We start from the raw sequence: 121,896 nt of genomic DNA, 5'->3' as shown, positions 1-121,896 counted from the left end.
GTAAATGGTGACGAGAAACCCATTGTATCTGTGTACGCTGGTCTTCGCGGGTCTTGCTTCGCAAACAGCGATGACAATTGACAATCGCGGATTGCTTACTGTATTGATGTTTATTGATGCTTAATATATTTATTTTTTTAAGAGCTTTCTCTGTGGAGATAGATTTAAAAAAATATCGAATATTTAGATGAGTTACAGCGGAAACAAGAAATTCACATATTGTTGATCATTACTATGTAGATGAGAGATCCGTAATAAAAAACCAATATTTGTCTCATTATTATAAATTATTTATCTTATAAATGTTTATTCAATAATCTCGTAATGTTTATCCGATATTTTTTGAACAAAAAGTATTCATCATGTCATTTAGAATACATAAAGTGAATATTTGATAGGTTTTTGATTCAAATCCTTATAGTATTAAGTAAACGTGAGAATCGAGCTTTATATCGAAAATTGATGATTCAAACGTGAGTAACGATTAGTGACTCGATATTTTTTCTTCACTTGCTTTCATCCCTTTTTTTTTATTTTCCTCGTAAAATGTTTATTTAATGACTCGTTTAATTCTATTATCATTATTCACCCGGTAATATATCTCTAAACAGTTGGGAATTATTTCTTTAAACTAAAGCTTAATGCGCTTATGTTCTATTATCTCCGATGTATCAAATACTTCGATACACGGTATAACAAGCAACCGTTGCCGCAAATTATATGCATAAAACAGGTTGCCATCTATTACGTAGGCTAGCCGAGGCCTATCGATGCGAAAACAGACATGTACGGATTAGAGAGAGGAATAGCACGTGCTTTGCATTTCAGTTGGTACATGTTTCTAGTATCCTATTTCTAAAGCCTAACAACTAATATCACTTAGAGATATTCAAAGGTAACGATTAAAATTTGAAATCGTAGTTTAATTTCCATCCCTCTCTCTCTTTCGTAGATAAATGTGAGATTTTACTCATGCCACATAGTCTATTTTGGATTGTATTTCGCAACTCACTATGAACACTGAAATCGAGATTATTTAAAGGAAATCGTAAATACAAAAATATTTGCATAGATATTAATATTTATCTCTTAAATTAAAGAAATAAGAATCTCCTTCAAAGCGTAATAATAAATCATATTGTCGTCATTATTATATAATAACGACAATATGATTTATTATTACGCTTTGAAGGGCTTTTTCCCTCTTAACCGAGAATGCCATATACATCTCTTAGCTTAACGCTTATAATGTCGTGTGTGAAAAAAAATCGATCGCATTGTCATCGCACAGTCCATTTAGCAATCTATCGGCACTTCTTCGACAAGAAACGCCGTCAGTCGACGCCGATAATTTATCAAGGGGATGAGTCTTCGGAAGTTTTCAGGGGCAAGCACCTGTGGAATACATCTATACTTAGAAATTCCAATGGTAGTGGCTCGTCGTCGATAATCGAGGTACGAGATTCGAGTTCGCGTATGAACGCGAACTCGAAATTAGCGAACGATCGCGGGACCAGAGGAGGAAGAATATACCGTGACCGAAGTATCGGGGTACGTATGATTGGACGAGGATGCTTTGGTGGCGGATCGACGGACAGGGGTGGGAACCGGTCCCGGGGGTGGGAACCGGTCCCGGGGGTGGGGACGTGCATGGAGGGTGCGAGAATCGCAAAGTCGCGCTGGGCTTATATAAACGCGCGGCGGACGGTCTGCCTTCGCAGAGCCGTATCCACCGTCGCTGGACGACAGACTATCATCCTCGCAGAAACTCCTCGGTAGACCCGCTTCTGTCAGCTTCCCGGCTTTTATCAGCGTCACACACAAGGTACACATTCGTTTTCTAAATGTATTTATCTCTTGTTCCCACTTAAGAAAATCTCTCTGACATTTCATGAGAAACGTCCGACAAATGTCATCAGCATTTTTTTTATTGTATATAGATTTTTATCAAAAATTAAAATAATATCTTTAATGGAAAAATGTTAAGATCAAGAATTTTTGCGTTATAAATAATTAAAAATGATCAGTAATGATGATTTTACCTTTTTAAAATAAAAAAAAATAAAATAATAAAAAAAATATATATATATATAAATTTAATAATATATAAATTATTTTATACATATATTATATTTTGATAAATAAAATCTTATTCTTCGTGTAAATTCAAAGACAATATTATTTTGATAAAGATTTAATTCATAGAATAAATACAAAAATATTTTAAACTAGTTCTGCTGCAATAATATATATGTTGACAATAGTAATCTTTCACATGAACCGGATAATAAGTTGTATGTATTCCCGCAATCCGATATAATCTGTCAACAGCTAGATATGTAAGTTTGCATTTGAGATTATCCAATAGAAACTTTTGGCTCTGCATCTCCCAGTAGTAAAGCTCTACGATATCTCAGACAGTAGTAGCTTCTGACTTGTAGTTTATCATATGATAGAAGTTGGTGAATAATTGGAAACTCTACTTGTTTTCTATATAATATAAGTTGGATATATTATTACATTAAAACTGATACTAAAACTTTATCCGATATTGACGATAAAAATTAATTTTAATTTAAAAAAAAATTCACGGTTAAAGTAAAGTTTTATTGAAATATTTACGGTATATTTTATATAACATAAAAAATTATTATAGGGATTATTTTATTTTCAATTATAAAGTTACTAAAATGATATCAGTTATATATTAAATAAGTTTTTACATTATTTTTTTACTTATTTATAGAAGGATGTTAATTTTTTTGAAATAGCGATACGATTTTAAACAATGGCAAGGAAATATTTTTTGAAAATAAGAAAAGAATAATGTATTTGTGTTATCGCGATGACATGCGAGAGTAAAATTAATTTGACGTAATAATAAAAGAGAGGGAGAGAGATGCTATAAAGATATATACTATGTAAAAGTGACATGAAGAAATTATTCAAGTTATTAAATCGTGAGCATATTATAGAATAGGACAGAAGTTCGACAAGAATATCATCTATAAATCTATCGAAATATGAAAAATTTTACTTGCTTAAAAGCGTACGTACCTTCGAGTACTAGTCAGAAAAGCGAAATGAATTAGTATGAGAAGATTTTATTTTGATCAAATAATGTGGGTGACTAACTTATCTATAAGAGAATTTTCAGTTATATTATTAATATAATAAAAATAACAAAAAAATTTAGTGTTTATTTAAAAATCAAATAAGTTTTACTCTCTTTTAGAGATATATACAAGCTTTCATTATTATGAGAGAGAAAAAGATTTTATTATTATTTAATGTGAAAAATTTGAATAAAAATATTTATAGAGATTATGATTTTTTTCTCAAAATAAAAAAGTTAATATTCTAAGTTTACATAAAAAAATTCTTAAAATTGATTTATTAAAATCGATTATATCGGGACACCCTGTATTAATGCATAAAATTCAACTTGTATGGACATCATTGCGCATTTCGCACCGCAAAATACCTATCGTCACTAACATTCATTCCACGCTCGCAGCACAGCGTATTCGCGGTTGAAAGGGCATCTAATAGCCTGTAGTAGCAAAAGGATTAATTGTTGACAGATAAAGCACCTAATGAAGCGCGTATACCGCAATAACCAATCGTGATTCTGCAACGCTATTGCTGGCGCACAAAAAAACAACCGACGCCTATTTGGACACAAAACATGAAAGCGTTAGAATCGCACCGCAGTTGCATTATGATAATTTGCAGTCAATTAATATCTAATTACAGCCCGGACACGAGCAAACATGCAGTAGGATTATTCCGCGATGCGCGTATCCTCGTAATTTCCCCTTCAATTACCATGTACGGTTAATAAGATTGATTAATCAACTAATCAACTGCTTGCTTAAACTGATTATTTATTAAATTATTTGCTTAAAAAGTAGCATAGTTAGTGAACTTTTTAATAAATAATTTATTGATAAATTATATGCTATTTAAAAAAAAACTCAATCAAGTAATTTGTCAATCTATAATTCAATTTTATAGAGTTTAAACAAATTCTAGAAACAGTGTGTTTTCATATAAGTAATAAAAAACTTATTGGCACGCAGTTTTACGTTTTCATCTGTGACTTTTTACGACATTGTATGATACCACAAAAAGCATTAATGTTCTTTCTGCCAATCGAAAAATCACTTTATTGGCAGTGTGAAAGAATAGAAAAGAAAAATTGTGCTATTTTGCTTTGTAAAAGCTTAGCATCCGCTGTGATTCCGCAGTTAATGGATTTTACTTTCCCATTTATATATTTATAAATTTATTCTTCATGAGAAAAAGCTGAATTTTGTACGAGTTTTCCTAGAAATATATACACAGATAATAATTTTCAATCAATATTTGAAAAATTATATTATAACGTTTTTAAATATAAAATGTATTAATTATTATTAATTTAAATGTATTAATTTATATTGTTCATAACATCACATATTTTGTACATTAATTAATTCTCGATGAGAAGCTGTGTTTATTTTCAATAAATAATTTTTTAAACAAATTTAAATTCCACATTTAAAATCTGTGCGTCATAAGATATTAATTAAATTCTAAGAAAATAAAAAGGATTATAAAATTAATAAAGGAGCAGCTTTTATATACCATAAGAAAGATGGAATGAAAATAGTCGAATTTTACGGTAACTGTTACAATTGATCAAATATTTACTTCCACTATGGTCCGCGCACGGAAATGTAAGTAAATATTTTACGATTGACTTTAGATAGAGGTTACGCATTTCGGTGTATTTACGAAACGATTAACGACAGTGGTCAGCGGCGCCGCGTCGACAGAAAAATGTTGAACTAAAGAATTGGCTCCGGAATTAGCTGTAAAAAAAGTAATGTTGCCTGAGCGTGCTTTTACTTTACGTTTAACTAAGCGAGAGATGGAAAAAACTGGTTGCAATTAATTACTTCCTACAAGATAAAATATCTTTTAGCAAATATCCTTCTAGTGCTTCTAATAACTTGCAATCTTAATAATAATAATGCCACGTTTATTTTAATATAATAGAGCTCTTGGAAGCTCAGAGAAAGAGAAATAGAACATTTTACGAATAAAATTTCTCCTCTTTCTCTTTTTCTCTTTTTCATGTGCATATTTTATTTAAAAACTATTATTATCAGAGAAAGCTTATTAAAATAAAATTTCTTAAAATTGTGTACGAATTATAACGAATCGTACAGCGATGTAGATTGTACTAGTTATTTCTATTCCTACATTTAAACAAGATGATGCTTTTTTAGAATAATTTGTATAAACTGTGGTGAGAAACAAAATTGGACTCTGCTCATATATCGGTGGGACGTAACGAATAATGTTATTTTGCAATAGTACATCTGTGAATTTCGTATGAATGGACTCTTGATGGTAGCGAGTCCCACCTGTAACCTGTAACGCGGTTTAACTTTTATGTTTAACGAAATGAAATCCGTGAGAGGATATATCTTGTCTACAAACGTGATATACGTGGATATACTCGCGCCGTGGTAAATCGTTTAAAGTATTTACCTTCGCTCGAGTTAGTGTTCGTGCACAAGTACACATATGAAGTATGAATGTATGTTTCATATTCAAAATTTACATAGTTTTAAAGGAGACCATGCGCGTAGAATAATCAGTATCATTGACTCACAAAATGCGTTAATTTATTTTTCTATATCATGCTCTTTTCAATATTACGGGATATATTATATAGATGAAAATATATTATCAATGTGGTATAATTGACTGAAAGTTGCGGCAATATATTTCGATTGTGATTTCAATTAAAATGTGTCTTTTTTTAAATTGAAAGAAATTGATAGCAATTTTATTTGATTTTTAATGGCAAAAAATAATAGAATTGTGTTTTATCGATAAAAGAAAATAGTTGCAATAAAATAAATTAATCACGATAAAACAAAACGGTTATCAAAAAACAAAAACAAAAACACGAACTTATTGAACAATATAACAATGCAATAAAAATAATTTCTGAACATCTATATATATATTACTAACACATACATAAGCTCGTTTAATAATATTTAAATTTATGAAAAGTAAGTTTATGAAGAGTAAGTTCTTATTGTATTCTGAACAACTCTATCCCTCGAACTTATAGCATTTGTAGGTCAATCTTTTAAATTATATTTCAATCGAAAACAGATATAAGTTTGTTTTACCGCAACAAAAATTCTCGTGAGAGGTAAGCTTTTGAACGCGAATCGTATGGCGCGGAGTATCATTGATTTATAGGTAAACTCTCCTTCTATTACGATGGCCATAGAAATTCCAGTGGACTGAAAAATAGTAGCTTTTAATATAAGCACGAATGACACATCATGAACATTCGTGTAAAATACATAATCGATTTAACAGCGACATTCGTTGTGTCTATCGTAGAAATGTCCGAAGCTCAACCATTTTTATCTATAATTTCTTTACCTTAGAAACGATTTTTCTTTGGTTAGGATAAATTTAATTAAATGCTGATCTATCCTCGCGATCTTTTAAAATTTTAAATTTGAGTTAATGGAAAAATTTGTATTCCAGCGTAGATCATCTGCTTAGAAAGTAAAAGGAGGTTGTCGTCCATAAAATGGATATCTTGTATAACATTGACGTAACACGAGCATAGAAACGCGGAGGGAATTTTCTCGAGGCGAAACGAACATGAGAATCGAAACTGCCGAAACGCGCTTCCTCCTAAGAAAAACACTATCGAGATGTTACCATAAAGTAAACATGGAGGCCGGTTTGTCTTCTTGATCGAAAAGATACGGGTAGCCTCTTAATAATAAAGGTCGGAGCAGTGAAAGCCAAGGCTTACGCGTAATACCGTGAAAAATGGTGCAACCGGAGGAAAATAGGCCCGCAACTGGGATGTATTTCTATGAGGATAAATATATACAAGTTCCAATGTTTTTATACTATCCTATTTTTTTAAAGATGAATAGGTCTCGATATGTATAGATTGTATTCCAATGGGAAAACAAATTGCTTTGATTGTATCGTTAATATCTCTCTTTTGCAAGGCGAAACAATAGAAACTCAACATTCATTAATAAATGAAATTGGCAGAATGTGAACGATTTATTAAAACATATATATAAAGGTGAGATTTAATTTTAACATTGAATATATTATATTTTCAAATGTGAAATACAAGCGTATTTGATTATTTTGAATGAGATCGTTGTTCGTTTAAATACAAACGAAATGCTTCCAAAAATAATAAACATCCTCAAATATAATTTCGGTTATGTGCATTTGTATTTTATGTGTAATTGTATTGTGTGCTTATCGTTATTAATAAAATAGTAATGTTGTAATTGACAGTAATGATCACGGAAATATTTGAAATTATGCGTAATTACTATACTACATATTTATGTGTAATTAAAATGCAAAAAAGAAATTAACTATTCTTAATTAAATTTTCGAAAAATATTTTCTAGGACATTTGATTCTAATTTCATTAATTATAAAAATTAGAATGTATAAACGATAAATATGTAAAATATTTCTAAATAAATAACCAGCTTGATGCGATAATATTTTAGGTAAATTTTCATGCTATAACTATTCATCGTTTGCATTCAATGTATTGCAAATATATATATTACTAAATGATACAAATATACAATATATGATGGCTAAAACATATATATATATATATATATATATATATATATATATATATATATATATATATATATACAATTAGTGTTTCATTTTTGAGAGGAAATGGTTGTTTAATTTTATTTCAAAAACAAAGTAGAATATACATATAATAAAATGCGGTGATAAATTTATGATAAATTAAAACTTTGAAAATCGGATTTCGAAAATAATACATTTAAAATATTTTTTATTGGCGCTTATAAATGCGCCAATAAATTATTTATATACCTATTTTTTTATATATCTATTTATTTATCTATCTATTATATATTTATTTTATATATTTGTTTTCAAGTATGCCAATCGAGCTGAGTTAATATCACGAATTTATTTAAAAAATTATTAGTACAAATCCTATAAGGCTGATCTAGTCTAAGTAATTTTATTGTAAAATATCGCATATTTTTCGCGGTATATGTGCGATTTTACATGTATAATAGTTGGATGTACAATGTGTATACAGTCTACTAAATTCCTCGAGTACTTAAAGTTAGATTATCGTAAGATTATCGTAAGACGCAACAAGAATGATAATTTTCTTTACAAGTTTATTGCGATACAAGTTTTATTGTGATATAATAGCGTCATCACTTTTTAGTCATAACAAAATTTATTCTATACACAAGAATAATTTAAAATTCGCTATTTGTATTTTTAATTATTAAATATAAATTTTATGATATAGATTTTAATTTGTTTCAAAATTCTGCTAATTTATAAAAGTAATTATAATCAAAAGTGTAAATTTTTTATTAAAGATAATTGATAATTTAATTGTCACTGACAATTATTTTAACCTATCACGTTAACAAAATTTGTTAATTATAGTTGTGCTAATTAATTAATAATCATAATTAAAATCACTAATTGTAATAATCACTAATGTAGCTATATTTGGCCTATTATTTCTATTTTGCAATCGAGTCAATAATTGAAATTTTAATTAAATAATGTCTTATATACTTAGACTTTAAAATTGATGTCGCTATAAAATGTAATTGACTGTTTAATCAACTGTCGAAGTTTTCTTGGATAAAGCTTTATGTGATGAATTAATTTAATTTGCGCACGACGTATCTTCTCTCGTAGCGAATTTCGATTAAGTGCTTCATATAAGCAATGGCTAATATATAAATGTCAAGGAAACGATACATCATTTCGATGTATGAGAAGAACATCTCAATAAGAATTTTATCAAGTCATGTTTATTTCGTCCATTCGCTTATTAATAATACTTGACCTGATATTATTTTATGTCTAATTAGAAATTGAATATATTACAAGGAATTCTTTATAATATTAAAATAAAATAAATATAATAATGTTTATTCAGAGAAACACAGAGAAATTTAGATTTTTTACTTGAATAAATTTCATAACTAAATGCTTCGAAAATATTGAGAAATGTCTGAAAAAAATCTGTTTCGCTTTGATATGATTTTTTATTGAATTTACGTGTGATGAAATTTTATAGCATATCTACATATATTGCGCAGGAGGTACACATGCTTGTTCGCGCCGCGCAAAATTCTCAAAGCGACTAAAACCGCGGATAGACAACCACGATAACAATGGCAGCAATGACGAACGGCGGGAAAAAGGATTTTTCCGAAACAAAGGCGCTTCATACGCGATACTAGCAAAACGAAGGATTGACGAAATTCCACTAGGTTGAAGAATTCCACTGCATGCGTGCATGAAATGCATTACGGTCCCGGTGTTAGCAAGCATCTCTGACATCTTTTTTAACCCTTAATCTCTAAGGAATTTTATCTCCTCATGCTTTTAAATATTTTATATACATAATAATATATTATATTTTATGTATAAAAATATTATATTTTTAATTCCATTTTTTTATAAGGATTTGTTACTTATAAAAAAAATTGAATTAAAAATTTTTATAAATAATAAGAATTTATCTCTCTAGATTCTTTTTTATATTTTCTCTTATAAATGCTCTTTATATCGAGTGCATTTTATCTCTCTCTATCAGAATAATATTCTTCCGAAACGAGAAATGTAAATATCGCATAAAAGATCAAAAGTGCGCACACCGAGAAAGTTAAAAGAAGATATCTCCGAACTGCGTAAAATTTTTGAAATAATATTTGCAATTTTCTCAAGAGGAAAAACATTGCTCGATCGTCTGATGTAGACTGAATCTTCAATTGTTCTTAAGTTTACTTATCTAAGTAAAGTATGAAGTCAAGCATTTTCAGGATTCACATAATGTCACACGAAATCGTGTTTCGATCAAAAAGTTACATAACTAGCGTATTATAAGTTGCATGTCAATATCTTAAATCGTAAAGTTTAGAAATATACTTTCACGACAAAACTACATCAAAATTAAGTTCAGTACAGCGCGTGTTATCACTAGCACATGTCACCTACAATGTGACTTACAATTGTACTTTGCAAAAGTTCAATTTTGCAAATTGAAATCATCCAGAGTCGTCGGAAAGACGGAAGCGATAAATATAATACAGCTTTTAATTACAATTCTACTTGATTATCTCATTCACTTTTCCATTAAAGTCTAGCAAACTTTCAACATGAGATGAAGTATTTAATGTTCTAAACGAAAACTAGAAAACGAATAGCACTTCATTTTGATTTTGCATAAACGAAAATGATGATGTTCTTTCCTCTTCTTCCTCCTTTTCATTTCTCTTATCGTGAAATGAATGTATTCTATTTTTGGTGCTGCTAATCGAATTTAATCAGTTATAAGTAGTTACTAGATATAACAATCTCATTATAATAATTGATCAATTATAAAAAACGGAAATATTACTGTTATCTTATAATCTAACATAAGTTAGTTAGACGTTAAGTGTACGTTGCCATTAACTCAAATAAAAAATATAGTAATGAAAATAAACATTTATACTCAAATGCGGAACACATTTTTGAACGAAAGCTTCTTGAAAGACCTTTTTTTGGCATAACTCAGAAAATTTTTATTTCTTACACAAAACACAACGAGAGCAATACATATATGATGCTCTCACTCTTTACAAAACAGTGCTTTTATTCTGTGTTAGACGTTTTATCAAGGCAAAAATTTTTATAATGCTTTTTAGAAAGCTGATTTATAATTTACAACAGTGGTTGTATATTGGTTTTCCTGGTTATATACTGGTGTAGTGCAATAAATTTATAAAATTTACATAATACACACATAACGTTGGCAGAATAGCTGAGTATATTATTGAAGCGATACTATTGCAATAAATTCTCGTTATCACATTATATATTTATTGCTTGCAATGCAATTGTTCAAAATGTGTCAAACCGCATGCATCTTGGCACGAGATTTTAACTACGATCTAGTCATGTTAATCTTAAAAAGCGAAGAAAACATTAATTTTTTTTGTCAAAATTCTCAAAGTTAAAAATATTATGTACGATACGAATTTTTAAAGAGTTCATATTTATCGAAAATCCGGAGCTAATTCCACAACTTTTACTTCTTAAATCTCGTGTGTTTCATGAGGTGGAAAAGACTGGAAATGTTAAGGATATGCCAAAGTCAAAACTTGATTAACCACAATGATCCCATAAAATCGTAATAAGCCATAAACGCAATTGGAATGATATCGAGACGTTACAGAACACTTATCTTGGTTTTTTTTAGTCGCACAAAATGACGTCTCCGGTCAGGCAAATATTCTTATAAAAGCGTCACTCATTCGCGTAGTTGTATTGACCGTCTAGCTGCTCGTAAAAACGCGTTAACGCTGTTATTGGAAAAACCCGGAGGACCCATCTAACTTGGTCTCGCATCCATTCTTATAATCCGCGATCCTTACGCAAAGAATTCAATTTTCCCAATGTGAAATAAAAGAACATACGTGTCACATAATGTATCATTTATCGTGAGATAACATACACCAAATGTCCAAAAATTCCGATTTGTATTTTAAATGATAAATACTTTGATGAACTTTTAAAACTGACTCCCATGAGAGAATTAATGCAATTAATAACTTTAAAAAACGTATATTACATTTATTTAAAAGTATTTTAAAAAATATTGCTTTTAAAATGATTGAAGGATTCATTATTATAATTAAGCTTAAAGGCGCATGTGTTTATTTAGCATCGTTCCGCAAAAATGGATATACTAATAAATGAGAGTTGTTAGTTTAATATCGATATTTATCTATGATTGAAGAAATATTAATTTAAGAATATATATACGGATCACACACAACAACAATCACAATGCAAACATTGAGGATAATTATTAGATCTTTAATCGCGCATTTGTATGAATTAATTTAAATTTATTGAAAGTGTTATAACTTGTGTGACTTATTTTACAAATATTGTTTTGCATTTTTTATTCAGCTCTCCATATATAATATATGAATAACAATAGATGCGCGTACCATGTATATTTATAAAGTGATATTATTCATTTATTAACAATTAAACCAAATAATTGGCTTGTTGAGTTAATTTGCATTTATATTGCCACATATAATAATTATTTTTATGGTAGAAAATATTAATATATCGATAAAAGCGTAATATGCCAACATTACTGATTAAATCTCTTTATCGGAAAACATATGAGCAGCCTGAATCGATTTGTCAATCGAGCTCATCGTACAATCGTATTTCTCATTCTCTTTTCAAGAGTATCTTTAGATTGATCTATGAATTATTCTGCTTACTTGTAATTATAGAGAATGTTTGGACAAAATACTAATCTATTTTTCTTTAGTAAGAATTTATAGTAAATTTTTGAATAAATATTGAACAAAAAAATGTTTATAACTTTTTGACAGAGATAAAGTAAAACATGGAATTTTTATAGAAAATGACATTGCTTTACATAATAGAATAATATCGCTTTTACAGTCAAAAAGAAGAGCAATCATTATGGGATGCTCTATATAAAACTATGTTTACGTCGAGAGATGAGTTCCAATTGACACGGGTTAATCAAACATTGCAATCTCTTCATCATGTTGACTAGCGTAAATGTTCTTATAACTCAATTTTTGCAAGATTAACCGTGTCCGCTGGCATCGACGGATATTGTGCGTCACGCTATTGTTAGCAAATCTACGTTTTATTTATGTATTCTTGTATAACGAGTACAATATGTGCATTACGTATGCGACACACCGCGATAACTACGAAATGCATATAAATGCATCTACAATGACGTTGAAGTTACAATAACGAACAATGTATTGCGGAATCGGCTCGGTTGTATTAGTTGTCGCTTTATCGCGCGTATGGAAACATTTCATTAAAAAAATGCGACTGACACATGCATATCGGTGCGAAAGTTTTCGTCTTGAAATTACTGATGTGCGCGATTTTTTATACATAATTTAATTTAAACTAGATTGAGAATTATCACAATAAAATTAAATAAATAATATAAAAAAATTGATAGGTTTTGCAAATATGATAAATACGCATAATTGTGAATTTTTTGTGCGAACATGAAATATTTGGCAGGAGTAGACATGTATATATTTGTAGAATTTATTTGATTTATGATAAAACTCCGAAAAAAAATCTCAGAATGATTAGTGCAACGCTTTTACATCCACACATGTTCGACTAAAATTGATATCGTTCGAGATTCCATAAATATCGCTCGGAGTAGCATTCGCGATATGCGATCAGCGATCATTCGAATTTGCCCATGCGTAACTCTTATCAGCCTGGGTGCATAATTTTATAGGATTATCGTCCGCACAGTATTACGCACAATGTACGAATGATAAAAACAGGGCCATCACATTGACTATCACCCACATTATTCAAAAACCAATAGTGGCGACAGCATGATTGAATCGATTTAAGAAGTGATAGAATAATATCAATATAATGTGAAAAAAATAATTTATATAGAATACAATTGCGTTATCATGGCATGTTCCGTCTAAAAAAACAAACGTTTAATAAAGTCAACATAAAACAACAGAAAATGAGATGACTAAATCGCAATGTTATTGTAGCAGTTAATTGCATAAGTGCAACATTATTTATGTTATTTTTTTTCTTTTATTATTACTTACTATTCCGGATTTCTTCCTATCGTTTATCTAATAACAAGACTATCGAATTCTCAATTTTTACGATTTTTAGATGTAATAATACTGAATAGTATTATTATATAAATAGGACAAAATAAATAAGAAAATAGAGAAGTGCGAAAAGAATGATGTCAAATTTTGAACTTTTTTAAAAAAAGTTTGATTTTAAGTTGGTCAAGAATTACACATACAGATACATTTGAGAATTTTATAACATCGTAAGATTGACGCACGTTCTGATGGTGAGGAAATAATTTTTGGCAAACTGCAGATAGTACTGTATATTCCGCAGAAAATAAAAACCTTTTAATGCGAACGAAAACAAGAAAAACGGCCAAGATCTCAAGGTTGAAAAATCGACACAACACGACTACAGTCTCTAGATCGAAATTCGATTATCGCATTATTAGATTTGCTGTGGCACTACCGGGAACAATTATCGGGAACGTGTTTTTCTAGGGAAATAAATTTTTATCGGACGTTAACGATATTAACCGCGCGGGCTATACTTAGCATGCTCTTACGTTGCCACGTAGCTTTTTTTTTTAGATATGATTTGATTTATCCCGCCCATCTCGTTCAGCGCGCGGTTACGCCTAAGTAAGCCGGGGACGATAAATTTGACGAAATTACGCAGATTTATAGCTCGCGACTTTTCTCGAACATAGTAAAATGAAGACGACGGCGCCAGAGTCGTCTAATTCGCATTAATGGCAACTGGTGTAAATTTAATACGAATTTTAAATGTTCTCTTGGAACGTTAACTCGATATAGAATAAATTCTTGTTTTCTGTTTATTTTCAATATTATTTTTATCAAAATAAAAAGCATGAAAATGATCCGTGTAGTAAAGAAATACCACAAACAAAGAAACATACTGTATAATTTGAAATAAAGATTTATCTTATTTACAATAGCGTAGAGAGAAGGAAAAAAAAGAAATATCAACAAAAGCAGTACTTTTAAAAATTTTTTTCAAATGAAAAACATAATTTGCAAGAGAGATACAGATTTAACAAAAATAGGAACTTTTTCTTCATCAATTTTTTAACAAACACATTGCACAAAATAAAACAGTACGAAATTTTCTGCATTAATTATATTTATAATATAATAATTTCTATTGATATGATCAAAAAGAACAGAAATTCCCTAATATAAAGCCATAAACGTATCGTTTCATTCGTTGATGAAAATAAATACACATATATGAAATAACGGTCCGTGACCATCAATTATTTAGAACGATGGCTCCAATTATCTATCCATACTACAGGTACCGTTCAAAGTGAATTGTGATTATACCGCAATAAAATACTAATTGAACAAACATCAACAAAAAAAGGATAAAATAAAAAATATAAGTAAAAATAACAAAAAAGGAAAATAATAAATTTAACTATATATCATATAATATTTAAACATCATTTCATTAGAGATATATTCAGAGATTGTAAATTGCATGAAATTGTATAAAGCGCTATTTGTAGATTATTTACAATTTCGCGAAATATGATCTATTCTCTTTTTTTGCTATTTGATATTTTAATAGAATAATGCGAGAAATTTATTACAGATATTTTATAGAATTAAAAATCGTTCTATATTTAAAGCTTACGCAACAGTTTTAAATCCATCGCTGTTGCTTGGACACGCTATTTGACTGCAGAATAATTCTGCCTGTACATTACTGTCATCAAACGATGGCAAGATGTTCTTCGTGGGTCGCGAGTTGAATAGTTTGTTAGCTGAGAATGCGCCAACTTTTCTCCATATATATCGAAGGGACTATTGTTTCATCTTTCACGCCTTCAACCAACCCCGCGATCTCACCCCCTTCATCTTATTTAGAGTTTCATCTAACAGCCAACTTTCTGCATCTTGGAGGATGCTTGGTAAGATATGAGCAATAGTTTCGGGACAATATCTGCATTATTTGATTAAAATGTAGCTAAGTAAACGATAAGATTGTCATTCAATCGCGTTTTCTTATTATGACGAGATAAGAAAGATAAGAGGTGAGAAGAAAAATAGAGGTAATTTAAATCTGGAAATTTTAATTTCAAAAATATACGATTAGACTCTTCTAGCTTGTAGATAGATACTGTTTCTCTTATCACAGTCCTGGTTTATGACAACCCGGAATCCATGTGAACTATATGTTACACGTTTATGATTATAAAACGAGCTATCTCGAAATGGCTGGAAAAAGGACTTGATAAAAACACTGTTTCAATATAATGCATTTAAACTTTCTATCCCATCATAAAAATATCATACGGAATATTTGGAAACAACTACAACTCTTAATGGAACTACAGTTGTTTCGAATAAAAGTTTTAAACGCATGTTTTTCAAGACACTATTTTACTTACTATGTTCTTTCGTAAATCATCACAAACAACAATATTCTCAATATTCAATTACCGTTGCGTAATTATTCATAAGCCAAAATTGAAAATTTACTTGAGATTGAGTATATCGTTCCATCAAATTAGAATCCCACGGTAAAGATGAAATGCTTGCCTTGAGCGAGTACTTCGAGACAGCTATTTAGCACTCAATCCGTTGGTAGAATATGTGAGGTAGTAGCGAGTTGCTCGTATAATCAGAACGTTTCTCTCTTGGGGTTTATTACCCTTTAATCCACGAGCGTATGTACGATAAAGCGTATATACGTTGAAATCGTGGTACATAATTTTCTATTTAACGATGGAAGAGATAGTAGCTTAATAGTAGAACAATTAATATATCACCGAATTATTGTATGAGAAATACATAGAAATATATAGATCTATATTCACATCTTCTAATCTTATTTAACTCTGAATACGCCTAAGTTCTATTGATTTAATTTGGAAAGCATATATTATTTAATGTTAAATCAAATGATACGAATAGTGTTCGTATGTACATATATACGCTATAGTCCTGAATGCCTAAACAGAAAATTTTTACAGAAAATCGCATAATATTCACATTGCATTCATATTCCATACTTATTTATTTTTCACATTTCTAATCACAAAATTATTATTCAATTTTTGTAATTATAAAATTAATTATTAAAACTATAAGTATGTATGTAATTAATTTGTTTTAGATGCAACCTAAAATGACTGTCTTGTGCACACTGATGGCGTTTGTGATGGTCGTCGCAATTTCGAGTCTCACAGTCGATGCAATACCGCACAGGTAAAGTAAATCTCATTTTCTTACAAGAAATTAAATGATAAGAGAAAGCTTGAGAGAGGGATATACTGATAAGTATTATGAAAGTAAACGTAAACAAAACCACATATACATGCATATCTATGTACTTGTCTGCGACAAGAGGGGCTATTCTCTTTTTCTCTTTTAAATTCTTTTTAAAAAGAAGTTTCTTATTACACAAGAAAATAAATTTAATTTAGTGATTAATAAAAAATAAAAAGACAGTAAAATTTTTAGCTACACAGTAAGCTTACGCAAAAAGTCACGATACGTAAAAATAATTTTTAAATATATTCATAGAATATCAAAAAATGCAAATCGCGCGATTGCTCCGAGCGCGTATTTACAATTAAACGAATATATTGAACAAGAATAGAAGTCCGCTTTGAATAGTTTAACCCAGTTCTGTCTGACGACATACTAACTATAGAAAGGAATCTCAGTAACTGAAAGTGACTTGCCGAATGACGTTTCAGACAATCACGATAGGGGTGATTTGAATTGCATGTAGGCATACCTACATTAACATTGTTCTTGTATTATATTTACGAACTCTCTTCTTATTGTTTAATTTATAATTTATAATCTAATCCGAAGTCTTCGCGTTTTGGCTTCAATTCGTATTCGGCCAATTAAATTACATTCTTCGTACATTTTTATGTTGTATAATATCAAGCCTGTCGCTATCGTCATTTTCGCAATCAAAGTTAACCGATCGATCCAATTTTACGCACGCAGCCATGAAAGTTACTGGGATCAACAGGATGATATAGACCGAGACGAGTTTTTAGAGCTACTTTCTCGTCTAAGTCGCACCGTCATGAACCGTCCCGAAATGGAAAAGTAAGATGTTCTAACGATCTTAATACTAAAATGCATAAACTATTATATATGTATTTTATATATATTTTATATATATTTACAAATATATATATAGAATATATCTGTAGAATTTTTAATTGTATATATATATCATCATATATATATTTTTTTATTGTATACATGTTGCATTTATTAATACTTTTATTACTATATTGATAACTACTTTTATTAATAATTTTGGAATATTAATTTACAAAAAAACTATTAAAGAAATGTGTTGCAATAAAAATTTCAAATAAAAAAAATAATTTAAATTTAATTTTACTTAAATTATATTACTTAAATTTAATTACTACCATTTTAATTATTAAAATTACTTTCTAATTTAATTTAATTTTATGATTAAATTAACTTAAATTTTAATAGAAATTATTTTCAAAAAATTTTGAAATTTAATCGTTAAATGTTTCAAACCAATGTTTTACATTCAGAACATCGCCGATATCCTTCATATCGTCATATTCATGACAGTTTTTCATTATATTTGCCTTTATTTTAATTCCGTCAATTATAAATGAATTATGCATTTTAAAAAGGGCTTTATTTTTAAAATATTGAGAACGTGTCCACTGTACACGTCTCTTTTTATATCGAAATGTATTTGTATGAGAAAGACTTTTTATTATCGATATCAAAGAAATAATAGGGGATCAAGAAATAACAGGGGAACATTCATATTAATTTTATCGCGTGCCTTTTGTATTTCTCGAGAAACGAGATTTCGGGACAATGTTTTTTCCAAGATGACTGATTGAAATAAATATAATAAATGTGGAATCGTTCGCAGCAGCAAACGAGGATTGGATCTGGGTCTCAGTCGTGGCTTCAGCGGTTCTCAAGCGGCGAAACATTTGATGGGACTCGCGGCGGCGAATTATGCCGGCGGTCCCGGACGGAGGCGTCGCTCGGAACAGGCGTAAATCGCAGACACGATCGCTGATGCAAAGAGATTACTATCCGTAATAATGTCACTTTTGACTCGATCTTTCCACTTTGTCTCTATCTCGAGCTTGAACCGCCACCAATTTCGAAATCGCCGTTGCCAGTGGCGTGACTGAATGAGCATGCAATTAAATCCTCTCTATTAATTATTCCTGCTCTTTCCCTAAATAAATCTTAATAGAATGTGCATAAATATGTACGCGTGTCCATCTCTTTAGAACGTAAATAGAATAAGTTCGTTATCAATCTAAACTTGCGATAATAGTAAATTAACAATCGATGTTGACAAATTTAATCAATTTTTCATCTCTCTCTAGCCTTTGCACTTAAAACTTTGTACATTCCTCCATTTAGTTGCACCACTGGCCGTTCGTGTCTGCTGCATTGTTAAATTGCGAATTACTTTTTGTTTTATATCCTTTTTGTGGAAGCGAATGTGTGATAATATTGCTTGGCAGAGAGGCTTTCATCTAAAATTAATGTAAAATAAAAAGAGTACCTATATGCATTTTTCAAATTATATAATGGATACAAACTGGCACACCAAAAAAAGATTATTTATTATACAAAAACACCATGGTCTAATCTTACAATTAGATTAAAGATTAATTATTAAAAATAATTTTTAAATAATTTTACAGATTAATTTAAATCAATTGAATCAAAATTATTTATTCGCGAAGGAATTTGTGCATTAATATTAAAATTTTCCTATAATTTATTAAGATAATTTTCTGAATTAATATGGAGATTAGATATTTTTTTAAAATTAAAATTTTTCTTTCTTTTCAACTAGCGAGCAAAAATTCGAAAGCATCTTAAAAGCATCCATTATTATTATTATTGCCTTTTTCTCTTTTTTCCGCTACATTTATCTGTTATGCCGTGTACGAATTAGCAATCTTATCCGTGATGTAAGATAAATGAAATTGATAGATGTAGTATTTTGCTGATCCAACAGCAAGGCTCCTCCAAGTCGTGCGTCCGCGAATCGATGACGCTCCACTTCCGGGCTGGATTTATCCTAGTCATTACTATTTGCAATTGAAATCGTATACTGCGACACGTATCCTACGTTTCCTGGAACGAACTACGCTAGAGAGTTTTTTCCTTAATCCTTCACGCGCGCGGTATAATTTTTCTCCCGCGCTTTGAACGCTCGCTTCGTTATACTTTCATACCGTATTGGATGATCGCTTAAATCCTCTTTCGGTTTTTCATTTCTTTTTTCTTTCCCGATATCTCAGTGACTCTTATAAAAAGAATTGTTGTATTTAAACTATAATAATTGCAAATATTGCATTTGTTAGATCGAGTGTTCTCAAATTTCGTTTGTGCCGACGAAACGTCAAGTAAATATTTCGCGTGGTGCGCAAATTCCTTGTCGATAAAAAATCGATTTCAGAGTTTATGATCAGAGTTTGTGTAAAGAATATCGTGGTGAATTTTGAACGATCGTGTTTTTTATTTTATATGATTTTTACGATTCTCGTGGCGTGTCGCGCGGAACAATTTGAGAACCCTACTACTTAGGTCATTTTGTTTTACTAGCTTCAACTTCGTCTATGAAATGCCTATGTAACATGTAATGTGCACTGGATGCACCGCGTTCGCATAAAACGAAATCGTATAAAAATATGTAGAAATAGTAAAATCTCGTCTTTTTTCGTGTTATAAACTATCTTAGATTTAGTCCGTAGATCAGGAGTGTGCAAAAAAATGTTCAATTTATTCAAAAATTTAAAAAATATATAATGAGGTAAAAATGCTTGACGACGAAATGTTTGTCTTCAATATTATTTTCGCATTATATTACAAAAAATATTATATTATAGAAATATATGTCAATAAAAAAATAAAAGTAAAATGTTATTTATAATTTTTACAATTTAATTCAATTAATTACTTTTTGGAAAAAATAATACTTTAACTGCGGCGTAAATATTTTTTAATTATTCGTTAATAGATAACAGAATTATAATCGCAAATATTAAGAATAGTTTATTTAAATTTAATAAAATATGAAAGAGCATGATGAAGCAAAATTTAATGCGCCACTTGATTAATTTTGATTTAAACTGGACTCGATTCCTACTTTGACATTTAGGTTGTGCACTCCTGTCAACAGGTGGTAACCAAAGCGCACAGTAAGTCGATAGCGATTTTTAATCACGCTCGATAATAACACGCGTTGTATAATTGAAAGGCTTGGAGCAACGACTTGCTAAATCATTCATACATGCAAGATTTTCTTAGGTCATATTTCTTTCCAGAATTGACAATGCACAGAAATGTGTTTATCATGTTTACCTCAAAAATAGAGCGCTATAGATGCGATATGTTCGATATAAATGTACTTACACCATAATAATCACACCAAGGTTTAGCTCAATTATTTTTTTTATTCACAAAATATTAATATATATATTGTTATATAATCTATAAAATAATATTAACTAACAAATGGTTTAATAGTTAGGATCGTTATTATAAACGATATTTCTGTCATTTAGCATTGTGCGATTTAAAAATTCTGTTGCTCCAAATCCTTAAATAATATGCTCGATCAATGTACGCGAATTTTGTTTTATAGATAAATTATCTAGTATTCTAGAAATAAATGTGTCCGCGGATGAATTTGTTCCTTTAATCGCGAAATTCCACTTGGTTATCACCGACACCAGAATGAAGCGCGTGAAGTCGACCTGCGTTATTTCTGTGTATTATAAAGAGATTTATTGAGCCTCTAGTAATAACTGATCGTAAATAAAAGTTACCTACTTTAACCCAGCTATACGCATACATTATTTATTCCGATGACATGCTCATATTTTCTTCGCATATTTAAATAATAGCTAAGTATGATCCAAACTCTACATACATATAAGTATAACACTGATAAGTATATCACTGAATTTATTTAGAGATATGAGAGATTTCTTTTTAATAAATTACATGACACAGCAATTTTTCAATATCAGTGTCAACAATCAAATATCTAATCGGAAATTTATTTAAAACTATTAATTGAAAATGTTTGCAGCAGTTTCGGTGGAGTATAAGAAGGTATACTGTATTAAAAATAATATATATAAAATTTATATATTAAATTTACATATTTATAATATTCACTGTATTATAAAGAACATTTTTGTAAATTTTAACACATTTCAAAAAATATTTTATATGCGATTATTTGTATATGCTATTTATAAATTTGATATCAATGGTATCAAATTTATCAGTCATCAAAAATTGAAGCCATTACGGTATTACTTGAGTAAACTCCGACCAAATATGTTAAACAATCATCGAATAAGATCGCTTTATGACAAAACAAAATCAAGTTATCGTTGAATAATTGACCCTAGATATTCGTGTAACATTTTGAGAAAAACAGATGACTTTTATATCGTAGTTGCATAAGTGTGACACACGCTACAAACACAAACACACCCAATGGCTGCTCACAGTCGATCCTTCAGTTGTGCGCAGCACGCGTGCTGTGAAGAGGAACGCTACGCAGTTCTTATGCGCACAAAGTTTTTCGATGAAATCGTGGTAATAGAGTATATTATCGGAAATGCGATCGCGAGCCTGACCGACTGCCATACATTTTGGATTGCGAATTACGGAGCGTATCGCGATTCATGTGATTCTGCATGACGTGTATACACGTCACGCATCTCGCATCTCTTTCTGTTCTATACGTTTCACGAAGGATATAACGATTGTACCGCTCGACGCAACGTGCTCCAAACAGTGCCGTACCCTATTTGGTGGATTTAGTAGAGGTTCAAGCGAGGTTCTACATCGTAAGTGAATCAAGATAAATCAAACAATTTTTCGAAAGAGAAATTTTTCCAATATATTAATTGCGATAATTACGATAATCACGACGCATATATCTGTTATCTGTTTGATTGAGAAATAAATCTTTAATCTTTCATAGTATACGTGATATAAATATATAAATCGATATTAATCAAACATCTTATTTAGAAAACCAAATAAATTAACCGCTATGATTTTTTTGAACAAAGAAAATAAACTTGATATTTGTAGCTTGATATTTCTAACCTTGAATTAAATATTGGAATTGAATCCTTTTAGTGCAAACATAATATTGAAAAGAAACTTTTCAATGGAGACTTCATTTAATTTTTAATTTAAACTATTTTTATTTAATTTACATTTACGTTAATTAAAAATTGGAGATATAAAAGTTTAATAGTTAAAAATATATATATTTTTTATTTCTTATCTTTATTTCATCTCTTTTAATTTATTGTTATTATTCAAAGAATCTAAAATTTTATTTCTCTGAAATAAATATACATTAATAAGATAAATGATGTGCTAAATAAACAAAGTTAGTGCAATCAAGCTTCAATCACGCGAAATTGAATTCTTCACATGTATGTATTAAACTTATTTTATACAAAAAACAGCTCTTATATCCGATCGCAATGACGATCGAATTACTCGACTCATTATATACTAGTTAATGAGCGCTCATTTACTATCTAGCCTTCTGATCAAAGAAGTTACAGGATTGCCACGCGAAAAGGTATAATTGGTTCAAATGGATCGAGTGAGAAGACGAACCTCGATGGGTAATTGTCGCTCCAGAAAGCTTGCCGTTTGCGTGAGCGTGACTGTACTCGGGATCTTTATTGGTTGCACGCTATTAGCGTACACAGCGTTTGCTTCTTCGACTACTAAACATAATACATTACAGCAAGTGGTGTTTGTAAGTGACTTGTTTGTAACAATTGTTATCTGTCACCTCATTATTTCGCTCTCGTAATATTAATTTAATTTTATAATATTAAATTTAATAAAATTAAAATTAAATTTAATTAAAGTTGTTAGGTACACAGATATTTAATTAACGAATATCATTAAAATACCATAAATGTATATAATGAAAATGTAATTTATTAAAATGTATATTAAGTGTATATTAAAATGTAGTTTAGATTAATATAATATACATATATAAAATTTTAAATATGATATATATATATTTTCCATAATTAAAATTATATATATATATATATATATATATATATATATTTTAATTATGGAAAATAGCATTTAAACCAATTTTATTGAAAGATTTCAAATTTAATCAAATATTCGGCGAATAATGTAATTAGCTTCCAATATCTTTAAACGAATAATTTTTTTCTAATTCACAGAAATTCTTGATTTTTTTAACAGTTGTTTCGTCACGGTGACAGAAATCCTACAGAGACCTATCCTAAGGATCCCTACATAAATTACGCTTGGCCCGATGGCTGGGGTGCTCTGACTAAGGTTCGAGAAAGATATAGGAATATTGTTAAATCGGTGCTGCGTATAATAATAATAGATAATATATATCTGGACTCGCTATAAATTAAATCACCTCTGTGCGCACAACATGTATCGGATATAAGACGCGCAATCGAGCGCGAATAATAAGATAGGGTACATTATCAATCTTGAAATTCGCTTTCAGAGAGGAATGCTTCAGCTGTATGACGTGGGTCAATGGATTCGCCGGGAATACGGCGTTATAATCGGTAATAAATTCAACAGCGCAACCACACTGGTGCGTAGCAGCTATGCGGATCGGTGCGTTATGTCGGCACAGGTATTACTCGCCGGTTTGTTCATACCAAGTCCTGAGGATATGTTTTTGTCCGAATTAGCGTGGACTCCTGTTCCTGTACATTCCATACCACGAAATTTGGACAAGGTATAAACGAAAGAATTGATTTTTTTTCATATCAGCTAAAAGACTTATAAGATCTTAGACCCCGCTTCCTTCCTGAGAAGGTTTTCCATCACATTATCTTGAAAAAGTTTCTTAAAATAACTTGAAATATGATTAAAATAGCCTGTGTGTATATGTGATTAAAAAAATTTGTTTTCAGTTTGGAAAATAAATATTTTTATCATATAAAAATTTAAATAAATTACAAGAGCTACTCGTTAAAATATGTAGATCTATAAAAAAAACTTATTTATTTATCATATTACAGCTGATAACGGTGAAAGCACCATGTCCGAGACTAGAGGAAGCTTTAAAACAGGCATATTTAAACGAAGCAACAAGATCAGACGCAAAAATGGCCAAATATTATAAAGAACTGACGGAACATACCGGTCAAAATATGAGCACGATTACCGATGTCGAATTTCTTTACAATACTCTCGAGATCGAAGAGCAACACGGTTTACAACTGCCACAATGGACGCGAAAATTTTATAATAACGAGATGCGCGAAATAGCCGCTCGTAGTTTAGCGATCTTTACCAACAGCACTATTCAAAGACGCCTTCTGGGAGGTATGATGGTACCTTTGTACGATCAGTATCGCTTCAGATGCGTTTTTTAAACTGCATTGCAAAAGAATAGGATATTGTATACCGTTACGAAATACCATAAAAATTCTAATATTGCTGCATAAATTTTAATATTTTCAGGTCCATTACTAAAGGAGATTTTATCGCATATGGAAGAGACTATTACCGATTCCAAACCGAAACGATCTTACTTTTATTCTGCTCACGATATAACTATCGTTAACGTGTTGAGAACGATGGGATTCACGAACGAACTTTTTAAACCCGATTACGGAGCAACGCTCATATTCGAGCTACATCTCGCCAATAATAGTATCGATCAGGAAGTAAAGGTATTGATATGGTTATTGGTAGCGTTATCGTAAAAATTTACAGTCATAAATATTTTTTGTAAAATCAGAAATTGTTTCGAATATCACATAAATTTTAAAATGTTTCTTAACAAAAATTTCATTATATTCTATCATTATATGGCAAATTTAATAGCTATGTATAATTACCAGAAAATTAGATCTGATTAGTATAATTAGTTGATATTTTGCAATTATAATCACTGAAATTCATTGCGGGATTTCTAAAATAGCTTGCATAATCACGTACGATAAGAATATTGCACATGCAATACATCTATATTATCTCTCTAAATGTTAATCCTGTATATATTGTATATATATTTTATAAAATTATTATTCTATAAATTTTTTAGATTTTATATCTATATTTTTACTTATAAAATAATTATATAATTATTTTATATATTCTTTTCTTTATTATAGGCACTATATTTGAATAATACGGAAACGAGAATCGCGCATCCTTTGGAAATTCCTAATTGCGCGACTCCTTGTTTATTACAGAATCTGAAGCAAGTGTGGCGTAAAGTAATCCCAAATGATTGGGACGCAGAATGTAAAATATAAAATCACTAAATATTTTCCGTATTAATTGTGTCATATATTTTCAATGCGAATTTTTCTAATCATCTTTTTATACGGAAATTGCAGTTACATATACATACAAAGTAATACAAGATTGAAATATATACATATATAAATTCAACAATTGTTTTTATATTTACATATTAACTTAAATATTAAAATTAAAAAAAGAAATATATATACATATATAATTATATGTATTTCTTTTTTTAATTTTTTAATTTTAATATTTTAATATTTAAGTTAATATGTAAATATAAAAGCAATTATTGAATATTTTTAAATATATTTGTAAATTTTGTATCTTATATTTGTCAGTAAATTTTGACATATTAATATTTATATAATTAATTATATATGATTTATGCATTTATACATATATCATCATCGACTGAGATTTATAATGAACATAAAGATTATTTTAATAAAAAGAGAAATACAAACAGAGAAATTATATAAGCATCTTGTGTGAATAATAATAATATAGAAAATTTTGTTTTACTTACCAACATTGATCTGCTAGTGAATATGCTAGAACAGCAGGAATGAATACTGATGTTTTTTACCTGTATGTAGAGACGCATACTGATAGAAAGAGTCCATCAAATCTGAAAAAAAATATACATATGTGGAAACATAAATTTATGTGTAACTTGAAAATGTACGTATGCATATTTATTTAAAAAATTTTCATTTTTATGTATTTTGAATATGAAGGTACGAAGAGTTTTGCACAGAAGGCGCCTCTGATACTTTGCGGAGTAGCGTTATCGTCAAGATTATCAACGAATGTGTTTTCATTTTATATAAGACCCGATAAATGATCCGATAAGAAAATATCTTTGACGATGTCTATATTGACATTAATATAAGATAGAAATTTTTATACACGAAAAATTCTATTCTGCAAAAGGTTTTGAAATCTAAAATAATTAGTATTTCTCAGAGAAAATAAATTTTCATTATATTATTTACTGCTTTAAAAAAAAATAATAATATGCTTTTAAAACAATTTTAAATTGTTCCACTGAGAGGTCATACTGTTTGTATTGTTTAAATTATTTTTTACTTTATATTTTCATATAAATTTTAACTTACTTTTTAAATTTTAATAATTTTAAAATGTTTTAGAACGTGATTATATCAAAAATATTCATAAATATTATTCTATTTCTAGAGAGATTGTAAACGTATGGTCAAGTGTATAATACGCTGCATAACTCGGTATCCTAGCAAACCAGTTGTAATTCAAGCGAAGCTTGTTAAGATGAATAAATGGACACGAAATCGTTTAACCGGGATGTGCCCGGTTTGCTTATGCAACGGCTGACACTGACCATTTTGCATATCATTGTGCAATATCACATGCGATTATTGTGTGAGTTATTGTCTATTATATCCGATAGTGCGTGCGCAATTAGTAATTAAACAGTGCAATGTGCTCAGTGCAATAATAGGAAATATATCTATCACAGATATATCTGTGATCAATGTAATTCATTTTCTGATAATTTTGAAGAAATATTTTATAATATTTTAACCAAAACATTTTTTAATTAGTAGCTTATTATTCGAGATTTAAATAATAAAAATAACAATATTTTCTGACGAATAAACAAAAATAATTTAAAGTAAAAGTGAAAATAAATATTTATTATAATTTGTTTGTTTTAATTACACTCAATGCAATAATGTTTCAGTCTGAAATACGAAGCCTTCTCTCTCTTCAAGTGAGTTAAAAGGATCTATCAATTATAATTATGATTTTTTTTCATATATGATATTGCCTCATTAATTTTATTTCCGCAATATATTTTGCTTTTTAAGTCAAAGCGAGTCAAGGAAATTGCTATATATGTAATATCATGTATTTAACAGGAAAGATAAGACAGAAAGCTTAGCTTGTGCTTATCTATTGCCATGATTCACTATTTGATGATTTAAATGCCGCGGTTTTATCCACGCAGATTTATCGCTTTGCTCACAATTCAATCGAGCGCACTATATAAGGGAAGGCCATAGTTATCGATTGTCTTTTGACATGGTCACACATTGTTAACATTATGCTTCTCTGTCGTTATGTCACTGTCATTCACAACTATTACAGAGTTACATAATTTACTGTTCATATACAGAAGGAAATCCTGAAGTAATTTGAGACACTTTATGCTTTCTATCTATTTTTATCAGAAGAAAAAATTAATAAATCAATTTCTTCATATATCTATTAATTTAATCTATTAATTTGCTATCAATTTATATTTTTTTATCTTTAACAATTTTTAGTTACAACATGAAATATGCTCTAACAATTGTTATAATTAAGAAAGTGAGCTATCTGTTTATTAATTAATACAATACGTGCAGATGGAAATTTTGAGAAAAAAAAGGAGCGGAGGAGCATTATTTATTTTTTATACCCTTTTAAAATATATTTTTTTGGTTAAGAGAATTTATATATATATATATATATATATATATATATATATATATATATATATATATATAAATTCTCTTAACTCTTAAAATAACTCTTAACTCTTAAAATATATATATATACATGTACATTATAATAGTATACAATATTTGTAGTAGTATTGCTATAAGTGTATTCGATACTCATATAAGTATATATAAAAAGAATAAATATATTCACATAATCGAATGTGACATTCTTTACTTAACTCTTCTCTTTTAAGGATTTAACAGATTTTAATGCAGTTTTCTACTTCCGGCTATTCTATCCCTTCTAACCTTGATCCTTTATTCGAAGAAAAATTCATCCTACCTTGATATATCTCTGCATACTTTGCCGTCCTTCGGTTTACACACGACAATAACGACACAAAATTTTTCGGAAACAAATTAAATACACGTGTTGTTTTCTTTTTAGATTCAATCTACCGTCGATGCACATCGCGCGATTCGTACATCATTCGCGTCCGCGAACTTTTAGGTTTGAAAAATAATTTACGTAATGAAGCGGGGCAATTTCGCGCCTAATCTAAAAGTCAATCTCAATTTCAGACGTCAGGGCATACAAATGTCGAATGTCCGAAAATTTTCATGGAACTTTTAACTGAACTTTTAACTGAATATATGTTTCGCACAAAAATTGCAATCGTAAATTTTAAAAGTAATTTTTAAAAGTGAAAAAAACCTTTTGGCTTATGTAATCGCGTTGTCTTATCGGAATTCTACGAGTACAAATCATGCCCGATATGCGTACAATAAAAGAAAAATAGATAACAGATAATATATTGATATTATACATATAAGTAGGTACATAGTATTATCTCGTTTTTTAACTTACTTCTTTTCCGCAACTTTTCTATTTGCTATCTTTTATTTCGAACGAAGCGACGAAGCGTTTCTCGATCAAGTATACGCGTTCAATGTGAAATATTAAAGTTACACGCGCGATCTTATTAATCGACCTGAATTCGCGCACGCGACTCTTGTGTTCGGCGGCCAATCAGAATCGAGAAAAGGCAATTATGTGATTATGCGAAGTATATCGAACTCTGTATTTTTTTTTTAAGATTGAATAATAAATCTTTAAAAATTCAAAAATCAATAATTGAAATATTTTCTAGTTTCTTTCTACATTTTTGTGGCCGGTATATTTACAGTCCGTTCGTATATTTATATCGTCTTAAGCACAATTTTACAATGTTATAAACCAATCACCACATAGAGAGCTGTATTAGCATCTTAAGACATTACTTAAGATGGTCTTGAATTATGAACAGACTGTGAATATATAATTTTGTTTTCACTTACTTTTATGACCTACCCAATGATCTCTACTCTCATCTCTACGCTCCAGCCTATTTTATATTCAATAAAATTAATTTATTTGAATTATAATAAGATCAATTAATTTTTATTATGTATAATTTATATAATTATGATTAACTATGATTTACAAATGCACAGTTTATGTATATAAATAATATAAATCCGGTTTCTTCATACTGTCTTGTTCATTCATTCGCGCCTTGACAATTGTCAGTTGTCAGTCGCGCTGTCAGTTGGTCGCGAAGAGAGAAAGAGAGCGTAAGAGAGAAGGAGAGAGAGACAGAGAAGGGGAGGGGGAGAGAGAGAGAAAGAACGCATCGCTCCGCGTCTGTACGAAGTGCACGAGGAAGGAGTGCCTCAGAGATCTAGTATATCGGTTCCATTTATCAGTGCGGCTCCGCCTCGCGATCGTTCGTTTGCTTTTTCAGTTCGTTCTCGCGAACTGTTCACGTTTAACGCAACGCAACGCACGCAGTGCAACGTGTCTACCATCGGTTTGCGTCATCATTGACGATTGTGACAACCGCTCCCTTGCCATCACTACTACCATCACCACCACGTCCTCCGGAAGTCCGCGTTGTACGCGATCTTCCGCGGTCGATGTGCATACGTCACGTCGGCGGCGGATCATCTTGTCGTCTTGATTGCGCGCTGTACTTTCCCACTAGTATTAGTCCGCATCTGTCTTCTTGTGTATCGCGCTCCAGCAAGCGCGCCCGTTCAACCTTGACTGGCGGATCTGAACAAAGGTTGGTGCTCTCTCGGCCTCCCACAGTCCTGTCCGTGAGCTCATCTTCACAGTTTTTGCCTTTTCGCACTTCGCTGTTCATTGCACGCGTTAAATATTTTGTTTCGAGGTTTTAGACAAGCGAGTCTTGAAAGGTATAGTAAATGGAAGGAGGGACTAGGTCGAAAAAGAAGGTGGTACCTTGTGTATGGTCGAGAGATTAGATTTTTTTAGAGATGATGCTCATCACGATACTTTTCATCCGTCTTTAAAGAATACTTAAAGCACAAACAAAATCTAAAGTGTAATATTTTGATTTACAATTAACGTGATCTCTAACCTTTCTAAATCAAACTATTCCAGTTTAGCTGACTTTGAATTATCTATAGCACTAATTTTGTCTACAGTATTTTAAATTAAGAAAATATATTTTATACAGGGCTTGGGGATAGTTAATATTAGAAAGTAATGAATAATTGATAATGTAATATGAAACTGTATTAATACACAATATTATTAACCAAAAAATATTTGACTTGTTACAGATCGCCAATATGTTTAGTTGGTTAAATCGCGAAGAGAATAGCAAGCAAGATCTCTTCGAAAATGTCATTGAAGGTCTCAAGAAGATATACAAATCCAAGTTATTACCATTGGAACAATATTACCATTTCCATGACTTTCATTCACCACAGCTGGATGATCCAGATTTTGATGCAAAACCCATGATTCTCTTAGTCGGACAATATTCAACTGGCAAAACTACATTTATCAAATATTTATTGGAAAGAGAGTTTCCTGGTATTAGGATTGGACCAGAGCCTACTACAGATCGATTTATAGCAGTCATGTATGACGAGAAGGAGGGTGTTATTCCTGGAAATGCTTTAGTTGTAGATCCTAACAAACAATTTAGACCACTTTCAAAATTCGGCAATGCATTTTTGAATAGATTTCAATGTTCAACTGTAGCTTCGCCTGTTTTAAAAGGCATATCTATAGTAGACACACCTGGTATATTGTCTGGTGAAAAACAACGAGTAAGTGTTGCTCTTATGTAATTTATTCTTTGATAATTTATTTAGTAAAAGATATATAATATTTGATAAATATATCTAAATACAAAATATTCTTTTAGGTTGATAGAGGATACGACTTTACTGGTGTTCTAGAGTGGTTTGCTGAACGTGTAGATAGAATTATATTGTTATTTGATGCTCATAAACTCGATATATCAGATGAATTTCGTAGATCTATCGAGGCCTTACGTGGGCATGATGATAAAATTAGAATTGTCCTTAATAAAGCTGATATGATAGACCATCAACAACTCATGAGGGTATATGGTGCATTAATGTGGTCTTTAGGAAAAGTTCTGCAAACTCCAGAAGTGGCTAGAGTTTATATAGGCTCATTTTGGGATCAACCATTAAGATATGATGTTAATAGAAGGTAAATGCTCTTGTATGTCTTTTCTTTTTATGTTAATTTATTATATATTATACCTGTAAGTCATATATATGAATCTTCTTAGATTATTTGAAGATGAAGAACAAGATTTGTTCAGGGACATGCAATCACTTCCAAGAAATGCAGCATTACGAAAGCTTAATGACTTAATAAAACGAGCACGCTTAGCTAAGGTATGTAAGATAAAGAATTTAGATAAAAAGATTTATCAATATATATCTTGAAGAATTTAGATAAGAAAATGTATATATCTTGAACTGAGTATAGTAAGAAACAAATCTGTAATTCTTATTAATAATTTACAGGTGCATGCATATATAATAAGCGCCTTACGAAAAGATATGCCAAGCATGTTTGGCAAAGATAACAAGAAGAAAGAGTTAATAAAAAATTTGGGTCAAATTTATGATCAAATACAAAGAGAACAACAAATTTCACCTGGTGATTTTCCAGATCTAAAAAAAATGCAAGAATGTTTAGCACATCATGATTTTACTAAATTTAATCCTATTAAACTTAAGCTATTAGAAGTAGTAGATAAAATGCTTGCTGAAGACATTGCAAAACTTATGGCTATGATACCACGCGAAGAAGTCACCACAGTTTCAGAACCACTTATTAAAGGTTTGTCTTTATCAATGCATATATTTAGATTTTTTATCTTGAATAAAATTTATTTAAAAAAATTTTTAATGTTAAGAAAAGAAGATAGAATAATAATCTCACAAAATTTTTACTAAAAAAATAAATATAAATATACTTATTAAAGAGTTAATATAAAAAAAATAGTGATTACATATTTTGATTTTCTGAAAAACGTTTGTATTTATTTAATTTTAGGAGGTGCATTTGAAGGTGTAGAAGATCAAGTTAGTCCATTTGGATATAAAAGAGGAGAAGGAATTGATGCAGGAGCAGGTGAACCAGAATGGATTGTCAATAAAGAAAGATATAAATATGATAGCATCTTTGAATCACTTGGGCCACAAGATGGAAAGATTACGGGAGCAGGTAAAACTAATATATAAATATTTACAAACATATATTTACTGTTATTAAAATAATATGTCTTAATTTGTGTAATTCTTGTATTACTGTAGCGGCTAAATCAGAAATGGTCAAGTCTAAATTACCAAATAGTGTGCTCGGAAAGATCTGGAAACTCTCAGACATTAATAAAGATGGATTCTTAGATTCTGACGAATTTGCCTTAGCTATGCATCTAATTAATGTAAAACTCGAAGGTTATGATCTCCCAGCTGAACTGCCAGAACATCTAATACCACCATCGAAACGCGATACATAATGATATGCGTTAATATGATTCCTGGTACTGTAATTTATTAAGTTTTACAAATGGTATGCGTGAGTGTGGTTTCTTGGAGCCACAAGATTACCACAGATATTAGGGCAATTTATCATTTGTGCACTGATTGATGCCATTGGTTCATAAAGTTTGGGAAATATAAAATTATACTTTTATGATCAGCTGTATCATATTATGTGTATATTATATTATTCTGATAATATATCAAGGCCGGGGGACATATACAGCTTGCAATTTCTAGAAAAATGTGCAAAATTGTACAAGATTGACTAGCACAAAACGTATATGGCACATCTTTCAAATAATATTTTTCTGAAACATGTATAAATGGAGATAAAAATTATACACATAGTATGTCCACATGCTTATTGGCATATTAGTATCTAAACAATTTAGAATATTTGCTTTTATTTAAGATAAGTTGTTACTTTGGCCTTGGAATTATATTTGTATTTTATAACTTCGTAATTATACATGTCCTGAATTGAAGAACGTTACTCGATCAATGAATAAGAGACTGTATTTGAATATACTAAAGCAAATAATTTTTTCTTTTTTTTAAATAATATACAGGATATTTTTAACAGATCTGATCTAGCTTTAGAAACATTATTTTATATATAAAATAAGCTTAATATGTCTGAAAGTATTTCATGTGGATTTCATGTCTATACACATATAAACGAATATTTATTTTATACTTAGAATTAACAGAAAATGTTTCTAAAATTGGGTCAAATCTTTTGAAATATCTTGTTTACAAAAATAAAAAGAAAATAGACAGTGGACATTTATAAGAAGATAAAAGACTGGATTAAAAATGTAGGTTTTGCATATTTTAAGAAAACGAATAAATTTTTGAACTCTGACGAAAAATATTCTCAACAATGAAAAAAGTTTCTTATACTATATATCAATAAAAAAATCACAAGAATGAATTTTGAATTTTTTAAATTCTAAATAGGAAGCGAAAGCAATAAAATTCTTAACCAAGCTGACCAAAAAACATTTAAAATTTTCAAAATTATAATGAAGAAATACACAATCTTATTCAGTACATTATTTATCAATAATGAATAATGCACAAGATAAATTATTTTAAGTTATAATTTTTGAATTTATTTAATTTATATTGCAGCCTATGTCTATTATGTCTGTTATGCTATTTTATCAGACTTGTTTAGATTATTAAGTTTGTCTTTTCTGCAATATTGACCAAAGAATACAATGTTAGAAATAAAAGTATATGTGTGCAATATCAAAAAATTTCTAAACAAAATTTATATATTATTATTGGCAAAATGCTATTTATAAAAATTTCAAATACAGTTAAAATATTTTATCTTTTTTTCTATTTTATTATTTATGAAAAAAAAACAGGAAAATCATGTATATTTGTTATTCTTTAATTATATCCGCACTGTAAAAACGGCTGTAACACTACTTTGTTGAATTCTTAATTACATTTTTCTATTAGCACTGCCTTCGCATCTCGCGAATTTATGTGATATCAAAAAATACATTCATATTATAAAAACTGTTTACACTATTTGAACAAATATTCACCTCAAATTTACATTAAAAAATATAAAATGAAGATAGCCAAAAAACAAGGCTATTTTGGGATAAATAATAATAATAAAGTGTAACTAAAATTTGCTTAAAATTTATAACAATTTAAAAGAATGCATATCTATTCTATGTTATATCTAGAATGTTGCTGCAAAATTTTTAATCCATTTTTGCATTAATATAAATACATTCGTTTAACCCATGTTTCTGTATTTTTATTATGTTTTTTTATCACTAATAACATAAGATAAAAACTTTCTATGTAGCAAATATCTTTTTAGTACAATTATTAAGAAAAAGAGAACATATGAAAAAGCACAGCACATATATTTAGATACCATTTAATATACAATATATATATTTCACAGTTCTTTATATATTTATAAGTCAAAATTATAAATAGTTTTTAAATATCTATATGTGTATAAAATATAAAATATTTTATATATATTTTATAGAAAATATTTGGATATATATAATGCATTTTTAATTTTTATAGACAGCAATAACACGCACGGGTTCATGTTACAGTACAGCGTTTTTTATAGAATTAATATTCATCTTTCTGTATATTTAATTATATATATGTAATAGCTATATACTCGTGGATACTATTTTTAGAGGCAACGCGTCAAAGACTTTATTGAATTAAATGTTAATGCATTTACAGAAAGCCACAGAAATTTATTTTTTATTAAGACAAGAAAAAATACCAGAAATATTAAAAAAGAAAATTTGATTTATTTTATATTAATAAATGAAATGTATATGATATCTATATCTTTTTATTATACACAATCGAAACAAATGAAATTGAGAAAAATTTTATTAGTGTCTTTTAATCTGCTTTGTAAACAAGATCCAAGATTTATAAATCGTAATTTGTTTATTAAAAAATATTTTTATAAGTTTCAGTATGTATAAGGAAACAATGTATATTTATTAACTATTATACACATTATTCGTATGTGTTTAAGGAAAGTTGCAAAATAAGTATGTGTGTCTTAAAATTGTTTGTTGTTACGTATAAAAATATGTAAAAGTATCACAATGAAAGATTTACATCTGATGTAGTTTCTATCTTATTCCTTTTAGAAGAATGGAATATGAATTTTTACGGCACATACAATTGCGGCAGTGGAGCACTGTATACATTACAGGCAAGTAAGATTTGTTAATTTCAATTTAGGCATTTTTTATCTATTATAACTCGTCATGTTTTATGCGAAAATTAATAATCTTTAAAATTTCATCCCTGATTTCCTCAGCCGTTGTTGCAACAATACTGATATTATCCGTATCATGTCTATTTTTTCTCTTTTGCTTCGGTTTATATAATATTAACGTCGGAAATACTTTTATATGTGCACATTCATTCATGTAGAAGTTACAATTAATTCTTCCAAATTTTACTTTTTCTAACAACTAGAATTAAAACGGATTATATAATTTTCATCGAATAAATTATCGAAAGCTAAATTGTAATTGTATTTATAATAGAATGTTATTTACCTGAGCAGCAATTGCAAATTCGGGTTCCATTTTTTGACAGTTCCAACATTGCGGCAAATAAAAATCGACGATCCATATATACTTACTAAACTCCAACATTCTTTGGAAATCAGAGGGATTTAAATCGTGGACTTTCTTTGGAAGGAATTTTGTTATCCATGTTAATATGGATAACGAATCTCGTTGCCCATTATACAAACTATAATATATAAAATAAAAATATAACATTATCTATAATCTTATATATTAAAAAATTTATTATTTTTACGTAATTTACATGAATATACACATGATTGAATTGTGAATTATAATTACTTACGCGATTGTATTTAAACCTTCACTTCCTAATGGATACATTCTAATGGTAGGATAAGAGCGTATTCCTTGCGATGCGCACAAAGAAACTTCAGCCTCGCAATCTACACTGGCTACATTTACAAACGGCAAACTGCTCAATGATTTTGCAACAGCAATCCATTCAGATGCTAATCTCTGACATGGTGCACACCATGATGCGAAATAATCAACAATCCACATAACTTTACTTTTCTTTTTTGCCAGTTTACGATTAAAATTTTCCGACGTTAATTCTATAACTAAATTAAACAACATGAAACATACAATAGAGATATGAGAGGAAATGAGAAATATATAATGTTTATATATATATTATCTCTTACCTGATGGGTTTCTTTTTTCATTAATGAATTGGATAATATTTGCAGCTGTTTTTTGTAGTGTAAATTGATATGTATTGCTGCCATTTATGAGCATTGCAGTAGGATATTGCTGTATATTGTGATGATGACATATCATAGTGTGAACAGTGCAATCAATAGTACCAAAACGGACAATAGATGCATCAAATTCTAATGATGCTCTGCGAAGTTCCGACAAAAACCGTATACAAGGTGGACATCTTGGTGAATACCAATCTAAAAACCACACTTCATTTTCTGTAACATTTTGTTACAATTAGTATTGCAAAATCGTTTGTCACAATTAGTATCATCAAAATGAGTCATGTGTTTAGATACCCTTGTTTCGTAATATTGATAATGCTTCCTCTGCAGAGAGCGCCCAAAGATTTGTAGTTTTTACACTAATCTGTACAAATTTGATGATATCATTGTTAGTAGCTTTTCCATGATTCAATTCAAATGCTCCACCTGGTTTAAGCATACCCCAAACTGGATAATGATTGATGCCTAATTTATTACAAAATTGCCCATTTTTACCACAATGTATTATACCTATAAACATATATTGCATAAATATGTAAAAATATTCTACAATAGATCTCCATCTATAAATTCATAAATGCAAATTTTTACCTAAATTAATACCACTAATTGAAAATTTTTTCATTTGCAGATTTAAATTTTTCAGATTTGCCGAGTCACCAACATAAAAACATATAAGCCAAGCAGCATTAAACTCTGTTCTCTTAATAATCTACAAATTATATTAGATATAATTATATTAGATGTATTAGGTATATCTGATTAATACACAAAATTTGAAAGAACAAATCGTATATCTATTATAGGAAGATTAACAAAATAATACTTTACTTACATCAAAATCATTGTCCGTCAGCTCTTGTGGATTTGGCAATTGTTCCCAGAGTTTTTCTATTAATGTATTTATATCAGACGTACTATTAAAGAACACTGATTTGTAAGGAGATGTCCCATGCATTGGCAGATAGATCGCGCGAACCTTCTCACGATACATGTCACAATAATCCTTGCACATATATAATCTTACATCAATCAGCTTATCCTGAAAAAATCCCATATTGTTTATATTTAGAATAGAATGAATCCAAAATTCTTTGGTAAAAATATATTAATATAGAATGAATCCAAAATTCTTTGGTAAAAATATATTTTAGAAAATAATATTTATATGAATAATATAATATTTACAAATGTAGCTGCTACTATAAGCCTTTCATCAGAAGTGAAACAGTTTTGCTGATCATCACACATAAAAATTAGCACAGGTCTTTGTGTAATGATTTTGTGGTTTAAAAATAATTCCCATTGCATTTTATTTATTTCAGATATGCGGATATTTAGTCCCTCTAATGCAAATCGCATAATGGCTTCTTGTGATTTTTCCTCTGTATAGTGCTCTCCATGCTGTGAATGCTTTGAGACAAAGATGAGTTAGTATTTTATTTTACTAACAAATATGGTCCATATATATGGTGGAGGAAAAAATATCTAAAATTATGTAGAATCTATTTCCTAAGAAAAAATAATATATAAATTAAGCATTCCCTCTTCCTTGTTATCTTTGTATACATATATACCTTTCCATAACGAATCAATGTAGGATAAGCACGAACTCCTTCTCGATGGCATAGTTGCCTGTTATATTCACAATTCACTACTGCAATTTTCATAATGCCATTGAGTAACTTAGCAATTTCCTTCCAAGTTGGCGCTAAGTAATGACAATGACTGCACATCGGAGAATAGAAATTCACAAACCAGCTTGAATCAGAATTCATAATATTTTCAACTATAAAAAAAAGGTATATGTATAAAATATTAATATTCAGTTTGCTTTATAACTACTTCTTAATATTAATTGTTTTATTTATTTATATATATTAATCTTAATAATTATAAATTTAATAACTAATAATTTTTAATACGAAGTAAATAATGTAATATTTACAAATGTAGCCGTTACTATAAATCTGATATACTCACAATAATCACTTTCCTCCAAATTAATAACATATTGATCATCTTCATACATAAAACTGTTTTCATAATAATAAGGAGACGTCCATGAATGATAGGTTTGCTTCTTATTAGAATTATTAAGGCCATCTTCTCCATAAAGATCATATTTTTTTCGTAAATTATTATCCTTCAATACCTCATAAGCTGTTGTTAATCGAACAAACTTATCATGAGCCTTTGGATCATCCTAAATTATTAGAGTATTGTTAGTAATATTTTAGACAATGATAGTTTATTGTATTATTTATATAATAATAATTAACACACATTATTTTTATCAGGATGATAAATGATAGCTAACTTCTTAAAAGCCTTTCGGATTTCATCCTGGCCAGCTGATCTGTTTATACCAAGAATTTCATAATAATCTTCTCCTCGTATTAAAGTAATAATAATAAAGAAAGTAAGGATAACTTGATACCTGTAGTAGAGATTTTTTAAATTATAAATGTATATTTGTAATTATATATATATATATATCATGAGACAAAACTAAATTCCATTTCAAAAAATTGTGTTTTGTAATTAAATAATATTCAATTCAAAACAATGAAATTTTATGTAAAAACTATAATTAATTAAAAAATCAATCTTTTTTTAGAAAATTGGATATAATATAAATAATGCACTTACATTTCTATAAAAAATTTTAAAATTAAACTATTACTCTCGAAAATGTGATTTAATACTTTTGCTATCAGATCGAGGCTGCGGTCAAGGGGACGCTGAAGATGCTTTGAAGCGTTTGATTGATCAGGGTAAAACGAGTAAAGATTTCTTTAACCTGACTGGTTCCTCAGCGTCTCTTTGACCGAAATAGTCAATTATATCTCATAGCATAATATCACGTATCCTTATAACCACCCACGCTTTAGCTTTGTGACGTTATTACACATACATTTTACCGTATTTGGATCAAATGACAATCCTCGTCCAATTTTTAGTTGCAGAAAAAAGAGAAAATATTTATAAATCTCTCATATATAAATATAATCATAATATACTGTTAATATTTCATAAATATGATAAAATTAACTAACTTTTTTATAAATATACTTGTTTTGCACTGTATGTTCTGTGCTTTTTAGAATTATTTAAATTATATTCTATACATTTTCCATGTCTATTTAAGTTTAACTATTTTATTTCTGTGACAATTTATTTTACATAATTATTACATTACAAATAATATAGTATATTTTACATGCGGATGGATTTGTTTATACATCAATAAGATATTTATCAAAGACTAAGGGCGCATTCACACCTTTGCGATAAAGTAAAAAGCCAATCAGAATTTGCGCTAGTACAAACAGTGTATAAGCAGTACATAGAAGGGCAAAAAGTAGAAATTGTGACTACTAGCGCGAATTCTGATTGGCTTTTGCCAAGGTGTGAATGTGTTCTTATGGAATTTAGCGTTACTGGGCAAAAAAATGCATGCTACTGTAGGCAACAAAATCTTTGCGCATGATCGATAATAAAATATCTATACAGTATCGATTTGATGCCACCAAGTCATCTAAAAATATTAAAATTGGATATATTTTTACAATTTAAATAAATTAGTGCTGGAATTATAATACAGGCTATTATAATATTTAAAAGAAGTATTTGAAAATGTTACACTTTCGCGCGAAATATCACGTGACATCAGTGGACTTGTTGGCTCTTTGGATACGTTTTCAATAGCACAAAAAAAAAGCGAAATATATACATTTTTCTTTAAAAATATATACGAATAATTGATTTTCATTTATAATTTTAATAATTTGTAAGATATAGATATAACTATTTAGATCATCTTTTCTTTTTAGTTTTTTCCAACTTTTCATTATGAGAATTATTATCTGATTTATTCAAATTCTCTTTAAATGTGATAAGCATTGCAGAGACTGCGGTCAAGGAGACACTGAAGATGCTTTGAAGCGTTTGATTGAACAATCAGGTTAAAGAAATCTTTACTCCTTTTATCCTGATTGTTCAATCAAACGCTCCAAAGCATCTTCAGCATCTCCTTGACTGCAGCCATTCTTTGATTTTTAAGTACCCTTGGGACAGTTATTGAATGTGTTTTTACAAAACCTAAAGAAATTGGCGATTTCTTAGGTGTTTTCTTAAATCTATGAGGAATAAGCTTAGGTATGACAATAATAGGTGAATTTTTTACATCTACGGCAACAGTTTTTCGTTGAAATTTTTTATTAAGCATTTTATTTAAATCTAAATTTTGTGAAGCACTTGATTGAAAAAGATCGTGTCTGATATATTTTCTCATAAATACTTTGTTATGCCTATATCCTTATATTTTGCTATATGGGCGTTGCAAATGAAAAGTACAGTTGAATTTTTTAGGGGAAGACTGTATATCAAAATAAAGTATTACGATCATTAGCCAATCAATGCGGTCAAATGTAATTATTTCAAGCTAGTATTGAAATTAATCTACATTTCAGCAGCATTGTCGTCCTTATAATAAGCCGATTTTTATATCCCGTTTTTTAATCGCTTGCATAATTATATACATTTAGCGCGAAATACGTTGTTATTTGAAATTTCAGGTATGTAACGACGACCAATCAAACGAGCGCATTAGGAACGCGCACATGAGGAAACTTTGCTATTGGTCGTTGACGAAATAGGCGCGCAAGCATGGCCAAGCTGCTTCGTGCCAAGCTTATCGAGTCCTTTCAAGTTAAATTAGTGCTAAATAATATCATTTGTAAGAACAAAATCAATTATATTTTAATTATTTAAAGTGCATTCGTGCGTGAATAGATTCTGTTACAAAAAACGTCGAGATCAGGAGGTTAAATGTCACCGAGGCGAACTCGTGCAGGTGCAGGTGAGACAAAAATATGTATATTTTGATCTTCAGGATCTAGAAGATACAAGGTTATAATTTTTCTCATATTTGCAATCGTCAATCTGTCTGCGTATATTTTATCATCACGTGGATTTTGAAAACTTAAGATTTTAACATTCTTCATTACGATTTGTTAACGAAATAATTCTAATAACTAATCAGTTTTAAAGCTTCATATTTTCTTGCCAATTTTCGATGTCGCGAAAAGGATTTTAAGATAGCCCGTTATTTTACAGCAATAGTGAAACAATCTGCTGTTCCCACCAGATCTAAAAGGCAGAAAATAAGTAATGAAAATGAAGATGCAGTAGAGTTGATACAGCAAACTAGGCAATCGCAAAGAAGAGAAAAGTCTTTCGATGTCAAGAATGATTTTAAAGCCAAGCAAAGTTTCAAAAAAGAATCGCCTGATGCAATGATAATGTTGAGAAGATCTGCGAGAAAGAAAGCTTCTCATCAGAGATTTAATTTAGTCCAAGCTGAAGCTGAGGATAAATTTACAGTGCAAAATCTAAGCATGGATACCAATGAATCAATCAAATTATTAAGAGATAGGCATAATAAAATATCTACGACAGAACATATCAAGCACAACCTTTCTCAGTCAAATGCTTCACAAGATTTGGATTCAAATAAAACGCTTAATAAAAAATTTCAACGGAAAACTGTTGCCATAGATGTCAAAAATTCACCTATTATCGTTACACCAAAAAGCACACCACCTAAGCTTAGTCTTACTCCTCATAGATCTAAGAAAACGCCCAAAAAATCACCAATTTCTTTAGGCTCTCCAAAAACACATTCAATAACTGTTTCAAGGCTACTTAAAAGTCCAAGAAAATTATCTCTTCTTGCCACATCTGAAGAGAATTTGAATAAATCAGATAATAAGTCTCACAATAAGAGATTGGAAAAAACTAAAAAAAATGACTTGAACAATTCTTCTATGTCCAACAAATTATTAACATCACCAGTAACAAAAAGTAAACACAAGAAGTCTGATAATTTAAAGACATTTGTACGAAAATTCTCAAAATCTCCAAAAATAATGTTAAAATCCCCAAAATCACAAAAATCAAAAGTACGTAAGTTGAAGTTATTATCTCCATCTCAAAAAGTTAATAAAAAAGATTCATTAAAAACATCTCCTAATATTACTTCTGATACATCAGATCTTAATACTACAAAATCAAAAGTTGACACAAAAAGATCTCCTTTATCTAAAGAAAAGAATTTATCAGGAATCAAACGTCAATTAATAAAAGCACTGACAGTTTCACAGAAGGAAGATGTGTTAACAGATCCAATAGTATTATTAGAAAGATTATCACCTGAAAGAATACAGAATATGTTAGCGGTTGCAAATAAAAGTCAATCAGATACTTCAGTTACAACAAAATCTCCCTTAATCAATAGAGGGACCAATTTTAAAGTATTGAGAACTTCTGCTGGATCAAATATATCTGTTAATCAAAATTCCAATGCTAAATTAAGGAATAATAATATAGAAGAGAAACTCACTAATAGAGTGTCACCAAGAACTAAACATAATACACCAATACAGAGAAAAGATAGGTCTATATCTTTATTGTCATCAACTCCACGAGAGGAGAATATACCATCAATAGATATGAATTTGATATCCAATACATCTGTTATAAGTGCAGATAATATATCTATTAATACTAGATCAAGACATCAATCCAAAAATCAATCCAATATGTCTAATACAATAATGGATAAGAGTACAGCCATTGAAAATATATCTAAACCTTCTTTATTTGATAATGATATTAGTGATGCTGGTCAATTTCATACTTCAAATGTCAAACAAGATGCTACTTATGATAAGAATAATTTGATAACGCCAGAAAAGGAACTAGAAAACAAAAAACGTAATACCTATGAATTAGAACAACCGCAAACATTAAGTTTACGACGGATGATCAGAAAACGTACTTCAACAGATGCAAATTTAAGCTTCAAAGAAAATTTTAAGAAAGCTAAAGTACATTTTGTAGATGGAAAATTTGACACAAATAATGCACACAAATTAATTAATAAATCCATTGAATCGCGATCAAATATATCACATAATATTAATATGCAAAGCAATAATATTATAAATTCAGCACAGAGATCGAGAAAAGTTGAAATTTCAAAACTTAGCCGAAATTCGTTAGCTTCTCCTTTCAAGACAAGATCAAGTCCAAGAATAAATATAGTTACACCAAGAGTTCAACTAAGTGGAATTCAAGTTACACCACAAAATTGTACATTGATAGAAAAGAAATCAGGTAAAATAAAATAAAAAATGACTTGTATATTATATTTATTTTGATTTTAATAATATATAAGTTTATTTATAGCGAAAAAGTCGTCGACAAAAAAAGTACCAAATTTCGGAAAAATACACGAACAAATGTTTGCTAAGTCAGAATCGCTCGTGGATGCAAAGAAACGTTTGGAAGCCAGACACTTGGCATTCAGTAATTAAATATATTTATTATTCATATGTCGACAAAATTGTTACGTATTTTTTTTCACTTTGCATAAATTGTTTGCAGCTGCAAAGAAAGTTTTTCCAAAAATAGATGCAAAGAAAGAAGAAAAGAGACCATTGCCAACCGACACAAAAGATGGCACTCATAATAGATTTGGTTTTAAATTAAGAAAAAACGAAGCAACACATGTCATATTGAAAAAGCAACCTACTTTTTCAAGGTACGTGAAATTTATTTAAAAAAAAAAAGATTACATAATTACATATGCACAGTGTATTTGCAAAACATGTATGCATAACAATTTACTCTTTATAATTAAATACTAAAATTGTAAAAAAACTTTAATATTATTACAAATATTAAATCATATATTTGTGCAAAAAATTTGAAAATTTAATATAAAATTTTATGTAATATAAATATTTGCAGGGAAAAGCAGCAACTTGAAACGCGAATGACACTGAAGGGTGTACGAACAAATCGACGTTTTGAATTGCAAATGAAAGCTCGCAACTTAAATCTATGAAGATATATGTTTTATGTGATATCATGTATAAATTGAACTTTGGATAATATGTTATTGCACAAGTTTTACTTTCTTGAGATATGAAAACATTTTTGCTAATATGTATTAACTTTGGAAACTTCAAGAGATTTACAAGGTATACTTTGCATTATTTTATTTCACATTCATTTATATATAAATATCAAGAAATATGTATATCATATGCTGTCCTTTAATTTTTATTCTAATTGAGAAACTACAATCTTGTTTTTGCTGTATAAATAGAATTGAAAAATTATTATGTCAATTCGCAAATTAAAAAAATTTAGATTATTAGTATTATTAGTTTATAGGGACAACAAATGATTGTTTATTAAATAAAATAATTTCTACAATGTAATTTATAAGATAAATATTCTATAATGATGTTTCCCAGGATTGTCATAAAATTATTGATCACTTTATTGTGATTTCAATAAATCAGTTCAAAACTGATTTATTGATTTTATAATCTAAAAATTAAAATTTAATTTATCTTTCTATATAATTAAAATACCAATAGTATCATTGTCGAATAAACTTATATCATGATTATACTAATTTATTAATTTCTTTTACTAATTTCTTAAATCTTGTATAAATTTGCTAACAAAGATCCCGCAATTTTTTGAAATATGTAACTCCTTTGGAAATTTGAGAAAATTTTGTTTATCATATGTATATCGGACAATCGATATATTTATCAATATTATTGATAAGTTACAGTTTTTTTTCATTAAAATCTTGAATATTTTCTTCTAAAAGATGCATCTAAAAAGGAAAATTACTTCAACACAAACTAAAGAGCTAATTCCTTTTTTTACTCTCTGATAACAAAAAATGGAATAATTATTAGAAAGAAATCAATCTTTACTTTGTAACAAAGAAATTAATTAATAAATATCGATAAATAGTGATACAAAAGAGTGGAATCAATTACTATTAAAACAAACTATAATATACTTAATATAAAAAATAATTTTAATTTATAAGCAAAGTTTCTTTTGAGATAGTTTCTATTTTTATGAGAGCAAGAGAATTGAGAAAATTGTACATATATATTGAATTTATATATTTTATATATATGTTATATATATAATTCAAATATATATTAACAAGTATTAGGCAAGAAAAAAATGATGTATATATAATATCCCAATAGGTAAATAGTCATAGAAGTAACAATGGAAGAATAGGAGATAACTCGATATGTATAATCAAGGATAAATATCATTGGTATCTTTTTCCTCTCTATTTTCCACCGGCGATCAACGCCTCTTACGATTTCATCGGGAACGATGTGAACGCGGTCTGAGAAACCGTGATACACGTGTTACACATGCGTGCATAATACACATGCACACGTTTGTGAAATGCGCTGGCAGCACACAAGTCAAGGTGGCCACAACACGAGGGAAAAATCGCAGTGGTCAAATGGCTGCCATCGCTTTTTATGACAGATGTTTTGTGTGATTAATCCGCTTGTTAATTCACGATAGTAGAGTATAAAATGTTACTCCGAGCGCACCCAAAATTGGGAGATCAAAAAACCTACAAAAATCATTAAAAAACTCATAAAAGGACTAGAAAAAATGAGTTTTTACTCAATTTTCAAGACTTTTTTTTTAAGCGAATTTCAAATCTCCCACAACACGCGGATTAATCACACAAAACATCTATCATAAAAAGCAATGACAGCCATTTGACCACTGCGATTTTTCCCTCGTGTTGTGGCCACCTTGACTTGTGTGCTGCCAGCGCATTTCAACAGACGTGTGCATGTGTATGTTATTATGCACGCATGTGCACACGTGTATCACGGTTTCTCAGACCGCGTTCACATCGTTCCCGATGAAATCGTAAGAGGCGTTGATCGCCGGTGGAAAATAGAGAGGAAAAAGATACCAATGATATTTGTCCTTGATTATACATATCGAGTTATCGCCTATTCTTCCATTGTTACAGGCGTGTTGTATGTATGTATGTATCAGGCGAGCTTTCTCCTCTCTTGAATCTCGCGCGGCGAAGCACGCGTCATCGCCCGTGTTGTCATCTTCCGAATTGTATAAAAAATTTCGTCAGAACAGACAGAGAGCGAACGAACACCAAAGGAAGAAGAACGCGCTTCGTCAAATGTCTCGCCGACGAAGCGGTTAGATATCTTTGAAGAGCAGAGAGAGAGGGAGAGAGAGAGAGAAAAGGAAAGACAGATAGATAGAATTGGAGCCAGCTGGTTTTGCGAGCAGCCCGTCGCGGGCCCATCGCGTACGCTGAGAAAGCATCGTCTGCGAGAAGTGTCGAAGTGTCGTGAAGTGATAATATCGCTCGGAGAGTCCAGCGGCGGACATCGCACACCGAGCTATCAATCGCGCGCGCGACAACAATGGCAAAGACGTACGATTATTTATTCAAGTTGCTCCTGATCGGCGACTCCGGCGTAGGCAAGACTTGCGTGCTGTTCCGATTCTCCGAGGACGCGTTCAACACGACCTTCATCTCCACCATCGGTATGTGCGAGAGAAGACACGTCGTGTCCTCTCCCCCCTCCCCTCAATCCATCGCTCTATCATTAATCGTCTTCGTCGTCGCGCGCGGAATCGCGCGCTCCAGGGTGTGTCTCGAGACACATGTATCCCGTGCGCGCGGGCCAAATGTCATACGGGTATATTAGACAAAGAGCACATTATGTACCAAGCTTCTCAGTAATGTGATTCATCGTGTATATTGGTGTTACTCGTTTGTATTTATCTCTCTAAATCCTTGAGAGTGCTTCTTGATTTATGATTTTGTTGTACATTACAGGCATTGACTTTAAGATTCGTACCATCGAATTGGACGGCAAGAAAATTAAACTACAAATATGGTAAATATGTTCTTGCGATGTTCTTCCTTCTCATTTCTATCAATTAAATTGTCCCAAATGTGATTTATATTTGTAGCATAAAATTATATTCAACTATATTTTGGATCATGTATATATTTGTAGGGACACTGCTGGACAAGAAAGGTTTCGTACTATTACCACAGCATACTATCGTGGAGCAATGGGAATTATGTTGGTGTATGATGTTACGAATGACAAAAGTTTTGAGAACATTAAAAATTGGATTCGAAATATAGAGGAAAACGCATCTGCGGATGTGGAAAAAATGTTATTAGGTAATAAGTGTGAGCTTACAGACAAGAGGCAAGTGACTAAGGAAAGAGGTGAACAACTAGCTGTCGAATATGGCATTAAATTTATGGAAACCTCTGCAAAATCTAGTATCAATGTTGAAGAAGCTTTTTATACTTTGGCACGTGATATCAAAGCAAAAATGGAGAAAAAATTGGTAAGAATGCATGTGAATTGTATTACATACTTTAATAAAATTAAAAATATTATGTTTATTACATGGATTATTCATTGGTCATTGGTATTCATATTTCACAATGTTTATATAAAAACTTTCACATTTAAAAACTTATTATATAAAGTTTAATATAATTAGAATATATAAATTAGAAATGCTTAATGATATCCTTACAATACTAAATTAAGCATTAGTTTTTATGAACACGAACATTATTCTCATATTTATTGCAAAATAACCACTGTTTCTCTGTTTCCTGTCTCTATTTCTCTGTATTTGGTGCTGGTCTATCTTGGCAGAAGGTAATTTTTTGTACACTGTTTTTAGTTGGTTCCTAATTCTATACATATAACATTGTAGCAATCCCTAAAGCATTTTGATCATATTTTAACTATTGCATATTCATTATTAATCTCTATTATGGTTCCTATCTATTAAACTATTTTAACAATATTTTAACAATATTGCATGCATTTATGTTTGATACACATTAATTGCCTGCTAGAAAAATATTGTGACTTTATGTTTATTAAATATTAATTAAAATACTTTTCTCTCTCATATATTAAAAGCAAACAGATTTTGCATCTATGATATTAATTTCAGTTTTTGCTCTTGTGTGTGTGTGTGTGTGTGTGTGTGTGTGTGTGTGTGTGTGTGTGTGTGTGTGTGTGTGTGTGTGTGTGTGTGTGTGCGTGCGCGCGCGCGCGCGCGCGTATGCGAAGTGTGCAAGATAAAAACTACATCTTTTTCATATTATATGTATAAGTAATCTTAATAATAACTTTAATCTTATTTAGTTTTCTATTGCACACATAATATACTTTACAATTAATATTTCTAATAATATTATTACTATTATTTTGTAATAATAATATCTATACTATATGCTTATTATATTTTCTTTATTAAACTTAATTATTAAACTCTGTAATATTTGTTAATAACAAGCAACACTTTATTTACTTCATGAGTAAATTATTTTAAAAAATATATTGTGCAAGGTTACAACAAATAACATATAATGTTAATTATAACATTATAAAACAGTTAATTTAGTGGTAATAATATAATTTATTATAATATATTATAATTTATTATTTGTTTTGTCAATATCATGTTTTTTATTTTCTGCAGGAAGCGTCGAATCCACCGAAAGGCGGCGGTCATCAGTTGAAAGCTTCAGAACCACAAAGGAAGCCACCCAGTTGGCTCGCTCGTTGTACTATACTCTGACCCTTTAAATATTTTCAATTATTCAGTGAGAAGACACATCTATTTACAATCATTAAATACTTATGTTCATTTTGTCGAACAAAACCAATGTTTTGTGGAACTTTTTATGTCCCCAGTATTGGGCTTACTCCTTGACAATGAAACAATCACACTTGTATTAAAAACTCAAAAGTTACTTACATGAATGTATTTTTTGCCGAAAAAACCCTCAGAGGAGAAAATATATGTTAGAATTTTGTATTTTATTATATATAAGAAAAAGAGGGTACACATTTTAGTGAAACTATTACAATTGCTATGTACTCTTCAATTCGTTAATTACTATAATTAAGCGGATTTATATATAGGTGATAATTTTTGTGATAAATATATCGATTGAGATTTAATTGTCTTATATCTTATCATATTACTTCGAAAATTTATGATATAATTATTAAATTACAATTAAAAATTACTACATGTGATATATTAATAAACACATAATGAATTTCTCCTCTGGTGTTTTTACACATTCGATTGGTATGATCACAATTTTTTTTATCAAAAAAACTTGAATATAAAGTGTATCTTAATTTTATGGCAATGGGATGAACATTTTTTATGCACGAAATTCTGTATTGTTTCAAGATAATTTACATCGTGTGTGTTTTTTGAAGGATCATGTTTGTAAGAATATATATAGAAACATACATCACATAAACACACACTATGCAACATCACATAGAACGACTAAAAATTAAAAAAAAAAGAAATAAGATTAAGCAGTATAGATATCACAACCGTTTTTATACTGTTATTAAGCAGATATAGCTTTTTCACAAAATTAACGGAAAAACATAAAATGTACTAGAGCATTAACTATGATGTAATTAAAATGCCTTGTGACGAATTGAACAAGAACTTTATAGACAATTTTATTATATTACAGATAGTCGTAGAATTTTATTAAGTCTAAGGATTTTTGCACATAGGACACGTCAATGTGTTATGCGTGCAAGAACTCTTAAAAAGATCGCGAAACTTGTTTTCCGTAGAATTATTATTTTATAGAGGTAGATTCGTGCGCGTTTACAAGGATCTGCAGCAAACAAATCTTTTAATCGCTGGTTGTCATAATATGCAAGTTTAAATTTTTACTTGCAAGACTTAAGTTTACATTTTTATCATCAGAATTTGTCCAACTTATACTTAAATATATAAACGATTATTATAATACATTTTTTATTAATCATGTATGTACATAGTTTCAGTGTATTTATTAGTAAAATATCCTATCCTATTATTCTTCACATAGATTGTAGAGATAAATATCTATTTTTCTGGATGAACATCATATTTTACAAGTTTGTCTGTGAATTCTGCATTTCTGACTGACATTGAAGCTAGCATATATTCCAAATCTTTAATTTTTGTTTCATTCTTTCGATGTATCGCGTGTGTGCACATACCTATAACTTGTAAGCGTTGATTAAGACTGATAATTGCTTCACAAGACTTTTGCAGATTTTGTTGTTCTTGCGAAAGTTTCGTGATTTTGCTGAAATCAATCGTGAACTTCATATATACATTAATTATCGTTAAAATAATATTAAATCTTAAAATTAAATCTTGCTTTATCATTAACACTGTCATTACAAAAAAATTGGATTGCAAATTAAAAATCGAAAAATTTACAATTAAAATTAAGATAAGTCGGGTCTGCAAATCATACGTATTTATGTGCATTAAAATATATGCGTACATATATTAAAAGTAAAATTATATATAATAATATTACATAAGATGAGACATCTTTGTATTTATATTTAAAGTACAAAGAGAAAAATGGCTAAATGGAAGTTTATGATATAAAAAGAGTATAGTTTAAACTTACACACACACATGATAACAAAATATATATACATGATAATAAAAAAATGATATAATATGATTTCAAGCTCCACGTAACATTTCGAATAGAAAATAAGGTGAATTTTTTTAAATGGTTTCAGCTGTTAAGAAACTTAATATACGCAATCATATGATATTGCAAATATAGTGCACAAAACTAAAACAATGTTTATAAAGAAAATTACAATGCCAAAAACAAAAATAAAAGGATTTGCCAAATTGAAGAGATGGGAAGTATAACCGTAAGAAACGCTCTAGTAATCACTAATCAAAATGATACAGTTAATAAGCATATCAAAGATTGGTTTATTAATTGTAATTTTAGTAACGATCATTAAATTTTTTTCCTCTCTTTGCATCTTCCGTCTCTTGAATTTGATGAGTCTTCTTATTTCCATTGTTTTTAACATTACAATTTTCTTTATGAACATTGTTTCTTTAATTTTACGAATGTTCTATTTGCGTCTGTGAAATTTCTTAATAGCTGAAACCGTTTAGAATTAATTTTGTTTACTTTCTGTCCGAGACATAAATTACGTAGAGATTGGAGAATAATTTTTATATCACATCATGCATATATATATATATATATATATATTATTGTTTTTTCTTTTATATATTATTTTTTGTATCGTTTCTAAGTATGACACGAATAATTTCTGTTGACAATTACTGAAAATGGTCCGAAAAGGAACTAAAACATTTAATAATTAAAGGATTTTCATGAAGATTTAGTTCTTTTTATTCGTGCTGCATTTTCGCTAAGTTCTTAGCCCATTTTCCTCTTTATGTTGTACATTTATTAGATTTTTTGTTATTATTTTTATATATTTCTTATGTGAAAATAGAAAGATATTTTTTTTAACTAAATGCGGGCTCTCATCATATTATTCGTGAATATTCGTGTTACGATGGGTAGACAAATTTATTCTTGACGAGGTCAAACTTACTGATCGATAGCTGTAATAGTGCGCAAACTATCATGTTCCAGTTCATTTAACGTTTGCTCCAATCTCTTATTGCTCATCTCTTTTTGACGTAAGTTCTCTTGTAAGCTTTGAATTTTAATTTTGCATTCAGTCTCGTGTACTTTAGCGGTCGTGGCTTCATTCATCAGAGAGTCGTATTGTTTCGCCATCGCATCATATTTGACTTGTAATTGAACGCCCTCGACTTGACTTTTTGTTTGCTGTTGCTGCAATTCATTAATTGCATTCATAGCCGCTTTCAGTTGCATTCTTAACTCGTGAGAAATTCTACGTTCTTTCTCGAGTTCTGACTCCGTACTATATAAAGCATGACGAGTTTCCAGAAGTTCCTTTTGCGTCACCCGCAAGGTATCCTGTATTCTCGAAACGTATATGCGTAATATAATTTATATGAGATAGTCTAGGATAAATTACCGCATTCCTGATTGAATAAGCCATTGTAGAAGAAAGTTAAGAGATATAATAATTTCCATATAACCACTTAATTATTAAAATTTTCGAAAAAATTATCAGAAAATGAGATACATTCTGCATGCTTGAATTATTTCAAAATTCCAAATTAAAGAGTAATTTTCTTTAAAACAAAAATCCCCTTATTCTTTTTTTAAAATTCGTTTGCAAAAAAATTTATTCAAATATACTTTTCGCAATATTTGATATAATTCGCGCTTGTAATTTAGATATTCTTTGAATATATCAGATATTTTGCAATATTTAGATTTCCACATATGCATTACCGTTATCTTTTATGTTATTTAAAGAGAATGAAATTCTACAGATAATAATATAGGCTCGCGTAAAAGACTTCAAGCGTTAATCAATATAACAGTCATACTTACCGTATTATTTTGCAACTCGTATAGCTTTTCTTGAAATTGTCGTTCTAATTGAGAGATGTCTTGTATATTCGATATCTTTATATCATCATCCATGATTGCTGTAATATATTCTCGTCTTAAAATGTAATTAATTGTTAATTAACGCAGAACAAACACATCTGAAGAATTCTCTACTTTAATTTTCATGTTAGTAACCAACTTCAACTTAAAGAACGCAAGTGGAACATTTTTGAATAACTTCCAAAGATTTAAATAATAAATTATAATTACATAATGTCGAATATAAAATATGAATGGAGATCTACGAGAAAATTTGCGACTTTTTTTGAATAGTATATTTTTTTTAATATAGTATAGTGTTTTCAAATCCTATAAATTTTTATCGCATTTGAAACTACATTCGTATTTTTCATTCTATTTTAATTTTTCATATCTACATACTCGAATATAGTATATGAATATTTTTAAATTTTCTATTCTCTATTTCTCTCTTTTTCTCATACATTCTTTATATGAAATTTTTAAAAAGAAATAAAAAGATAGGTCACACAGATACTTAAAACGAGAACAAAATGATTCGATCTCTCGTAATAACACTTCCATATAAGATTTCTATATAGGGTGCCTCGTTTCTTCTATGCTTTTTACATTTAGAATCAACAATCAAAGAATCTTTCATTAAAATTTAATGCGGTAATGTAATTAATGTCTCGATTTTGAGTCATTGAATTTTATATAATCTCTTCTTTTTGGTTCTATAAATTTTAATTCAACCGAAGATTATTTAATATTTATTATATTACTTAGATGGTGTATAATAAATATATTGAATAATTGATATTATACACATATAAAATAGATAGCATTATTAAACGTAAAGATTGCTTAAGATTATATAATTGTTGCTCACAAAATTTTTGCGTATATCATAAATGTTATAAATCCATTAAACGCGTTATCACCCGGTATATTCACAGAATTACAGATGTGGCGCATGGACCAAATGGAGTTCGGATGTAAAAACGGCAACGACGGAGAGAGGAAGAGAAACAGAGAGAAGGCTAGGGGTGGATCGCATGCGCATCCCTCGGAATAGCGATTCTCGGCCACCCCCGCCGATTATGGATGTTTAGTATCGACGTTGTTGCTAGTGTGTCGTTGCTCGTTCTCTCGCTCCTCCAAATTACAGATTCCAAATTTATAATTGTGTTTACGAGTGCGACGAAAGTATTGGTGCTGTTTTGATCGAGAGATAATGATCGAAATCGCGAAACAGATACCGGAGTACATTGCGGATACGCGATTATGTGTCCGTATCGTTACCACGCTACATTAGCATCCTTCGATATCATTAATCATGGTCCTGCGTGATCGCGATCTACCAGGACACGAGCAACATGCCGAGCGACAACTATTTGGGAAAGACGCACACACATGTCGCGGTGATAGCGATTATGACGTTGCTTCTGCTCACGCTAAATATCAAGTGCATAGGTGAATATCAAGTGTCTTTCGCGATATCTTGACATTTGAACCTCATCACATCATTTTACTTTAAAAAAAATACAGAAAAATATTAAAGAAGCAAGCGAAAAACGATTAATTAAAAAAATATATAGAATATTCTCGGGTGTGTGTTTAGCGCATCATGTAATTAATTTTAATTTATAATTAGCTTCATATTATTTTCATCTTATATATGTATGGAAGCTTCGTATGTACAATTTTCTCGTTTAGTTATCCTAGGACAACATTGAAGGGATAGCACGTGCTACCCTTTGCTTTATGATTCAACCGCGCGTGGACTATGACAACGTAACCGGTTGTTTCGCGGTGGGTGTCACGCGATCTTAAGTCAAAGCGATCTTTAATTCGGCGTTTATCGCGCAAGCCGCTGTAAAACATGATCGATCTTCGGGATGCTGTTGCGAGGGTGTGCGCGAGCGTGCGCGCACTAAAAGGCATAGTTTCAAATTCTCCGATTACTTATCGTGTGTAGTTGCAGATACCGCCGAGAGCTTGCAGCGAGGATGCAAATTAGAAGGCCTTCACCCCCTCCTTATTGTTACCTATAAAGAGATCACTATATCTGTAAGTATACACTCTTGTGCTTTTCACTTTTTATTTATTTATTTATTGTTTGATGATAGCATTAAATCAATTTAAAAATATAACGCAAAATTAAGAAGATAAATTTAGGGTAATCTGAATAGTCTTTTAATAAATATTATTAATAAATATTTTAAATCCATTATTTTAAAGATGGAAAGAAAATTTTATGTGATACAGCTCTTATAGTTTTTAGGAATCATAATGAATTTTCCAATGAAAAATATAATAATAGAAAATAAATGTTGTAGGTAGACAAGATCACGGTACCTCATAATGAACGAATCACAGTGAGGTGCCGAGAGTTAGGTAAATACAAACTCATCGGCGAGCCTTTGTTACACTGCCGTAATGGTACGTGGAACGGAAAGACACCTTATTGCGTGCCTACCACGGCCATTTCCAACTATACTGGTATGTTATAATTAATATCGCGATCATATTTAATAATCGTATTTAAGATTTCATATAATACAAAAACATTTAGTAAAATTTTTTAATTATTCAAAAATATTATAAGATTGTTAATCATTTTCTATCTAAAAATAGAAAAAATAATATATATAACTCTTTTATTCTTATCTTTTAATATAATATATATAATTTTATTAGCTTAAATATATATAATTCTATAAACGTATTTTGATGTATTCCAGATTTTTACGTGGTATCTTTAGGAAGGATGATAACTTTTGACAAATCTTCCTTTCTTATTTTGATTTTAACAGATAATGTACCGCCGACCATTGTCTTCGGTCTACCAGCCGGTTCGGCCGCCGTAGAGCCAACTGGTGCACTCGCTGTCTTCCCAGGAAGTATTCTGCATCTGGAATGCCTCTTTACGAGAAAATTAGGTAACCCTGAATGGACATGGACCTCAACTTTCCGCCGATATCTGACAGGTAAATCGCGAGAGCTAAAAATTGAGAATTTAATGAACAAAAAATCTTACATTTTTATAATATTTATAATATTTTTATAATATTTATAACATTTTTATAATAATTAATATTATAAAATTTTATATTTGAATCTCTAAATTATTTTTTTTAATTTTGCTATTAAAAGAAAGATAAGAAAATATAACTACTTCGAGCAGTTTCGTTTTAATGAACACTCCCTCTTTGTATTTTATTTATATATTTCTTTTAGGATGGGCAATTGCTACACGAGAAAGAGACTACAAGTATCGTCTTTCGATATACTACGCTAAACATCATGATTCCGGGCTTTACACGTGCTCCACACCCAAAGGATTATCCAATTCTATACAAGTTCGTGTTATAGGTATGATCATAAAGCTATGCCGCGTTTTGAAGATAATATATTGAAAAAAATGCTTGTATAATAAATAAATAAATATAATAAATAAATATATTGTATAATAAATATATATGCTTTTTAGAATTTGTCGCATTAATATTGATCGTATTCAGCAGGAGACAATAAAATTTTCCAACTATTTTTTATCATTTGAATTTTGTTGTTTTGCAGATGTCCAGTGTTCGGTATTGGCCGTTCCTGAACCACCGTTGATCAGTCATATTGGGGGTAGCCGAATAGGAGACAATGCAATTTTCGAGTGTCCAATGGGTTACAGATTAGAGGGTGCTTCCGGTATTACGTGTCAATATAACGGTACGACGCGATGCGCTTTCTTTCCCTAAATATAATTACATATAAAAATGACTTAGGAAAAATGCTCTCTTTATAGGCAAATGGTCAGCAAGTGTGCCACATTGCGAAGAAATCGAATGTCCAGCAATAGATATCGCGGACAACCCATTATTGACTTTGATCGAGCATAATAATACTTATGGCGGAAAAGTTGTTTTCACTTGTATGTGGGGATATAAGCTGTCTGGTTCGCAAAGTATAAAATGCGAAGGAAATGGCAGATGGAATGGAACTATACCAACTTGTCTTGGTAAACTCATTTAAACAAACATTACGATCAATATTATTCTTAAAAAGCTATTTCTTTATATTATATTTCTAAATATATATATTTTATTTAGAAAAATATTACTTAAATATCTTCTTAAAAGGATGCTAAAATTTTAAGCATCTGAATTTTAAATTTTTAATTTAAACATTTCATTTGAATATCTCTTAATATCTATAAAAATATAATCCTAAAAAATTTTCTGTAGATTTCAATGGTTTTTATTATCACATTCTAATCCATCTCTCATTATCTCAATCAAAGATAATGCAGATAATAAGGAATAATATTTACAGAAATCACTTGTCCAATACCAGAGACGCCACGAAGCGGACGCATCATCGAGCAAACACGATACTCTAATAAGAAGCGATATCGCGCCCAAATATATAAAGTTGGTGCCCTAGTGAGATTCGCTTGTTTACCGAGTCATCAACTGATAGGAGAAGCATCCATCATATGCACTGAAAACGGCACCTGGTCTCACCGTCCACCCGTATGTGAGTGGCTTTGCGACTAAGCTTTCTAATACTTTAAGTGTCACTTGATAATCTATAAATTTAGCATTAATTAAAAAATTTATCTATTATATAATTTAGAAAAGATTGCCAATGTTATTCTATAATTTTGTGAAAAATAATGACATTATAGAAATATTAATGAAATATTATTTTCTATGTATATGTAATATTTTCTTGAAAATTATTATTAAAATTTTTAAACAGTAAATACTAATCAGTGCAATATTTTAGGTAAAGTAAGATGTCCTTACCCGGGTGATCCTCCTCATGGTCGAATCGCGCCTCTCAAGTTTTGGTACAAACCAGGAGACAACATTCAAGTAAATTCCATTTTACATTTAACATATAATTATAGATCATGATGTAGTGATTAACTTTCGAAAATAAATTATTCGGGCATAATTCTGGGATTTACATGGACAGGTAACATGTTCGCCTGGCTATGTGACTCCTTTGGAACCAGTGAAGAAACCGTCGTGTCGAGAAAATGGCATTTGGAGCGCACCACCGCCTCCCTGTCGATCTTACAAAGAGGTGTAAACGTGAAGAAAGATCGCTGAATACTCTTATAAGTTTTACGGGCTATCGGGCTCTTTTATCTTTCAACGAGGAAACACATCTGATATTCATTACGGGTAGCATATAAATAAGAGAAACGTGAAGACTCGCGTAAAACATTCGTTTTGTTTCGAATGATAGATATGCTATGTAAAGTTAATGATTTTATCAGATAATGAATATAGCTGCAATCGTACGAATCGACAAATAATCACGAATAGATCACTGGAAGGAAACATCTTGCGTTAAACGTAGGCCGCAAAATGACCAGTATTTTATTTATAATTCACTTCCAGATATACAACGATTTTAATAAAAAATAAATCCCTTTTTAATAATACACCCTTAATAAATATTTTCTCACAATTATTTCTATCTATTTAATATTGAAGTGCAATACTATGTTAAATTTCTTTCTCTCTCTATACAAAATAGATATTAAACCTAAACGAGTTCTAAAACATTAGCAACTGGCATAGTTACCGCTCTCGTTGCCATAATAATTGGAATGCAGCGCGCAATTAATCCAATCAGATAATGACAATTATTTCGCGTGCACGTGATGTGACATCCAATATTCGATGCTGCAATCCATCAAACGTCAAGAAGCATCGGGGAAATGGGTCGAATGAAAATTCCCAGAGAGATACAAGTGGAAACATGGCTTACCAGGGACAAAATAAGTCGATATCGTGGAATTCTGAAATTACATGGTTAGAAATAATTAAAATTTATCGGTTTTCTAATATATACGAATCGAAATACAAATATATCTTTTATTTCTAACTGAATCAAATAATCATAAGTGAACTATTATAGAGAAGAGACTTTCTGATATATTCTCTTACACGTATTTTTTTTTATCTGCGGAGAAGCGATTTTAAGGGCAGAAACAACCCCCTTGTATATATATGGGGTGGATATACGGACTTCGTATAAAAAATTTAAGTTTCATAAAAAATTGTTTTAGACAAAAGTTATAGGATGTAAAAAGATCTATTTACTGACGCCATGAGTTTGACCTTGGATGGCGTCGCCAAGGTATACCACCCTGTATACAAGGGGTTATTTCTGCCCTTAAAATCGCTTCTCCGCAGATAAAAAAAATAAGTGTCTATTATTTTGCATAGTTTTACAAGTGTACAAAGTTTCATTAGAATCCGTGAATGACAGTTGGGTACCTTTACTTGTTAGTAATGCAATTTTTATTTTTCAATAATAGATCATATATAATTCTACAAAATAAAGATTTTTAGAGAAATAAAACTATCATGTTATACTATTTCCATACAAATAGTTAAGAGAGCAATTTTTTAACACAAAATAAAGTTTATATAAATAAGAGACATTTTCAATGTTTTATAAAAGATAGTCCTTTTCATGAGATATTATGATATAATTGATCTAATTATTTTTTAATCTATATTTGAATATACCTAATTCCGATATATCCAGCACGCGATAAGAAATTGCAGCTGTCGCAAGCTACGAAATTGAAATCAATAGTGTCGAAAAAGATCGTGTCTCTGGAAGTAGATATTAAAAGACATCGCGAAATTGTTACTGATTTGAGCGATGACGGTAAACGACATGTACTCGGATCGCTGGCTGACCACAGACTATTTTATTTGGCATTTAGTCACCTAAAACCATTCGTAAGGATAGATCGACATTGAAACCTTTGAATCTTAAAATTAATTAAAAATTTTTTTGGAGATTCGCACTCAAAGTATCTCTGGAATATGCGCTATAATATACGAATATCTCACAGGAAATTTATGCAGCGATATATCAAGATTGCAGTGTGAAACGTCGTCTCTTGGACAAGCTTTATTATGAAAGAAAGAAAAAATTGGAGCGAGGTATTGAACTGCAGGTAAACCTTGATCCTTACACAGTTATGTATCGTATCTATTATATAATACATTTAATAGTAGCTAATAAATCTATACTTGTGTACTCAATAAAATGGTATTTTGTACGTTTCGTGCTAACTTTGAGCTATAGATTAAAGATTTGTTTGCTTGTTCTCGCGGATAAGTCGAATCGCTGCGTTCTTTTAACCGATCTCGAGGAGCAAAGCGAGGAATTACCGCACTGCGAGCAGCAAAAATTGATAGCAAGATTACAGCAATCCATCACAAAATATGACGCGGCGAAAGCGATATATTCTACGTACTGCTCGATGTTAAATATCCTGAGAAAGGTAAATCTTCAATTTCATATTATGTCATTAAATAAACAAGTTCGCTCATCTCTTTGAAATTTCTAGGACGCAATATTCTTTGATACCTTATTGAATATTTTGAAAGAGGATCAATCTTCCCAATGTAAAGCGATGTTGAGGGTGACGGTGATGGGTCAGCTGGCAGCTGAGAATCTGGACGACGTTAGACAGAAATATAAGAGAATGACTCGTATCATTTTGCGTAATATGAAAATCAGAGAGCAAATGTTGAGTACTGTACGTTGTCAAGTGGAGGATTTGTGGGCTTACGCGCAATCGTTGGTTCGCGTTGAAGTGAGTGATTGCAAATAATTGCAAAAATTGAGCAAACATTTACTGATTTTTTTTTTTTGAAAAATGATGAAAAGAGAAATGACACAATACAAATATAAAACTTTGAAGAAACAACCTTCTCTAAATTAGTTAACGAATTTATATCCCTATAAGTTAAATTTCATATAATATATCCTACAGTTTTTTTTCCTCTCTCCTAGCTCTATCGAATTAAAATATACATATATCTTATACATATACTTCTTTCAATAATAGCTTGCGACGAATATACTTAATAGTGTGTTTTCTTACTTCTGGTAATTTACAGAGCGATCACATTTTTGCGAAAAAAGATCCTGATGTATCTGTTGATAAAATATTAGAAAATCAGTTAACACTTCTGGAAAATATCTGTATTAAAGTAAAAGAAACTCTACTCGTGCGTTCTTATTATGACTTATTATCAAGGTATTTCAAATATCTCGTAAATAATTTATTTCTTCTATAATTGTTATAAAATTCTTTTTCCTGTAATTAGACTTGAAACCCAATACGAACAGAAGAGAGCTTTGCTAGCGCGATTAGATGCCAATATAAAAAATCGTGATCTTTTGTTGAGCAAAAAAAATCATGCTCTACAAATTCTCGAGAATCTCAAACATTCTACAAAACCTACAACAGAACAGTAATTAATTGCTATATATAATAAAGCATTGAATAAGATTATAAATTTATCTAAAGTTCAATATAATATGAATATAATATTTTTACTGTTTTATTATATATATATTTTTTTAAATTGATTAAAAAAAACTTTAGATATAAAATAAACGATATACACGATATACTGGAACAAATCGAGACTGAGAAGAAACGCGAGAAAGATTTCAAGGAACAGAAGAAAACTTTGGGAGAATTGTTCACGAATATCAGAGCAGCTTTACTGAATATAAACATGATATTGCTCTGTATGAAATACAGTACCAAAGGTACAAAGAAGCTACCCAGAGATGCGAATAAGACGGGACTGAAAGAAAGTATAATCACGATCGATAGAGAAGATGTGGAAGAACGCGATATGCTATTGGAACTCGAAGGAATAGACACCGATGGTAAAAAAATATAATTATGTAAGAAAAATTAACATGAAATCTTTTTTTCCGTATACTTCTTGTATTCCTCGAAACATCAAGTTATCGATAAAGAAGAGCAATTCAGTCATTGATTTTGCAGTTTTGGTGCTGTTATCGAAAATCAGCCGAAAAGTAAACCTTCTCTTTGGCATGAGCAATTTTGAACTCGAGCAGGAAAAGGAAGACAGAGCACGGGATCTCTATCAAACTTATGTATCCAATTATAATTCCAATATGATATTCGGAACCGGTGAAGAGGAGCCGATTGGTAAATATTATTGTTATATATATATTTTACACATTTTTATCTAACATACCAATAATCTCTTAATGATGGATTTTATATAAATGACACAATTTTACAGGACTATTGGTTGAACATGAGACGGTTGATGTCACTATTCCGACGCGGACAGACATAAAACTTCGCAGCAGGCAAATTATAGAGGCACATCTGAAACCAGAATAATACCAGATCTATCATAATAAACACAATAATTTAAAATAATTTTTATTTATTGTACAGTATTTTGTATGTACCATTTTATATCAACTAGTATTCATTGAGATCGTTAACACGACCTTGTCCCTTTCTCTTCTTTGTTATCTCAAATCTCAACCAAGAAGGCTTGTATTTATTAGATTGTTGAGCCAATGGGTATTTCAGCGATGGCTCTGGTCCATTAAAAGGATGAACTTTCTTCAATTTTCTCAATAAAAACTCCTTAGTTATCTGTTTGGGATCACGGTATTTGTCCAAATAGAGATTGAAAGGTTGTCTTAAAGGAAACCACTTTTGTTTTTTAATGTATGATTTAGGAAAATCATACCGAAATATTGGCATTTTTGTATTTAACGTATTGTAATAGAATTCCTTGAGGGAGGAATCCCAATCTGATTGAAAAAACGCTAAACCAGCAGGCGTCATTTGATCTTGATGTTTTCTATAAAATTCCAACGTTTTCCAATCACGTTCTTTCAGATTTAAACAGGGCTTTGTTTTTTTATATTCTGAGAAATCTATGTGACAGTCTTGTTTGTACAATACAAAGATATATCTACAATATCCAATTCCATATGGTGCTATTGGTCTTAGATAATCTATTAGCTCTTCTCCTTCTTTCACACGATCGCCAGGAATGTTGCCAATAAACCAATGACAATATTCATTACGTGTGCTCAAATTACCATCCGGTGTAGTCATTATTAGAGTCCACAGTGATTCATCCTTTGCGTTATACTTCACATTAGGTACATTAGAAGCTTCGCTTGGCTTGATCACATTACCATTGTATACTCTTGCCAATTGGTCATTTTCAAGTTCATAACTTATATCTAATGGAACAGTTGGCATGAAGTAAGCATCTTTATATAGATGTTTATAGATGCCGTAGTGTTCTGCTATTCTGTGAATGTGAAAAGGTCCATCGCTTTGTAACCAGTCTTTTCGCATTTTTTGTAAATCTATCAACAGTTCCTTGTTACGCGAAGCTCTTTCTAGTTCAGGATTTTTTCTAAGCTCCAAGATCTCCTTCGACCACATGCTCGATATCGTTCGTCTGGTGACTTTGGACACTGGAAAGCCGATGTCCACCTTGAAATTCACATTCGGATCCTCTCGTTTGAGACGCAATTTCTCGAGACGTTGCTGCAAATTACGGGCGAGTGTCGGCGGTTTTCCACGTAGCCGATGACCATGACGCACATGTTGATTTCTCGGAATTAGAAGATCGTTGATGAGACAATGAAAAAGTTTGGGGAACATATTGCGACACTTTATCGAATCGTGTTTCGAGATTTACGAGAGGTAATCGAATGACATATCCTTATTTAGCAGCTACGAAAAATTGTCTGCAACATATATACGAATTTTTTTTTGTTTTATATATAATGTTTAACGTACCGTCAATCGACAGGTATACGAATTAGGTTATATTAAATCATAATCGCAAAAATACAATACACCGTCAAGCATTAACTATGAATATACAAGACTAGTCATTTACTAAAATTTAAAGCTAATGTAATGAGAATGATGGCCATCACACATAAAATTCCATAAGCACGTAAAACGTAACGTAAGAAAATCGACCAATCACGGTCGAGTATTGACCTCTTGGAGGGGCCAATACTCGACCGTGATTGGTCGATTTCCTTACGCGCTTATATCTTACGTGCTTATGGAATTTTATGTGTGATGGCCATGACAGATAGGACTTTTATATCCGTAAGAGCAGCTCTATGAAAACGTGGCTTAATTTCTACATTCTTATGATTACACAATACACACACAGCCGGCCCACAGATAATGTCAGTGACGTGAAAGCATCGGGACGAAACTATCCAATCGCATCTAATGTACGGTCGTTTATCACTTTTCGGAGTCGCTAGAATGCCTATTTTTTTTGACATATTGCCAATTGTTATGTTTTCCTTTCACGTTACGCGTTATTAACGTTCCATTCGTAACGCGATTAATTTTGATACGAAATGACAGGTACTCACTTTCGATTAGATTGACCGATATCTTCCATATCACACGTGTATCTCATCGGTTTAAAATTGATATGTAATGAGAATGACTAGTTTTTGGAGAACAGCAGTAAGAAACTCATCTGATTTTTGACAGAAGTTTTTCATTCGCTTTTACAAACAAATCCCCGCGATAGCGAACGTGTTATGGATTTTCGTTGACGTTAAATATAGCATTGACAAGCATAGCGTGAGTGTAAATACACTTTTTATGTCATCGCCACTTTTATCTCTTAATGATGTCTTAATCTTTTAGTGTGTCGTAATGCTAATGGTAGCGAAAGGGAATCTCGACATTGTAATTCATCTATAAAAATGGTATGTATATTTAGTCTTTCGTTTTATACAAAAAAATTTCCAACGAAATGATCCCTTAATTAATATATATATTGATTGATATAATTAATATATTGTATTGATTAATTTAATTAAAATAAACACTACTTTTAAATGTTTTATTACAGTTGCATTAAAATTATATTAGCATTATTTGATCATTTATACATTTTTTTTTCAAGTTACAAAGTCATAAATATACATTATAAATAAGTATATCTCAAAGAATCCTATACAATAACACTTTCATTAGAATTAGATTTATAAACATTATAGATTTATAAATAAATTGTACAATTCTGGATTAATGTGGTATCATATTGTAAACAAAATATAATTACTTAATAATACTATTTTTTATAAAATTTTCTATAAAAAGTTTTGTATCTCAACTTTCAGTATATAAAAGATAAATAAACTGTGGAAATTGTAAATATGTTGGCTTGATTGCCAGAATGCAAGATGAGATTCAATAAGCAAGAACTATTAACACTAGCCACGCAGCCTTCACAGAAATTCGAGAAAGAAGGTGTCCTGTATGTGAGAGAACGACAAGAAGGTTTCTTTCGCAGAACAGAAAGTAAGTCCTTGGATTATATATATATATATACAAACATATTTGAATTGGACAATAGCATTATTTTAGCATATAAAATTAATGCATGATTATCCCTTATTTATATTCTATGTCTTGACAATAAATTTAAATGATGTATACATTCTTCATTTGGTGTTTAATGTAGAGCCTGTCATCTTGTTAAGATTGTCAAAGTATGTTGTGATTAAGAGTATCATGAGTAAAAAAGACTGCATTTGATTGAAGCTTTGTTATAAGAAAAAAAAGATAATATTATTTGTTAATATCAGTTTGTTAAAATATTTTTATATTTTTATATTTACTAGAGCTTGTTGTTTAAAATGTAAATATATTGATAGTAATAGGATGGATTAAATGTATATTAATAGGTATTACAGAATGTGTTGCACGAAGTAGATTTTATCAGCTCCTATAAATCGTTATGAATCGTCGTGCGATAACAATGAAAATATCAATAATTCATAGTATTTTTCTGTTCTTTTATATTATGGTATGGCTTTGCACGAAATATGAAACATGTGTTTTATATATCTAATATTGTCAGCACTAGAAATTTTGTGAAAGTATTAAGAATAGAGAAGTTTATTTAATTATTCTCTTTCAAAATTATTCAAGATTTATCTAGCTATTTTAAATATTAAAATAAAGTAATAACTTAAATATACAATATAAATATATATGTTTAATAATATATATATATAAAATTCAATAAATTTAAAAATGTATTAAATAAAATTCTAATTAAAAATATGGTTTAATTTTAGTAAAATATTTTTTTTATTTCACATTTTTTCAATTCTGATTAAAAAATATTTTTATTCATTATTATAACGTATATAATCCGATAAATTATAAACATTAAAATAAAATATTTCATCGTTTCACTCGACATAATTATTAACAATCAGATAATAAGAGACAATTATTTATATTAACTATATTAATTAATAACTTAATTATATTTATATTAACTTTAATTATATATATTATATAACGAGATACAATAATGAAATAAAAAAAAATCAGTAGATTCTCATTTCATTTTTATATGATTAATCATAAATCGACTCGTCTGACATCATTGCATAGAAAAGATAAATTATAAATCATACTCCATTTTTTATTTTATTGGGATATATCGTTATGTGTGGCAGCTATCAGTACCTCGTACAATTTCCAGGTACAGGTAAAAAACCCGAGAACAAAAATCAGAGAGGAAGATCGCATAAGAGTCTACGAAACCTCAATTGCGTTACAGCTGGCGCGAGCAAAGGTACATTATCCGAGTACATTTACGTACTTATTTAAAATTCCTCTCACGCTCATGATATTTACGCAATTAACACACACTCTTCAACGACTCGATTAATCTTAATTATAGACGTGTATAGACGTTTTTCCTCGACTCTTACAAAAGACACTTGCAAGAGTGATTCGATGCACGCTTGAACGAAATTGATCTTGCATTTTGTCGATTGTATATTGAAAATTGGTTGAAGGAAAATGGAATGAATAAACTGGATACTAAACTTTTAGCTCGAGTTTAATATTTCTATTATAATTTTTCGCATTTAACATGCATGAGATCTAATGTTTTTATCTATCCAAATTATTTATATATTACTATACTTTCATTGGCTTTTTCATTATTTGATAATGACGTAGATGATTTTGATGTTTGCTTGCATATTTATATTAAGTTCTTGATTCTCGATTTACCAGAGGACATAAATACATAAATGTTTTAATGTTAATCTTTTTCATTTAATACCTTGTAGTCCATCCATTTTATTTGCCTTATATATTATATTTAAATTATTTTTAGAAATTAATACTTGAATATACATAATGTAACTCGTAAAATTTTTTTTTATAAAAAGAATTAACTATTAATTTTTTTAAAACTATTTTTATTTAAAAAACTAACTATTAATTTTTTTTATTACTAGAGTTAAACAAAATTTGTCTCATCCGATAAGATATTATAAGAATCGTTTTCGGCGAATCGAGGATTAATTGCATGTGGAACGGAATGCTTCGCATGTTTCTGTAACTGTTTTCCAATAAAAGCTTCATACATAAGAGGATTCTAAAATCCTAGCGATTTAATTCATGAATATTCGCGTCACGAGATATATATTAAATTGTACATATATTTTAAATTTTTATCCAAAAAAGATGTAATAGACATTTCTTTTTTAATGCATATATATATTTATGCAGTATAATATGTATAAAAAGAGCATATGATACATATGTAAGAAATAAACATAAGATATATACATACAGGGTGGACCATTTTAACCTTTAATGGAGAATAACTCGAAAACCAAGCCCGGGAGAGAAAAATGTTTCAGACAAAAGTTGTTTGGTTTCGAGGGGGCCATAAGATGGTATCATTGGTTTGACCTTGAAGAGTTATTTGAAGGTCACATGAAGGTCACCTTCAATTTCTTAAATGGAACCTACTATTTGTCATTGCATATTCTTGTAGCTTATCTCGAGAGCTTTCCAAAACACTATAATTAAGTACCTTTTCGTTAAGTACTTTTTGAGTTATGAGGCTTGAAATAATTTCTTAATTTTACATAAACCGTAAAATATCTTGTAAAATATTCATTTTTCGATTATCTTACCTTAATACTTTTATGTACAAAATAATGAGAGGAATCAATTGGTGTAAAGAAAACACATAGTTGTTTTTAAGAAAAAATATGGAATTGTTAATTGCAAATTACATATTTTTTCTTCAAAACAACTGTGTTTTCTTTTGCACCAGTTGATTCCTCTCATTATTTTGTACGTAAAAGTATTAAGGTAAGATAATCGAAAAATGAATATTTTACAAGATATTTTACGGTTTATGTAAAATTAAGAAATTATTTCAAGCCTCATAACTCAAAAAGTACTTAACGAAAAGGTACTTAATTATAGTGTTTTGGAAAGCTCTCGAGATAAGCTACAAGAATATGCAATGACAAATAGTAGGTTCCATTTAAGAAATTGAAGGTGATCTTCATGTGACCTTCAAATAACTCTTCAAGGTCAAACCAATGATCCATCTTATGGCCCCCTCGAAACCAAACAACTTTTGTCTGAAACATTTTTCTCTCCCGGGCTTGGTTTTCGAGTTATTCTCCATTAAAGGTTAAAATGGTCCACCCTGTATATATATATAGGAAATCTCAATTTGAATGCAATTTTCGTGTCGCGAATACTCGTAGCTGAAGATCACATTGATTTTAACGAAGAGGATGAGAAGGGAAGAGATTAAGGACATATATAGCGATGTAATAATGAAACGTTAATAAGGGCAAATCCCACGAGAAAAATTGTTCGCTCTCGATAGGGCATGTCTTCAAGATGGGATGCGTCATGTATGTTGTACCACCATAGAAATATTTTACATAAAATTTAATGAAAAATGATTTATGATACAAAAAATTCATTTCATTTTAGCGCCGATCAATATTCACAGGCATATAAGCCTAAGAATGCTGCAACAGATCTTGGATTTTAGGCTTCGCCTCTCGTTTTTGTCATTATTAAGGTATACAAAGTAAATTTTAGTTTGTTTTCTTAAGAAAAGACATTCTCTCACTTGGATTTATTATGAACTATTACGTGTCTTTGGCAATTTCATTATCGCCATTAATCAGCAGCCCATGAGATATATAAAAAGTTGTTCTTCTCTTTCTCATCTTTTCCTCTACCGCTTGCTACTGTACGCGGAAACCCTAACAAAATCTTCCAGCGTACGAACGGTTATGCCTAAGCCGCTGCTCTTCTGCTTCTGTTGTGCAGTAAGTCTCGAACGATGGTGCAGATTGCGAGGCAATCTTTTGTTCTATTTCAAATCGCGGGAGCAGTGGTCGGAGCCGCTGGGGGTGATCATATTGGAGCAGTGCACGGTCCGCGTCGATCCACCCAGCAATCACGTCCCCTATGGATTCAGTATAGGCAAGTATTGTCATTCGCGAATTCTTTCTCTTTTTGTTCCAATTCATTGTTACAATGGTGCATCGATGACGTTTGCTGTCATCGTCATTTGCATGTATGCACGCGGTTTCAACGTAGCTTGCGTGACGAGGTCAAAAGCACAGAGGGAAACATGTTACAGTTTTCGACGGAGGCTTGTTTCAACAGTTAGGCGCCAACACGGCCGAGGAACGGGACAGTTGGTTGCAAGCATTGCAGTTGGCCAGTTACGAGTGCATGCGAAGCCAATTGTTATCATTGCGACAGCGCATCGAGGCTTTCAGCGAACACAAGCACGACACTGACATTCAAATGTTGCGGTTGCAACGTGGAACTTTCACAGGTTGCGAATACTGAGACTAAAACTTTCCTTTTGCTTGAAAATACATACATATATATAAAAGAGTAACTGAATAAAATAATATAATTTTGTCAACATATTCTCTTTGACATATTGATTATTTATCGATTGCGATTATAAGTTTGAATAGTTTGTATAATTTTTTCTGCATCAAATTATTATTTAACAGACTTTAGCAAAACTTTTTATCTCAATTAAATTTTTTAAATTATTTAATATGGAATTAAATAATTTTTAAATTATTTATTATTTAAATTTTTAAGTTATTTAATATAGAATCTTTATGAAGATATTTATTATTGGATTTTCATTAAAAAAAAATATCGACAGGATACTTGTCACAAAATATAGTTTTATCATTCAGCTTGAAATTTTATTTTAATGATGGAGTATAATGAGATCAAATTTTATATATACACACATATATATATATATATATATATATATATATATATATATACACACCCACACGTATGTATGTATGTATGTATGTATGTATGTATATTATTAGTTTCATGTTAAATTTATTTTATTAGATCCGGCGGAGGTACCAATGTGTGAGATATCGCTAGCCTGCGATAATCTATTATGCGATGGACACGGCCGACCACCTACTCCCGTTTTAGAGATAGATGTACAGTCGAAATCTTCCAAAACTTGGATTAAATATGCACGGACGGAAGTTGTTGAGGTAATGACGAAAAATATTTAGAATAAAACTTTTTTTTTAAATTGTTACAATTGCATAAACGTTTTTTTATGACTCATTTCAGCGAAGTAGTAATCCAAATTTTTTAACTACGGTAAGTTTCCGAGCTAGTGATGGTTTGACTACTGAAACAAAAATTAGAATAACTGCATATGACGTCAGGGAAAAAGTTAGCCAGACCGCAACTCCGATAGGAAGCGCGATAGTAATGTTCAACACAGTACAAGATACTCCGAGGTAATTCTAATTGAACTATATTACTATTGAATAAATAGAAATCTCTCTGCTGTCAAAAAAATATAGACTTTTAAACTAAAATTTCAATTTTATTTTTAATAAATAGAAACTTTATATTCAAAACAATATATTACAATTGCCGTTTATTAGCTTTCTTATAATATTTTTAACTTTGTCTTTGTTGGTTTTAGATTAAGGATACCATTAAAATCAGCGAGAACAACAACAGTCGGATTTTTAACGATTAATGTATGGAACCTGGAAGCCGAAGATAAAGGGAATAGCACAGAAAGTACACCATCACGGAATGCGGTATACGGCAGTAACAATCAACAACAGGTAATGAATTAATTTAATCAAGTGTCTTAAATAAATTTATCGTTATAGTATTATTATATAAAGATACAGACATTAAATTTCATTCTAGTTTTATATTTTTATACAATACATTTTAGTTGCCTTCGCACAGGCGCTCTCAATCCTTACCTCCAAGACTAGGAACTAAAATCAAGTTTCCACATCAAGGCCAGTTAAAACTTTTGTTTGCAAATCCATTTGTACAGACTTATAGGTAAGTTTCTGCATTTTTAATGATTAGGACCAACTTAATTGATGCATTTATATCTATAATGCGAATATTATAGATTCCACTCTGGACTAGGCGGTGATATATGCGTACATGAGATTATGGCGGAAAGCAAGCTCTGTTTTCAATTTCCCCAGCATTTATTGTAAGTATATTTCATATTGTCTTATATATTACAAGTGTGAAATTGCGAAGTCAAGTAACATAGTAACAAATTATAGGGGTATTTGGATACAGGAGGAAAAGGAATTGCTACAAGAGGTAGCCGGAATGGGAGAATTGAGGGAGCCTTGGCATACCAAGCAAATCGAATTGCTCGATCGTCATCTTCATTTGTTACATTTATATTCTCAAGCCAAAGAAAACTTAGCTGCTTACAAAGGCAAGTATACTGACATTTATATTTATTTATAACAAAGTTTATTTTGAAACAACAGTTTTGTGATAAACTGTTTAGAAAGCGCGAAAAAAGAGAAAGTGAAATTTAATGTTTTTAAAAATCTGTTTTTACATCTGATGATTCAAAAATTTCAGGAAGTTATTTCAAACAGTCATCGCGGAAGAATGATCGTACTCTTGAATTCGCGCCTTTAAATTTGCATCTTCAAAGAATGTGGGTTCACAATGATACATTGAATAAATGTGGATTTTACGATTTTATTAGCGTAGGAGCGTTCACTGCTCATTCCCACAAAAGCAAAAACGGCGGACTCATAAGGTATATAATATAAGACATTTTTATCCAAATGATCATTAAAATAAAATACAATTATAATTGTTAATATATTTTTCTATCGTGTGCAGATTGGTGCAAGCACTAAAAGAATCGCCCATGCGAAGTAATCAACTCTATCAGGGAACATCCAAGATTACAATGGCACATGACGCGATTCAAGCAATCAAACAATTACGTCGGGACGTTGTAGAGGCAATGAGATCCTTGATGAAGCTTGCCAAGGAGAAACAAACGAGCGGCATGCTGCCAATATGTGAAGATATGATCACGAAAACTAGAATCTTACTTAGTCTCTGGGATCCGGGCTTGGTAGAAGAGGCATTAACATTTCTGGAAGAATATAAAGTTGCGAAGGTTCAGGAAGATTCTACGACATCAACCACAACATCGGATGACACTTTGACGTTAGATTTCAAAGTCAACCAATCCTTGTCACCATTCAAACGGATTACCCAACAGTTGAATTTTGATCTGAGAAGTCCTGATTTTGATGATTTTGTTACGCCTGATACTCCCGAATGCATGCAGGATATTTGGTCCAAAAGTACTATTAAAAATGGCGAGTACGCTCCTATATCGTACTCAAGAAATGATGCACCCAACAATAATGCCAGCGAGGGTGACGTTGCAGAAGAGAATTTCGTAATATTTCCGGATGTAGAGGACTATCCTAAGCAAACAGAAATAGAGCAAACTGACGAGAATCTTCAGCGAAATTACGATAACGAAAGAAAAGATAATTACGATGACGAAAAGGAAGATTTGAAAAATGACGCTGATCCGTGCAAGCGTTTTCTAGATACCCAAAAGATGTGCAATTCACCTTCTGCGAATTATTACAAACCTACAGACGAGCCGGAGCCGTGGGATCTCACTCAGTTGAACATCGAGGCAAGTGTCATGTGCCTCGTGTCAAAGGTGAAATTTCTCTGCGGCAGATGCAGTAGTCCAGCTGTAAGATTACGTAACAAAAGTAGCTTAAGTAGATCGCAGAGTCTCAAGGGTTGTCTACCGAGTAATCGACATAACGCCGAAGTCGTTACTATTCAGCCGAAGAACGGACTCAAGTGCGAGGAGTCGAATAAATTACTGGATGAGTCGAATGAACAGCGGCAGTCCAGTCCGGGATTAGAGAAACCGGCGTTTTCCAAAGCGAAGGAAGGTAAGAAAATCGTATAGTACTTGATAAATAGATTTCTCATGTAGAAAAACCGTAGTAAAAATGTGCAACGTAATATGTATTATTAGGGATAACCGATACTTATTGTAACTCGTCTTCCAATGAAGTGTGCCAAGCGGTCGATTCAATGACGCGAGTGATCAAAAGTAATTCTGGACAGAGGAATAAGTTCACTGAGGGTCTGGATTTCGCATCGATCGTCGATTGGACGAGTGAGCTGAGGCCGAGCATGAAGAAGTTGCGGCAAGCTATGGATGGACTATTAAAAACTGCCAGACTAACACATTCGGTGTTTCGTGTACAGGAAGATTCAAAAGCGGCGCAACGCGCGTGTAACGTTCGCTATAGACGAGACGTTTGCTTCAGTCAAGCAGTAAGTCATCTTCTTGCATTATTTTGCGTGATACAAAGATATATGAGAAATTCTGAAAATATTGCTGAAAATTTTAGCTGACTGCCTTGGTAACCGGCATAATGGCGAAACTATGGTGCCAACGACCTGATCCAATGTTTTTATTAATACTAACAACTTTGGGACCATTAGTTTCCTTCGAAGGCCTTCTTAGCTATTACGGAGACGAGATAGATATGTGGGGTGACATGGCTGTAGCAGTCGAAGATACACATACCGTTACATTCATTCTGTCCAGATGTGGTATCCAACACAGGTAAAATTTATTTAGCTTTATTTAAATATATTATGATTCTTAATTAAATGACATTTTTAAAAATCTCCATCTGAATATAAATATTATTTTTGCAGAATTGGGGGAAATGCTAACGCATTTCAACTTCCTTCACCGCGCGTAGTAGGATCGCGGAGTGCATTGACGGTGATACTTCCAGTTCCGGATGCGATTTATTCGCTTTTGCCATTAGTGCCATCCTCCCGACAAACGTTATCGTTCAACGTGACTCCGGTATTTTTCAACATTGGCATCAACGAAATGGCTTCCTTGGCCGAAAGTCTCGGCACTACGAAACCGCAAGAAAAAAGCAATATGGATAACTTTGACAGGCTGAATGAGTATTATTTGAGATTTAAGAAACTGAATCTACCGACGGAACCTACATCCACGCGTTGTGAGTATAAAATTCTAATTATATTCATTATCTTGAAATAATCTTTTTACTGATAGAGAGATTCTAAAATTAATATACTCTTCTAGTTGCTGCTAGATCCATTCTAGGACATACATTGTCGGATATGATGGCCAATTTAAAAATGTGCGTGCAAGAGAAAGTCAACAAGAATGTAGAGATCTTGCAATTATCCTCGCAGATATGTCGAAAAATGCGCGGTTTGAGATTCACTAGCTGCAAAAGCGCGAAAGATCGGACCAGTATGTCGATTACTCTCGAACAAGTCAATATACTGTCATCAGAATATCATTTGGCTGAGGACGAATACATGAGAGCTCTCGATTGTATGCGAAGGTAAGTGTAAAAGAAGAAAGATTTGAGAAAATAAGTTTAAAAGATATCTTAAGAGATGAGATTTTGCAAGCATATTTTAAAGATTTATATTATTTTATAAGATTTATATATTCTCTACACGAAAAATTCGAAAAAGATTGTATAATTTTACTTTTTAATTTCTCCATCAATTAATATAAATATTAATCATATCTATGTGAGAGAATTTCATTCGCAATATCCAAGTAATTGTTTATATCGTAAATAATTTTTTTAAAAATTTGTCTCTTTCATAAAAAATTAAATATATTTTGAATCTCTTTCTTCATATTGTCTGGGAATGTAAATTTTGGATTATTCCATTTGCACGTTTCTCCCTGCTGTTTCAGCGAGGGCTGCCGCAGGGAAAATACGTGGAAGAATATAGGTGTACGTAAGTACGCGTTTAATAGTTTGCAGATTCTGACGTTGCCCAGACTCTATCGACCGCCGACCGGCACGTACGGATCTGCTCAATCTTAAGGAATCCAATTAGCGTCAAGTACGCATGTATTACGTATTGACTCTTTCTGGCTGTGTAATCACGGATTAATTTCCGTAGTATGTGCTAAGTATGTAGTACTTATTATAAAGTAAGAAATGTTGAACGTCGAAATCGCCGTTCAAAAGAAAAATAATTCTTTAGAGAATTTATTGGGGACACGCGACTGGCACACGACTGACACGTGTTAGGCATACGAAATGCAATCAGGGGCGTAGCAATAGAGCGTAGCAAAAATAAAGTGATGCTTCTAGGTTTTCGCGTTAAATTTTTCCTTCCTACGTATTCTAAGATTCAAGTAATTATTAGCTATACAGAAATTACAAGTTTTGTTGTCGAGCCTAATAACAGTAGCTGTCCCCTTCTCTTGAAAGCACTATGTAAGTGCATTATTATCTAAATTTGCAACGCAGAGTAGATGCGAATGCAAGTTCAAGTATGCCACAAAAAAGTAAACGGTAAATTACTTATGTAATACGTATTGTAATGAGATTGGCTGGAATTATGCAGAAAATGAATCGGATTAGAATAAAAACTTTCCTATCGATTTTTTTTTATTCACTTCTCGACTCTTGAGTGATTCTTCCAGTGTCATTAAATAGCAGTTATTTTTTGTTTATATTTTTTCTATGGTGCAAGTTTTTAATTGTAATCCGATTTACATCATTTATTTCAATCAGCAATTGTTGACGAATTTTTGCAATACAATGCTTCGAATATCATAAATGCTAAACATCCATTTGATTTACATTTCATGAAGAATGCTGATAAATCATTATTATAGCAGTTTCTATCTCAGATTAGCGTCATTGCACATGATTGTTAGCGCTTGTCCTATTCGCAAAACATTGGTATTGCAAAAGATCTTCAGTGCATTTATTGAATCGTGTTTGACGTGTTTGTTGAATTGGCGATTATTCGCCTTTAAGGGAATAAATAGCTCGGTGCCATTTTTTGCCATATAATTCACGAACAAATATCCGATAATATTAGTGTCATTCGAAGAAATTTGCGAGATCGCGTAAATGTTATTTGAGAGCAAATAGCGTTGTATTTAACGGGAGAACGCTATTCTTTCTCGCAGGAATGTGCACGTATGTGGAAAAGTGTTCGTTATAGCCAATACTTTATCGTACAAAAGATCTAAGACACGAATAGACATATAGTCATTTCCATCACTCCGATTAATCTCCGATTAATCTATTAACGCGTTACCGTATCCGTAAATATAGACGGTAGATCCCAATTGGATTGGAAATATATTGTTTTCAATAAATTATTAATTTTACCCGATGTCGAATCAACCATTTGTTTTCCGTCAATTCCATTTTCAATTAAGTGCAGCATAATTAAAAAATCCAAATGTCTCTTTTCTGTATATTTTATATATATATTTGCGCTTGATTTTTCGCACATTACGAATAAGAATGTCTAATTAGCTAATTTTTTAAGTGGGCCATAATTAAACAGAAATTGAGTAATTTTAACTATAATATCTGTAAAAAATCTGAAATAAAACTTTAAAGATTGCGAGAAACAATTTAAATTTTACGAAGAAAAAAATTATCCTAGTTTTGGCGAGAAACCTCGTTCCATTCGCCAGATGGGCTTATTATCCAGTATCCTGCACTCGCGCGATGCATTTATCATATCACGATCCTATACAACATATCTATTACGATCTCATGCCAGGACATGAGCGCAACGAAACGAGGGGTAGGGGCCTCATAGCGAGCGTGTGGGGATACGGACGGCCGGCGCGCAAGACAATATATACCTGGGCCTGGTGTTGCCGAACACCTGCTCCACACCGGGTCCTTGCGGACCTTTGTCCAACAGCCGATATAAAACTCGTACACCGTTTCGACTGCGTCAGTGGACTTTCGACAAGCGGCCAAGCGCGCTCGATGAGTCTCTTTGAAAATAGATTGGATTCTTTGGAAATCACGATATAAATCTGTTCTTATTTTAATTAGCGGTGATAAGGTGCGGTGAAAATTTTTCGCTAAAGAAATTCAACATCTCAGATGAGAATTTGAAAATGTGCGAAGATGGTTTAAAAATCATCAAGCTTGGAGATAAAAAAGATCAAATATATATCAAACATCAGACTCCGAAGATTTGTGAATTATAAAATATTCTCTCGAAGATTTATAAATCAAAAATATCGAAGTCTCCTTCTTTGAGGGGGAATATATGAATTGCGAAATATAAAAATTCAAAGATTTCGGAATCGAAGAATTCTTAAGAAAATTGAAGAATTCAGGAATCCAGGAGATGGCGAACGTACTATGGCTGTTATCAGTGATTATCGCCGTGAACACGTTGATTGCCGGCACGCGCGCAGACGAGGATCTCAACAGTACAATCAAGCTGCTGCAAGAACAAGTCAGCGCACTGTTAGAGCATCGACAGGAGGATTATAACGCTTTGGAGGAGAGTCTGAAGCGATCGATAGAGAAAAACACGGAACTCATCGTCCTTAGAAATGAAGTAAAGCAACTCAGGTGAGATTCAATTTGTCAGCTTTCTTTGCATGTAATCGTAATATGATACATGATATATGAGTATATTGGAAGTCGCCAAGTATATAATTACGGTATCTGTTGACAGTGAGAAGCCTTAGAATTTAATTAAAGCTTTAGAATTCTGTCAGATCAGTTTTTTTACTTTATAAAGATGATTTTTAATGAATTTTTTGTATAAAATTATTTAAATTTATTCATTTTTTAACACTTTAAATCGTTTTTTATATTTATGAATATATACATTAATAATTTTTATAAAATAATTGAATTATAATAAATAATAAAGTATAGTAAAATTTATCTACATTTAAATGAAAATAATAATTATTATGAGATAATTGATAATAAAATGCTAAATAATATTTAAAACAATTTTTATAATTAAAAAACATGAAAAAGTAGATATTCTAGTTTTTTTATTTTCATTCTTGAAAATCGCAACAGTCAGCCTTTATTGGTATGCAAAGAAAAGATATAATGATAAGATATCCCAGAAAGATGCATATTGTAATCGACATATCCTTTCGCACATGTAGGAAGGAAGTGAACGCTCTTCGTGGCGGAAGCGGCAACGAGGCGAAGAACGAACGATTGAGGGTGAGATGGCTCGGCAGTGCCGTGACAGAGCTGCAAAGTGAGGTCGCCGAGGTGCTCAGAGCGCGGAACGCCAGCGAGGAGTTGGCCGAGCGTTCGAGGATGAGGAGCGAATTAGCCCTGTTAAAGGGTGACGTCGCCGAAGTCGGCAGGAGTGTACGCGATCTGGGTAGCAGGATCACCAAGATCGAGGCTGATCTTGGTATCATCAGGCTTGACATCGCTACGAGCAAGAAACACGCCAATCTCCTGTCTAGCTCCTGCGCGGATGTCAGTACTCAGGTAAGTGGTTTCCTTTCGCAAATATTAAAATAAAATTAATATAAAAAAGAAAAACGAAGTTGGCAGGTGCAGGTAATACTAACTTACCACGCAACTAAATCGAATCAAGTGTGTGTGAAATGAAAATAAATTTACTTGAATATTTTCTTTATTTTGGAGCAATAAATTGATTTTTCAGTTCGCACTTGCTCCCTCGCGAAAATAAAACTTTTATCTAAATTTGGAACTTAAATTTGGAATTTTACTTTAATTAGTACATGTTTAATTCAATCACTAAATATTTCAGATAATTATATTCGTTATAAATTAGAGCTTTTATAAATCTCTAAATTTTATTAATATCTAATTTATGAATTAGAGATTTCATTTTCTCTTTTATACACACAAAAAAATTACAAGAATATCTTACATAAAAGGATATATGTACCTATACAATACGTATATATCTTTGATATCGCCATCGGTAATTCTGTCGGGATTCCTAGATGCGCGCGTGCCACTCAATGGCCATAGCCAATTTTTTTTCGCATACAAGTCTTGAGATCAATTTCGTGGTGAGGGCATACACATCGAAGGGCTGAAGGGCCCGGCATGTGCTTGCTCGCGCGCCGACAACGCGTCCGTGTAGATAACGGCTGCTGCTACCACTTAGTATTTACGGCAGGAAGAAGAAAGGGGGATGGATGCGTGGTCGGTGCACCTGCGCTTTGCACGGGGCGGCCAGCTGCTAGGTTCCTGTTTCTCGTTTTGCCGCTTGGCAGCTGCTTCTCCTCCTCCTCTACTCTTCCTCTTGCCCCGCCCGCGCAACGGGCCTTTGGGCCACACTACCTATGCCCCTCAGGCCTGCGGCTCCCCCAATTCCTCTCTTAAATACTTCCCGCCCCTTACGCTTCGACTTTCTACCATCATAAGAAGTTAAACGTGTATATATATATATATATATAATATATAAAATGTAAGAATAAAATTCACACACACAAAGAATGAGAAGTAGTGGGTTATCGGGTAGAGTAGTCGTGTGTTATAAGTCGATAAATTTAAATTTAATTCATGCGATTTTCCACAATGAATTACTTTACAGTGATAAAAATTTATTCAAATATTATATTGTTAGGTTTTTTAAAATACTTTGCTTCTAAATAGGACATTAGTGAGACATACATTTCAATTCAGTTATTAAAAAATAACACGTAAAAATATAATATAAAATATATGTTAAATAATATATATAAAAGATAAAAACATAATAACTTGTAAAATTAACTTTCTAATCTTTTTAAGTTTTTTTATACATGCACGAGAGAATCATTTAGAAATAATGGTTTTATGTGTGTTTATAAATTTGATCCCACATACGAGTCTTGATCGACGAACCTTAGTGCCTGTAGTATTTGACACACGCTGGCGACCGCAGCCACACGAGTCGACAGCTGTGGGCCTACTCTCACGCATTCCATAAATGCATGTGTATTATATATGTATAGGTACACACACTATATCATTAAGGACTGCCTGTAAAAAGTCGGTGGATTAAAAAGAATCAGTAGGAATTTATTGTGGAATGAAAAAGTTTACGAAATTGGAGATTGATAATAATTTTACTAATTGTTTGGATTTAATTATTTATATAAAAAAATTCTGCCGCTATTTTTTAATTATTACATTCATGTTTTCTGATTTTGAAATTTTTTAAAACAAAAAAGGCTTTAAACAATTTCAAAATCAGATAAGAATATTAAGAGTAATATTATGAATTAATACTTGTTTTTTATACAAAATATGAACTTATCTTTTTTAGTTGAACACGATGCAAATAGAGCTGAAGTCCCTGAAAGAGTCTACGCTTCCCGGTCACGATCCACAAAAGTTGGAACATCACGACAAAGCCGATCTCTCCCGCAACGAAGTAAGCAGTCTGCATGAAATTACATCGACTCGAAAACGTAGTTATTTCCGCACGCTGGCTCATCGCGCTCGTTTCGAAGAACGTTTACGGAACGTCGAAAGGAAGATTTCCGTGGTGGCACGGAAGCGAATGATGATCGAGAAGCGAGTTGTGTACGAGGATCGCGAACATCTTGAAGAACGAGTGAAGAATCTCGAGTTGACACAGGCGGAACTTTCGAAGAAGATATTCAATGCCAGCCGGGATCTGGTGTCGATGAATGAGCTGGATGAATCGGTGGTGCGATTGTATGACTCGGTACGATTGCTCGAGGAAGCTGTGTACACCAATCGCTCCGAGGTGAAACGAGAGCTGGCGAAATTGGGAATAAACGCGGCACGAAAAGCGGCCGAGCTGTCGCTGACCAGGGAGCAGCTTGGCAATCTTCGACGCGCGGTTCAGGCGCTGAGCGTGAGCGCGTCGCAGCTGCAAGAGAAAAGTGACGTCCAACGGAAGAGTCTGGACGCTCTGAATGAGACCCTCAGCCGACTGGATCTCTCTCGCAATTTGGCCAAGGCGGCGAACGTTACGCATGAATTGGAACAGGTGGAGGATCAATATCGTCTCATGGTAGATTCTCTCCCGGGCAACTGTGAAGAGCGCGATGGTTTAACTCTCTTAGCGCCTGGTCCCGGGACACCTTTACTAACCTCCTGCCGCGCCGGTTGGATCGTTGTGGCTCGCAGGATCGACGGTGCGGTAGACTTTGATCGCACCTGGAACGAGTACTCGGTCGGTTTTGGTTCGCCAGTCAGCGAATTCTGGTTAGGCAATGAAGCATTGCATCGGCTTACCCGTGACAATTGTAGCACGTTACGAGTCGATTTGATCGACACCTATGGCGTGCACTGGCACGCCAAATACGAGCATTTCACAGTCGACTCCGAAGAGACCGGTTATCGGCTCCATGTATCAGGTTATTCAGGCAATGCGACTGATGCGCTATCTTATCAGGATGGCATGGCATTCAGCGCCAAAGACCGCGATATGGACATCAGCACCACCGACTGCGCGGCCAACTATCGAGGTGGATGGTGGTTCAGTCATTGCCAACACGCCAATCTCAATGGCAGATATTCTTTGGGTCTAACGTGGTACCAATCGACCACTAATGAGTGGATGGCGGTCGCATCTTCTGAGATGTCGGTGCAACGAAAACAGAATTGTTGATCCTGAAACATTAAAAGAGTGAAATTATTCTTATCGAATCAATAGAACTGGTAAATATGATATGGAAAAACTTTAAGAAAATTAAAGATTATTTTGTGCGATTTGAGTTATGCATCTTGCAGTCAGTCGACAAGAGAACATTAATTGTAATACCAAAGAATTAAGTATAACTGAAAGACTTTAATGTAAATATAATGTACAGTTATATGCACGACAGAGTAAATCCTGTAAACGTGTGAAAAACACATATTACTTATTATATAAATATTAATAAGAAGCCAATAAAGCCATTAATTTTTGCCTCTAAATAAAATATGTATATAATCAAGTCAATAAAAGCCAATAATTTCTGCCTCTAATTAAAATATGTATATATGTATGGAATGTATCTTAAAAGACAAAATTACATAATGAAAAAGCAATGTCCATATAGAATTAATCAACTGTCACATTATATATCAATTTTTAAAGCAGAACTTTTACAACTATTATACACAAGACATATGCTATCATGATATTCGATAGTATATGTGTATGCAGTAATTTCAATGCTATTATGTTTCATATTTTACCTGTTTAGCTTTGCCGCTATTAAAGAGGAACGTCAGCTGTTGGAGGTGGAACCTTTTAAGTCTAACAAGCTGTTGTATCCCTCTATTTTTACGTTTCCATATGCAGAATTCGGACTTTATATTTGCACACAGACGTATTACACACTGAATATATATTTGAAGAAATAACTAATTACGCAATTAAGAGAAAATTTTTTTTGGAGTTACACATAAAAAACATTTTGTACATAAAACGAAAACATATATAATTTTGAATCAGCTGTGATATTCTAGATTATATCACCATATCAACATATAGAGAATATTAGATTATTAATCAGGTATATTTTAATGTATCACTTATGTCAAACCATTATTATAACTGCGATCGTTTTTTGAGGCATCTCTTTGAAAATCGAGGACATGTCGCGATTTGCATTTCTTTTCGTGCGCAAACAGGCTACCGGAGTTGCGATAAGCGGAACCGCACAGTTTGCAAACGTACGGCTTTTCTCCAGTGTGCGTAAAGGTGTGGTCTTTCAGGTACTTGTATCGGACGAAGGACTTGCCGCAAATATCGCAATGATAATTCGCTTCACCCGTGTGAGTCCTTAAATGATACTTCAGCCCGTTCGATGATGCGAAGGCAGTGCTGCAGATGTGGCAGACAAAGTGCTTATCGCCTGTATGAATCTTCTCGTGCCTCTTCTTGTAACTCGGAATAGCGAAGCTCTTGCCGCAGAATTGACAAGTGTGCGGTTTAATACCGTAATGCGATTTAAGATGCAATCGTAATCCGGACATCGAGGCGAAGGTTTTACTGCAAACGTCACAAAGATACTGCTTTTTATTGTCACCTGACAGTTCATCGCAGCAAACATTTGTATCAAGCGTAACACGTTCGTTTAAGGATGTTTCTCGGATCTTAAAACCAAGGTCGCTCCCATCATTATCATCAGGTTCTGAGTTTGCTGTCTCTACGTTAAGTATATTCTGGGATAATGTAGTAGTGTATGTTTCTGAACTTATAGCAATTTCTGAATACGTCCTTAAAGATTTCTTTGTACATCTTAAGAATCTGCTGGCGTATTTATATTTTCTTTCTTTCGGCTTTTGTCCTTTTTCTTTCAGTGATATTATTTCCTTGACCTGAATATATAAGCATTCTAAATTTAATTGAAAAATCAGAGATTTTGTCTCTCAGCGAATAGTACTTCCTTCACTTACCTGGTCATTCTTTTCATAATATTCATGCAGTTTGTCGTTGGAGTTTTTACAAAGATTTACAAACTCATGAGCGTCTCGTAATCTGATCTTGCATTTACAGCATATGAACTTGGGTAAGTCATCATCTTGTAGTATCTAATAGAGAAAAATAGCTCTATTGTAATGATCTTTTCTAGAACTTTATTTTGACATCAATACAATGTGGACAATTACTCACGATGATAGAACACAAATCCTCGATCTGTAACCTCAGTCGTTGGCATTCGTCATCCTCGTTGACATCGTCACGGAATAAAGGTATCACCTCGCGTTGTTCCGATTGAAGACATAATCTACATACTTTTTGCATACTGTCTTTCTCATAAAATCTCAGAATACAAGTGGAATTTTTCTGTTCTTTCGAATATTGATACAACCAGAGAGCAGTCCTGCATCAATTGCCAGTCTTTTACGTTTAGGTTAAGATTAAATTTTTAAATTATATTCGCCGAAGAGAACTCTAACGAAAAATTGTCATTCGACAAATATAAAGTGTTTATATAAAATAAGGAAAACATTTAAAACTATTGTGCTTCGTTGAAGATGTAATGCTACACGACATATTATCAATTTGAAGGTTAGAAAATAATGTATACTGATTGTATTACATAGCATATTATAAAGTAAAATTAATAAGATCGTTTGCGTGCTAAAAATTTAGCATAGAATTAAAAAAAAATACACAGGTTATATTATTACAAAATTGTTTATAATAGGAGTTTTTAAATGTGTACATTGTCATGATATGTTTATAAATTTATATATATCACAATTATATATATATATATATATGTATCACAATTTTCACTTATAAAATTAATTTATAAAATGTAATTTTTCACACAAATTTATAGAAAAATATATCAGTAATATCTATAAATGGTTATTTTTATAGTTCTACTATAAGTTTAGAATATTCCTAGTAAATGTATTAGTACATTATATATCGTATATTAGTATATATTAGTATTATATTAGCATATATTAGAGTATAAATGTATTAATATTAGTATATTAATTTATATTAAGTATTTATATTATGTACTTCATAATATAAATATATTCTTTCATATAGATGTGTCTAAAAGAAGTGTATATTGTTTCCACAAAAGTAACAGTCGCTCATATTTTTGTTTTCAAAAACACACCGATACCTAAAAAGAAACAATATATTAAAAATTTAGATTAAATCTCTCCTTTGTTCTCTCATAGTATACCTGATCCATGGGTGTTTCTTTCTTCAAAAATTTGATGATTTCAAAAACACGTCAACATTATATTATATTGTATGCATGATCTATTTCACGCACAGTATCTTCTAAAATTTCTGTTAAAGCTTTCTCATCATTTATTATTGATTTATCAGCTATTAAAGATAGATTTAAATTGCCTCCATAACTAATCAGAGAAAAACCGAGAGCAGTTGCACCCCTGAAAATAAATTGTAGATCATATTTTATAATTTCATTATTATAATTTTTCATATTTTTATTTATTACAATAAAAAAATAGAATAATGAGATGCAATACTTGTTTGGTAGCCAGAAGGTAAGATTGCTTGCTAAGTAATTATTGAGAGTATGAATCTTTTCTGGTCCATATATATTACTGAACACCATAGTGCTTTGACTTAATAGAAGAAGTTTCAAAATTTTTGCCGGCAATATGGCGAGTACATATTTCATGACCAAAAAATTAATTAATATGTTTGGGCATTTTCTGAATTCATTATTTGCTTTTGTAATATCCTGAAGACGTTTAAAAAATTGAGAATCTTTATTTGGCTCGCTGATCTTCTGTCCATTCATCTTGGAAATGCAAATTCGTAAACGAGCAACTGAAAAATTGTTATCGAACGTTATATCTTTATCAGGCATCGTCATTCTTATCGGCAAAACGGCTGTTAATGAATCGGGTGCTGGTTTATTAATCTGCAAGGCAGAAACATTACATGTACGATAAAGAAAAAAATATAGTCTATTAATCTAATTGTGCAAAAATGTCAATTTTTCAAGTATAATTTTAGGCGTATTTTAAATATTTTTTGAACTTGTGTTATTTAATTTAAAAACATATATTTACCCGTAAGTGATATCTTTGTACACTAGCAGAAAAAGCTGTCAATACTACATCTTCAAATGTGACACTTGTCTTTTTTTTTATTTTACGAATCTTCATTAAAAGCTTCTGTGATTTGTCAATAGCATCGTCTAACCAGTAGGATATGATCTTTTCACCTGTTAGTGATGGACCATGTAGAGAGCTATAATATATATTTATTTAATATATATTATTAGGATAAAACTTATTTTGTAAAACTTATTTTATTCTAGATATATAAAATTTATTTTATTAGATAAATTAAAAATTTTATATTGATAAAATTTGATTGAGAAACTTTATCATATAAAATTATCTTAATTTTTCGGAAATCGGAAATATTTATTTTAGCTTATCCTTTTTTATAGAATAATCAGATATATATATATATATATATATATATATATATATATATATATATATATATATATATATATATATACACACACACACACACACACACGTACTTTTCGTCTATACTACAAGCCTGTTCAATCATGCATTTTGGAGTCAAAAGGATGATCATTGTCGAATGCATGATTTCTTTAATTTTTTCGTACACTTGTTTCAGACAGATATCTTTGAAATTCAACCTATGATTGATCGATATTTTCGCTTGCCGTTTTATAGAATCAATCGTTATGGTCTTAGAGTATTTCAATAACGCAAGAAAGTGACCTCGTAAATTTTTCCAAACTCGTGTCAGTGTTGTAAAAGACATAGATGCGGCGAAAATATTCTTTTTATAGGATCGTACAATTTTCTCATTCAAATTTCTTGTCTCATTCAGGAGATTTTTTTCTGAATTACGCAACGGTGAAACAAACTCTTTGAAATTTGTTTCATTCGCATTAATCGACATATTTTCGATTTTTACTTTCGTCTTGTCCTCATCAAAGATCGTTTCGAACCATAATCTTAGGAGAGTTATTCCATCGCCCAGAGAATGATGGATGCGAAATATTAAAGGAATCTTGCAAGTATCGGTGTCAAAGCATTCTTCGGGAGCCGAATGATCGTCGATGCGAGATCTACCTTTTGAACAACGTTTTCCGACCAGAATCTCCCAAGCGGCTGTGTGATCATCGGGCAATGTTTTATTGCATATGCTTCCTAAATTCTTCTTAAAGAATTCACTAGATACATCCTCGCAAGATCCATCGCAATCAGCGTTCTCGCATTCCAGCCATCTGATCCTATTATTCAGATCGATCTCCTCTTCATTTCGCTCCCAAAAGTAGTAACCAAACTTTTGTCTTCGACGATAAAATAATTTTTCAAATATCGTACCAGTAGTCTTTGAAACTATGCGATCATGCATTAGGTTCTTCAAACCTTCCAGAAAAATCACGTTTGAGTTTTGCTCGGTTTTTTCTATTATTATTAAAATATTAAGAACGGACAAACAAACAGCATCTTCATTAGCCCATACACAATCTGTGCCTTTCAAAAAACCAACAAACTTATCCTTGAATTGTATTCTTAAAATGATTTCGATCAGACAACGATAGATATATAAGAAGTTCAGAATAACAAGAATCAATGGAGTAAACAGATAAGTAAGAATAATTGCTATAATTGTAAACAATTGCTGTAATTTCTGACGCCCGAGTTTATTGAAAAAGATTGATTTTGCGAATTGCATTCTGTTTACGATTTTAAATCTTTTATTCATTTTAAACTTAAATTGGTTAATTTCTACTTAAATTGCTCAATTAACTTTTAATCGATTTCATCGATTAAAATTTAAAATGAAATAAAATATTTCTAATTTGATTTGTGATAAAATTGCACCGTTATCTGAAAAAAAAAATATTTTGAAGGATATATTTAAAAAAATAATAAGTATATATACATGTGTGTGTGTGTGTGTGTGTACAGACTGTTTAAAAAAGGTCGAGATCCTTTAATATTTCGAAAAATACGCATTTTCGAAAAAAAAATATTCTACACGAAAAGTAGTCGGTCGGAGACTTCACTATATCGAAGTTTACTAAATAGAGGTCCTAGTGTATTATGAATATAATGCGCTATTTGAAATCCTTCAACTTTTGTAATGGAACATTTTTTCAAAAATACGTATTTTTCGTAATATTAAGAGATCTGGATCTTTTTTGAACACTTTGCAGATATATATATATTGTTACGCCCGGGGCGGGGACTTCGATAAATATCGAAGTCACGCGGTAAAGAGATCGGCCGCTCGCGGGACGCGCTAAATAAACAAGCACTTAAAGAAACTAATGAACTTTAATGCACTGCACAATTACAACACAAACGGTAACTCAGAACGTAAATACACAATATTAATAACACGGATCGGCTCGTAAGAGAAACGCGTCCACACCAGAGCTGCCAGATCCGGGTCGCAAACAACATGCAACCCGTAGTGGAGGGGGTAACAGACATGTGAGCGTAAGCGTACGTGTGAGCTCGGCGCTTCGGCTAGCTTCGGGTAGTAGAAGAAGACAGAATACAGTTTTCTGTCTCCTTCCTACCAAGCTGACAACGAAGGCGACGGCGACGGACGACGCTGCTTACTTCTCGATATCTCGATATGACCCACAGCGTTAAATGTTTGTCCCTTACAGTTTTTTATATTATATATTTTTTCATATAAAAAATCAAACCATAATATTTATAAACGAACACACACACACACACAATATATATATATATATATATAAACGAATTGTGAGAATACATGTTGAGCACGTTTGTCGAAAATGGTTTTGCTTTTATGATAAATTTCATGCTAAAATTTCTATTGTAATAATTCATTTTTAATAAAAAAAATAATTATTTATTTCTAATTAAATTTATTTCTTAATTTGTTATTATCAAATAAAATATAAAATAATATTATTTCTTCAATTTAAAAACGAAAAATTATCTAAAAAATAATAAATTTTTAAATCAATTATTTATCACTTTATATAATTATATTTTATTGTACACAATACAAATTTTAACATGAAATTTCTGATAAAAGTAAAACCCTTTTCGACAAACGTGCTCAATAACGCGTTCACAATTTGTTTATATATATATATATATATATATATATATATATATATATATATATATGTATACGTATGTATATATCGTTTTTAAATATTATAGTTTGATTTTTTGTAAAAATATATAATATAAAGAGCTGTAAGAGACAAACACTCAACGCTGTGGGTCATATCGAGATATCGAAAAGTAAGCAGCGTCGTCCGTCGCCGTCGCCTTCGTTGTCAGCTTGGTAGGAAGGAGACAGAAAACTGTATTCTGTCTTCTTCTACTACCCGAAGCTAGCCGAAGCGCCGAGCTCACACGTACGCTTACGCTCACATGCTGTTACCCCCTCCACTACGGGTTGCATGTTGTTTGCGACCCGGATCTGGCAGCTCTGGACTCGAGTACCAAGTCGAATTACCAACTCGGTACTCCCTACCCACTAAAAACCCCTCTCTTTTCACGAATTTCCTTTAACACACTGTCCCTCTGACTTCCCGAGATCTGTTTTCACATAACGTCAAAAAATAGTTATTATTACCTTGTTCGATGACTTTTAATGTATTGCTGTAATTGCTTGAAGGAGAAATGAATTTTCCGATAGATCGTACGTTCTCAAATTTAACGTAGATATCACGTTGCAAAAGACAAGAAATCCACACTAAATTATTAACTGAAAGTTTTTCTTCTTTCATGAACTGTATTCTTTTATAAACTTTAACGTAATCACATTTATTTACTCACTCGATGAGACGAGAAATTTACTAATGACTCTATCACTAATCACTATTAATCACTGTCGAATAATAACTGTTGGCGATTAAAAATCACTCGATGAAAGAAACACGCGCGGACACGTTACTACACGACACGACGACGCGACAATGCGACGATAATTACTCGGCGACTGCAAGCAGTTTTTTGTCATGGTAGGTTGCGGTAGGTTAAGGTACTACTGGCGCTATCGAACGCGATCATGTGTTCGATTGAAGAATGCGGTAAACATAATAAACATTTAACATATTAATATTATTATCATGAATGTGTGTGATATCCATACATCGTATGATATCTATTTAAAAATTAATTAGATTAAATAAGTGTTTTTAAAATATTTATTACTTTTACTATTATCATATAAAATATTAATATTAAATATTTATTTAAGATAATAGTAAAAGTAATAAATATTTTAAAAACACTTATTTAATCTAATTAATTTTTAAATAGATATCATACGATGTATGGATATCACACACATTCATGATAATAATAATATTAATACGTTAAATGTTTATTATGTTTACCGCATTCTTCAATCGAACACATGATCGCGTTCGATAGCGCCAGTAGTACCTTAACCTACCGCAACCTACCATGACAAAAAACTGCTTGCAGTCGCCGAATAATTTATCGTCGCATTGTCGCGTCGTGCAGTAACGTATGTGTTTCTTTAATCGAATGGTTTTTAATTGCCAACAGTGATTATTCGACAGTGATTGATAGTGATCAGTAATTGAGTCATTAGTAAATTTCTCATCTCATCGAGTGAGTAAATAAATGTGATTACGTTAAAGTTTATAAAAGAATACAGTTCATGAAAGAAGAAAAACTTTCAGTTAATAATTTAGTGTGGATTTCTTGTCTTTTGCAACGTGATATCTACGTTAAATTTGAGAACGTACGATCTATCGGAAAATTCATTTCTCCTTCAAGCAATTACAGCAATACATCAAAAGTCATCGAACAAGTTAATAATGACTATTTTTTGACGTTATGTGAAAACAGATCTCGGGAAGTCAGAGGGACAGTGTGTCAAAGGAAATTCGTGAAAAGAGAGGGGTTTTTAGTGAGTAGGGAGTACCGAGTTGATAATTCGACTTGGTACTCGAGTCCCACATAACTCACTGGATCGACCGGTGGGTATGCATAAAATGCATTTTCCCCTCTCTCGTAAAAAAAAAAAATTACAGGTGAGTGAGCGAATGAGAGAGAGAGAGAGAGAGAGAGACAGACAGACAGACAGACAGACAGACAGACAGACAGACAGACAGACAGACAGACTGACAGACAGACTGACAGACAGACAGACAGACAGACAGAGAGAGAATGTATGTGTTCGTATGTGTATAGCGACCAGCTGATCGCAGCAGGCGCCCCGCGTAAGCACCCGCGTCTGACAGTGAATCGCGCCACCCTTGCCTGCCTCTTGTATTCGACCCGTCATACGTTAACTACTTCCTTTAATAATTCAAAAACTAAGCTTCGGACGAAATTTTGCCGAAGGAAAAATCGTCTTAGAATTGATTCAAGAATATGTCATTTCAGGGACACAGGGGTTATTTTGAATCACCCTGTATACAGGGTGACCCATTTTAACTTAGGCAGCCAAATAACTCGAAAAATAAGCAAGATAGAGAAAAATGTTTTAGACAAAAGTTGTATGGTTTCGAGGGGGCCATAAGATGGTATCATTGGTTTGACCTTGAAGAGTCATTTGAAGGTCACGTGAAGGTCACTTCAATTTTTTTAAATGGAACATCCTATATATTTTTATACATTCTTGTAGCTCATCTCGAGAGCTTTCCAAAACACTATAATTAAGTACATTTTCGTTAAGTACTTTTTGAGTTATGAGGCTTGAAATAATTTCTTAATTTTACATAAACCGTAAAATATCTTGTAAAATATTCATTTTTCGATTACCTTACCTTAATAGTTTTATGTACAAAATAATGAGAGGAATCAATTGGTGTAAAGAAAACACATAGTTGTTTCGAAGAAAAAATATGTAATTTGCAATTAACAATTCCATATTTTTTCTTAAAAACAACTATGTGTTTTCTTTACACCAATTGATTCCTCTCATTATTTTGTACATAAAAGTATTAAGGTAAGATAATCGAAAAATGAATATTTTACAAGATATTTTACGGTTTATGTAAAATTAAGAAATTATTTCAAGCATCATAACTCAAAAAGTACTTAACGGAAAGGTACTTAATTATAGTGTTTTGGAAAGCTCTCGAAATAAGCTACAAGAATGTACAAAAATATATAGGGTATTCCATTTAAAAAAATTGAAGTGACCTTCACGTGACCTTCAAATGACTCTTCAAGGTCAAACCAATGATACCATCTTATGGCCCCCTCGAAACCATACAACTTTTGTCTAAAACATTTTTCTCTATCTTGCTTATTTTTCGAGTTATTTGGCTGCCTAAGTTAAAATGGGTCACCCTGTATATATATATATATATATACACACTCACCCGCAAAAAAACGGGCCACTAAATTTTAACACAATTTTTTCACATTTTCAAATAGCGATAAATCAGTAAAAAATCATCGTATCGAGATAAAACAAAGCTCAAATTAAAGCTTGAACATTTCTCTTCAAAACCAAGGAAACCAAATTTGAATTACAAAAAATTTTTTATCAAATGGCGGACGTTGAAGGTAGCCTTCGAAAAATGGGAAACAAATTTTTTTTTTAAACTGTTGCGTTGCTCAGGAGAATGTACACACTAATAGACAAATGTATGAGTTTTGAAGCTCATTTATTTCCTAACAAATCCATATTTTGAACAATTTTCTACGACCTTTTTTAATAAAGTTATACCGTTTTGAAGAAAATGTTGCAAAATGGGCCTTTTCACCGCAACACTTTGCAAGAGGAATCGAACAATTTAAAACAGGAAGAAATTTGATTAACAGTATGCTCTAACAAATCGAAGAATTGATAAATGCGAAAGGAGGCAATACGCATTATTAAACACACGCACGAACGCACGCACGAACGCACGCACACACACACACACACACACACACACACACACATGGGATCAAATTTCTGCCACGTCCACGTCGTTGACCTGGATAAATACCAAGAGCAGGATACACGCATATACATATGTACACGCACGCACTCACACAAGATTTAAATCCAACCATATGGAGCATCTTGGGTCGAGTTACACTTTAATTTCTTTTATTGAAAAAGTTTTTCTCGATAATTTATTGTTGAATTGCAGATTTTACAAGAAAAGTCCCATTTTGCAACATTTTCTTCAAAACGGTATAACTTTATTAAAAAAGGTCGTAGAAAATTGTTTAAAATATGGATTTGTTAGGAAATAAATGAGCTTCAAAACTAATACATTTGTGTATTAGCGTGTAGATTCTCCTGAGCAATGCAACAGTTTAAAAAAAAAATTTGTTTCCCATTTTTCGAAGGCTACCTTCAACGTCCGCCATTTGATAAAAAATTTTTTGTAATTCAAATTTGGTTTCCTTGGTTTTGAAGAGAAATGTTCAAGCTTTAATTTGAGCTTTGTTTTATCTCGATACGATGATTTTTTACTGATTTATCGCTATTTAAAAATGTGAAAAAATTGTGTTAAAATTTAGTGGCCCGTTTTTTTTGCGGGTGAGTGTATATATGTATGTGTGTGTGTGTGTGTGTGTATGTGTGTGTGTGTGTGTGTGTGTGTGTGTGTGTGTGTGTGTGTGTGTGTGTATGTATCTGCAGAGCAAACATCAACTAATAATTATATAATTGTTAATTATAATTTCCAACTCAACAATATAACTGTTACACGTAATATATGTAATAACTGTTACATGTAATATGTGTAATAACTGTTACATATAATATGTGTAAATACTGTTACATGAAATTATAACGAACAGTTAAATAACTGGGTACATATGTATAATTTTCAAACTACATTCTTTAAGTTTAATTGAGTTATCCATAATTTACAGGAAAAACTTGTTACTTACTGTTAACAGCATGTACTACGTTTACACGGCTTCTAACATCGATTTAATAACGCTGATGTTATAACTCCTATTTAAAGTGAGTTGTGTTTATACGTTCAAGCTTATCCTATCCCCACCAAGCTAAAATAACTTAACTTTCGAGTGAAGTGAGTCCAAGAAATGATACCAATGAAGTGATACTAAATTTGCAAACAAGAGAGAGATAAGATGTTTAATTTATCGGTTGACATTATTGCCATTGTTACACTGCGGCCGTTTACACGTCCTTTTTACGTCGATGTAATAACGCTAAGCCTTATCGCCAAACTTTGAGTTACTACATCGATGTAATAACTTCATCGTAAAAGAGCGTTTATACGGCATCTAACGTCAGTAGTTATAACATCAATGTTAGAACTTCGGCGTAAATCGAGTCGTGTAAACGTAGTCATAGAGAAGCCATAAATTTTTCACCTGCTTTCGCAATGAGATTGTAACTAAATCCCTTAATTGTCTTACATTTTTTTTTACTGATATAAATGTGATGAAATCTTATTTAAGTCACTGAGACGAAATATACTATCTATTAAAGAGTATGTTCGAGGAGCACACTTTTAAGCGACTTTCCGAATACAACTGAAGACGCTCAGTCTTAAAATAATGATTCAATAATGATTTTAAGATGTTGCGCTAAGTCAATAAAAATGCTAAGTCCGAGACACAAATCGTAAAGAACTGCGTTGCAACATACGTGAACAAAAATAAATGCGTAAATCAACGCTTCGTATAATCTCCGATAGCAGAGAAGGACAGCTATACTGTTTCATTTAACCAATATTCTACAGGGTTTACCAAAAGTGTGGAAACCCCTTAATATTTCGAAAAATACGCATTTAAAAAAAAAATGTTTCATACAAAAGTTATAGGGTTTTATGTGGCGCATTACACAGCAACATTATTATGACCTCGAACAGCGTTGTCAAGGTTATGTGAAGGTCACCTCCAACTTTTTAAATGGGATACCCTATATGCTTTTGCATATTCTTGTAGCTTATCTCGAGAGCTTTCCAAAACACTATAATTAAGTTAGTTTTCATTAAGTACTTTCCGAGTTATGAGACTTGAAATCATTTCTTAATTTTACATAAACCATAAAATATCTAGTAAAATATTCATTTTTCGATTATCTTACTTTAATACTTTTATGTACAAAATAATGAGAGGAATCAATTGGTGTAAAGAAAAAAACATAGTTGTTTAAAAAAAAAATATGTAATTGTTAATTGCAAATTACATATTTTTTCTTAAAAACAACTATGTTTTTTCTTTACACCAATTGATTCCTCTCATTATTTTGTACGTAAAAGTATTAAGGTAAGATAATCGAAAAATGAATATTTTACAAGATATTTTACGGTTTATGTAAAATTAAGAAATTATTTCAAGCCTCATAACTCAAAAAGTACTTAACGAAAAGGTACTTAATTATAGTGTTTTGGAAAGCTCTCGAGATAAGCTACAAGAATATGCAATGACAAATAGTAGGTTCCATTTAAGAAATTGAAGGTGACCTTCATGTGACCTTCAAATAACTCTTCAAGGTCAAACCAATGATACCATCTTATGGCCCCCTCGAAACCATAAAACTTTTGTCTGAAACATTTTTCTCTAAAATGCTTTGTTTCCGAAATAATTGCGTGCGTTAATTAAAATGGCTCACTCTGTATATTTTGTTTCTCTTATATATTTTCTTATATTCTCATATTCTCTTCTTATTTTCTTATGAAACAATTAAGTGATTAATAATGTTCTGCAATTACTTCTGTTCTCCTCTGCCCCGAGACTCATTTCATATTTACAAAAATTTACCTATCTATGACTGTTTTTAATAGTATCCTGTCGGTGTCCAAGTCAAACATATTTTATTATATTCTTTTATATACATATACATTGATAACGTGTGTTCGTTTAATATTTAAAGACTTATTTTACAAAAAAGTTTTATTTTTTTAATAATTTTTAATAATTTTTCCATATGTGATAATCTTGAAATTTAACTCGCTCACACTAACTAATTCACATTTTAACTTAGGTTTCATTTGTTAAGATCCAGCATTCTCTGCAGATTTTTTCATTATTTTCATCAGGATTAACGATTTTTCCTGCCAGGTTGAGCAATTTCTGCTGCAAAGTATCGATCTACAATAAACATATTTGTTTAAAGCATTCGTCGAAAAAATTTTAATAAAATATCATATTTGCACGAGTTACGAAATCATTAAACGCAATGTAATATACAATAAAAATTTATTTAATTCAATATAAATTATATAAACGCAAACATGATACGTGATAAAAACTTATTTAATTCACTATAAATTATATTATGTATAAGATATAAAGTATATCTTAAAAAGCGCCCATTAAATACATAGTTATTCCTGATCAAAAATTGAGTTGAAAAGTCCTATTTTTTCTATAATGCTTAATAAAGTAATTATGGAGTAAATGAGATCAATCAGCACTGATTTTTAACCGGGCACACATTATTATGATATACGTCCGGCTAAAAAAACGATGCTGATTGATGCTACTTTACTCCATAATTACTGCTTTATTAAGCATTATAGCAAAAATAGTTTAGGACTCTTCAATTCGATTTTTGATCAGGAATAACACTATGTATTTAATAAGCACTTTTTAAGATACACCCTGTATTACGGAAAAAACGAGATTTTACTCTTTGACATCATCTTATATGCATTATTATACTTGCAATTATGTTTGTAATGACGTACAAAGAAAACATAAACAAAGAATGACCGCAAAAATCGCCCGTTTCGTGAACCTCGAGTTTTGATACGATTTTGGTGGTAAATGATTGTATATCATCACAAACATTCATCCCGTAAAAATTTCGAATTGAGCATACCTTTTATTGTTGAGATATGAAGGGTTGAAGTTGGTATTATTCACGAATAAAGGGTACGCCATTTTACACGTTCAACACTGAACTTGACTTAAACGTCGATTTGAGGTCACGATAAATTAGTCTTCTAACAGATAAACAAATCTTATCTGAAACATTTTTTGATATATGAGAAATAACCTCGAGGTATTTTGTGTTGAACGGATAAAATGGCATACCCTTCATTGATGTATAGTGACCAATTTAACCCTTTAACCCTACTCATATCTCAGTAATAAAAGGTATACTCAATCTGAAATTTTCAGAGGATTGATGTTCCATGATGTACAATTATTTACCGCCAAAATCGACTCAAACTTCGATGTCCACGAAACGGGCGATTTTAGGCCTGTTTTTGCGGTCATTCTTTAACATATAAACCTGTTTCTTTTTCATTTTGTAATTCATAGCGTTTGTAATGACGTACAAGAAAAACACAAACAAATTTAACACACAAACCTGTTTCTGCTTTTCTTTCATTTTGTAATTCATAGTGTTAATTTGCTTCTTCAAACATTCGTTTTGCGATAATAAAGTGTCATATCTAAAATATAACATTCGTTTTGCAATAACAAAGTGTCGTATGTAAAATGTATGAATAAATAATGTGTGAATATATAATATGTGTGTGAATATTTAGCAATGAGATACAAAGGCAAATTAAGATACGAAAGAGATTACTTTTGGTGCCATGTTCTCTGTACTTGTCTCTTTAAAGCTTCTGGCAATATATCAACAGAATCAAGTTGAATATCCGTAACGCTTTGTCGAAATAAATCTAAAAAGTGAAACTTTTTCTCGTATAAAACAGTAAAATCAGGCAAAAGTTTTACTTACTTAACATTTGCTCATTTTGTATTTTAGCTTTTCTTAAATCATCCGTTAAAATTCTATCGCGAAATTTCAAAGTAGAATACCGCAGGAAACGGACAGCTTCTAAATTCCGCGAATATTTTAAACTCATTTCTAATTTTCGAGCGGTATCACGTATTTTATTAATTGTCGCGATATATTTTTCATCGAGGCTCTTTACATGTGTGGTATTTAACATTTGTCAATTGTAATTCACTCTTTAAAAAAGCATGTTACATCGATTCTCGAATGTATCCTCTTGAAAATCTCGAAATGTAGAGTTCTGTATTATGAGAAAAACAGGAAAGTTTGTTTTATATAAAACAATTTTGATAAAAAATAATTTTAGGAGATTGCACAATTTTAAAAAAGAGATAATCATATCGTAGTCATATCCATCTTAAGGAGATGTAACTACACAGATTGAAAGTGGCAATGAAAAATGTTCCGTGTAGGACCAGATTTGCTGAATGTAATAGCTTACAACATTTTGTCGCCATCTTGAAAGTGTATGTAAATGACAGATGGTGACATAAAAAGATTAAAAATTATTACTGTTAAAAATTATTTACACTAATATTTGTATAATTACACTTAGAAAATATACTTATTCTAATTATTAATGCCATAAAAGATATTGCATAGCTAAATTTATATTAATTTATTTAACATATGTTAACAATTTTGGGTTATAAAAATTAAAAGTTTTGCTAAAGTTAATGCTAAAGGAAATATTATAATTTTTTTTCAAAATCGTATAACATCATATAAATTACAAAAATAAAATTTAGAATATACTTACATTAAAATGTATTATCAAGATTTGACACAAATTCTATACACTTAATACAATTAAAAACGACGTGACACGTCCCTGGTAACCATCTCCGATAGAAAACGATTAAAAACGGCTATATTTGTATCGTTTTTAATCGTATCTTATCGATTCTATCATGCATACTTAGAAGCCCAGATAAAACATTAATTTAATCAAATCGGTTTCTATCGTTTTAGATCCGAATAAGAATTTAACAATACAAATCTTATAGTTATGAATCGTTTCTTATGTGAACAATTATTGCCCATCTGAATCAATCATAAATATACGATATAATATATATCGTTATTTATGATAATAATTATACTGTACGCATTAATACGGATATATAAAGATAAAATGATAAATATCGACGAGATATTTATATGACTTTTACAAACTGATACGTCTATCGTTTCTTATCAGCATTTTCAGTCATATAACTTATCATTTGTACGGCAGCTAATCGGTTCGTTGTCTATCATATATTAACGAGTAGCTAATTGTTTTGTTATCAACGATATTAATCGAAGTTTAGCCAAATGAAAAAAATTTTATAAAAATCAAATTTTGTGAATATTTTTATATAATAAATCAGAAATATGAATAACTATGAATAACACTACAACTTTAATTATGTTAAAACTGTGATTGAGACTGATATAAAGATAATAAGAAATTTCTGGTAGAAACCCACACCGAAAAAATTGTATTCTTGAAATGTATACTTTATAAGTCCTCTTAATAAATATTCTTAATAAATAAGAATATATTCTTAATGAATAAGAATATATTCTTAATTTGCGACTTCTCTCTGATAACCATCAACGATAAAAAACCAGAGAAAGATAGGGATGTATGTGGGAGGAGGTCGGACGTGTCTTTACGCCCATTTGATCAACGAGCGACAGAATCCATCCGTGGCAACGGCATTGACGCATATCCTGTGGAGAGAGCATTCACACATTTTTCAGCCTAACGAATAATTGCTAGAAAATAATATTCGCAGACTAGAAAAATATGTGAGGCGCAAGTGGCTGGATCGGGAATCGAACCCGAGTCTTTCGCTTTCCGGGCAACTGCTCTAGACCACTGAGCTATCCAGACCTCACGCCTAATGCTGCTTTTTAACACAGTGATATGCGACTCCAGAGCGATGTTGGTATCTTGCTCGATGGATGCAATGCCGATTGCCATGGAGGATCCTTGAAAAGGTCGCTCGCTGACCAAATAAGTGCCGGTGGAGGTATTCGCGTACATGCTGGCTTCCGACTGGCCTTCCGTATAAAACGGCACCGACGAGCACAACGCCGTAGAGTGACCACATCCTCCAAGATCCCTCTAATATATACTAAAATCCCCACTGTACCAAATAGCAGTGGCGGATGGACCCTAAGATAGGGCCGGGGCAGGCCTCCAGACATCCGTAGTGGACATCCATTAGAGGTTTTTGTTCCGTGTGGGGAGTGAGAGTGATTCTACATAATATAAATACAAAAACTTTGAAAATATTTAAATCGCAATAGTTTAAGTTACAAATGATTTAAATTAACTAATAATGGGCAGTAAAGTTTGCATCTATGCATATAGTGATCTGCTATTTGTTATTGATTTTTTCAATTCATGTGATATTGGTCTCTGTTATAGCTAATTTTATTTTCCTTTTTTTCCATCTAAATACTATGTATATACTAGTTATCAATTATATCTTTATAATAAATATTAATATTTGAAAAGATAAATAGCACGTGGAATGTTATGTTTTAATCTAGTTGAAATGACAATAAAAAGAATAAGATACATGAGAGAATGGTTTTTATTAGTGATATCGTTAATCTACTATATTTCATATGTGAAAATAGTTTTAAATAATACGAAGCTTCCATCATCAAACGCGTTGTGTTCTATATAATTTTATAATTTAACTCTGCAGCCTTAATTTTCTGAACATTTCTATTCAGTATACACACATCTTTAGATATTAAATATATCTTTCAACAATAAGTACTATATAAGCATATAAATGGAGATATACACACATTATATATGAAAATAAAAACGTACATTACAGATTCTTATAGTACAAATATAAAGAGCATTGAAAGTTCTTGGACATGTTTATGTAATATAATTATTTCGTTATTGGACATGGTTCTGAAATATATTGTTTAAAACTTTGATGTACATTTTTTAAATAATCTCGCGATCGATCTCTGGTGTCTTCCAATATATTAAGTAATGCTTCTCTGGTCTTGTTTGTTAAGGCCTCATTAAATCGTTCCATAAGTGCCATGTCTATTTGTGGAACACCATCCAGATCTTCGGTAATTTCCCTCACCGTCATCACGTCAACAATTAAAGATTCTAAATCATAATCTTTTGATTGTCTGTAAATTATTTTTTCATATCAATATTAATGAATATGAAATTTTAATGAAATATAAAATTTTAAAACATATTTTTTATATTTATATTTTATAATTAAATAATATATTTAAATAATAATATATGTGCTATAAAAATTGTTATGTTTTGCAAAAATTTCAAGTCTTAAACTTCATTAATATTTGAATATATTGATTTTGCATGCAAATATGTAATGTTTTATGATATTAATCTTATATTGGTACAAGTTACGTATGTGATACACTTACAATTTACTCAATTCCTTAGCAAGAGACTCTGAACAGATTTTATACAATTCCAAACATTCCAGACTACTTTGAAGATTGCGTTGCTGGAGGTATCTTTCAAAAATTTGTCTACCCTTTGGATGAGATAAAGTCTTATTTATATTATCTGTAATTTGATCTAACTCTTCAGCTGTCAAACCAGTTGTACATTTTCCAATACAGCCAATTGTTCGGGCTGACGATGAAGCCTGCATGTTTCATCACAGTACGAAGAAAATTGTAGATCAATTTTTTCTTGAAATTTTTTTTGATTTAAGATTAAAATATCCTGCAAATAAGTAATTGTTTAGATTCAATTATAATTTTTATGATTTTATCGAATAAAAAATAAGAATAAAGAATGATAAAAGATAATAAAAAAGATAAAAAAATATATGTAATACATCTTATAACTTAACAGCTTACATATATAATTATTGTTTTCATATTCAATGACATAATAATCTTCGCATACAATGAGCCATTTAATTAACATTGATATGATTCAAAAACATGTGTTTTCGGCCAATCAGCTGTTAATTTTCAATGCCATACGTGAATCATCGTATGATTCGTCTGGCACTATTTTTCATCAGCTGATCGATTGACAGTTGATCTGTCTAATTACACTTTTTTTACTTAAGGTGCTATACTTAAAATGAAACAAATATATATTAGCGTTGTGAAGGAAAAAAAACGAAATTAATCAATCTACGTCACGGAGAGAAGAATGAGAGATGTCATAGCCTGCTTTTAAGTAATCCCTGAAAGCGGTACGCCCTCTGTGGACATAAAAACATGAACATGAATTATGAAGCCAATATCCATTTATCATAGTTTTTATCATAGTTTTTATATCCACAAAGAACGTATCACTTTCAGGAATCGTTTAAAAGCAGGCCATGCCATCTTTCATTCTTCTCTCTGCTTAAAGTGATGAAAATTACTCTATAAAGCAATTCAGACAAGTCGAACATACCACCAGTTTGAATCATATGATCTATGGTTGATGCTGCATTTCATATATCAATCTGTAAATTAGCCCAAATGGTCCAGTAATCTCCAAAGATTATCAACAGGCATGGTTTATCTTTATGTTAAGTGCGATGTAGCGAGATATTAATATCTACAACTTCATGCATTTTTTTAAGACGACTCATCATGTCGGGGACCAAGGTAGAAATATTTTTAAAGATGCTATATTTAATAACAGTGGTCAAATAAATGATACAAGAATCATATGTATGGTTTCTATTATTTTCTACGCTTTTTTTGTATTTAATAAGTATTTTTTTAAAATGTGATAACGTTTTGCTGTTATTTCAGAGTGAAGACAGTAAAACTGATAATTTAAACAGACAAGGTTCCTTTAGGAAGCTTGTGCCAGGAAGTAGTAATGGAGAATCTTCATTGAGCATGTCTGTAAAAATGATAGATAGACCGATTGTCTCGCAAACTAATAAGCAACATGCTGTTTTCTTGCAAGAATATAATATTATTTCAGAATAGTGCGTATATAGTAGTACTATAATATGTGTATTGTAAAAATAACTAACTTATATATTTTTTTCCAGTAAGATGTTATGTTCTCAAGATTTAAAGGGGACTTATATAATACCATCTGCATTAAATTCTTTTTGTAAGTACTACTTAATTCGTGACAAGTTATATTTAGTACATTCATAATTTAGTATGTGTTTTCTATGATAATCCTGATTAACAATATTATTGCTTCGGAATAAGAACAGATAGTGCTATTCTATGATTCACAAAAAGACAAAGAAAAAGAGTAAATATTCTACATTCTTTACCTTTTAGTCCATATTTGAAATTTTTTTTTATTGAAACGTTAGTGTGTTTTTGATGAGTATAAACCTATTTTATAGGTCTTGCTCATCCTGATTACAACTTGTATAATGGTTCTGATGTAAATATAATCATATCTTTTGCCTGTTTCACTTTAATGTAGTTAAGATGACTATTATAAAATGTTCTAATATATATGTTATTTTTAAACACATTTTGCTACAGTATGGTTTGGTGTACAATTCGTTCGACAAGGGATGTACAAAGGCGGGGTTTTCAGGTTCACTATTACATTGCCTCCAAACTTTCCGCTTGGAGATTGTCCTGTAAGAATACCAAGTTGCAAATAATCTTTTATATATATATATATATATAATATGTATGTCTTATAGTTTTTATACCAGATATATATTTTAGAAAGTTGTGTTTGAAACTCAAGTTTTCCATCCATTGATAAATCCAGAAAATGGGGAATTATGCACATCGTGGGGATTCCCTGAATGGAGAAGAAATAACAGAATTTGGCAATTGATACAATATATTACAAAAATATTTATTAAACTAGATACAAAAATGACTCCAATTAATCAGGAAGCATCTAGTTTGTAAGTATAATTGTTATTTGCTTTATATGTAAAAGATATATTTAAAACAAAATCGTGAAAAGAATATGTCATCCAGAAATTGGTGATATTACAGACAAGAAAGTAATCTTGAGGCTTTCCGAGAACGTGTGAAAGCTTGCGTGAAGACAAGTGTAAATCAAGTATTTGATTCATCTACCATAGATGATCCACATTATATTACATTTACTCGATATGTGAATGAAGTGCATGATCCCATTAAACGAGAAATTTATGAACCAAAGGTAAATACATATTTGTAAATCACTCATCATGATAAAACATTAAATTTAAATTTTCTCTATTATATCTTATAGAGCGAAGATGAAAATAAGCCATTAGGTTTGTCATGGGTACAACCTGGTTCTCTTCAACCATTTTCAAAACCAGAAGCTAGATAATAAAGGAGTTTAAAATTCAAATTTTGACAAATAGTGAAACAATGTACGTCCTTAAAAGCTATATAAGGAAATTATTGCTCTCTTGGCAATCATTATATATAGATACAAATATATTAATATTTTTCTATTCAGAGATTATATATATATGCCTTAAAATTTTATATGACTCTATGTGTTAAGTCACTGCTGTATAGAACAAATTAAAATATATACTCTTGTAGTTTTTAATAAAAAAAGATTAATATATATTTGTGTTTAAATATGAATATATACATTAAGAGTGTCTAAATTATTTAATATTGAGAGCGCCTAATTAATTTAACATTGATTGTAGTAAACATGGTTTTATAAATCATACATATATTTTTTCAAAATCATTAATATAAGAAATTAGGGAAAAAAGAGAAAAAGTGAAATATCGTAGTTTAAAACTTTTTCAAATTGAGCGCCACTTTACGCTTCTTTTGTGACGTCCCAGGTTTAATCCCCCCCTCTCTTTACGTCGTCATAGGAATCCGGTTTTACGTAGCTAACAAATCTCGCTTGAAACAACTCGAAATCGTGACCGTCACCGAGAAGAGAGATAACGTATATACATCTCATAAAATCTGTGGAATTTACGTTATTAATGCAGTAATTTCGCAATCCCAATTGTGAAAACGGACTCGTGCAAATCGGTACTTTGCTACCGGCACACGCCCGAAGCCGCTTCCGCTGCGCCACCCGGGAGTTTATTTTATGAGTTGCAGCGGTTTTAACCTTTAATGACAGCCCCACAGATTCAGGTAACTATTTCATTACGTCTTCATTACGCGCGATGAGCAAAAAATATCATGTACGAGAGTCGATTCTCGCTCTAAATTCACATTCGGAATAAAAAAAGTCGCGAAAGTATTTTAATGTCCTATGGCTAGAGAATCTTGAGCAGCATGTCGCCCTATCGCCTTATTGCAAAGAGATACATACCTATAAATTAAATTCAAATTAAAGACAGCATACGATGAGAGAATGATCACCGTGCCGGTCAATATTATGATGATGTTATCGCTTAAGTAACATTTTACTGATAATATTTCTCTTGTATTTATGACATCATATGAATGTAATATTATGGCTGATAAAATTATTATGCAATATTACAAAGCATGTAGAGACTGCTCAATTAAATAATATAACACATTATACTCTAATGTAGATTTGAGTTTAATCAAAGTCGAGTGTAAGATTTGCTTTATTTATGTATAAGTGTTTAGAATAATTGTAACTCTTAATTATATATAAATATATAATGTTTCAGATTGCATAAAGAGCATTAAAATGCAGACGATAAAGTGTGTTGTGGTAGGTGATGGAGCGGTTGGTAAAACATGTCTCTTGATTTCTTATACCACAAATAAGTTTCCTTCCGAATATGTGCCTACTGTTTTTGACAATTATGCGGTAACTGTGATGATAGGAGGTGATCCATATACATTAGGATTATTTGATACAGCAGGTAAGAAGTTTGTTTCCTTTTGGACTATTTCTCTAAAGATAATTCTCTAAAGCTTGTTTTGTAACCTAATTCAAACTTTTTGTTTCTTAGGTCAGGAAGATTATGATAGATTGCGTCCTTTAAGTTATCCTCAGACCGATGTATTTCTCGTATGTTTTTCAGTTGTATCGCCGTCATCATTCGAAAATGTAAAAGAAAAGGTACATCTATTATCATCTATTATTATTCATTATTTCTACATTTTAATGATTTTAATTCAAATTCTAATGTGATAATATATTTTTTTGCAGTGGGTGCCTGAAATAACGCATCATTGTCAAAGAACCCCATTTCTACTTGTCGGAACACAAATTGACTTGAGAGATGATGTTGCAACAACAGAGAAGCTCGCAAAAAATAAGCAGAAGCCAATATCTGGGGAACAGGGCGAGAAACTTGCCAAGGAGCTCAAGGCTGTAAAATATGTAGAATGCAGTGCTCTAACACAGGTAAAAGAAAATTAATATTTTATAGTTTTATTAAAAATATTTTATTGTTAAAATATTATTTAAGAAAAAGTAGGGACAACTGTTTCTCAAAATTTTTCCAACTCAATATTGGATTTTATTTTTTTTTAAGGTTTGTAATAAATAAATTGTTTCAGAGAAAATAACCGGTCAAATAAGTGTTTCTTTATAAGAGTAAAAATTAAAACTTTTGTAAAAGTGAAAAATGGTAACTTGGATTATACTTGCATATTTCCCATTTAGAAACTTGTATATTTGTAATCTATGCGTTATAAACTTTATTTTAAGCCTTTATTTTAAAAATAAAGTTCAGTCTTGAGTTGGAAAAAGTTTAAACAATAAGCCTATGGGCATTCTTCACAAGACCTTTTTTTCACTTAAATTTTAGAAAGATATAATTTTTTTATAAACATTTATATCTCTTTAACTGAAATGAAAAAATATTAGATTCTATAAATTATATTAATAATATTTAATACTCTTTATGTAACATGCTAGAAAGGTTTGAAGAATGTATTCGACGAAGCTATTTTGGCTGCATTGGAACCGCCCGAACCAGTGAAGAAAAGAAAGTGTACGCTTCTGTAAATCGACGAAGAATTATTATTGAAGGAACGCATGCCGAACATCAAAATAACGCTACGTAGTACCAGACAACAGTCTTGTATGTAGTATATTGTGTATTAAATAATAACTAAATTTGCCTCTACACTTTATAATCCGAGGGAAGAAAAAGCAATCGCGCAAGTGTCAGCTACGATAGCGACTGCAAACATTCCATGAGGCGTGCTACAACGACTCTGAATTTGTAAGGTTAGAGAAAATTTTTCTATCAAACAATGGCTATCTTTTTGAGATAACTTGTTGCACAAACCTTTCATTTTACCAATACAATTTTCTAGGCGGCGCGAAATTTTGAAGCGCATCTGAGAATTTTCTGAGATAGAAGTTCTGAAACTGTTCTAAAATTATTGATTTTTAACATTTATATTGAATAGGATAGAGGTGGAGAAACAGAAAGATTGGTGCTATTGTTCAATAATATTTTTTTAAATCGAAATGTTTACCAAGATATATATAAATATCTCTGAGTCGTCGATATCCAATAGAGTACTCATTTGGATTAATAAGGTATTCAAGCATCTTTCGCTAAAATGACGATTGTTTCTTTCGATAAGTACTAGAATAAAATTTTCGACGATGTCAGTATTAGGAATTCTATGGTGAATGTATGAAATGACAAATATATGTTATAGCAATATCATTATGTAGGTATATTATCGAGTGCATATAACAAAAAGATTATTATTATTTCTAACAATTAATCTATATGAAATATCATTGTTGAATATTAAAGGCTTTTGCAAAACTATCTTTACGCGCGCGATAAATTAATTTGACATAATTTTATAAAAAATTTGATAAAAAATTTGTCATAATAAATATATAATTAATTTCGTATCATTTATTCTTCGTCCAAAGTATAGCAGCGTGCGGGCAAAAGCTTTTTAATATCGATAATGAAATTTCAGATCTCTAAAAAATATACACGATACCTTAATTAAGGAAAGCTTTTAAGAAAATCGACCAATTTTTTCATGCATTTTTGAGTGCCGTTTATTACATAGCAAAATATTTTCAACAAATTTACTACTTAACAAAAAGAATTGAGTCTTTAAATCTTTTTCTTAAACATTTATGATTCTCACAATTATATACATGAAATTTTATTAACTATCATGATGCTGCATGCAATGAATTATATCGATTCACAATGTCAATGGCACGCGACTAATTTTTCATTGAGCTCAATTGTCGCATATCGCTAGTACTAATAACATATGAATGTTCGCGTTGCGATATAGGGATGTTGCGAGAGAAAGCATTTCATCAAAAAGATTTAATCAACTTTTACACTAAGAATCCAATTAAAAAGCATTTATTAGCACTGTACGTGTCATAATATAGACACAATCATGTAATGAAATATTCACATAAATATATTTATACTATGTATATGATGCTCGCGCGTTTATGTTAACTTGTTTATAATCCTTTCATATATTAATATCCTTGTTATCTTTAATTCCTCGAAATTTAATATCATAATCATAATAGATAAATAATTATTTTAAAATATATTGAACATTGATGCTTTGATGCTTGAGATATATGATTTACTTATATAAGTACGGCATTTATTAATAATAATAATTCAAGTTTTTTAATAAAATTTTCATTACACGTATATGTACATATATTGTGTACAATAAAATGGAAATGAAATTAATATAATATATATTTATATAAATATAAGATATATATAAATTATATATATTTCAATATAATATATATAATATAATATATAATTCAATATAATATATAATTTATATATAATTTTTATATATAATATATAAAAGTACTATACTATACAATATACTTATTATTATATAATTTTACACAATATATGTATATCCTTATAATTTATTTTTTACTTCAAAAAATATTTTATAATAACAAGGCAAATTGGTTGTCATTTTGCTTGTTTTTCGGAGCATACTATTGTTTCTTTTTTTTTCTTAACAAAGAGATACGATATAAGTATAATTTTTCGTCGTTATATAATTAATTATTATTTTCAGATTGAGAAAATAAAGTAACATAAATCGAATAATTATGGAATAAATAATGGAATGTTGTAGAATATAACGATATGTTAATAATCGCTTAAAAATGCGAGAGACAAGATATTTGATATGAAATTGTAAAGTTAAATATTCGATATAATATTTTAGAACAACAATATACATCGGCTGCAATGCGGCCTTGAAGTTTGTTTATAACGCGTGTACCTACATACGTGTACTACGTTTTATTCGGACGGCAACACTCGAGCCGATAGATAGTGATACGATTCGCTCCGTATATCGTCCTTCTATTTCTATATTAATGATTATCAACTCATACGATTAATTTAACAATTAAAGATTCATGTACGTATCAAGGCATCAGTTATTTATTGGAACAAATATTTCGCGCAATTTTTTCATTTTAAATAGAAGCAATCGAGAACGATGATTATAAAAATTTTTTTATGATAATTGTAAATATACATTCCGCGTGTGTATTTCTTTACGAATGATTTATAATTATGTTTTATTTAGAAAATATTCGATATTTTATTTTGAAGTTTGAAAACATTCGATTTTTTATCTTAAATTTATGAAATTTTAAAAAACAGAATCGCAATTAAAAATATTATCGAATATTAAGATAAGATACGTCGCATTACAACATATAGCAATAATACTATAAAATTATTAAACATTCATTAAATATTCTATTTATTAAGGTATATCTCATTTATTTCGCATCGAGCTTTGACAGGAACTTTTTTTCGGATATTAGATACTTTTAATCCATCGTTATCTGATTTTCGGAAGATGTATTCGCACGAAGTTCACACACCACATACATGTCGCGCAACTTCAATTTGTTAAATTACGTCACAGGACGCTTCATACGCATCGCGGATATCGCGTACGTGAATTGTTGTTTATCGGATCAAGTGCGTAGTACGTGCCATAAGTGTCGGGAGTGCCGTATAAAGTGACGGGCGATCGTTCTATCGTATTATTTAATGAAATCGTAATCGGTGGTGCCCTATTGACGGACTTGCATCTTGTGCGAACAAGTGTCCGAAACAACGAAGCAACCAACGAAAATATGGCAGCGTTTCATCGACTGGTGAGTAAATTGAATTTATTTTCTTGACTTATCCAATATTATCTGTGAAATTTACGCGAAAAATATTCAGCGCATAAAAAACCGCTCCAATATAATAATAGTATGTTGTTTAACAAAAAGTCGATTTTCAAGCAGCTCAGAGAGTTAATTTAAATTGTAGGTTAATATATATTTTCGATAAGCATTCGCAGTAGTCTCTCTTAAGAGTTTCATAAATATTTTAGACTCGCCATTTTTTGTATTTTATGTATTTTGAGCAAGATAAAACTCGAATATTCTTCTTATCGTTTGACGTGGAATCGATCGCGATTGATGGTTTTCTTGTCGCGCGCGCGCGTTTTCTCGTCTTTGTTGGCAGCCAGCCAAAGGTAATGACAATCGCGCGCGAGATACAGGGAGTAGTACTCGAGAGTATTCCCGGGCTAAGAACCGGAGCTGTGAGAATCCCCTCGTCGAACCGGCACGTGCGAGCGGAAATGCAGGGGCCGTAGAGACGCAGAAACACGGGAGGCGGTCATTTGACGGTCTGATGGGATATCGCCGACGTGGATTGCCCACCGTCATCCACACGGCCGTTTCTCCTCCACGTCCATTTCTCCATCCTCCTCGTCTCTTCTTCTGGTTCAGTGGTGGCTTCAATAAATGCGAAGCCTTACGATAAAAATTTAATAACGAAAATTGTTCGATATTTTAATTACTCAATCTTTGATAATTGTAACAATTATAAATTGCAGTAATTATATATATTTATATAAGAATTATAAATCAAATGCCAATGTGAGACTATTGAATTGTTTGTCATTGAGTAATTCAAATTTTGAACAATTTTTATCATTAAATTTTTATCATAATTATTATATATATATATATATATATATATATATTATATGTAAAATATATAAAAAATTTATAATTATGTGTCATAAATATATATTTTAATTGTAAAGAAAAAAATTAAAGAAAATTGAATCGTCGCAAAAATATTATTTTTAAATTTTCAGATGCGTTTGTGACTCTATTTTATATAAATCTATATAAAAGTAAATTTCATATATACATGAAAATTAATTTATTAAACGCCAGAAAATATACGTTCCTTTATAATTTACTTTTTTTAAAATAATATTTTTGCGACTCAATTTTCTTTAATTTTTCTCTTTACAATTAAAATATATATTTATGACACATATAATTATAAATTTTTTAACGCGCACGAAGAAGCTGGTCGTCCTATTGTGAAATCCGCCACTATCTCCTTTCGGTTTCTCTTCGAGAAACGACGCAGTCGCTCGCGTGAAGAAAATCCTGTCGCTCTCTTCTTTTTCCTCTTCTTTTGCGGTCGATCGCGATTCGCCAGTGTAACGTGACGCGTTGCGCCCTGTGGTTAATTCAATTAGGTGGAATCATAGTTACGTAGATCGGCGGCTACACGTTGGCGGCCGCGGCCAACGTTAACGGCCGATACAGAAGGCGCGCCTCGGTCACGGAGCCATCGCGGACGTGCCTCGTGGACTCCCTTGACATTATCGCTAATCATCTCGAATCGATAGCCGCGTCTACGCGAGCGGTGGTATTGGTACAGGTATGCGCCGGACGTGCGCTGTAATGCGGCCAGATGCGGTGTAATTCCAGTAATTGATCTACCGGGACGGGCGAGCGCGCCTTCGCTCGCAAAATCGCGCGTACAAGTCGCGCTAACAAAGATTTCCGCGTTAATCAGCGAGCCACGCGGTAATTAGTCCCCGGCATTCCTCAAAGTCCTTTCGCGACACACACATGTGCGGCACGTGTCGAATTTTAAAACAATATTTTTTTTTAATAAAACCAAATATTTGGGTAAAATCAGGATCGTCTTGTTTTAATATTGTAAAAAAACGTCACGGTTTTTTTTTACGTACTAAAATTTCTGCATAGTAATCGTTTGAATTTCGAGGTACGGGACTCGTCTCGTTTTCTTTCTCGCGTCAGGAGACTTCCAGATTAACATCGCTCGAGTACAGGATCTTGCGATCTCCGAATTCCTCTCGATCCTCGCGCCCGTTCTAGGATCCGAGAGTTATTACACGAAAAACAGACGAGCTCTCGTAACGACCTAATAAAACGAGCCGCCGGGGCCACCTGGTGGAGCGGGCCGCGTCGGGGGCCCCCCGGGCACGTTGACACAACTCATTTTTACGCGATGTCTCGCGCGCGATGGGCGGCCGCGCTCGTCCCGCGCTCTCGCACCCGCTGTTTATGTTGCTTTATGCCAATGTGCTGGCCGTACCACCGCTCGCTGGGCTGAGTAATGGCGCGAGATCTGTGCCGTGGTCGCCGAGGGGGTGCTTCTCAACTCGGCCTGAGCGCGAGAGATACCATCGGAGCTCTCGCGTAGATTTCTAGTCGCCCGTCGCGACGTCCCGCATACGTGCCATCCCGACGAAATCGTGGTGCTCCCTTCCTCAGGGCCGCATATCCTGCTGGTACCCTGACTGAGAAATGAGACACGTTTACAGGCTGCACGCATCGCGGCCTGCAAACTCGTTTGCAATATTTAAAGATTATTTATGTAAAAAATGTTTTTCTTTATGTACTAATTTTCTACAATGTTGATTTTCAACGATTAACTTCAAAATCAGTTTATAAATTTATAAATATAATTTTATTTGTAAATTATATTAAGGTAGATAATTTTCTAATATATTAATATATTAATAATATAATTTGTAATATATAATAATTCATTTAATTTCTTCTTAATTATTTACTGTTATATTTAATATATTAATCAGTAATTTATTGATTCAATAATTATAATTAAAAGAATCTCTTTATATATAATAATATTTATTTATTAAATTAATGGTTAACTTTCAGTTTTTCTTTTGATTCTTACAAATTCATAAGTTTTTTTACTGACTAATTATTTGATAAATCGTAATATTTGAATAATAATCATTAATTTGATATTTAAGTAATTAATGAGTAATTGTAAAGAAATCATCGTCATATTTCGAATTTTTTATGAACAAGTATATTAGAATCCTCTTTTCGCTAATAAACTTTCATCTATCTAATATCAGTAAGAAATTAGTAAGATTTCTTCATCTATAATAGATGCGAAAGTAGTACAGGAAGAAATGTTTGTACAATTCGCGCAATTGCATTTTCTGCTGCCAGCAAATCGTGATTTATCTCTAACCTTTCTTTTATTTCTCTCTGAAGACATTTCGCTTTTGCCATTCTCGTATTCGAAAGTTTCGGTCTGCCGCCCGTAAATCATGCGAAAATAGAGTAACAGAATAGAAATAAACTTTCAGCGAGTCTTAGTTTTCGCGCAGTTTGCAAGATTATCGCTAAATAATCGTATTTTGCAATCATATTATCTCGACGTAATTTTCGCATGAAATCATTATTATTGATATCTGCAACATTAGCAAATAATGATCAATTTCGCGTAGAGATGAAAACGAAATAACTGAATTGTAGAATGTAAATTACTAATATTATACTGTGAGGCAATCACAATTCGCAATTATGGAAAAACCCGTCATTTTTTTTAATATCATATCTTGAGCATTATTTTAAAAAATATTTGCGATGCTAAAATAATAAAAAAAAAATATTCCATATATATAACAAATTTATAAATTAATAACAAATCTTTTTCACAAAAATATAGTCGTTATTTTCGAAAAACATGACATATAGTTAAATTTAATGTTTTACTAATCTTTGCAAATGAAGTTGTCGATATTCCTACTATTCTCCCGCCTCTTTTGCTTTCTGTTTTCCCCTTTTTCCTGCCAGAGTGGCGACGGCCGCGAGCGCACGAGTACCGGTTCTATAACGACTAATAAAGGTTTAATGAATTCAATGGTCCCTCTGTAATTCCATTCTGTCGCGCTACCTAATTAATACGGAATCCGAAGGTAAGTCGATGAGGGTGTATTCGAGAGTGAGATGCAATTATCGTGATAAAGGTGACTATAAATTTCTTGCAAGTGATTTTATGACTTTATCGATTCGTACGCGGGAAAAATTTTGCTCCTTTTTTTGTAAGTCGGTAAATAGAACGTTTCACACGGCGCGATAGCATCGGTATGCTGTGTGATGGTAGTAATTGATTTAATACCTACTTAACCATTCTCCGACGTTTTTATACTGTAGAAAAAATTAGCTAAAGATTTTCACTAGTTATAGCGTATTCAAGTACGATTATAAAAGAAATTATATATATGGTCGAGATATAAAGTTTGATTCGTTTTAGAAATTGCTTTAGAGATCTGTAAAAAGTGTTGCAATATTTAATTACTTGATGACTTGATAAGTGTTCCAGATATTTTCGCGAATCGTCGAATACAATAGACTGTGAAAAATTCTTTTCCAAATTATAATTATACTTCTAAAAATGTGAAATATAAATTATTGTAGAATATAAATTATAATTGGTAGAATACAAATTATAATTTATAGTGAGAGAGGGGAATATAAATTATAATTATATTTCTAAAAATGTGGAATAAAATATTCAAATATTTTTTTTTTATTTTTTATTCTTTCTCTCTTTCTCTCTTATATAACATCAAAATATATTTAATTTCTTGAGATTAATTTATAAAGCGGCAAAGACTTCTATTACGATTACAAATTTAAATATCTGATATGTTACATATATAATGCGATTTTTAGTGGGCGATTTTTTATAAAATTCAGACATTAATCATTAAAAAGTAAAATTGCGCGATGTATAATTTTCTCGAGATCCACTCATTATAGAACATTCCTGCGTGAACGAATGCAAAAATGCGTGCGTGTGCGTCGGTCCACATCCGACTGTAATTATTCTTATGCACGCGAACGAAGAATTGCGTGCAAATTTGTTGTGTGAACAGAGCCCCGCGTCCGCGAAAATACACATTACCGCAGAAAAAATCTCCTTAGATCTCTTCGCCGACCGATAACGAACCGAATCGTTTTACTTTTACGCTTACAATCGCGCTCTAACGAACAACTGAAACTGCTCGTAAATTTCACGCTTCGCACATGAGCGAGAATTATTCATACGCTTTTCATAATTCATCCTGCACCGCGTAAAAACTGTAATTAACATTCGAATGGTCTCACTCGGCAATCGAACTGTCTAAGAAATTAGATATCGATCGCATAAATGTTTTTTACGTCTGTTTCGGCAGCTGGAGATGATAAAATTGAATTTATATATGTTAACAGAGAAGTTGATATATATTTTCAGTATGTGAATATTTTGTCACTTAAATACATTCTTCATGTTTAGTAAAATAATCCATAATGTACTTAAATTGCTGAAACAAAAACAAACGTTATTATTTTATTTTAAATTATATATAGAGAAAATTTATACCAAAATTATAGAGAAATATAATGAAAAGTTTCTAAATTATAAATAAAAATCGCTAACGTGTACACAGACAGATGATAAATAATAAATAAAAAATTAAATATATAATAATGATAAATATAAAACTCTTTTGTAAATGGGAAAGTAATAATCATAGATGGAATATTACACGTCACAATGCAAATGCAACTCGTATTTGTAAGAATGAAAATTTAATATAACAACCGTTGTCGCGCACGTGCGCATTTTCCGGAAATGTTGCATTATGCTCGCTACCTTTTTACAGCGTTTGCTCGTTTTGAGACAAATCGAGCGGTATGAAAGACACCTGGCCTCAGGATGGACACGTGATATTATATCGGCGAAGTCGCATGCCGCATGATGCATCATGAAGGCTGAAAAGATTCTGGAACCCGTTTCTTAAAGTTCCCTGCTTTTCGTCAAATATTCTCGCTCTCTCTAGCACGCGTTCTAAATATATTTTTCCCTCAGATTGAATTATCTTGAAAGTTACATCTCATTTCGTACAAATGAGATTGTAATGAAAAAAATTATTTTTATAGTGTTTTTAAAAAACTTTTAAGATTATTATGAATAAATATTAGCCAATCAAACACAATTTTCATATAATCTGATTAACAAAAGTAATTAAAGTTAATATAGAAGAAACAAGAAAATCAATGTAGAAATAAAAAAATTCAATATTTATTAAAGAAAATCTTCATACTATTTTATAAATATCATGATTATTTTCTAGGAAATCTTTAATATTCGCATTTTTTAGCCATAGACTAAAGCGATTAACTCCATTTTTTGAATTTTAAAAAATTTTAAAATTGATCAATCCAAGTGCTTTAGCACTAAAATTTCAAAAAATTCAAAAAATAGAGTTAATCGCTTTAGAATGGCCTGTGAATGGCTCATATATATGTATTTAGTTTATTTCTTTGATCAAGACGTTATTTCATTTTTTTTAAATTGCTGCATAAGTTTGTTTTCATTTTTAAAAAGAAAAATTGTCGCGATAAAGGTCGATATGAGAACTGCTCTAAATTGAACTTTACAAGTTGCGACGAAATTTAATCTCCATTAGTCCCGATGAATTCCGCGTCCGCCATCAGAGGACCCACTTGGTCGCTACGCTTTTATTTCTCGATCAGTCAGGATCGGGGCCTTCGAGTGGTATGGACCCCCCGCGGTTTTCTCCCATCGAAAATCCAGATCTGAACGACGAGGACAACGACGACGAGCGATTCGTTGTCAGCCACGTTCGCTCTTACGCTCGCGCCCGTGTGCGTAGAAGCGTTCGACTGGGACGCACGCGTGTGCGTGCGATCGGCAACGGTGATCAATCACCTTCAAACCACGGTCGTACAATGCGTGTCGCGCCACCAGAATCTGGTCGCCCGAGAAAGAGCTATTGTTACCACCCACGTTGTCTCTCGAGGCCTATGTCGACCGACGCTTCGAAAACCGAAGGTGAAGCCTTCAGGGTAATTCAGGATTGCAGTTTCGATAGATGATGCGATCTCTGAGATATCTTTGTGCGCGTAACATCTAACGATGATGCGTTCCAAGCGAATTCCTCGATTCCCGATTCGCGTGTGTGTGGTCGCGACACTCGACTCTTTTGAAATAAGAGAAAAAAGTATTAAATTATCTGTTATACAAAATTAATATATAAAATAAAAAAATATACAAAAAAATGTTAAAATATTATATACATATGTTAAATCTTTATTAAGATTTTAGAGATGTAAATTGCATTTATAACAAGATCGAAATGATGTAATTTTTTATTTATAGATAATCTTATTTATTTACTTATTGTTACAACTATTATAGAAAACGATATACTCTGATTGTGCAATGATCATCAATAAGTTATAAACTCAGATTGAAAGATTCCTGGTTTTTTTTAGTTTCTTAAAAATTTAATTACAATTTTTAGGTCCATAATATTGCTTCGATAATATTTATAAGTCTCTTAACTATGATTTTAAATCGGTCATAAAATCTGTATAAATAATATTACACTGTAATACGCCGACAATTATAAGATCACATTTATATTTTTGTAAAAATTAAAAAGGTTAACGTATATACAACATGTGAATGAGTACGAATGGGAGAAGGGCAAGTTTAATAGAGAGAAACCTTGAAAAAAGCGGAGATCAGGAAATCGTGGCGCGTACGAGGTACACGATAATCATAAATCGCCGTGGCCAATCCAAAAATCTAAAGTTTAGATAAGAGGGTATAAATATGTGGAAAACGTTCCCACGGGAGACCCTTACCGGATATCAGAAAAGAGGACCCTCGGCTATAGGGGAGGATCGGGAGACGGATTTTAAGGACTACGGCCACTCGCGCGAGTACTAAAAGAATGGACATCATAAAAACCAGGAACGAATGCGCCCTTAAATATTCCAGAATCAGCCACGATTTCCGCGAAGACCAGCAATATTGCTTTCCGCTCGTTACCGGTTAGAATTTTCGTTCTTATGTTGTACACGATCCGATCTATATTATGACAATTGTTTCGAGAAAAGTTCTCCAAATCTCCAAAAATATGTTCGGCATGCTTGAACAAGGCGGCCACTCTCAAACTATCCTAAAAGAAAGCCATTGAATAGAAACCTATATTTACATTACTATTAAAAATATCCGCAGAAATCGATATAGCCGAGAATGTAGATAAGATTTCGGGCATGTTTAGGGTGTAGTAGCACCATCCCCAACATCAAACGCTCACATTCTTACACATGAAAGATACAGTGTCGCGGTGGTGGTGGAAAAACGACGGCGCGTGCATTCTAAAAATGAATTATCGGAAACCTGGTCTCTGGTTTAGTCTGTATCTTGAACGTCGATCCTGCTAAGTATATCATTGTCTGCCATTTCGGTCGAAGCGTCGGCGACACGTGCCACTTGTCTGCAGCGTTATCAGCCGGAACGTGGTAGCCGTTCTGGTAAGTCAGCCAGCCAGCCAGAGCCACTCGACCGCGTCGAGACAGTTTTCGGCGGCGATCGCGCGCTCGTAATCGCGGCCCGAGCTCTTCATATATCGACTCTTTACGATCTTCTTTAAACAGCCGACAGGCCTTTAAACAGATTAGACGGCGACTTTTCCGCCGTTGCGCGAGAACGGACGTTATCGCTCGCGTCTGCCATGTTGCCTGCAAGATTTGTACTCGAGAAGCCAGGTTTTCCCGAAACTTTCGTGGTGTCAAGCGACGTTAGTCAGATTGTCTCTGAACGCCGTCTCCTTAAAATATGCACTTTTATTATTAAACTCTTTCCCTCTTAATAATAGTTGTAAATTAATCGTTTCCGTAATATCTGATCGCGGAAAAGAAATCCTGGCGTTTTAGTTTTAAATAATATATCTCGGAATATTCTTGGAATCTTTTTTTAGCTTTATGTTAAATAGCTAACCCTTTTTTTGTTAAGAATTAAATCCTATTATTTTATCGGAGTTTCAGTCAGTTTAGCAGAAAATAATCCATCGTTTCTTATGAAAATATCGAGGAAATTCTTTAGTCTACGATAGATGTCATTTTGCCTGCATTGCACGTGCTAATTTTTATTCTAAAGCTGTTACGAGAGGAACATATTGAGTAAAGTGACAGTCGAACGTGGCTGCATCGATCGGCTCAGGCATGCGTGAAGAAAAACTTGACGACTTCGCGCGATTTTCGCATAAAAGCTACGTAAAGATTCGAACACGCATGCGCTAAATCGACGCATCTTTCCACCACGAAAATATTATTACGTACGAAGTCGAAAAAGCGATCATGTATAAAATATTAATAATTAATTGAATTATTCATCGAGTACACTTAGGAGTTCCTCTTGTGGAAATTCGTTGTTTAAAAGAGGATGAGATGTACATTAAAAGATAAATTGATGTTTATTTTCGAATCTGCCTTTTCGAACTAATAATTAACGATCAAAAAATCATTCAGATTTAATTACTCTATATAAAAATAAAAAAGTATTTTACAAGCGAGTGACGATAAACTGTCAAAGGCTTAAGCGGAAGTGATTTATTCACTGTTGTAAGTTTTATTCCTAGAAATGTATATGATTTACGGCGCATAATCCACATTACAATTTCAGTTTTCAATCATGAATATTCTTAATGCGACTAATACCGGACTTGTCACAATTTCAGCGCTCGAAATAGCTTTACTGAAATTTACATAAGTCTTTATTGGAACGCATCGTGCTCGTGTTGGGGAACAACGCTCGTGTACACGATTCGTGTATGTACCGCGAGTGTCTCGCAATTTCTAACAAAATCGCCGGTGGTCGCGAGGCAACGTTCATTTTAATACAAATTGTTTTGGCTCGAGCTATATACGACGCTGCCACATGTCGCAGGGACAACGTCGCCGCGACCCTTGTCGTCATTACCAGCCCCTCCGCGAGTGAGCTCACTCGATCGGTAGCGTCATATGGCGAAACTCCGGAGCGGATGTTTAGCGCGGATAGCGTGCTTTGCTTCGCGACAGGGGTTGCGGTCCAGCCACGCAAAGTCGAACCATCGATCGATTATTCACTACGACAAGATCGCTGTGTAAACTGTATGAAGCGCGCGAAGCAGGATTTTACTTCGAGTTAAATGGAAAATGTTTCGCAATTAGATACACAGTAAAAAATAAAATTTTAATTTTAACATTTTTCACATGTCCCATAAAGTCCACTCTAAATTTTAAGTTAAAATAACTCATTCGTCGTATGTTACTTATTGACAACTAAAAATGTTAAATAATTGATACAATATTTTACATTTATTTTTGTTATTGTGACTTTAAGTGTAATGTAAAAATAACATACAAATTAATTAGAAATTACATGAAAAAATAGTTACAATAACTCGTAAGAATTGTTGTAGGACATTAACATGTAATAGTAATTATTTTAACTTAAATTATTTGTAATAGAAACATTTGATTTTAGTAAATTTTGTTATTTTGTACGTCAAAGTTCAAGATTATTTGAAGATTTACTTTAACTTTTCTTAGAATGTTAAACTGACTTTGAGACATGTTGATTGTTTAAAATGGTTATGTTAAAAATACTCAAAATAATATTCCATTGTATGTAGTATGTTCTAAGAGACATACACAAAGTGTTAAGTTATGAAGTTGACATAAATGTAACACATGAAAACGTTATAAAAATAATAAGTTGTATGTTAATTTTACATTAAAGTACTAATCAAAATGAAGTAACAAGAAAATTTTAACATATGGACGCACAATTTTTTATTGTGTATTTATTGATATTAATATTTATTCAATTATTGAGTTTTGGAGCTTCGTTAATATAATAAGAACTCTAATAGTTTTAATTAATAAGTTTTCATAGAATCGTAAGGTATTTGGGATATATATATAAAATTATAAGTCTTAAAGAATTTTAGGCTGAAATATTATATTCGGATAATTGATATTTAATCTCCAACTTCTTTGATCTCATCACTCGTCATCGTTTGAACGATTTTTTCTATTACAAAAGACACAGCTATATTTTAATCCGTGTCGACAGCGTCAAAAGCACATAGGAAGTTGCAGGTCAGTATCATGAGATAGAAAGAATAGTTGGATGTCAAAAGCATTCGCCCTAGATTTTTCCAGGGTCCCGTCAGCTCAGGCGAGCACAGAGAGGTGCGCGCGTATAGATATAAAGTTCCGTCGATAAACTCCTGTTCCCCTCCGGCTCGACTTGCAACGACATGGAACGAGAAGGAGATTTCGAAAGAGGATGAGAGAAAGAGAGAGAGAGGGCGGGAGAGAGAAGAAAGGGAAGGGGAGTGAACGGGTGGCAGAGGGAGCGAAAGAGAGGGAGGAAGCGAGGGAAGGTCGGAGTGCCTCATCAGGCTGATAACCCACGAGAAACGCATGTCGCCCACTCACGGTGATTGCTGCCACCAGGCTTGTCCCCCTCATCCTCTCATCCCGCTCGTCCATTCCGCCGATAGTTCATCGGCATCCCCACCGTCGTTTACCGTGCCCCTTCCTCGAGTACGTCTTTCCCTCCACCGGGCCACGGTCCTGCCTCCTACCACCGAAGCTGCTGGTAACTGCTGGACCGTGCCTTCGTATCACCTTCTGCTCTCGAGAACCCAGGATCGTCCACCCACACGGTGATTGTTCGAGGTTCTCTCCCCGTTTTCCCTTAATGCTTGCTTCCGTTCCCATTCTACTTCTTCGTTCTCGCTCGAATTTCCTTTCTTCTTAGAGGAAAAGAGTGTGTCATTCCATTCGATTAGATTACAATACGAGAAGCCGCTATTTCCCGTATCCTTGCGCATCATCTAAGCTATTAAATGTGATGCTGCGTAACGATTCGCGGTGCGGGCTTACATCACTGCTGGCGATATTGTCACGACAGCACCACCGACAATATCGCTGCTATTGTTATTATCACAGTTACCATCGTACACTACAATTCCGCCCTAGAATAAACTGATTCCTATTTGCTAACAATATATATATATATATATATATATATATATATATATATATATATATCACTCATCATCACTAGGGTTAAACAATTTCGTTGCCAATGATAGAAAAAGCGCGATGATGAAATCCCCAACTTTGCCTATTCTAGAAGATAGTCTTTACAATCGATTAAATTTTCCATCAATATTGATGTATAATTTTTTCGCTGCAAGACTGATGAACACACTTACTAGTCGCGCTTTGTATATTTGCCTCTACTTCGTCAGTATTTTACTGTTATTATTATCATTGATATCGTTACCATCATCATCGATAATGTTATGATTATTCCATTATCACTGGCAACACTGTTCGCTATCCGTCTTGCTAGTGATCTTGTCTATAGGTCAATTCATTAGAGTATCGTCGACATCATTGTCTATTCCGCATTCAGCCTCGTTAATATTATCGCTACAGCGCCATCGCCGTCCCTATAACTATCTCCGTGATTGTCATGCTG

The 121,896-nt window shown here is 31.5% G+C and overlaps 18 protein-coding genes and 2 long non-coding RNA genes across 52 annotated transcripts; 12 read left to right on the top strand and 8 right to left on the bottom strand.

Annotated features, from left to right (window-relative positions):
- Positions 1-1,684: 1,684 nt before the first annotated feature.
- On the top strand, positions 1,685-21,596 carry Dh31 (diuretic hormone class 2). 2 transcript variants are annotated; one of them, XM_083091102.1, is made up of 4 exons: positions 1,685-1,825; positions 16,873-16,964; positions 17,721-17,825; positions 18,655-21,596. In XM_083091102.1, the coding sequence occupies exons 2-4, from the start codon at positions 16,873-16,875 to the stop codon at positions 18,782-18,784; spliced, it is 327 nt and encodes a 108-aa protein (XP_082947228.1). In that variant the 5' UTR covers positions 1,685-1,825; the 3' UTR covers positions 18,785-21,596. The 2 variants fall into 2 exon arrangements, with proteins under 2 accessions (XP_082947228.1, XP_082947226.1); XM_083091100.1 differs by having other exon boundaries at positions 18,652-21,596.
- Positions 21,597-22,267: 671 nt separating this feature from the next.
- On the top strand, positions 22,268-28,761 carry LOC145967442 (lysosomal acid phosphatase-like). Of its 5 annotated transcripts, none has more exons than XM_083092329.1 (9): positions 22,268-22,621; positions 23,360-23,559; positions 24,033-24,128; positions 24,313-24,552; positions 24,839-25,145; positions 25,284-25,495; positions 25,940-26,762; positions 27,279-27,479; positions 27,802-28,761. In XM_083092329.1, the coding sequence occupies exons 2-7, from the start codon at positions 23,392-23,394 to the stop codon at positions 26,081-26,083; spliced, it is 1,167 nt and encodes a 388-aa protein (XP_082948455.1). In that variant the 5' UTR covers positions 22,268-22,621; positions 23,360-23,391; the 3' UTR covers positions 26,084-26,762; positions 27,279-27,479; positions 27,802-28,761. The 5 variants fall into 5 exon arrangements, with proteins under 5 accessions (XP_082948455.1, XP_082948456.1, XP_082948454.1 ...); XM_083092330.1 differs by having other exon boundaries at positions 25,940-27,479; positions 27,802-27,831; positions 28,388-28,761; XM_083092328.1 differs by having other exon boundaries at positions 25,940-27,479.
- A 1,393-nt stretch (positions 28,762-30,154) lies between these two features.
- LOC145967440 (EH domain-containing protein 3-like) lies at positions 30,155-35,826 on the top strand. 3 transcript variants are annotated; one of them, XM_083092324.1, is made up of 7 exons: positions 30,155-30,651; positions 31,175-31,669; positions 31,768-32,081; positions 32,164-32,272; positions 32,405-32,723; positions 32,940-33,110; positions 33,200-35,826. In XM_083092324.1, the coding sequence occupies exons 2-7, from the start codon at positions 31,184-31,186 to the stop codon at positions 33,403-33,405; spliced, it is 1,605 nt and encodes a 534-aa protein (XP_082948450.1). In that variant the 5' UTR covers positions 30,155-30,651; positions 31,175-31,183; the 3' UTR covers positions 33,406-35,826. The 3 variants fall into 3 exon arrangements, with proteins under 3 accessions (XP_082948450.1, XP_082948451.1, XP_082948452.1); XM_083092325.1 differs by having other exon boundaries at positions 30,647-30,784; XM_083092326.1 differs by lacking the exon at positions 30,155-30,651 and adding an exon at positions 30,817-30,933.
- Positions 35,827-35,917: 91 nt separating this feature from the next.
- On the bottom strand, positions 35,918-40,438 carry LOC145967439 (endoplasmic reticulum disulfide reductase DNAJC10-like). Of its 3 annotated transcripts, none has more exons than XM_083092321.1 (12): positions 40,313-40,438; positions 39,574-39,693; positions 39,237-39,459; positions 38,831-39,042; positions 38,442-38,666; positions 38,089-38,295; positions 37,845-37,965; positions 37,548-37,763; positions 37,191-37,466; positions 36,830-37,106; positions 36,511-36,709; positions 35,918-36,423 (listed from the first exon to the last, which is right to left on the bottom strand). In XM_083092321.1, exons 3-12 carry the CDS (start codon positions 39,283-39,285, stop codon positions 36,202-36,204), a joined length of 2,004 nt encoding a protein of 667 aa, XP_082948447.1. In that variant the 5' UTR covers positions 39,286-39,459; positions 39,574-39,693; positions 40,313-40,438; the 3' UTR covers positions 35,918-36,201. The 3 variants fall into 3 exon arrangements, with proteins under 3 accessions (XP_082948447.1, XP_082948445.1, XP_082948446.1); XM_083092319.1 differs by lacking the exon at positions 40,313-40,438 and adding an exon at positions 39,906-40,269 and having other exon boundaries at positions 39,540-39,693; XM_083092320.1 differs by lacking the exon at positions 40,313-40,438 and adding an exon at positions 40,171-40,267 and having other exon boundaries at positions 39,540-39,693.
- A 1,395-nt stretch (positions 40,439-41,833) lies between these two features.
- Positions 41,834-47,359, top strand: LOC145967564 (uncharacterized). 2 transcript variants are annotated; one of them, XR_014437461.1, is made up of 6 exons: positions 41,834-42,117; positions 42,375-44,435; positions 44,508-44,627; positions 44,706-44,862; positions 45,072-45,304; positions 47,152-47,359. XR_014437461.1 is itself a non-coding variant. In XM_083092570.1 (5 exons), the coding sequence occupies exons 1-5, from the start codon at positions 42,087-42,089 to the stop codon at positions 45,166-45,168; spliced, it is 2,466 nt and encodes an 821-aa protein (XP_082948696.1). In that variant the 5' UTR covers positions 41,834-42,086; the 3' UTR covers positions 45,169-45,743. The 2 variants fall into 2 exon arrangements, 1 of the variants encoding a protein (XP_082948696.1); XM_083092570.1 differs by lacking the exon at positions 47,152-47,359 and having other exon boundaries at positions 45,072-45,743.
- Positions 47,183-51,010, top strand: Rab8 (RAS oncogene family member Rab8). The gene is made up of 4 exons (XM_083092577.1): positions 47,183-47,693; positions 47,989-48,049; positions 48,173-48,518; positions 49,677-51,010. The coding sequence occupies exons 1-4, from the start codon at positions 47,570-47,572 to the stop codon at positions 49,773-49,775; spliced, it is 630 nt and encodes a 209-aa protein (XP_082948703.1). The 5' UTR covers positions 47,183-47,569; the 3' UTR covers positions 49,776-51,010.
- A 32-nt stretch (positions 51,011-51,042) lies between these two features.
- LOC145967568 (uncharacterized) lies at positions 51,043-53,604 on the bottom strand. Its single transcript, XM_083092576.1, has 3 exons — positions 53,494-53,604; positions 52,616-53,007; positions 51,043-51,312 (listed from the first exon to the last, which is right to left on the bottom strand). The coding sequence occupies exons 1-3, from the start codon at positions 53,584-53,586 to the stop codon at positions 51,087-51,089; spliced, it is 711 nt and encodes a 236-aa protein (XP_082948702.1). The 5' UTR covers positions 53,587-53,604; the 3' UTR covers positions 51,043-51,086.
- Positions 53,605-54,380: 776 nt separating this feature from the next.
- Positions 54,381-58,910, top strand: Hig (locomotion-related protein hikaru genki). The gene is made up of 10 exons (XM_083092574.1): positions 54,381-54,987; positions 55,493-55,584; positions 55,854-56,016; positions 56,331-56,504; positions 56,755-56,889; positions 57,097-57,240; positions 57,317-57,529; positions 57,844-58,047; positions 58,300-58,388; positions 58,492-58,910. Exons 1-10 carry the CDS (start codon positions 54,891-54,893, stop codon positions 58,606-58,608), a joined length of 1,428 nt encoding a protein of 475 aa, XP_082948700.1. The 5' UTR covers positions 54,381-54,890; the 3' UTR covers positions 58,609-58,910.
- Mrpl38 (mitochondrial ribosomal protein L38) lies at positions 58,849-64,247 on the bottom strand. Of its 2 annotated transcripts, XR_014437462.1 has the most exons (3): positions 62,800-64,247; positions 62,577-62,713; positions 58,849-59,326 (listed from the first exon to the last, which is right to left on the bottom strand). XR_014437462.1 is itself a non-coding variant. In XM_083092575.1 (2 exons), the coding sequence occupies exon 1, from the start codon at positions 64,022-64,024 to the stop codon at positions 62,813-62,815; it is 1,212 nt and encodes a 403-aa protein (XP_082948701.1). In that variant the 5' UTR covers positions 64,025-64,247; the 3' UTR covers positions 62,495-62,713; positions 62,800-62,812. The 2 variants fall into 2 exon arrangements, 1 of the variants encoding a protein (XP_082948701.1); XM_083092575.1 differs by lacking the exon at positions 58,849-59,326 and having other exon boundaries at positions 62,495-62,713.
- LOC145967565 (uncharacterized) lies at positions 59,096-62,961 on the top strand. Of its 2 annotated transcripts, XM_083092571.1 has the most exons (10): positions 59,096-59,339; positions 60,082-60,281; positions 60,398-60,502; positions 60,668-60,832; positions 60,899-61,147; positions 61,455-61,594; positions 61,665-61,811; positions 61,946-62,238; positions 62,360-62,527; positions 62,625-62,961. In XM_083092571.1, the coding sequence occupies exons 1-10, from the start codon at positions 59,246-59,248 to the stop codon at positions 62,726-62,728; spliced, it is 1,665 nt and encodes a 554-aa protein (XP_082948697.1). In that variant the 5' UTR covers positions 59,096-59,245; the 3' UTR covers positions 62,729-62,961. The 2 variants fall into 2 exon arrangements, with proteins under 2 accessions (XP_082948697.1, XP_082948698.1); XM_083092572.1 differs by lacking the exon at positions 62,625-62,961 and having other exon boundaries at positions 61,946-62,256; positions 62,360-62,461.
- A 315-nt stretch (positions 64,248-64,562) lies between the features above and the next one.
- LOC145965992 (inositol polyphosphate-4-phosphatase type I A) lies at positions 64,563-76,762 on the top strand. 8 transcript variants are annotated; one of them, XM_083089632.1, is made up of 19 exons: positions 64,563-64,981; positions 65,048-65,109; positions 65,527-65,707; positions 66,906-66,998; positions 69,530-69,685; positions 69,846-70,046; positions 70,601-70,755; positions 70,838-71,010; positions 71,202-71,349; positions 71,466-71,581; positions 71,655-71,741; positions 71,818-71,978; positions 72,131-72,314; positions 72,401-73,494; positions 73,581-73,885; positions 73,963-74,180; positions 74,276-74,595; positions 74,682-74,949; positions 75,381-76,762. In XM_083089632.1, the coding sequence occupies exons 3-19, from the start codon at positions 65,590-65,592 to the stop codon at positions 75,448-75,450; spliced, it is 3,867 nt and encodes a 1,288-aa protein (XP_082945758.1). In that variant the 5' UTR covers positions 64,563-64,981; positions 65,048-65,109; positions 65,527-65,589; the 3' UTR covers positions 75,451-76,762. The 8 variants fall into 8 exon arrangements, with proteins under 8 accessions (XP_082945758.1, XP_082945755.1, XP_082945757.1 ...); XM_083089629.1 differs by having other exon boundaries at positions 64,564-64,981; positions 65,582-65,707; positions 75,318-76,762; XM_083089631.1 differs by having other exon boundaries at positions 64,564-64,981; positions 73,620-73,885; positions 75,318-76,762.
- A 149-nt stretch (positions 76,763-76,911) lies between these two features.
- On the top strand, positions 76,912-82,336 carry LOC145965995 (protein scabrous). Its single transcript, XM_083089642.1, has 3 exons — positions 76,912-77,976; positions 78,534-78,873; positions 80,672-82,336. The coding sequence occupies exons 1-3, from the start codon at positions 77,747-77,749 to the stop codon at positions 81,986-81,988; spliced, it is 1,887 nt and encodes a 628-aa protein (XP_082945768.1). The 5' UTR covers positions 76,912-77,746; the 3' UTR covers positions 81,989-82,336.
- Positions 79,220-84,368, bottom strand: LOC145965996 (uncharacterized). Its single transcript, XM_083089643.1, has 6 exons — positions 83,984-84,368; positions 83,767-83,901; positions 82,561-83,688; positions 81,613-81,990; positions 80,248-81,534; positions 79,220-79,772 (listed from the first exon to the last, which is right to left on the bottom strand). The coding sequence occupies exons 1-3, from the start codon at positions 84,113-84,115 to the stop codon at positions 82,900-82,902; spliced, it is 1,056 nt and encodes a 351-aa protein (XP_082945769.1). The 5' UTR covers positions 84,116-84,368; the 3' UTR covers positions 79,220-79,772; positions 80,248-81,534; positions 81,613-81,990; positions 82,561-82,899.
- LOC145965997 (uncharacterized) lies at positions 83,552-84,742 on the top strand. Its single transcript, XR_014436941.1, has 3 exons — positions 83,552-83,879; positions 83,943-84,063; positions 84,140-84,742. It is a non-coding gene; the product is annotated as an uncharacterized LOC145965997 (long non-coding RNA).
- A 158-nt stretch (positions 84,743-84,900) lies between these two features.
- On the bottom strand, positions 84,901-94,057 carry LOC145965994 (uncharacterized). Of its 6 annotated transcripts, none has more exons than XM_083089635.1 (7): positions 89,653-89,782; positions 89,450-89,581; positions 86,373-87,705; positions 85,888-86,068; positions 85,336-85,736; positions 85,023-85,236; positions 84,901-84,959 (listed from the first exon to the last, which is right to left on the bottom strand). In XM_083089635.1, exons 3-6 carry the CDS (start codon positions 87,578-87,580, stop codon positions 85,080-85,082), a joined length of 1,947 nt encoding a protein of 648 aa, XP_082945761.1. In that variant the 5' UTR covers positions 87,581-87,705; positions 89,450-89,581; positions 89,653-89,782; the 3' UTR covers positions 84,901-84,959; positions 85,023-85,079. The 6 variants fall into 6 exon arrangements, with proteins under 6 accessions (XP_082945761.1, XP_082945765.1, XP_082945763.1 ...); XM_083089639.1 differs by having other exon boundaries at positions 86,373-87,348; positions 89,653-89,659; XM_083089637.1 differs by lacking the exons at positions 89,450-89,581; positions 89,653-89,782 and adding an exon at positions 93,694-94,057.
- A 1,542-nt stretch (positions 94,058-95,599) lies between these two features.
- On the bottom strand, positions 95,600-98,608 carry LOC145966705 (uncharacterized). Of its 4 annotated transcripts, none has more exons than XM_083090999.1 (6): positions 98,295-98,608; positions 97,852-97,992; positions 97,478-97,775; positions 97,322-97,418; positions 97,100-97,184; positions 95,600-95,871 (listed from the first exon to the last, which is right to left on the bottom strand). In XM_083090999.1, exons 3-6 carry the CDS (start codon positions 97,689-97,691, stop codon positions 95,761-95,763), a joined length of 507 nt encoding a protein of 168 aa, XP_082947125.1. In that variant the 5' UTR covers positions 97,692-97,775; positions 97,852-97,992; positions 98,295-98,608; the 3' UTR covers positions 95,600-95,760. The 4 variants fall into 4 exon arrangements, with proteins under 4 accessions (XP_082947125.1, XP_082947124.1, XP_082947127.1 ...); XM_083090998.1 differs by having other exon boundaries at positions 97,911-97,992; XM_083091001.1 differs by having other exon boundaries at positions 97,977-97,992.
- Positions 98,609-100,107: 1,499 nt separating this feature from the next.
- On the bottom strand, positions 100,108-101,725 carry LOC145966704 (uncharacterized). The gene is made up of 3 exons (XM_083090997.1): positions 101,408-101,725; positions 100,964-101,270; positions 100,108-100,696 (listed from the first exon to the last, which is right to left on the bottom strand). The coding sequence occupies exons 2-3, from the start codon at positions 101,194-101,196 to the stop codon at positions 100,441-100,443; spliced, it is 489 nt and encodes a 162-aa protein (XP_082947123.1). The 5' UTR covers positions 101,197-101,270; positions 101,408-101,725; the 3' UTR covers positions 100,108-100,440.
- Positions 101,726-101,846: 121 nt separating this feature from the next.
- LOC145966703 (protein crossbronx homolog) lies at positions 101,847-104,059 on the top strand. Of its 3 annotated transcripts, none has more exons than XM_083090994.1 (7): positions 101,847-102,228; positions 102,308-102,489; positions 102,556-102,620; positions 103,013-103,113; positions 103,205-103,392; positions 103,487-103,655; positions 103,728-104,059. In XM_083090994.1, exons 1-7 carry the CDS (start codon positions 102,118-102,120, stop codon positions 103,809-103,811), a joined length of 900 nt encoding a protein of 299 aa, XP_082947120.1. In that variant the 5' UTR covers positions 101,847-102,117; the 3' UTR covers positions 103,812-104,059. The 3 variants fall into 3 exon arrangements, with proteins under 3 accessions (XP_082947120.1, XP_082947122.1, XP_082947121.1); XM_083090996.1 differs by having other exon boundaries at positions 101,854-102,157; XM_083090995.1 differs by having other exon boundaries at positions 102,136-102,223.
- Positions 104,060-104,301: 242 nt separating this feature from the next.
- Positions 104,302-107,833, top strand: LOC145966540 (cdc42 homolog). Of its 3 annotated transcripts, XR_014437066.1 has the most exons (6): positions 104,304-104,596; positions 105,109-105,306; positions 105,397-105,506; positions 105,597-105,794; positions 106,311-106,625; positions 106,715-107,833. XR_014437066.1 is itself a non-coding variant. In XM_083090655.1 (5 exons), exons 2-5 carry the CDS (start codon positions 105,129-105,131, stop codon positions 106,398-106,400), a joined length of 504 nt encoding a protein of 167 aa, XP_082946781.1. In that variant the 5' UTR covers positions 104,302-104,596; positions 105,109-105,128; the 3' UTR covers positions 106,401-107,833. The 3 variants fall into 3 exon arrangements, 2 of the variants coding, with proteins under 2 accessions (XP_082946781.1, XP_082946780.1); XM_083090655.1 differs by having other exon boundaries at positions 104,302-104,596; positions 105,469-105,506; positions 106,311-107,833; XM_083090654.1 differs by having other exon boundaries at positions 106,311-107,833.
- A 6,964-nt stretch (positions 107,834-114,797) lies between these two features.
- Positions 114,798-118,538, bottom strand: LOC145966668 (uncharacterized). Of its 2 annotated transcripts, XR_014437123.1 has the most exons (5): positions 118,357-118,538; positions 117,757-118,186; positions 115,983-116,545; positions 115,195-115,389; positions 114,798-114,862 (listed from the first exon to the last, which is right to left on the bottom strand). It is a non-coding gene; the product is annotated as an uncharacterized LOC145966668 (long non-coding RNA). The 2 variants fall into 2 exon arrangements; XR_014437124.1 differs by lacking the exons at positions 114,798-114,862; positions 115,195-115,389; positions 115,983-116,545 and adding an exon at positions 116,827-117,532.
- Between the last annotated feature and the right edge of the window lie 3,358 nt (positions 118,539-121,896).

Source organism: Camponotus vicinus, unplaced genomic scaffold (assembly GCF_025532165.1).
Source record: "Camponotus vicinus isolate PSW18456_S1 unplaced genomic scaffold, iyCamVici1.0 SCAF_2, whole genome shotgun sequence".
NCBI classification, from domain to species: domain Eukaryota; kingdom Metazoa; phylum Arthropoda; class Insecta; order Hymenoptera; family Formicidae; genus Camponotus; species Camponotus vicinus.
Note: the sequence above shows the minus strand (reverse complement) of the source record. Positions and strands in the feature narration are given on the sequence as shown.

Bases quoted from the DNA above. Each gene is read 5' to 3' on its own strand.
- Dh31 (XM_083091100.1), top strand. From the start codon at position 16,873: ATGCAACCTAAAATGACTGTCTTGTGCACACTGATGGCGTTTGTGATG. The intron at 16,965-17,720 runs GTAAAGTAAATC...TTACGCACGCAG, and splicing joins GTCGATGCAATACCGCACAG to CCATGAAAGTTACTGGGATC. The intron at 17,826-18,651 runs GTAAGATGTTCT...AATCGTTCGCAG, and splicing joins AACCGTCCCGAAATGGAAAA to CAGCAAACGAGGATTGGATC.
- LOC145967442 (XM_083092329.1), top strand. From the start codon at position 23,392: ATGGATCGAGTGAGAAGACGAACCTCGATGGGTAATTGTCGCTCCAGA. The intron at 24,129-24,312 runs GTTCGAGAAAGA...ATTCGCTTTCAG, and splicing joins GCTGGGGTGCTCTGACTAAG to AGAGGAATGCTTCAGCTGTA. The intron at 25,496-25,939 runs GTATTGATATGG...TCTTTATTATAG, and splicing joins GTATCGATCAGGAAGTAAAG to GCACTATATTTGAATAATAC.
- LOC145967440 (XM_083092324.1), top strand. From the start codon at position 31,184: ATGTTTAGTTGGTTAAATCGCGAAGAGAATAGCAAGCAAGATCTCTTC. The intron at 32,082-32,163 runs GTAAATGCTCTT...GAATCTTCTTAG, and splicing joins AGATATGATGTTAATAGAAG to ATTATTTGAAGATGAAGAAC. The intron at 32,724-32,939 runs GTTTGTCTTTAT...ATTTAATTTTAG, and splicing joins TTCAGAACCACTTATTAAAG to GAGGTGCATTTGAAGGTGTA.
- LOC145967439 (XM_083092319.1), bottom strand. The intron at 37,966-38,088 runs GTAAGTAAAGTA...TATAATTTGTAG, and splicing joins TGACGGACAATGATTTTGAT to ATTATTAAGAGAACAGAGTT. The intron at 36,424-36,510 runs GTAAATAACATT...TTTTAATTCTAG, and splicing joins AATTTGCAATTGCTGCTCAG to TTGTTAGAAAAAGTAAAATT.
- LOC145967564 (XM_083092570.1), top strand. From the start codon at position 42,087: ATGTCACCGAGGCGAACTCGTGCAGGTGCAG. The intron at 44,436-44,507 runs GTAAAATAAAAT...GTTTATTTATAG, and splicing joins ATTGATAGAAAAGAAATCAG to CGAAAAAGTCGTCGACAAAA. The intron at 44,863-45,071 runs GTACGTGAAATT...AAATATTTGCAG, and splicing joins AAGCAACCTACTTTTTCAAG to GGAAAAGCAGCAACTTGAAA.
- Rab8 (XM_083092577.1), top strand. From the start codon at position 47,570: ATGGCAAAGACGTACGATTATTTATTCAAGTTGCTCCTGATCGGCGAC. The intron at 48,050-48,172 runs GTAAATATGTTC...ATATATTTGTAG, and splicing joins AAAATTAAACTACAAATATG to GGACACTGCTGGACAAGAAA. The intron at 48,519-49,676 runs GTAAGAATGCAT...TATTTTCTGCAG, and splicing joins CAAAAATGGAGAAAAAATTG to GAAGCGTCGAATCCACCGAA.
- LOC145967568 (XM_083092576.1), bottom strand. From the start codon at position 53,586: ATGGATGATGATATAAAGATATCGAATATACAAGACATCTCTCAATTA. The intron at 53,008-53,493 runs GTAAGTATGACT...TCGAGAATACAG, and splicing joins ACGAGTTGCAAAATAATACG to GATACCTTGCGGGTGACGCA. The intron at 51,313-52,615 runs GTAAGTTTGACC...GATTGATTTCAG, and splicing joins ACTATTACAGCTATCGATCA to CAAAATCACGAAACTTTCGC.
- Hig (XM_083092574.1), top strand. From the start codon at position 54,891: ATGCCGAGCGACAACTATTTGGGAAAGACGCACACACATGTCGCGGTG. The intron at 56,017-56,330 runs GTATGTTATAAT...TGATTTTAACAG, and splicing joins GGCCATTTCCAACTATACTG to ATAATGTACCGCCGACCATT. The intron at 58,389-58,491 runs GTAAATTCCATT...TTACATGGACAG, and splicing joins AACCAGGAGACAACATTCAA to GTAACATGTTCGCCTGGCTA.
- LOC145967565 (XM_083092571.1), top strand. From the start codon at position 59,246: ATGGGTCGAATGAAAATTCCCAGAGAGATACAAGTGGAAACATGGCTT. The intron at 61,595-61,664 runs GTATTTCAAATA...TCCTGTAATTAG, and splicing joins TATTATGACTTATTATCAAG to ACTTGAAACCCAATACGAAC. The intron at 61,812-61,945 runs GTAATTAATTGC...AAAAAACTTTAG, and splicing joins ACAAAACCTACAACAGAACA to ATATAAAATAAACGATATAC.
- Mrpl38 (XM_083092575.1), bottom strand. From the start codon at position 64,024: ATGTTCCCCAAACTTTTTCATTGTCTCATCAACGATCTTCTAATTCCG.
- LOC145965992 (XM_083089629.1), top strand. From the start codon at position 65,590: ATGAGATTCAATAAGCAAGAACTATTAACACTAGCCACGCAGCCTTCA. The intron at 70,756-70,837 runs GTAATGACGAAA...GACTCATTTCAG, and splicing joins CACGGACGGAAGTTGTTGAG to CGAAGTAGTAATCCAAATTT. The intron at 73,495-73,580 runs GTAAGAAAATCG...ATGTATTATTAG, and splicing joins GTTTTCCAAAGCGAAGGAAG to GGATAACCGATACTTATTGT.
- LOC145965995 (XM_083089642.1), top strand. From the start codon at position 77,747: ATGGCGAACGTACTATGGCTGTTATCAGTGATTATCGCCGTGAACACG. The intron at 77,977-78,533 runs GTGAGATTCAAT...TCGCACATGTAG, and splicing joins AATGAAGTAAAGCAACTCAG to GAAGGAAGTGAACGCTCTTC. The intron at 78,874-80,671 runs GTAAGTGGTTTC...TATCTTTTTTAG, and splicing joins GCGCGGATGTCAGTACTCAG to TTGAACACGATGCAAATAGA.
- LOC145965996 (XM_083089643.1), bottom strand. From the start codon at position 84,115: ATGCAAAAAGTATGTAGATTATGTCTTCAATCGGAACAACGCGAGGTG. The intron at 83,902-83,983 runs GTGAGTAATTGT...TTTCTCTATTAG, and splicing joins AGGATTTGTGTTCTATCATC to ATACTACAAGATGATGACTT. The intron at 83,689-83,766 runs GTAAGTGAAGGA...TTATATATTCAG, and splicing joins ATTATGAAAAGAATGACCAG to GTCAAGGAAATAATATCACT.
- LOC145965994 (XM_083089637.1), bottom strand. From the start codon at position 87,580: ATGAATAAAAGATTTAAAATCGTAAACAGAATGCAATTCGCAAAATCA. The intron at 86,069-86,372 runs GTACGTGTGTGT...TATATATTATAG, and splicing joins GCTTGTAGTATAGACGAAAA to CTCTCTACATGGTCCATCAC. The intron at 85,737-85,887 runs GTAAATATATGT...TCTGCCTTGCAG, and splicing joins TACAAAGATATCACTTACGG to ATTAATAAACCAGCACCCGA.
- LOC145966705 (XM_083090999.1), bottom strand. From the start codon at position 97,691: ATGTTAAATACCACACATGTAAAGAGCCTCGATGAAAAATATATCGCG. The intron at 97,185-97,321 runs GTAATCTCTTTC...GTTATATTTTAG, and splicing joins CAGAGAACATGGCACCAAAA to ATATGACACTTTATTATCGC. The intron at 95,872-97,099 runs GTTTGTGTGTTA...TGTTTATTGTAG, and splicing joins TGAAAGAAAAGCAGAAACAG to ATCGATACTTTGCAGCAGAA.
- LOC145966704 (XM_083090997.1), bottom strand. From the start codon at position 101,196: ATGCAGGCTTCATCGTCAGCCCGAACAATTGGCTGTATTGGAAAATGT. The intron at 100,697-100,963 runs GTAAGTGTATCA...AATAATTTACAG, and splicing joins GCTAAGGAATTGAGTAAATT to ACAATCAAAAGATTATGATT.
- LOC145966703 (XM_083090994.1), top strand. From the start codon at position 102,118: ATGCATTTTTTTAAGACGACTCATCATGTCGGGGACCAAGGTAGAAAT. The intron at 102,229-102,307 runs GTTTCTATTATT...CTGTTATTTCAG, and splicing joins ATACAAGAATCATATGTATG to AGTGAAGACAGTAAAACTGA. The intron at 103,114-103,204 runs GTAAGAATACCA...TATATATTTTAG, and splicing joins TTCCGCTTGGAGATTGTCCT to AAAGTTGTGTTTGAAACTCA.
- LOC145966540 (XM_083090654.1), top strand. From the start codon at position 105,129: ATGCAGACGATAAAGTGTGTTGTGGTAGGTGATGGAGCGGTTGGTAAA. The intron at 105,307-105,396 runs GTAAGAAGTTTG...TTTGTTTCTTAG, and splicing joins AGGATTATTTGATACAGCAG to GTCAGGAAGATTATGATAGA. The intron at 105,507-105,596 runs GTACATCTATTA...ATTTTTTTGCAG, and splicing joins TCGAAAATGTAAAAGAAAAG to TGGGTGCCTGAAATAACGCA.